Source organism: Musa acuminata, chromosome BXJ2-5 (assembly GCF_036884655.1).
Source record: "Musa acuminata AAA Group cultivar baxijiao chromosome BXJ2-5, Cavendish_Baxijiao_AAA, whole genome shotgun sequence".
Lineage (NCBI taxonomy): Eukaryota > Viridiplantae > Streptophyta > Magnoliopsida > Zingiberales > Musaceae > Musa > Musa acuminata.
Window position 1 is genome coordinate 18,657,845 of NC_088342.1, and position 144,179 is coordinate 18,802,023.

Consider the following 144,179-nt stretch of genomic DNA (forward strand, 5'->3'; position numbering starts at 1 on the left):
ACCACCATTCAGTTTCTCTCCCTTATTAAGTTCAACCACAATAAATATCTTTGAATGTTGATGCCACAAAGTTATATATTACACAGAGAAACACATCAGATGCTACTAATATTTGATAAGTAAATAAGATTTCTTGAAGGCAGTTGAGGAAATCTCTAAACAATTGAGAAAAATCCTTCATGCTGAATGTGTATAACCTCCCTGTTGAGTGTGTATAAATAGCTATCAAGAGCTCACTATCAAAATGAACTAGACAATTACATCTTATACATTTCATAGTTTCTTCTACAACTTCTATCTTTCTATATTCTTCGTTTAATTTTTATCAATATTATCATGTGAATACACATTTATTTTGTTACTATATTTCATATTAAATTAATAAAATTAGCACAAAAACCTTCTCACTTTTAGGATTTATATTATCCTAAGAACTATTACAATGCCTCAAATGCATATATGTATATAAACTGATAAATAAAGAAGTCAACAAAAAAAAATCTCAATGATTTCACTAGGATTTATATTATTAAACTCTCCTACTAAATATTTCATTCCACAAGTTCATTTGGGGTGTTCTTTATATCATCTGAAAGCTCTCACGAAGTACTTTTGATGAACATAAGTCTTAAGAACAAAATAAAACTTTATTCAGGGGAAATTCAAACTTAAAGTCAACTGTTCATCATAGAAAATCTCTAAAAAAATCCAAATTCACACTTAAAATGATCACGCAGACTATCACATAAATTCGGATCAATTTTTATGCACAATATTCTTTCATATTGATAGCATACATCATCGACTCTAATTCATGCTAACAAGTTTACAACAAATCAGGCTAAATATAAACTAACCCAAAAAAATTGTGAAGCAATACAAATCATGATCTGATACTAATGTTGATAAATAAATAAATGAATTTTTATATACATTCTCTTTAAGGAATCTATGTCTCAAGAAGTGTCGAGTCACTAACTATTTGGATCGATATTGTAGATTCGGAGTATAATCACCAATAGGAAAAACACTCTCTATTTTATGACTCAAGTGTCTTAAAACACAAATTCTAGAATACTCCTCTATTGAGATTGTTTGTGTAAAAATAAGAATGAGAATTAGACTGATTTTGCAATTCTCTCAACCCCTATATATAGGGTTCTTGGCATGAAGAGGTTACATTATTATAATTTTTCCTCATGAATTATGATCATCCATTTGAGATTTAACCTTTTGGAACTCATCTAATGGAGGAAGAGAATTATTCTATATAACTCCTATAATAAAGAATAATTGTAACTTTTCCATTACTTGGTGAATGTAATGCATCAAATGAATAAGGTAAGGAGTTACTTGGTGAGAATTCATTCTTTGTAACTCCTCCATTTGAGGATTCAATCACTATTTGTGGATGGCCAAATTAACTCAACCCATTATGAATGGACTGATTCATTCTGAACTATCCTCCTTTCAAATTCATTTCTGGTTTTGACCATGAAGAGTCATTCTTTTCCAAATGGAGGTGGGGAAATACTTTACTCATTATTGAATTGGTGTATACTGGTGGCGTTGTTTGATGTTCTTTTAATTTTGTTCATTTAGATGGTGCAACCATCAACATTTATGTGGGTCACTAGGTAGACATGATGTAGAATTTTCTTAGGTATCCTCTCCAAAAGGCTCTTTTTTTTTTGTTTCAATTTTTCAGCGTATTCATCGTGATCGAGCTGTTACCAAACATCAGCTGGACCCAAGAACATTTATTTTCTTTTTTTTAATAATAATAAATTTTAGATTCGTGGCAATAAATAAAAGCTTGATTAGAAACGCAAGAGAGAAAGATCCTAATTAATTTAACGAAGTATAAGGAGGATCACCAAAGGAACATGAATATAATACTAACAAAGAAAATATGAGATATCAATAAAAAGGAGACGCATTCGTATCTTGATTTTTACAAGTGGTGTCTTTTCTCCTGTTTTGCCTTTAATGGCTGGCTGCACTCTCCAAGGAGGGAGAGGGCGAACGACGGCCATAAATATATAAATATAAATATAAATAAATAAATATATATATATATATATATATATATAAAGATTAAACCTTAATTTTAAATTTATTAATAAAATAAAATTATTAAGTTATCCCTAATTAAAATTAGGGAATTACAGATATCATTTGGCCATCCTAACACCTCTTGTACCTCATTTGATATGGACCATAAATGCAGATGGTATGAGCCAATATTGAATTTTGCTTAGGTGAAAGACTTGCACTAGGGTAGAATTAGATTGTACTATACGCAGGCAGGTACAGTACTGCTTTCCTTTGTGGTGGGAATCGAAAGAGAAAGAATAGATAAGCACAAGTCAAGGGCAGTGCTGGTTGTTGCCCGGTCCGCCATAGTAAAAATAGGTGCCCCAGTCGGCGTTGGAGAAGCTTTTGATGTCGTAGCATTTGGAGTTCTCGGCCATGGTGGCGATGGCCCGAGCGGAGGTCAGGCTGTTGTCGGAGTCGACGACCTCCAGGTTGCGGAAGTAGCTCGCCCTGCCGAACCCTTCCTCCGCGAACCGCCCCGATCCCATCTGCGTCGAGGTGTGCTCCCCGTGTGGCCTCGTGTTCACCACCTCCCCTCCCCACTCCACCATGGTGGCCCGGTCCGACAGATGCGTGAACAGCGCCGCCGGCCAGTAGCCTACCAGCATGCTGCTGTCGCCCAGACTCATCCACCAGTTTCCTGCTATCGGATCCTGAAACCAACATCATGATCATCGATCACCGAGAACTCTCTCTCTCTCTCTCTCTCTCTCTCTCTCTCTCTCTCTATATATATATATATATATATATATATATATTCCTTTGGATGGAGGGAAGGGATACCGTACGTGGAGCTGCATGCATGTGAAAATGTGATGTTTGGCACGCTTACCTTCCATATGAGAATGGTGATGTCATATTGGCTGCTCCCCGAGGACGATACCGGCGATATGGCTGCTCCGATGGCGATCCTGTTGTTCGTCTGTATAAATCCCGAGCAAAGAAGATTGTAGCAACCTGTTGCTTGATACGCGTCACTCTGTTGCGTCGTAAGAAATGAAGATTATGATGATTGATTTTGGTGCGGATAGCATCGTCAAATTGTGTAAGGTTGATTGTCAGCAAGTGGAGGAAAGGATGCGTTGATCTCACCGTCCAGTACGTAAACAGCCTCGGTCTGCTGTCTCCATAGAGCTCCGGGCTGACCTGACTAGAAAGAAGTATAAAGCTTCAGATAACCATTTAGAGGTGCACTTTCACTTTGTTGATATCATCAAAGAAGATTGCTTATTTTAACAGGGCTATATGCATGCATGATTCATGAGAAAAGGAAAATTAGGCAGTTTAATAGGACTTGCACTGATTAAACTTTAGAACAAATATCACAGCCATCACGAATTTCCAAAAAAAAAAAAAAATCTTTTTTTGGACTTTCCCCCAGAAGGTGCTCTTTTTCATATTTTCCAAAGACCCCTTCATATACCATAATTCTTAAAATATTCCCCTCACAAGATAATCAAATAAGTACCTATTTGGTGCAACCTATGAACCGATCAATATGGTCAACTTGTCCAATTCTTTAATTATAGTATTTTGGTAGATATATCAATAATTTTATATGTTTATTTAAAATTACTATAACGATATATAAGTCTTTCTGTTTGATTGTTCTGTTCCTAAACTAATAAAGTTATACATTTAAACCCTTTTTTAGATGAGTCGATTTTTATTGAGTTTTGAGTTCATTTGTCTTGTTTCTAAAATGGCTTATATGGAGTGGACCGTTTCGTTTCATCTATGGATTGAGAAACTATGTGTTTTCGTCGAGAGACATTTTAGAGATCATGATAAATAGAGATATATTTTTTAAAAAATAAATATGAAAAAGAATGCACTTGCATTTGGCAGACCTTTTGAAGTCAAATGCTGCATTTGACTTAAACGTTAACAAGTAGATACACCTGCTGATGGAATTCATCAATCAGGAAGAAATGTCAACAATTAGATACACCTAATTTCTTGTTCCGCCATGAATGGCGGCAAGCTCAATTGTCAAGCTTATGGTCGGTCCATCCCATCACCGAGCCACTCTCAGTCTGTAAACGTCTCTCGTATTACAAATGAGTCACTTGGAAATCCGTGCCGTGGAAATTAGTGAAGACTCCATTCAATGCTCTTGAATGAAGGCTCAAGCATGTTTAATGTGAAGGTTGAAGCATGCATAGAGTAAGATTCACAGAATATAAATATATATACCTGCCAACCAGCTTCAATGCTGTTGAGGTCCGTGCCGTCGAATGATCCCGAGAGTATCCAAATCTGGGAGAGGCTGAACTCGTTTTCTACTTGGATGGAAGGATCCCATACGTTAATCGTAGCCTTTGCCCCGTACACCTCCTCCGTGTTCATAGTGTAAGCTATTGCATGCTGTATTCATAGACTCCATGAATATAAATAGCAGAAAAAACCATTAAAAAGACTTCCTTCGTGTAAAAAGTAGAAAGAGAAGGAAAGACAAAAACTAACTGTAATATCTGAATGCAGCAGCTATCGCTTGGAAGGAAAAAAAATCACTTGTATGCTTATGTGATGGAACAGCATTGCACGATAAAGAAATGTGGTCATGATAGCTTCCACCGGTGCATAATGAATGGCTTTGAGTTCATTCAATGCATGCGCCTGTGGATTTCCTTGATCGATCACCTTTTCTCATGGAAAGTAAAGTCTGAAATGTGAATTCTAAGGATCTAACTAAGAGAGAGAAGCGCATTTGCCATTTGAAATTATATGCAACAGCATTTACTACCATCACCCTCCCGTCCACCTGCCCATCCCACCCACATCTTTATTGCTGGCTTTGTTACCAAGAGATCAACGCCAACTTGATGAAAGATACACACATCTTAATTTATTTCACTTATGAATGTTGCTTCCATCCTGATTCATGTTGAGAGCGACACTACAGTAAAAGGTTATGGATGATATGGAACATGCAAGAATAGATGCTTCGTTGCCACTACATACCTCATGGCCATTGCCACTGGCCACATCTGGTGCATCAACTTTCCTAGCAAGAGGAACGCCGCCCAGATGCTTCTTGCCGAAGTGGAACAAAGATTTGGCTCTCAGGACATCATCGACGGAGCTCCTCCGTATTGGAACCGTCCCCTTTGGGCAATGACCGACGTGGTGCCATGCTTGCCATGCCCTTCGCGTTGCATCACTTGCATTGTAATTTATGGGAGTTCTGTCGCCCTTAAATCTTGGCCTCTGTGGGGCTGCCTTCTAACATTCATTATCCACCAATATTTTTAGTGCGTATTACTTAGCATATAAAGCATTGAACGGAGAGGAGGCACGCACTAGTAATAAGCTGGAAAAGGAAACCTACCTGGATCTTGTGGTTCTTTAGAAGAGGATGGTCAAGAGCTGGTTGCTTGTGCCGGGGAACGCAGTCGATGATATCTCCATCCGGGCTCTGAGTGAGTTCATAAAAGAGTCATCAAAAGGGGGATGCAAGCTTGAGCAGGTCATGGGATCAACAATACTCCTCCACTAATTACCTCTATGGTTCTCACACCAGGCTTGTTGATTTTGTCCAAGCGTCTCTCGATCCTTGCTAACTTAAGCGTCTCTACACGCCTATTGTTCGTGTAGTTGGAATCCGGGACGCACATGATCTCGTCGGCAGAGAAGAAGAAGAAAAGGAGAAAAAGAGAAATAGCAAGACCGCGAAGAGAAGAAGACGACGACAACATGGTGGTGCCAGCAAAAGAGAGACCTCTCTCTCCTTCCTTCATCCTCTCAACCTCCATATGTTTTAGCGCCCAAATTAAAAACACCCTTGAGAGAGAGAGGATCCTTCAAGTCAGTGTTGGTGATGACGGAGAGATCACAAGGATCAGAACCCCATCCTTTACACCACCAGGAAGGCAAGAAATGGACAACTTTCCTACCCTCCACTTTGCGTTGCGTGAACCCCCTCTTTTTATTTCTCTGCAACTTTATGGATGAAAGCCCACCATGACCACCACCATCTCCATCGACTATCACTGTCTCCAGCAGGCGCACCAGTAAAAGAGAGGAAGGGGGGATGGAAACCGAAGAGGAGGATGTGGCTTGAAGGCAGCCTATAAAGGGCTTGACCTACCACGCTGTCTACCTCGATGACAACTTGAATGGGCTAACCTAACGGGCAGCCGTAAATTACCCACAAACAAGAGCATGCGGCTTGATTTACTTCCATCAGAGCTGTGTTCGGCTGTGGTCCTTGTTTTTACCTGCTTAGTTTATTATTGGGTCAGTAGGGCTTAAATTTGGAAGAGAAGAAATTTGAGCTTTGAATTTCTTGTCAACACAAGATGGTTATGTTAAGATTAATTTAAATAATTAAGATTAGATAAAACAAAAGATAAAGATTTAGATTTAAATAAATATATTAGGTTAAAAAGATTTAGTTAAGATATGATAGATTTTTTTATTATTTTAAAAAACTTATACACCATCTTTTAGTCCATATAAATAGGTGGTTTTCGATCAATCCAAAAGGTACTGCTCGCCTCTTCCCCTTGAATTTCTATAGAAAAATCAACGGTGTGATATCATAGCCTAATTCAAAGAAAATCAATAAGAAGTATATTGAATTTTGGACCGTTAAAGATGAAAACTCTATTTATTTTACATGGATTATAAAATTTTATAGAATATGATTTTGTTACTTACAGGATCCTAATATTACTAAAGATCAAAGAAATCAAATAAATAAAAATATACAAAAAGATGCAGAGTCCTCTACATGCTATAACATGCTAGTCATAAGTGCCCAGCAAGCCAATCACGTGAGTGATGGCACGTGTGACTTGATACAGAATCTTTTTGCTTATTATATTTTGGCGTATATCACTTTATAACTATTGCATAAATGCATACATATATTGTGATGTCCTTGGATTTGTGCAATGGGAATCGGATCGTGATGAGATCACGATAATGAGATCGATTCACCTTTAAACACATATCCTAAATAATCCCGGTCATAGGTTACTCGAGAGGGACATCGTGATAACCGGATAGACTGGTGTGCTGTATACCCGTCCATATGATGGATGCAGCTGGTCTCATAGCTGCTCGTGTAGGGACACTAGGGATACAGTACAGGTGCTCATTGGAGAATGAGTTCACTGATTGATCCGCTTACGGAATACTGGATGGTTGATGATGCCTTATTGTCAAACAGCGATTCCGTAGTCCTAGTGGTGTATCTGGTCCTTAGACTTGAGACACTAAGGATGTCCTGTATGAGTGCTCCACTCTTTGATACCAGACTTATAGGTTTGGCTGTTCCCAGATCTAGTACAGCTGGTCATTGGGAGTGGTAGTCGACCTTACGAGGGCTATTGAGTGTCGACAGAGGATCATCCACTCTCGGCGTCATGAGAGGAATATCCTATGTGTTCTTGCTCAGACAAATCCCTGGCCAGGGTCATTCGGGTTGAGAGAGAAAGAGTTCTCCGGGAGAATCCGATTAGAGCGAGACTCGAGTAGAAACCGTATGGGTCTGACAACACCATGCTCGATATACGGTCTCTGGGATATTAGATGGATGAGAGACTATAGGTACATGGTAACTGAGGACAGACAGGTCCAATGGATTGGATTCCCCTGTATCGTTTGGGGACTACGGCGTAGTGGCCTAGTACGTCCGTAGTCGATGAGTCGAGTGAATTATTACAGAGATAATAATTCACTGAGTTAGAAGGAGTTCTGACAGGTATGACTCACGGCCAGCTCGATATTGGGCCTAGAGGGTCACACACATATGGTAGGCATTGCGATGAGTAGAGGTTCGGATATGAGATATCCGAAGGAGCCCTTGTCTTATTGGATGCAGATCCAATACCCACTAGGGAAGGACCCATTAGGGTTTGACACGGGATCTCTATAAATAGGAGGGATTCACAGCCTCATAGGCTAGAGTTTTTGCTTGCCTTTCCTATTCTCCTCTCCCTCTCCACCTCAGAGTAGGCCTGGAGTTTTGAGGAGCGTCGTCGCAACCCTGCTGTGTGGATCACCGCTAGAGAGGAGGATGCTTGACCTCCTTCACCCTCTCCTAAGGATCTGCAAGGAAACAGGGATATACGATCTCCCTAGGTAACACAATCTCTATATGCAGTTTTGTGTTTTGCGGATTTTTGCGCACTAATCTTCGCACGACGACGAACATCTTTTTGGGAATCGAGGATTTTTGTTTTCTTGTTTTTCCGCTGCGCATATGATGTCGCCCCCCATGATTTCCCAACATAACAAGCAACAGATGAATCTCTATTTCCTAAAATCATTATTGAATCTCAGATTTTGATAATGAAGTCAATTGTCATTTGGTTATCTAATCCGTATATTGAAATAAGTGTGCAGGATTAACTACGATGGTAGTAAAACATGCAGCAGGTTGTCACGGACTTAGCTGGTTTTACCTAAGTCGTGCGGCACCCTTGTGTATCCGTCCACAAAGGTCAGTCTCCCCGAAGCCTCCCAAGTCTCTTAGGACACACAAAAGAGAGAACGGGTTAGAGAAAATGCCTCATTCGGGATCCACAAGCAAACATTTCCGAAAATACTTCAAAGACAATGCAAATTACAAACAAACTTTACAAGCTTTGAACAGTTGCACAACAAAGGGTAAAATGGTCCATTACAGACCGAGAATCTCTCACACGTGTCCACATGATACAACCTTTATTTACAAGCCTAAAGCGGCCACCAACCTAACTAAAATGGGACTATTAAACCTTCGGTCGTCCCTCTACATACTGTACAAAGCATGAACATACCAAAAGATACGGACATACATAAGCATTACATCAAACATCCTGTTTAGAAGTTTGTTCGTGACATTCTCCCCCACTTATTCCTTCGACGTCCTCATCGAAGCCTTTGTCGACATTGCAACTCCTCGCCTTTGCTGAGTCTTCAATCTTCTGCTCCAACTACAATGCGCATCTTGGCTCCCAGTTGCTCTCCGCTATTGTTTTTGAGTAGTCAAACCATTAATCCGCCATGCTGCTTTAACTCGCTAATGACTCTAACTCTAGTTGGGGTTGGCTGAGTTGTGTTGATCCTTGTTGGTTCCTGCGGATCCTCCAGATAAAGGAAAAGACCATCCTTACTATGCGCCAGTATCTCAAATGCTCATGCTGCTTGAACTGGGTGGATGCTTGTTGGAGCTTTAACGAGCATCGTCTCGTAAACTTCTGAAGTTTTTGGGTCCTTCCTCCACAAAATTTGCCCATTGACTCTTCTTTCACTTAGTTGTCACTTCCAAGTAGGTTCGCATCACTTCCGCTTTCGATTAGCAGTTCGTTGGGAAATGAAACGGATAATCTACTCTTAGTAGCACTGATCACCGTTGGTGAGGATTTGACAACTATTGTCTTCTATTATCTTCGAAGGGTCTTTGAACATGTGCAGAACTCCTCTACAGGATAGATAAGAGAATTGGGATACTCGATTTCACCCATTCTCTTAAGAGTTGAGAAGGCAAAGGTTACTTGACTTCGCCCACCTCCTCGAGGTTGTACTTCATGTATCGAGCTAGTTACTGGCCTTCGCATGCTCATTGCTCACACTTCTGAAGCACTTGAAGTGTTTGCACTCCTTGCATTGAGTTAGTTACTATGATTCACCTTCTCAATGCTAATGAACTTCAGGAATGCAGGAAGTTTTCACCCCAACTTGGAGTGATTCTCTTATAGGTTTGGTCGCCTCTAGGATTGTACCGTCTTCTCCATCAACCCTGCCGCCTACTCCACTGAGTAGCAAAGGTACAGCACCGCATACTGTCTACTTCGTTCCTTGGTCATGCACTCTTGCCTAACCTGAAGTCCTTCACTTTCGGCTATCTTGATGAGAAGCTCATTGACATTAGTCTTACGAAGTTCCTTGGCCTCTACCCTTCAACCTTGTCTCGGTACTTGAAGTTTGTCTCTACATGCTCCACCTCCTTGGCCCCTTTCACGACCAAGCGCTCTCCCTCCATGAGAGCAAGAGATCAATGACTTTCATGGAAGTCCTGCCTCTGTGGTACCATGGAGCTGCCATGCCCATGGCCCTACTATCCGTCCCCTCGCATCTGCATCCCTTTTCTTCACGATCAGTAGATATGTCTCCGTGGCACTCCTCTGAGTCCACCTCCATTCTAACTGATGCTTGATTTTAGGTAGCTAAGTCCCTTTGGACTCGTCGTCGCTTCCTCGCCCCTTTCGCCCCCCTACTTCAAAACCTCTGTGTTCTGCAAGCAAATCCCTTTGGTCGATGGAAAGACAGACTGCAACTCCCATGCAAGGCCGTTGCCATCATATTATAGGGTTTGCACCGATTCTGTTCTCCTTAGCTTCCTTGGTAGCAACGTTCGTTTACTCGACCTTGTCCTCTGACTTGCAGGGCTCTCTTAAGCGAATATGAGCTCTAGAGCAGTCCAACTCTCCAGCTGCTTCGATTATACCTCTGCATGATCAAGTCCCTCCCATAGGACTCACTAGTACTTGCATTTGAACTTTTTCCTTGGTTGAACACAGCCCTCATATGATGATGACCAAGGCTTTCATCCGATGCAAAATTCGATGCACACACGAAAGACTCGCATCTGCGGTACCATGGCCTTCACTCCTTTAATACATAGCCCTTCTTGTCGTCCTGTTATTCACCAAAGTGGAGCTTCCAGTAGCTCCCGATCATACCTCCGTATGATATAGTCCCTTACGGGACTATGTTGTGTCTATCGCATTGCCATGAACTGTTCCACCATGATCCGCTGCACCATGTCGCCTCCTGGTGACATCTCTATTGCATTCTGATCCTTGTGGGATGAACTCAAATTGTGAACCCTTCATGTGTGGCCTCTACCAATACATCGCAGGGTCTCTTCCACCTTCAATTTTATTCGCTCCTTTGGCAATCGACCTTCATCCACCCACTCTTGGGTCACACCTAGATGAAGCACCGCTCTAGGACAGTCCGTCGCCTAGTAGCTCCCAAAGTCCCCTGACTTCGCTACAATTAGTGCACCATTGTCTGGATCCTGGGCCTCTGCCCCTACCAGCATAATTTTCGCTATGCACCGCTTCCTTCGTGGCAACTTGAATGGCAACACTGTGGCATATTCTTCAAGAGTACCAGCCTCTGCATCCTCTTGCCCCATGCCAAGGCCTTCTAAACCCAACTTCACCTCTGCAAATTGAGTTGCCTTAGTTCCTCCATCAAATGCTTTTCCGAGATAAGGTGCATGTGCCCAGAAGCTCCCTTCGTCTTTGGCACCATGCAAGATGAGTCCGCTCCGTCAGAATGAAGGACCCATGGAACAAGATGATCCTGCTCTTACCTCTATAAGAGTTCATGTCCTTGATCTTTGTCCAAGAAAAGCACTGTGCCTCCGCTCCATGTTCCAACTTCTATGCTGGCTCCCTTTATGCGGCTTGAGTACTTCGCCAAGTCACACCCAAGTTGCTCCGCTCCTCATTTTTGCATTGAGTTGATGGTGGTGCTCGCGCCCACCATTCCACGGGTGAGCCCTCCCTTGAGTCCGATTTCCATATCGACTCCAAGTGTGCCTTTATTTATGTTGCTTTGGGTCGCTCCCCCACTTGATCTCATATTGCATCCACCAATGCATTCTCTCGAGCGAGATCATGCGACGACTCCTCGCCGCTTGCTCAGTCCATTGAGCTTCGTGGAGTTGTTGTTTATTAAGGTACTCCTCATCAACGTATGAGGTTCGTCCCACATGATTCTCCCTCTGGAGAGCCGGGGCTTATCCCTCCTGGATAACTGTCCCGTTAGAACAACATCTCTCTTCGTTTCGGAGACCACCATCCCCTTGGACTACTCCGATCTGCTGAACAAACTGTGCATTGTTTTGCCTCCTGCAAACGCACTTGCTAGATTGCGACTCCATGTCAATACAGCCCCCGCTGCACCACTCAAGGCCTAGCAACATGCTGAACTCGTTGCACACTTCAGCCTCCTACGGATATATCCTTCACATGCCGAAGAGAAAGTTTCAATGCTCCATAGCGCCGAGTTTCGGTCGCCTTTGGATCACCATGAACATTCCATCGTGCGCATACAAGCCTATGCATGAGTACCAAATCCTTCGAGCTAGCAATTCCCCTCACCTTTGTGAGCTTTGCATAACTTTTTCGGTCGTTGAGCAACTCATTCCACCTTGTATGGTCTTATCCTTTACCAAGCGCCTCGCTTGCCTTGAGCACCATCAATTATAGTTGTCAACGTTGAGCCGTAGCTCAAACTCAGCCATCCCAACCTTTGTGCACTCCGTATTCTTCCAAGCTTGCCTGTTCCAGCTAAGTCTGTCATGGACTTAGCTGGTTTTGCCTAAGTCGTGCGGCACCCTTGTGTGTCCGTCCACAAAGGTCAGCCTCCCCGATGCCTCCCATGTCCCTTAGGACCCACAAAAGAGAGAACGGGTTAAAGAAAGCACCTCATTCGGGATCCACAAGCAAACATTTTCGAAAACACTTCATAGACAATGCAAATTACAAACAGACTTTACAAGCTCTGAACAGTTGCACAATAATGGGTAAAATGGTCCATTATAGACCGAGAATCTCTCACACGTGTCCACATGACACAACATTTATTTACAAGCCTAAAGCGGCCACCAACCTAACTAAAATGGGACTATTAAGCCTTCGACCGTCCATCTACATGTTGTACAAAGCATGAACATACTAAAAGATACGGACATACATAAGCATTACATCAAACATTCTATTTAGAAGTTTGTCTGTGACATTCTCCCCCACTTATTCCTTCGACGTCCTCGTCGAAGCCTTTGTCGACACTGTAACTCCTCGCCTTTGCTGAGTCTTCAATCTTCTGCTCCAGTTGCAATGTGCCTCTTGGCTCCCAACTATTCTTCGTTGCTGTTTTTTGAGTAGTCGAACCTTTAATCCGTCATGCTACTTCAACTCGCTAATGACTCTGACTCTAGTGTGGGGTTGGCTGAGTTGTGTTGATCCATAATGGTTCCTGCGGATCCTCCAGATAAAGGAAAAGACCATCCTTACTATGCGCCAGTATCTCAAATGCTCATGCTGCTTGAACTGGGTGGATGCTTGTTGGAGCTTTAACGAGCATCGTCTCGTAAACTTCTGAAGTTTTTGGGTCCTTCATAAAATTTGCTCATTGACTCTTCTTTTACTTAGTTGTCACTTCCAAGTAGGTTCGCATCACTTCCGCTTTCGATTGGCAGTTCGTTAGGAAATGAAGCGGACAATCTACTCTCAGTAGCATTGATCACCGTTGGTGAGGATTTGACAACTATTGTCTTCCATTATCTTCGAAGGGTCTTTGAACATGTGCAGAGCTCCTCTGCTGGATAGATAAGAGAATTGGGGTACTCGGTTTCGCCCATTCTCTTAAGAGTTGAGAAGGCAAAGGTTACTTGACTTCGCACGCCTCCTCGAGGTTGTACTCCATGCATCGAGCTGGTTACTAGCCTTCGCCTGCTCTTTGCTCACACTTCTGAAGCGCTTGAAGTGTTTGCACTCCTTGCATTGAGTTAGTTAATGTGATTCACCTTCTCAATGCCATCGAACTTCTGGAATGCAGGAAGTTTTCACCCTAACATGGAGTGATTCTCTCATAGGTTTGGTCGCCTCTGGGATTGTACCGTCTTCTCCATCGACCCTGCCGCCTACTCCACTGAGTAGCAAAGGTACAACACCGTATACTGTCTACTTCGTTCCTTGGTCGTGCACTCTTGCCTGACCCGAAGTCCTTCACTTTCGGCTATCTTGATGATAAGATCATTGACACCGGTCTTACGAAGTTCCTCAGCCTCTGCCCTTCAGCCTTGTCTCGGTACTTAGAGTTTGCCTCTGCATGCTCCAACTCCTCGGCCTCTTTCACGACCAAGCACTCTCCCTCCATGAGAGCAAGGGATCAATGACTTTCGTGGAAGTCCCGCCTCTGCGGTACCATGGTACTGCCAAGCCCATGGCCCTACTATCCGTCGTCTCGCATCTACATCCCTTTTCTTCACGATCAGTAGATATGTCTCTGTGGCACTCCTCGGAGTCCACCTCCATTCTAACTAATGCTTGATTTTGGGTAGCTAAGTCCCTTTGGACTCGTTGTCGCTTCCTCGCCCCTTTTGACCCCCTGCTTCAACACCTCTGTGTTCTCCAAGCAGCTCCCTTTAGTCGATGGAAAGACAGACTGCAACTCCCATGCATGGCCTCTACCATCGTATTATAGGGTTTGCACTGATTCTGTTCTCCTTAGCTTCCTTGGTAGCAACGTTCGCTTACTCGACCTTGTCCTCTGACTTGTCGGGCTCCCTTAAGCGAATATGAGCTCTGGAGCAGTCCAACTCTCCAGCTGCTTCGATCATACCTCTGCATGATCAAGTCTCTCTCATGGGACTCACTAGTACTTGCATTCGAACTTTTCCCTTGGTTGAACACAGCCCACATATGCTGATGACCAAGGTTTTCATCTGATGCAAAATTTAATGCACGCACGGAAGACCCGCCTCTGCGGTACCATGGCCTTCACTCCTTTAATACATAGCCCTTTTTGCCGTCGTGTTGTTCACCGAAGTGAAGCTTCCAGTAGCTCCCGATCATACCTCCGTATGATCTAGTCCCTCACGGGATTATGTTGTGTGTATCGCATTGCCACGAACTGTTCCAACACGATCTGCTGCACCATGTTGCCTCCTGGTGACATCTCTATTGCATTCTGATCCTTGTGGGATGAACTCGAATTGTAAACCCTTCATGTGTGGCCTCTACCAATACATCGCAGGGTCTCTTCCACCTTCGATTTTGTTCGCTCCTTTGGAAATCGACCTTCATCCACCCACTCTTGGGTCACACCTAGATAAAGCACCGCTCTAGGACAGTCCGTCACCTAGTAGCTCCTGAAGTCTCCCGACTTCGCTGCAATTAGTGCACCATTGTCTGGATCTTGGGCCTCTGCCCCTACCAGCACAATTTTCGCTATGCACCACTTCCTTCGTGGCAACTTGAATGGCAACACTGTGGCATATTCTTCAAGAGTACCCGCCTCTGCATCCTCTTGCCCCATGCCAAGGCCTTCTAAACCCAACTTCGCATCCGCAAATTGAGTCGCCTTAGTTCCTCCATCAAATGCTTTTCCGAGATATGGTGCATGTGCCCATAAGCTCCTTTCGTCTTTGGCACCATGCAAGATGAGTCCGCTCCATTAGAATGAAGGATCCATGGAACAACATGATCCTTCTCTTACCTCTATAAGAGTTCATGTCCTTGACCTCTGTCCAAGTAAAGCACTGTGCCTTTGCTCCATGTTCCAACTTCTATGCTAGCTCCCTTTATGCGGTTTGGGTACTTCGCCAAGTCACACCCAAGTTGCTCCGCTCCTCGTTTTTGCATTGAGTTGATGGTGGCACTCGTGCCCACCATTCCACGGGTCAGCCCTCCCTTGAGTCCGATCTCCATATCGACTCCAAGTGTGCCTTCATTTGTACTGCTTTGGGTCGCACCCCCACTAGATCTCGCAATGCATCCACCAATGCATTCTCTCGAGCGAGATCATGCGATGACTCCTCACCGCTTTCTTAGTCCATTGAGCTTCGTGGAGTTGTTATTTTTTGAGGTACTCCTCCTCAACATGTGAGGTCCATCCCACATGATTCTCCCTCTAGAGAGCCGGGGCTTATCCCTCCTGGATAACTGTCCCGTTGGAACAACACATCTCTTCGTTTCGGAGACCACCATCCCCTTGGACTACGCCGATCTGCTGAACAAACTGTGCATTGTTCTGCCTTTTGCAAACGCACTTACTAGATTGCGACTCCACATCAATACAGCCCCCGCTGCACCACTCAAGGCCTAGCAATATGCTGAACTCGTTGCACACTTCAGCCTCCTACGAACGTATCCTTTACATGCCGAAGAGAAAGTTTTAATGCTCCATGGCGCCGAGTTTCGGTCGCCTTGGGATAGCCATGAACATTCTATCGTCCGCATACAAGCCCATGCATGAATACCAAATTCTTCGAGCTAGCAATTCCCCTCACCTTTGTGAGCTTTGCATAACTCTTTCGGTCGTTGAGCAACTCATTCCACCTTGTATGGTCTCATCCTTTACCAAGCGCCTCGCTTGCCTTAAGCACCATCAAGTATAGTTGTCAACCTTAAGTCGTAGCTCAAACTCAGCCATCTCAACCTTTGTGCGCTCCGCATTCTTCCAAGCTTGCCTGTTCCAGCTAAGTCTGTCACAGACATAGCTGGTTTTGCCTAAGTCGTGCTGCACCCTTGCGTGTTCGTCCACAAAGGTTAGCCTCCCTAAAGCCTCCCATGTCCCTTAGGACCCACAAAAGAGAGAACGGGTTAGAGAAAATGCCTCATTCGAGATCCATAAGCAACATTTCCGAAAACATTTTATAGACAATGTAAATTATAAACAGACTTTACAAGCTCTGAACAGTTGCACAACAAAGGGTAAAATTGTCCATTATAGACCGAGAATCTCTCACACGTGTCCACATGACACAACCTTTATTTACAGGCCTAAAGCGACCACCAACCTAACTAAAATGAGACTATTAAGCCTTCGGCCATCCCTTTACATGCTGTATAAAGCATGAACATACCAAAAGACACAGACATACATAAGCATTACATCAAACATCCTGTTTAGAAGTTTGTCCGTGACAAGGTGTTAAGCCGGAGTCAAGACCAAGATCACGTTAGGGGTTCGAGAGTTTGTCAGAAGTCCGGACGGTCGTTGAAGGTTCTGAGGGAACAATCCGAGAAGTCCAAGAGCTTGCCAAAGAAGCTCATCGGAACTCACCAAGAGGATCGTCACAAGTCCAGGAGTTTGTCGGGAGTCCGTCGGAGCATCGTCGAGGGTTCGTCGTATGTTCACCGGAAGCTCGCCGGAAGAAGCGATTGATGCACCGGAACACGATATGCAGTATTGATGTCTTAATTGTCGTAGTTAGCATGTAGATTAAGTTAGGATTGGGAGGTGATCCCATTAACTTAATCTGGGGCCAATTAGGCCCTTGGGAAACCCAAATTGGGCCGAATGGATCAGCCTATTCGAACCTAGAATTCCTGGTCGACAGTGGCACCGCCTAGGAGACTCGGTCTCCTAGGAGTTCTGGATGGTAGTACCGCCCCTGTCAGGCGGTAGTACCGTTAGGACCCTAGAAATCTGAGAATGGACACTTTTGAGCTCCGAATTCAAACGGATTGGGGCCTATATAAACTCCACCCTTTCCTGCATGAAAAGGCAACAGAAAGCTTGCTTTTATTCTGAGTATTTGAGAGCTTAAAAGTTTTATAAAAGGCTAGAGTTCCTCTCCCTCTTTTCTTTCCAAGTCTTGATCATTCAAGAGATGAGTGAAAACTTGTAAGGGTTGTCTCCTAAGTCTGTCAAAAGGAGAAAAGGTGTAAAAAGATAGTTGACCTTCGCTTATTGAAGGAAGGCCTCTAGTGGACGTCGGTGACCTCGTCGGAGGAGAAAGCCAAAAGTGGATGTAGGTCAAGATTGGCCAAACCACTCTAAATCTCGGTTTGCATTTACATTCTACTCTTTATCTTAACTACAAACTGCCTCCATTACTTTACATCAACTATACTTTCGTTTGCTCTCAAGTTAAAGATATTTCTGAAACGGTTTTCGTACGAAATCTTTTTGAACCAACGAAAATTTTCTACTGCACTAATTCACTCCTCCCCCCTCTTAGTGCTCTTGCTCCTAACAATCATAATGACATCGATATCAACATAAGTCTAAAAAATATTTAAAACTATGTTTGGAGGCACAGGCAAGGTAAAGATTTTAAAGCTTCAAATTCTTCGACCTGAATTTGAAACTTTTATGATGAAATATTATGAATCTATCACTAATTTCTTTTCAAAACTTTGAATAAAATGAGATCTTATGGTGAAAATCAAAAAGATCAAATTATAATAAAAAAAGTTTTATAAAATTTATCTCCAAAATTTGATATGATTTCTAGTTCTATAGAACAAGCTAAAGATATAAGTACGTTGTCTATCGATGAATTAACGAGCTCCTTTTTAGTTCATGAATATAAAGTAAATAGATCTTCATATGAAACTTCATTTTTGTAAGTCTATACAAATTATCTCACATGATGAATCCTATGAAATTAAAATTGATATGATGATGCCTCAAAACAAGATTAAAGTTGATGAAAGTTTTGATGAGAGCAATGAGAAACAACAATTCAAGAAGCAAAAAGTTTCAGATTCTATTCCATCTACAAATGATAAACCTATTACAAAGACTTTGTTCCATCTACTAAAAAGGAGAGCACCTATAGTGAAGAAGACGAGGATAACAGCTTTGAAGAAAGTTTTGATGATAACCATTCAAAAGGGCCCAAAACTCCGGTTACAAGTCAAACTTAAACTCTTCAAAAAATCTATTAAAACTTAAAGAAGACTTTCAATCCTCTACACGAAGACTTGTAAACCTATGGAACTGGTTGATAAAGGAGAAATTTAAAAGAACTACTGCAACACTAAAGACTAGTTTGCTTGATATCTTCATAAAAGTTTTGGTGAAAGAAAAATTTTATTTTTTTTAGGACAACTTCAAGTTACAACTATTTGAATTAAAGGGATGTATTAAGATTATTTTAAATAATTAATATTAGATAAAATAAAAGATAAAAATTTAGATTTAAATAAATAGATTAGTTTAAAAATATTATTTGGGATATAGTAGATTTTTGTATTATTTTAAAAAACTTATATATTATCTTTTATACAATATAAAAATAGTGCACTTGAATCAATCCAAAAATATTAAAAATATTTCTCATGTTTTTTATTATTCTCTTTTCCTTCTGAAATTTTATAAAAATGGCAACACAGGGAAGAGAAGGTAGATTCTTCTATTCTATTCTTTGGTCACCATGATATATACCTGCGCTGGAGCACGCATGGGGCCGCCCTGTTCTCCGCGGGTAGTACATATGTAATTAACCGAAATCATTAGAGTTGGGCTCTGCTGCCTGCCGGGAACAGTGCAGCTGGCAGATAGTCTTTTAATCGCAGCAGACGTCGGTACCTGCCGTCAGCCGTCAATTGTAACTAAGAAGCCTATATTTAGGCAACACTGCTTCCACCTCTGCATGCATGAGTAATTTAAATCTCTTGATGAGCAAGAGTTAGCTAATAATAATAGCCGATCATTATTTCAACTGTTCCTGTAGAGTGATTTATGACATCTCTACTACAACATCGCATGATAAAGTTGATGTCCTTTTAGGACGTGAGCTTTCTCGTTGCTTCTTTCTTGCACCGGTAGCTTTCTCATCATGTGCATAGCGTGTGAAGACTCTCCTAGTTGAAGCGAAAACAAGCATGAATGATCTCTTCTACCATCAACCATTCGAGTGCTGCGTAAGATAACTCGTTCTATGGTCAAGCCATCTTCAAGAAAACACATGAACGACTGTTAAGTGACTGCATCATATATATAATATATAAACTGGTGAAAATACTAACTATGGAATGTCCTGGACGAGCAGTTATTATGCGCATAGAAGCTTTGGGAAGTGACTGATGATTAATAATAAAAGTGCCAACTCATTTCAATTCTTAAAGTAATTTTTCATTTTTAGATATCATTAACTTAAGAAAATAAAATATTTGCTAGTTTATTTTTTCATATAACATATCAGAAAACTCAGGTTAATCATTCTCAACCATTTTTAACATTAGTTTGATTGTAGTTAATTCAACAAGTATAAGAAGACACAATAAAACACCATTTTTTCTGCCATGAGTAGTATTTTTAATGTGGTAATGAATTAATTGTTAGAGGGAATTAATGTAGATCAGAGTTTCAAACAATTATCTTATACTAACTAATCTAGATTAACTAAAACGGAGTGTTGCCTTAATACCCACGGCACCATAATCGTCAGACGCGCTGGGTTACGATCCCATATCCCCTCCACGGCAAGAAAACGGTGCTTAGCATCCTAGTCTCTCTCTCTCTCTCTCTCTCTCTCTCTCTCTCTCTCTCTCTCTCTATATATATATATATATATATATATATATATATATATATATAGTTTCATGAAGGTTACGGTTTCATCTTGACTCTTTTTCTCCCGCACGTACATAGAATAGACGCATCAAATTCAGCCACGCTACAAAGGAAAATAAAATTTAGTTTTTTTGGGAAAGGTTTCTCGTGCATTAATTATACTTGTGTATTGTTCTGCAAACGTACGGTCATCTGTAGTTGCCTTGTGGTGGAAATACCCCTAGTTAATTAGCTTTTCCTCTGGAGTGATTTATTAGGTAAGAAGAATACGCAGGCCTACTTAAGCTAATTCTATATGACACCCTAGGGCTTGGTGATAGCTTCCTTTCTAGGGTGGAAGGTTCAGCAATTGACTCTAGGATATTTGGGCATGCAGGTCGCTTTTTCTTATTTATCTGTTGTGGAGCATTGAGGACTTCATCATGTAAAAAAATGTCATTGAGTATAGTATTGCTTTTAGCATTTTATTTATTTAATTGGGTTTCTTTATAAATACATGCTCTGATTATGTATATTGAAAAACCATAGTAGAAGATGTATATATATATATATATATATATAATTGGGTTTTCTCTAATTATTTTTTATACTTTTTGTTGTAATTTTTGGTGCTAAGTATGAACGTCCTTGCGTTAGTGCATGCAGACGGATGACTCCTTATATCTTGGGATTAATTTCTCTTACTACAACGTCTAATACGTTATAGTGTTCCTTCTTTTTGACTTTTCTCTTTTGATTTGACATATAAGTTTTCATATTTAAAATTGGGTAGTATTTGATCCAAAGCTCTAATAATTCTTGAGGGAAAAACGAAAAACTTCGAGAAAAAAAAATTTGAAATGTAAATATATAGTATTTACATTTAATATTAATAGAACAATAAAAGTAAGAAGTCTAAAAAATATATATATATATATATATATATATATATATATATATATATATAATATATATATAAAAATTCCCTGAAGATTCTAATTAAATAAATAGAAAGTATAGCGTATGTATCTTTTTTCTCCATTTTCTTAATAGCAACTCTTCCCACACTGATGTTTTCTTTTCTTCTCTATGTAATCCAAAGGAGTAATCTTTTAGATTTCAAAATAATATATCCTAGGAGTCATATTGATCTTCTATTTCATAACGGATAATGTACTCGATCTAATCTGATGATGTTTTATATTATGTTCTATCATATTATAATTGGATTTATTTTACGTTTTTAATTAATTAAAATATCTTACAGTTGAATTTTTATTTTGTTTTATATGGGAGTTTCCTTTATTTTATTTTTTGTACGGAGACCTAATATATTGTAAATCTACTATGGTTGAATTTTATTTTTATTTTTTTTTTCATTATATGTTATAGTATTTCTCCTAATTTGTAATTATATATATTTTTTCTATTATGGTTAAATATATTTTTATTTATATATATTTTCCTTAATTTTTTTATACAATTTTGTTTATTTTTTTAATATTATTTTTGTTTTATTTTAAGCTATATTACTACTTCCTCAGAAATCTCGACCAAAGAAGACAAGATGACAGACACGTTATAGGAGGTTAATATCCTATTACTCGATATTTTTGGTAATAACAATGCTTCCTAGAGAGCATTTCACAGATGAAATGAAATATTTTACTTAGGTATCGAGGAGACATGTAAGGTCTAAATAAAACATAATATTCAATTTTTCATTAATGCTAATAACAATGCTTCCTAGAGAGCATTTCACAGATAAAAAAATTATTTTACTTAGGTATAGAGGAGACATGTAAGGTCTAAATAAAACATAATATTCAATTTTTCATTAATGCATTCATGAGCGTCGCGGCAGCATGACCCCAACCGCTGATGTGCACTGGTGTTGGCGGTTGTAAGAAGTTTAGGCGGTACCGGACAGTAATACGGGCCGAGAAATCGATCACCGAATCGGTGAAGGACCAACAACAATGGGTTTCGGTATCGATGCGAGCGTCGCATTAAGGAATCAGGTCGTGCGACGACGACGGTTGACGGGCTATGGCACGTAGCAATCACACAATGGAGATGGCACAAGTGAGGAGATCGCTGCGCGACTGTGAGGAGGTCGCCGGTCGGCCATGGAGAGCGTGCATGGTCGGCAAGACAGTGAGCGAAGCAAGGGCATTCGGGTTTAAAGCTTCACCCATCAAAATTTAATTTTGCTTCGTCCAAAACTATCAATTCCAATTTCTATCCCTTGGTTCTATTATTTTTGCCAGTCCTAACTATTTTCGACTTATGTTCTTAATCAATAGAATTCTAGTTCTGCGCTTGTGCGGTTTCCTATTTCCGACTTATGTCCTTATTCAGAGAGATTCCAATTTTATCCTTTTAAACAGCTTTTTTTTTTTTTGGCTAATATCCTTTATTCTATTTTTAACCTTATCATATTGCCACCATTCTCTCAACAGCCATAATTCAATAATAATGAAAATTATGTCATAAAATCTAATAAATAATTTTATCAGAACTAAATAAAAATAATTTATAGATATTTTATTGCTATCCATATGGCATAATTTATTTTTATCAAATTTTATTACTTATGTTATTTAAAAATTTTAATTATTATTATTTTATATATTTATGTGGCTATTAAATACAAAAGAATGAAAGAAAAATCATGAAATACTATTTATTTCACATGAAAGCATGATATTTATTCTTGATTGTTGCTATTATCTTATCATGCTTATTGAAATTTATGTTCAATTATTGTGTTTATTTTATTGAATATATTTTGCACAATAATAACATTAAATAAAAATTAAGTGAATATTATTTATAATTTATATTCCTAGGTTTTATTTCACAAATAGTCGCTAAAGTGGTAAAAGATAATATATTTATAGGATGTAAATTATAATAAATGGCATATTATTTATTTTATATTTTATTAACCTTATAGTCACCAAATTAACCTAAATTAATAATTTTTATAAAATTATATTTAAAAATAATTATAAATAATATTAAAAAAAATAATATTCAACCTTACACCCATAATTAAGGGATTTAGAAAATCTTAAAGGAGAAATTTTTAATTAATTATGTGGCGGGGAATGATAATATTGTTTGAATAGCCATGTAGATTATGATTTTATACCCAAAGATAACAACATTTAGACATCCGGATGGTATTAACCTTTCATGATTATTATTTTGAGTAAATAATAGATATATTAATATTTCAAAAATATAAACACTATCAATAGTTCATCAAAATTTGATAACTCAAAGTATTAATATTATTTTTTATTTTATAATTTCAATAGTTCTTCCTTCTTCTTTATATACCCAAGCATCGAGCATCCCAGTTTTTTCTAGATCAAATTACTCAAAATAACTTAAGTATGTTTAGTTTATATTAGGAGTATTAGATCTTGATTTAATATTATTTATTGAAAGACTCGTAGATATCACTAATAATACTAATTTATAGTTGTCATATATAAGATTGATAACTATAAATAATATCAAGATTTCATTATCGCCAACAAATATTATAATCAAATACTTAAAGGGTATTCAAGGGAGTTTGAAGACTATTAATAAGTTATTAGCCGGCACTCTAATCAAAAAAGCTAATTTCAACTCAAAATGATGGCTCTAGAGAAATTAGAGATCATATCCTCTATATAGCCGATAAAGCTACTAAGCTCAATACCTTAGGCATGAACGTTAACGAGTCTTTCCTTATATATTTTATTCTCAATTAACTTTTTTCACAGATCCTACTATAATACAAATAAAATCGATGAAACTTGAATGAATTGACCAGTATATATAGGGGAATCAAAATTAAGATAGAAAAAGGCTAATGATATTTTCATTATTTCTCAAGGACCTAGTAATAAGAAAAGGAAGATAAAACATTATCCAGCAAAGAAGCTTGCTAGTTTTGGAAGTTCTCCTCAAACTAAGAAAAAAGAAAATCTTTATAATAAAGTGTTACTTTTGTGATAAAAAAAAAGAAGGATTATGCCAAACATAAGGCTTGATTCCAAAAATAAGGTAGACCATTTACCTTCATATGTTTTGAATCAAACTTTACTAAAGTGACTTCAATTCATATTACTAATAATGTATAGGAATTATTTTCAACTCAGAAGTCAAAAGAACATAAAAGATTCATTATTATACGAAATTATTTAAAATCAAAGGTGGTAGTAGTAGGAATTTATCGCTTGTACCTCGAGACATATCACTTGATGGATATTAAAGGTGTTTTTTATATTTTTTAATTTAAAAAAAATTAGTTTCTATTTCTAAATTAGATGGTACATTCTTTCTTTTAGTTATAAAAAAACTCAGTATATTTTATGATTCAATAAAAATTAATTTTAAAATTCTATGTGATGGTTTATATAGAATTAATTTAGAATATGAGTTTAAGAAAACTAACAATCCTACAATTGCATATTGGAATAAAATGTAATTCCATTAATGAAAATTTTTTATTTTTGTGGCATAGATATTTCTGGTGTATCTCCAAAGAAAAAAGTGAGAGATTTAAAAGATAGAATTTGAAAAATCTAGACTTCATTGATTTTGATATGCATATAGATTACATTAAAAAAAAGCAAATCAAATATATTTAAAAAAATCACAAAAAAAATAAAACTCCTTGATATAATGCATAATGATATTTACGAATCACTTAACAGTCCATGTTTTAGTAGAGAAAGATATTTTATTACCTTTATTGATAAATTTTTAAGATATTGATATTTATATCTAATACATGAAAAATCTTAAACTGTTGATATCCTTGATGTATATATAAGTGAAGTTAAGAGACAATCAGATAGAAAAGTCAAAATCATAAGGTCATATAGAGATGGTAAATTCTATGGTAAATATAATGAATTGGGTCAACATCCTATTTATTAAATTATTAGAAAAGCAGGATATTTATACTTAATATTCATTACCAAGAGTGTCATAGCATAATGGGATTGTTAAAAGATGCAATCATACCCTTATAGATATGTTTAGGAGTACGATGAGTTTTTCTTCTATTCCTAAATTAATATGGATTAAAACCCTTAAAACTAGTATATATATCTTGAATAAGGTCCCAAGTTAGTTTTATTAACTCCATTCGAGTTACAGTAGGAAACTCAATTTAAAATATTTACATATTTTGGATTATTCAGATAGATAAGAGTCTATAACTCATATGAAAAGAAATTAGATCTAAGAATTATTTTTGAATATTTTATAGGTTCTCCAAAAAAAATTTAAGAGTACATATTATATTTTATTACTAGTACGAGAATAATTAAGTCTAGTAATATAATATTCCTAAAAAATGATTAAACTAGTAGGAGTGAAAAGTCTTAAAGATTTGACATTAAGGATATATAGGTTGAAACTCTTTTACTATTTTGAGAAGTTGTTCCTCAAATTACTTAACAAATTAAGGAAAATGAAAAATATGATGGAATTGATGAGCTTTCACATAATGCAAATATTAATGTTGATGAACTTATAGAATAGCTATAACCAACACCTATGAGAAGATATGTTATTTTATATGATATATTTATAAACATTAGATTACAATATAGGAATAAAAAAGGACTCTATGATAGGATAAAAGAAGAGATTAAATTAGTGGACCAAAATAATATTTGAGGCTCACTAAATTATCTAATAATTAAAAAAAATTGATTGTAAATGGGTCTTAAAGACTAAACTTGACTCGAATAATAATATTAAATGATATAAAGCTAGACTTATGAATAAATATTTTACTAAAAAAGAATACATTAATTAAACAAGATATTTTCTTTTATTTTTAATAATGATTTATTAAAAATCATTATAACCTTAGTAGCTTAATATAATCTTAAGTTACATTAGATGGATGTGAAAATGACTTAAACAAGTCTTAGTAGCTCTTATTTCTACTAGCTTTAAGGGTTCGTACAAAAAGAAAAAGAATATTTAGTTTGTAGACTTAAGAAATCTATTTATGGTCTTAAACAAGAATCCAAATAATAATATATAAAGTTTTAATGATACCATTATTTTTTTTAGATTTAAAAAAATATATTATTGACTAGTGTATATAACTAAAGGTCAGTAGGAGTAAGTTTATTACTTTGATATTATATGTGGATAATATTATACTTACTAATAGTGATCTTGGTTTACTGTACAAAACCAAGAACTTTCCCACCAAGAATTTTTAGATGGTTAATATGAATAAAATAACCTATGTTATCGGTATAGAGATCATCAAAGTTCGATTCGAGGATTACTAGGGCTATCTCAAATAAGATATTTTGATCGAGTCATAGAGAGATTCAATATGCAGCTTTGTTTAGTGAATGATGTACCTATGACTAAAGGTAAAAAATTTAAAACCAGTATCCTAAAAATGACTTAGAAAGAAATTAGATGAAAGATATGTCATGAAAGTCTACTATATATACTAGACCAATATATCAATTTTGTAGTTGAAATGTTGAGTGATATTGAAGTAACCTAGGAATAGAGCATTAGAAAACTACAAAGAAAGTAATGTGATATCTATATGGAACGAAGGATCATATGTTCACTTATAGAAGTTTCGATCAATTAGAAGTGATAAGATATACAAATACTGATTTTGTGAGTTACTTCACTAACAAAAAGTCCACTTAGATATATTTTTTTGGTAACCGACAAGACAATCTTTTAGAAGAGTGTTAAGCAATCTATTATTGTATTATCGATAATGGAAGCTGAATTTATGATATAGTTTGAGGCCACTAATCAAGTTTCAAACCTATGAAATTTTATATAATGATTTGGTATAGTCTACTCAATTGCTAGGCCACAAAAGATATTTTATGATAATATTATAAGATTTTTTTTTCTTAGAATGATAAATACTAAAGTCATTCTAAGCACATAAAATACTTGATTGTTAGAGAAAGAGTCTAGAAACACGTGTATATCGAGAACCTAAGCATAACTTTAATAATTGTTGATTTATTGACTAGAGCCTTATAGCCTCGAGTGCATAAAGTGCATAAAGAATATATTCTTATACTAGGTCTTTTAAACAACTCAAATGTCTCGTAATGTATGTGTAAATGGTTATTTTAATTGATAGTATTGCTAATGTAAGTAATAGTTAGTATTTTTGCTATCTTATTTTTTATTTATATATATACATATTGTGTATGTACTTTGATAGGTTTGACCTAACAAGAAAAATTACAATAACTATTATGGATTATATTGATAGTTTAATTTAATATAGTATTATGATATTTATTGGATTTATCGACATGTTTTCTAAAATCGTGCTTATATAAATTATTTTTTTAAGCTTATATAAATTATTTTTTAAAGCTTAGAATTTGATTAAATAAAATTATTTTAAAATAAAATTTCATTTTGTTGTTATGATTTTGAATGTTTGTTTTATGTCTTTTCGGTTTCTAAGTCAAGTGAGAGAATATTAACAATATATGTGGCTCACTCATAACCACGTTATTGTTAAGATGTATTAAAGATAATGATTAGATTCTAATCAAAGATCTAAATATCGATATTTATATACGTCCAAATCTTATATATTAATATTGATGAAAGAGAATATCCAAGATTTCTTTTCTAGACTCACCTATATTGATGAAATAGATGAGGCCTATTATGTTTTAAGAATATAACTCCTTTAGAAGAAGAAGAAAGAGCTGAGAAGGGCTGCTGGATCAGAGATGCAATAATGTTGATGTATATAATTCGACATAAGCACACTAAATAAATATACGTATCCTCTTTTCCTATATCTAAAATAAATTAGATTGCACTCATTGGTATTAATTTCTTTAATCGTATATTTATTTTCTAACATGAATGTCGTCATGACATCTGCCAAAGGTGGGGACAGATTTAATTATCTCAATTGATAGTGTCGAAAGCATCAAAGTGGAGACAGAGGGGGGTTGAAGTCCTGATTTGGCCTTATGAAGTCCTTCCAGCACTGTTAATACCCTCCATCTATTCTATTGGGTATGACTAGATTGGCAAGGCGTACATATGTCCCCAATAGTATTAGCTGTATAGTTAGAATCCAAGTGAAAGAAACCATTGTGGTCACTTTGTGTATACATTTATTTGTAGGGTAGAAATTATGGGCAAGTCAAGACGAATTTGTAAATAAATGGTATTAAAGTCACTTCAAAAGGAATGAGAGACTCGGAATAGTCATTGGTCGTAGCCATAGCCACAACCTTACACCACAAGGTTGCAGAAGATGAAGTGCCAAAGAAGACATGGAATTAAGTGACGAGTCTCATCTCAAGAGCAATGAGCAAAGATCCACTAGTAACGGAGGCATAATGACTCTGGAATATTCTAGCAGAAGCTACAAGATACACATTAATATCATATTAAGATAATTAATAAGTTATTATAATGATTTTATTAAGGTGATGATTCAGAGTGTAAGCTTAATAGGATTCTTGATAAATAGAGGAAGCCACTGGAAAGTGTGATAAAGAACCATAACCTTATAGAAAATGAAAGAAGATTAACGTTGTTATAGAAGAAATTCTTTTGTGCTAAATAATGATTTTTTATTCCTTTGATGAACTATGATTTATACTAGCGTTCTTATAGAAGAAAATCTTTTTTTTTTTCTTTTGTACTAAATAATTCTTTTGTATGGTATGAACTATGTCGTGCACGTACCATATAGCCTTGAAATATGATTTATAAAGTTCCTTTAGTTTGATTATTCACTAGGCAAATTAATGCCTTGGAGATTGGTTGGTCGGAAACAGATTGAACAGTGACTCGACTTGGGAGTCTTAAGCTAAAACATTGGTGAAGAATTACTAGAAGAGTCAGAAGCTCTTGTAGCTTTTGATGCTATAAGATATATATATATATATATATATATATATATATAGTTTATTGCCAGCGTGTGTTATACCTTTAGATTAGTGGGTAGATCATCTTTTGAGTTGTTAGCATTGGCGTTTGATGGATTGGTGCTACCTTATTCACCTTAGTTGTGGCTCCACTAGTTAGTCATTTCTATATTATTTTTTTCATTGACTTGTTATTTACAAAGTGTCGTGAGAAATATTTCAAGTATATCATCCTACTTTCATCCATGCATATATATATCTTGAACCATCTATTAAAATAAAGTGAAACTTTGGTAAATGATTTGATTGAGGAATTATTTATATATATTTATAAATATATACAAAATTATACAAAATTATGTTGCTTTATTCAATTTTTAATGAAATTGTCTTTGTATTCTCACTATTCAAAGTAGAATATATTACAGTTAAAATAACTTTACACGTATCAAAAGATGTTAGTCAACTTAGCAGGTAAATGTTCTTTAACGACAATTAATAATATCTTGGGATCAAATATTGTCTTCACCATTTGTCCTTTGTCAAAACAAAAACAATGAATCCATATTTTCTAATGTAAAACAAAGCACATCTCATTTTCTTATTCATGCTTCACAATCTAAAACTTATCGAAAAGAAATGTTGGTTTTAATTTATAAATATAAGAAATTGACGACATATGTATCGGGTAAAAAGATTTGTCTCTTATAAATTCACTAAAACCTTGATTTGTAGGAAAAATATCAGCTCTTAGTGCAATAGATATGGCTAATGAAGCTAATGGAGTTCGATGGGTCTCTATCCAAACTCGGTCCAATTAGAGAAGAGTTATGCCATTTCTTTATCAAAATAAACAGGAAAATTTTTGTTTCATTGGCAGGTCTATCTCCAAATGATTGAAAAATATAGAAGAATTTGAACAAGCGTTTTATTTTATTATGTTCACTATAAAAAAAATTATGATAAGTTATAGACAAAAATAATAAAATAATTACTGGCACTTCAATTTTTCATTAAAAAGTCATGTCAAGAAATGATGTACCATCGTTAGATCTATAAATGATGTACCATCGTTAGGTCTATAAAATAATTACTGGCACTATAAATGATGTATCATCGTTTATATATATATATATATATATATATATATATATATATATATATTGTTAAGAAAAAACTAAAGCGGAATATTATTTTCCCTCTTTGTGTATCAAAATGGGTTCCTCATCAAAATATCAACTTAGATATCCAAATGAAAATATCAACCACCACAGTATAAACAATAGAGCAAAAAATCAATCACACAATGAGATCAAATCTTTTAACGTGAAAAACTCAATGTGGAAAAAACTACGGGACCATAGTTCACCTTAAACTTCCACTATCAATAGTATTGATAACAAGTTTATAATAGATCTTCTCTAGAATAACTAGAGGATCAGAATAACATCAAGAATATAGATCTTGGCTCTAGCATATCTAGGATTGATCTCCTCAAAAGAGAATTCTAGATCTCACAGAGTAGATATATCAGGAAAGTACCTTAGAGAGAGTAAACTGTAGATCAACACCATTAGGATTGTAGAGTTTGTTATAAGAATTCTCCACATAAAATTTGGACCGAAACTGACAACGTTTGACCATCGATCATCAAGTTGAAAACTCAAAAACTTAATCTTTCTCTCTCTATTTCTCTCTCCTCTTTTCTCTGCACGCCCTCACACGCGCTCACCTCCACACACGCAAGCTTGCCCTCTCCAGCTCACATAGTGGGCTATACCAAGCCCGCTCTTCGCCTACATGCTTCTTCTCCTTAGGCAAAGACTTTGTCAACATATCTGATCCATTCTCATTAGTATACACTTTTTTCAACTGTAATTCTTTCATCTCAAGCACATCACGAATTTAGTGATATCTCACATCAATATGCTTAGATCTAATGGTATGTTGAATTCTTAGAGAGGTGAATGACACTTTAATTATCACAGTAAACAGTATATCCTTCCTATTTCAAGCCCAATTCCCGTAGAAATTTTTTCATCCATAAAGCTTCCTTGCAGGCTTTAGTAATTGCTATATATTCTGCTTCTGTGATTGATAGAGCAACACACTTCTATAACTTAGACTGCCAAGAGACCGCTCCTCCTACAAATGTCATTAAGAATCCCGAAGTGGACTTCTTGGAATCAGTATCACCTGCCATGTCTGTATCTGTGTAACCTTCTAACACAGGTTCATCACTGCCCAAACATAAATATAACTTGGAAGTACCTCTTAGATATCTTAATATTCATTTCACTACTACCCAATGTTCCTTTCCAGGATTTGAAAGCAATCGGCTAACAACTCTAACTGCATGAGCTATATTTGTCCTAGTACAAACCATAGCATACATCAAACTGCCTACTGTAGATGAGTAAGGCACTCTGGACATTTCTTCTTTTTTTTTCTCGCTTGTAGGACATTGTTTCGAACTAAGATTGAAATGACCTGCAAGTGGGGAACAAACTGCTTTGGTTTTACTCATGTTGAATCTTTCAAGAACCTTTTCAATGTAAGTCTCTTGAGATAGCCAAATCTTCCTTTTCTTCTTATCACGAAGAATCTTCATGTCAAGTATTTGTTTCACCGATCCCAAGTCTTTCATGGCAAAAGACTTACTTAGCTCTCTTTTAAGCTTTCCAATTTTTCCAACATCATGGCCAACAATTAGCATATCATCAACATATAACAGTAAAATAATAAAATCATCATCTGAAAATTTTTTCACAAACACACAATGATCAGATGTGGTTCTATCATATCCTTGATTCATCATAAAGGAATCAAACTTCTTATACCACTGTCTAGGTGCCTGTTTGAGTCAATATAAGCTTTTTTTAAGCTTACACACCATTTTTTCTTTTCCCTTGACTTTAAAACCTTTTGGTTGCTCCATGTAAATTTCTTCTTCTAAGTCATCATGAAGAAATGCTATTTTTACATCAAGTTACTCAACTTCTAAATTCAAGCGGGTAGCTAAACCAAGAACTAACTCGGATAGAGGATATTTTCATAACTAAAAAAAATATTTCTTCAAAGTCAATACCTTTCTTCTGACTGAATCCTTTCACAACTAGTCGTGCCTTGTATCTGTTAGGATTGAAGCAGCACTAAGAGGGGGGGGGGGGGTGAATTAGTGCAACGGATTAAAACTCATAAGTTTGAAAATGATTTTGTAAATACGTAGAGATTTCGTTTTGATAGTAACTTGAGTAAAATGAGAAAATGAAATCCGAAAGCTAGCAGTAGTGTAAATGACAATTTCAGGAAGGTAAATACTCACACATTCAAGGAACGCACCAATTTAAAGTAGTTCGGTCAAAATGACCTACTTCCACTTGCGAAGCCTTCTTCAATGAGGCTCCCAACTTCCACTAGCAAATCACTTTGAAGGGGAAGGATAAATACCCCTCTTACAACCTTTTACAAGTGGTTCACACTCTTACAAATTTTCAAAGAGAAAGAAGGAGGTGAACACTTAAGCTATTGAAAATAAGACTTGCTAAAGTCTTTGCTAAGGCTTTATCTCAATTTCTTACTCATCAAAAGGTTGTGTTCTCTGTTGAGAATTGAGGGGTATTTATAGGCCCCAAGAGGATTCAAATTTGGGCTCCAAATTTTGAATTCTCTTAGGTTTCCGAGGTTGGCGGTGCCACCGCCTATCAATGTCTGACATTGATAGTGTACTGGCGGTGCCACCGCCGGACCTCTCGGGTGCTGGGCGGTGCCACCGCTCAGTTCTCGGGTTCTGGGCGGTGCCACCGCCTACACCATTTCAACTCACTGGTTGGGCTCCAAACTTGGCCCAAACCAGTCTGAACTCGGGCCCAATTGGCCCCTACTTGGGTTATTGGATTAATACCTAATCTTAACCCTAATTAACGTATTAAATATGAATTTAAAGACATTTCCTAAGCTATTACAAAGTCCGTAAGTCAAGACTTCTTCCGGCGAGCTTCCGGCGAACTTTCGGCGGTCTTCCGATAAACTCTCGAAAACCATTCTGCGAACTCCCGGCAAGCTCCTAGACTTCACAATTTGATCTTGGCGAGTTCCAACGAGCTTCTTCGGTAAGCTCTGATCTTTCTCGACGAGCTCCGCGAACTTCCAACGAACCTTCCGGCGAGCTTCCGAAAAACCCTTCGACAAGCTCCCTACTCATTCTCGGCTAGTTCCGGCAGCATTCCCGACGAACCTTCGGACTTCTGTCGAACTCTCGAACTTGCAACGAATCCTTTGCGCTTGACTCTGACACTTTATTTCGCTTTATGTCTTTGTCGTTATCGTAGTTAATCCTGCACACAAAAGCCAAAACTCTACTCCGATCTAGACAATTATTACAACGCGAATTGACATTCTATTGCCCGGCACGTCATTGGTTGGCGCTTCGTCCGATTCTTTAGCGCATTGTCCTCTCTTGCGGCTTGTTGCCTAATCGACGGTTGACCTCTGCAACTCCGATATCCTTAGTGCAATTCCGCTCTCCTTGGCCCGATGCTCGACGTCCGAAGCCTTCTACCGTCCAATATCCTGATGTGATCTCCTCCAGCGCAACGTCAATTCCTCCTGCGTTAACTGTCTAATCCTGATCGAGTAGACCTACATCACTCAAAATGCAGTTAAACATCTAAACACAATCAATTAGTTTCATCATCAAAATCCGAGATTCAACAATCTGCCCCTTTTTTATGATGACAACTAATTAACAACTAACGGACTTAACCTTAACTCCCCGGAGTTTAACCAAATCCCCCTATCAATATGTCATTGATAGAACACTTGGATTATCCCAAATCCAAGTAACATTCATCACATGTTATGAAAAACATTTAAACCATCATGCAAATATATATATAAAATATTCAATTCAATGCATGAAGTCATCAATATACTTCTCCCCCTATGTCATCAACAAAAAGGAGAAGTAGCTCTAGCTATTTTAAAAGATATTCAAGTTTTTGTAATATGAAGCTAGATTTTCATCACAACATATAAGCACAAAAAGCATAGTAAGATTCTTAAGTTCAATCATGGCAATTCAACACTTGCTTCTTGTGCAAGATTGCACTTTGCTTTTCTTTGCAAGTAACAATATTTATGATGTTTGATATAGCAAATTTCTTCATTACAATGATCGAGCTAACAAATTCTTCATTTAAGTGTGCAAGCTAGCAATAACTTTCTCCCCCTTTGTTAATGTCAAAAAGAAGTAGAGGAACCAATGATTTAGACTTTTACATCAACTTTGCATCAATCAATATTTCAATCATCACATGATGCATACAAGACAATAATGCAAAGAAATCATTTCATGAAGGATATCAATGTGAAAATTCACTAAGGATCACATGATACAATCGCAAATCATGATATCATTATGCAATACATCATGAGATGATAATTTATCATATCAATGAAAAATATCAATTGTTAAACATGATATGATAATAGTCTCAAAATTTTCAATTTGCGATACATGTGATATATTATGATACACTAAAAAATTTAATGCGATGCTTTTAAGGATATCAACCTATTTTTGATACAAAGCATGGCAAGAGCAAATTTGTTGTAAGTTTTCTAAGTTTTGCACTTTTTGATTCTTTCGATAGGCAAGATCTTTCTTCTCTTTTTGAGAAGTGCAAGCTTGCAAGTTTTACTTCTTTAGCATACTAGGAAGTTTACTTTTATTTTCAATGCACAAGCTAGCAAAACCTTCTCCCCCTTTATCAAAGTCAAAAAGAAAGGGATGACTCAATGGCTAAAAATTTCAACCATTCAACAAGCTAAATATGCAAAGAATTCATGAAATATATCAATAAGGATCAATTCATGAATACCAAAGATATGATTCATGGTTCATTAAAATTCTTCTTAACAAGTTCATGATCAAGATTCATTTGAAAAGATATAGCACAAAGAGCAACTTGAAATATTCTTATCAAGATCACATTTTAAAATATTCCAAGTATCAAGTGTTTAGAGATAAAAAGTCAAATACATTGTATGAAAAAAATATAATATCAAGTTTTCTTATCATGCAATGTAGCAATTTAAAGATATGCAAGTTTAGCATTTTAAAGATATGCAAGTTTAGCATTTTTGTTTTTCTTGAGATAGCAACTGTTTGCTTCTCTACAAGCTAGCAATTTTTACGATATGCAAGTTTTACTGCATACAAGCTAGCAAATTTAAAGATTTACAAGTTAGCATATTTGATTTTCTTTGCGATGTGTATGATAGCATTTTTTTGTAATGTTCAAGATAGCAAATTGTACATTATGCTAGCTAGCAAATTAAAGATGTTTAAGAAAACAAGCTCTTTCTTCTCTTTTGAGAAGTGTCATTTTTTCTTCCTTAGCAAAATGCCAACCTAGCAAGAGACAATGTTTTACATGAGGCAAATAAACAATTTAGCAATTGTTACATTTGCATCTTCTCTTTAGATGTGCAAGAAAGTAAGCAAGTTTTTGTATTTTCTTGACTTGTGCAAGCTAGCTAATTTCTTTTTGAGATGACCTTTTACATCAATTCAAGATAGCACATTAGCAACTCTTTCTCTCCCTTTGTCTGGCAAAAGGAAAGGAAGATTAAAGTCATGAATATCAAAATAATAATTTTATTATAAATATTTCATCATTGCGTGCATCATTATCATACGTCAAAGTATTGCATACATAATACCAAATCATCATATATATTTTTAAAATATATAAACTCATATTATATGTATGATTCCAAATCATCATTCATATTATTTCAATCATTGTTTCAATCATCACTATAACTCATCATGCACAAAATGTAAAATCATCTAACATGATACAAACATTTATTTTCAAAATATTTATCACTATTTTCATGTATGATAATAAAGTATTTATGATACACATTATATGCATATATCATCACAATAAAAAGCAATTGAATGCATAATTTCAAATCATAAATGTTTCAAATCATGATGGTATTAACTTGTCAAATTTCATCCGACCATTCATGATCATAACTTTTCATTTGTATGCATCAAAAGAATATCAAGAGTATTTCATGCATAATTTTATATCACCACATAAGGAATATCAAGAAGAAAGTAATTGGGTGATGCGATAAACATTTCATGAATACAAGGAATTGTATAAAAATCATATCTTGAAAGATTAGAACATGTGAATACCAAAAGGCATGATTTCTTTTTGAAAAACCTACTCATAAATAATCAAAAGAAAATCTTAGGAGATCGATTAATGAAAAAATCTTGATTCATAATAAATCTTAATTTGTAAATATCATGGAATCAAGATCATGATTTTGGATAAAACTCATTCAAATTCAAATCGTCCAAATCATCAAAATCTCAACATTTCTTTCAAGAGATTCAAAATGGCATAAATAATTTTATTGGTCTTTTAGGTAGAAATCAATAAGATAGAGAAAAAGAAAATTTTTAATAAAAAATTCTTTCCTCCTTTTGTTTCAACTTATTGATTGATTCCATACATGCATGTCCCCCTTTTTTTTTTCTTTCAAATCCATGCATCATCTTTTAAAATGGAAAGATCAAAAATCATAAAAAAAAATGTACAACACATAATTCAAAAAAAATTATTTCAACTAATTACTTCAAGTCAAACATGATTTCATTTAATCAAAATTGAATAACTTCAAGACCAATAAATCATCATGTATAACAATCATCAAGTATGATACAAACTTTTCAAAACGTTTATTATGATAAGGCATATAAGCCAAAGAAACTATTAAATATAAAGTATATTAATCAATAATGGTTTCATTGGGCATAAGGCATTTTTAAACAAAATCATTTTGTTATTTGTTGTAGTCATGCATTTTTCTTTTTAGGTGAATCTATCTTTTCATGCTTAGTTTGTATACAAAAGTCGTGCATCATTTTTAAAAGCAACTTTTAGGTAAAAATTGATAATCTATAAATCACAAAAGATCATTATGGAAATCATCAAAATCAATAAATTATAAATTACCCAAACCTCATCATCATCATGCATAGTTTCAAAAAATAAATTTATTAGGTACGATATCATATAAGGCATTTTTTAATCAAAATTATTTTGTTTATTATAAACATACAATTTTCATGATTATTTTCAAAATTACAAGCATGATTCCTAATTTTTTCATTTTCATTACATTAAGCAATTAAAAATAATTTTTCTAAACTAATAAAAAGAAAATGCATCATGGAAAGCATTAAGTAATTTCAAAATAAATTGGGGGGATTTCGATTACCTCATCGTTGAAAGTGGTTAAGGCGTAATTTGCCACCTCGCCTTTCTTGATTTTCTCCTTGTCTTCGGAGGAGCTCGATTCATCCCAATTCTTGTTCTTTTTCTTGCATTCAAAGCAAGCGGTTCTGTTCTTTTCATTATTAAATTTTTGTTTCATTAACTTTTTAAATTTCTTACTGAGTTCGAGTTCACCATCACTTGAGCTTATGCTCAAGTGGTCTTCAAATGTTCTATGTCCCAAATCTTTCCTATCCTTTGGAAGGTTGTTCTCGAGTTTCCTTTTTGTCACATTGTTCATTTCGTAGGTCATTAGAGACCCAATAAGTTCTTCGAGATGGAATGTTTTAAGGTCCCTAGCCTCTTGAATGGTCATAACTTTTGGATCTCAACTTTTTGGAATGGATCTTAAGATTTTAGTAACTAGTTCAAAATTAGAAAAACTTTTACCAAGAGCTTTGAGTCTATTGATGACATCCGTGAAACGAGTGTGCATGTCTCCGGTGGATTCACTTGGTTTCATCCGAAAAAGTTCGTAAGAATGCACAAGAATATTGATTTTGGACTCTTTCACTCAGCTAGTGCCTTCCTGAGTAACCTCTAGAGTTCTCCAAATACCAAAAGCCGAGTCACACATCGAAACGCGATTAAATTCATTTTTGTTAAGTGCAAAATATAAGGCATTCATAGCCTTTGCATTTAGAGAAAACATCTTCTTCTCCAAATCATTCCAATGGTTCATTGGGAGAGAAGACATTTCAAATCCATTTTCGACTATGTGCCATAAATTCAAATCCAAAGAAAGTAAGAAAACTCTCATTCGAGTTTTCCAACAAGTATAATTCGTCCCATTGAAAAAGGGAGGACGAATGAGAGAGTAACCCTCTTGAAAGCCATAAAGAGCCATTTCTATTTGGGTGTTAAACCAAAGTAGAAAACCGTGGCTCTGATACCAATTGTTAGGATTGGAGCAGCACTAAGAGGGGGGGGGGTGAATTAGTGCAGCGGATTAAAACTCATAAGTTTGAAAACGATTTCGTAAATACATAGAGATTTCGTTTTGATAGTAACTTGAGTAAAATGAGAAAATGAAATTCGAAAGCTAGCAGTAGTGTAAATGATAATTTCAGGAAGGCAAATACTCACACATTCAAGGAACGCACTAATTTAAAGTGGTTCGGTCAAAATGAACTATATCCACTTGCGAAGCCTTCTTCAATGAGGCTCCCAACTTCCACTAGCAAATCACTTTGAAGGGGAAGGACAAATACCCCTCTTACAACCTTTTACAAGTGGTTTACACTCTTACAGATTTTCAAAGAGAAAGAAGGAGGTGAACACTCAAGCTATTGAAAATAAGATTTGCTAAAGTCTTTACTAAGGCTTTATCTCAATTTCTTACTCATCAAAAGGTTGTGTTCTCTGCTACGAATTGAGGGGTATTTATAGGCCCCAAGAGGATTCAAATTTGGGCTCCAAATTTTGAATTCTCTTAGGTTTTTGAGGTTGGCGGTGCCACCGCCTATCAGTGTTTGACACTAATAGTATACTGGCGGTGCCATCGTCGGACCTCATGGGTGTTGGGCGGTGCCACCGCTCAGTCCAACGATGCCACCACTCAGTTCTCGGGTTCTGGGCGGTGCCACCGCCTAATCTGGCGGTGCCACCGCCTACACTATTTCAGCTCACTGGTTGGGCTCCAAACTTGGCCCAAACTAGTCCGAACTCGGGCCCAATTGGCCCCTACTTGGGTTATAGGATTAATACCTAATCCTAACCCTAATTAACGTACTAAATATGAATTTAAAGACATTTTCTAAGCTATTACAAAGTCCGTAAGTCATGTTGCCCAATCGGCGGTTGACCTCGGCAACCCCGATATCCTTGGCGCAATTCTGCTCTCCTTGGCCCGATGCCCGACGTCCGAAGCCTTCTGTCATCCAATATCCTGACGTGATCTCCTCCAGCGCAACGTCAATTCCTCCTGCATTAACTGTCTAATCCTGATCGAGTAGACCTGCATCACTCAAAATACAGTTAAACATCTAAACACAATCAATTAGTTTCATCATCAAAATCCGAGATTCAACAGTATCTTTGTTGTGAGCTATTGTTTTCAGTCTTCAATTTATAAACCCACTTATTCTTGAGAGCTTTCTTCTCTTTAGGCAACTTTACCAAGTCATAGGTGTGGTTCTCAAGCAAGGATCTCATCTCTTCTTGGATATCTGGTAGATGGTTGTCGCTCTCTAATAGATCTTCTCAATGGAATCTCAACTGGTGGTGGAGGTGCTTGTTCAGTTGGTTCAGCATCATCAACTGTAGGTGTATCATCACTGCTATTCTCACCATAATCTTCTTGTTCATCTCTCCCATGATCATCATAAACTACAGGTGATGGAACTGGACCCAAACTCCAAGGAATATAAACAGAGGTTTCTGGCTTCTCAATATTATCACCATCATCAAACAATTGGTCTTCAAGAAACACAACATCTCTACTTCTAATAATCTTCTTGTTCACTGGATTCCATAATCTGTACTTAAACTCTTCATGACCATATCCCAAGAAGATACATGCTTTTGCTTTACTATCAAGCTTGGACCTCTCATCTTTGGGAATATGAACAAATGCTTTACACCCAAAGACTCTTAAGTGATTATAAGATATATCTTTTCCTCTCCATACTCTCTTTGGAACATTACTTTTTAGAAAAACTGATGGAGAAAGATTTATCAGATCAACTGTAGTTCTCATAGCCTCCCCCCAAAATGACTTTGGTAACTTGGCATGGGAAAGCATACACCTAATCCTTTCTTCAATGATTATGTTCATCCTTTTTGCCACACCGTTCTGCTGAGGAGTTTTAGGAACTGTTTTCTCAAGCCTGATACTATGAAACCTGTAATAATTTTTAAAATGACCCCTGTACTCGCCACTATTATCTGATCGAATACACTTTAGTTTTCTGTCAGTTTCTCTTTCAACACTAACATGAAACTCCTTGAAAACATCGAGTACCTAGTTTTTAGATTTCAAAGCAAAAGCTCACACTTTTCTAGAATAGTCATCAATAAAAGTAACAAAATAAAGAGCACATCCAAGAGTTCTAGTTTGCATAGTACAAACATCAGTATGAACTAAATCAATAACATCTGATCTTCTAGATGATGGATATGTATGAAATGCAACTCTATGTGTTTTTTCAGCTAAGCAATGATCATTAGATTTAAGAGATGTACCTTGCAACTCTAGTAAGAACTGCTTTCTAGCAAGTGTTTGAAGTCCCTTCTCGCTGATATGCCCAAGCCTCTTATGCCAAAGATCTATACTTTCACCTTTTTGAATTGAATTAATCTCTTCTTTGTGTAGTTTAGCTTCCATGACATAAAAAGAGTTAAGTTTCTTTCCTCTTGCCACAATCAGAGAACCTTTAGTGAGTTTCCATTTGCTTTCACCAAAATAGTGTGTAAAGCCCGCATCATCAAGTCTACTTGTAGATATCAAGTTAAGACGAATATCTGAAAATGTCTTACATCTTTGAGTATCAATTTTCTCCCAATACTGGTCTCCAAGCAAATATCTCCAATACTCACAATCTTAGATGTACCATTGTTTCCCATTCTGACATTACCAAAATCACCAGTAGTGTAAGGTATAAAGAAATCACCATGAGAAGTAATATGAAATGAAGCACCAGAGTCAATTACCCAATTACTGTCTTGAGCTATAAGACTAACACAACCTTCATTATAGACAATAGTGATATTACCTTCAGCAGCAACTGTATTGGTCTCTTTCTCATTTTTCTTCATTTCATTCTGTTCTCGCTTTCAAAACCTACACTCGTTTTTTATGTGACATAGCTTGTTACAGTGAAAACATTTGATATCTTTTCTAGACTTCGATCTTCCTTTATATCCATGTGGGTTTCTGCTATGACTTCTTCCACATCTTTCTTGTTTTTCAGTAACAAATGCCCCAGAAGAAGATTCACCCTGTTCTTTCCTTTTGGCATTTTTATTTAGCAAACTGTCTTTAACCATATCTATAGTTAGAGTCCCCTTTGGCATGGAGTTACAAATTGTCACCACATATGTTTCCCAACTTTCTGGTAAAGAGCTGAGAAGTAGTAATCCTTGCATCTCATCATCTATATTCATTTTCATAGCAACCAACTTGTTTGTAAGACTCTGAAATAGGCTTATGTGCTCAACAATGTTACCACCGTCTTTATACTTCAAATTTACAAGCTTTCTGAGGAGAGAAATTCTATTTCCCACTATCTTTTTTGCAAAGAGGTTTTCTAACCTTTGCCAAACAACATCAGCTCTGGTTTCATCAGAAATATGTTCATGCAAATTTATATCCATCCATCTTCTAATATAGGCAATAGCTTTTCTATGTTGAACTTCTCATTCTTCATCATTCATAGTAGAAGGTATCTTTAACCTTGATAGGCTTATACAAATCTTTGCAATAGAGCAAATCTTCCATCAGACGCCTCCAAGTGGAATAATTTGATGAGTTCAATTTAATCATACCATCTGAATGCTCCATTTCAATCACACAAGAAAAACTAGCACCAAACAACCTATTGCTCTGATACCACTTGTTGGGAAAAAACCTGTTAAAGTGGAACATTCTTTTCCCTCTTTGTATATCAAAATGGGTTCCTCATCAAAATATCAACTTGATATCCAAATGAAAATATCAACAAGCATATTATAAACAATAGAGCAGTGAGACCAAATCTTTTAACGTGGAAAACCCAATGTAGGAAAAATCACGGGACCGTAGTTCACCTCAAACTTCGACTATCAATAGTAATGATAACAAATTTATAATAGGTCTTCTTTAGAATAACTAGAGGATCAGAATAACATCAAGAACATAGATCTTGGCTCTAGCATATATCATCATATACGATGAATCTCCTCAAAAAAGAATTCTAGGTCTCACAAAGTAGATATAATAGGAAAGTACATTAGAGAGTGTAAACTATGGATCAACACCATTAGGATTGTAGAGTTTGCTACAAGGATTCTCCACATAAAATTTGGGCCGAAACTGACAACGTTTGACCATCGATCATCAAGTTGAAAATTCAGAAACTTAATCTTTCTTTCTCTATTTCTCTCTCATCTTTTCTCTGCGCGTCGCCGCACACGCTCACCTCCACACATACGCATGCTGCCCTCTCCCTTTTTTTTCTTAATTATTAATTTCTTTGATTTGGGCTCAAATGACCTAATTTGTCCGAGCGCGCATGTATGGGTTGGACACAACATGTATATATATCACTAGTTTTTCATTTTATGATTGTTTCTATTTTTATGAACTACGTGTCATTTTCTCTTTTTTTTGTCTAACTTTTTCTCCATTTCATCAAAATATAATGGATCCATGCTTCTAAATTGGTCCAAAACACCTGATAAAAATTTAGACTATAGAAAATATTACCTAATATGTGATATACTATTTTTGCCTAAAATCCAAAAATAGTGCACACTTTGAAGGACTATTCTAAATAATGTGAAATTTTTAGGAATGGTTATAATTAGACTAAGATGGACCTATGTTGATGGTTTTTTTCTTTTACAAAAAATTTTGATATTTTTATGAATTATTCAGATTTTGGAGTTTGTGTTATTTTTAAATTTTGGCTAACTTTTTTCTATTTTCTTAGAAATATCATTGATTAATACAATATTTATTGAATTTTAAAGTAAATGATATTTAATATAATATAAATGATGATTCCAAATGATCTGACATTTTTAGAAAATATTTAAAATAATTCAGATGGTCATATATCCATAATTTTCTATTTTAGGGATTCTGTTTTGATATTTTTATGAATTATTTGTCATTTTCTATTTTTGCCAACTTTTTCTCATTTTCATAAAAATATGGATCCATGCAATGTTTTTTGATATTGAGCTTCAAAATTGGTCTAAAATAACTGATAAAAATTTGGGTGAAAGAAAATATTTCCTAATATATGATGTACTATTTTCACCCAAAATTTTGAAAATAATTTATGACTGATCCAGTAGACCTAAAAAATTAAGAAAAAGCTTCAATTGAACCTAAATGGACATATGTCACTTGTCTTCTATTTGAAAATTTAGGAAAAACTATGTGTCATTTTTATTTTTTACCAATTTTTCATATTTTCACATAAATATCATGGATCCATGTAATGTTTTTGACATTTGAGCTTCTAAATTGATCCAAAATACCATGTAAAAATTAGAGCATAGAAAATATATTATAATATATGATGCATTATTTTTACCCGAAATCCAAAATTAGTGTATCGCATCCAAGGATTGATCCTGATATAAAATTTTTAGTAAATATTTGAATTGGAGTTAAATGGACATATGTCATTAGTTTTTTTTATTTTAGAAATTCTTTTTTGATATTTTTTTGAATTATTTGACTTGCAAATTGTGTGCCAATTTTTATTTTTGGCCAGTGTTTTTTTTTTTTATTTTCACAGAAATATTATGGAATATTTTTTGATATTTGAACTTCTAAATTAGTTCAAAATACATGACAAAAATTTGGGATAGGAAAAATATTTCCTAGTATATGATGATGTATTGCTTTTGCCTAAAATCCAAAAAGTAATGAATTGCATCGATGAATTTGTCCAATAGATCTAAAAATCTTAGGAGAGACTTCAATTGGACCCAAATGGTCATAAGTCATTTTTCATTTTAATTTTTTTTATATTATTATGAATTATTCAGCTTATGAATTATGTGTCATTTGCTATTTTTGGCCAACATTTTCCCTTTTCCCATTATTCAGCTTTCAATATGTTTTGACATTTATTCTTCTAAATTTGTCTAAAATACCAGATAAAATTTTGGGCATATAAAATAGAGCATGTAATGTAAAAAGTGAATCTACTGAAACTAACAATTCCAATATTACTTGCGTTAACTTTGGACAATCAAGCAGTTAGAAAATATTAAAGCATATTTAAAGTACAAATGTACATGTCACTCTAAGTAAGTTTTCACTAAGCCACTTCAAAATTATAATTCAATTTTAATAAGCTGCTATAATTTCGATCTAAATGTCATTGCCCTCAGGTTACTTGATGGATGATTATATCTAAATTGTTGGCATTTTGAATACTTTTTTTTTTTTTTTCTTGCATTCAATTCTTACTGTCTTTCTTTTAATTGCCTACATCATAATTTTTGAAGGTAATACAATACCATCGTATTCTCATCATATCTAATATTTTTTTTATAAAAAATATTTTATCATTGTAGGTCTTTTTTAAGATGTTTGCTCTATAATAATCTTCACAAAATGAATATGAATTACCTAATAGTAATCATAACATGAGAATATAAAATTATCAAAATATAAAAATACTGATATGAAATTTTTTTTTTTTAGTCTACTATAATTGTTTGAATAGGTCTTGACACTTACAATATGAGGAAAGACACCATAGTATAAACCCTTGTCCTTTGACAAGTTGACGTAGAATCATTAGGTAATCTTTTCTCTTAGTCATTTTTATCATAAAGATAATAAGTAAGTTATACACATCCTTTAGCAATGAATTCATACTTACTTTCTGATGCATTTGTGGTCAAGCATTATATAACAACGATCATAAAAATATACAAAAACCCATTTCTTATTCTTAATTTTAGATATTCATATAAAAGTTTTTTTAATGATTTTTTCTCAACTTTTTTATATATTCATTAAACTTGTACATACTAGGGGATCTAACAATAGTCTAAAATAGTTGAAAGATTTTTAAATAGATGTATGAAATGAAGATTGGTGTACTACTAGGAAGATCTCTTTCATATTTAAAATTTTTTTAGATTTTGATCACCAATAATAATCCATATAATCAATGAAAGAACTACTGCATTCCATATAATCCATATTAATCTTGGCAAATTACAATCATGCTTTTATAAAACTTGATAATTTAGAAACTATTAGTTCCATCACAAGATACTGTCATTTATTACCAATCGAAACTTTACATTTCACTTTTATTTTATAACTTGTAGTTGCATGACATAGTCTTCAAGAATTTTTAAATTTCAGCCCTATCTCAAGACACCTAGATATTATTTAGATTATAAAATAATATATAAATAAATAATATAATTTTAATGTCATTCAAATACTTATACTATACGTGACTAACAAACATATCATTATATTATATGAACAATCATCATCTTTAGTGAAGAACTGGTGTTTAATAACACATCATATTCAAGGAGTATTTATTCAACATTATCATACACATTCTGACCAATAACATCTAATGCATCATAAATATTAGGATTTATGTCATCTTTAACCTCTTATTGTATTCTTTCTTTAGCTGATTCATTTTCTAATAAATATATCACCATCATCATCATCTTTATCATAATAAAAAAGATCATTCAAGTTATTTGGCAAATGATGTTCACCCAAACTTGATATCTCACATAATATCCGTATATCAATATCGTCAAGAACTAAAAATACTTCATTAGGATCTTCCCTATTATGAGATAATTAGAAATAAAAAAAATATTTTTTGGAATCAATGAATCGAATCAATATAATAGTAAAATGGATTGTAACGCATTAGCTTTTAAGAAAGTACAATATGAAAGAGACATTTTTTCAAAGATATCAATATACTTGCATGATATTTTGTATCTTCTGGATTCAAGATGAAAGGAAAAGAGATAGAATAAGATGAAAAAAAACTGTAGCAACCCACGTATGAAAGAGAAATAAAGTCGATAAAGAAGAAGGAGATGGACAAAGAAAAATTGAACAACACACACTCATACTATGACAACAGTTTATTTATCGTAGTTAAAATGTTAAACCAGTAGTAAACTATCTCAACTCGAATCAATCAGCAAAGAATCTACGGTCCAAAAGTCACTATTTTAGATGAAAAAAATAGTGACTTAGGTGTTTTAAGGGTAAATGGATAAAATAGCTCACCAAAAATATTATTTGAGTAATTTTTTTTAAAAAAAATGCTCTATGGGAAAAAGTTAAAGTTATTTTTTTTTTCAAAAAATTACGCAATTATTAATCCCCCATAATAATACTATTTTCACCCAGAACTATAATTAATAATTATTATGGGATTACAAGTAGTTGAACGACATGATTTGGTTTGCTCTTCCATTTGATGTCCTACCTTGGCACATCACATAGAGTCGGCAGGCAGGTGGGGGGGATCCGATCCATCCACAATTAATTCACATGTGATCCCAACCACCTTTTCATCTTTTATTATCTATCTTGCTGTAATGCTGTGTGCCTTTTCTTTTGTGGTCCCTCCCCGACTTGACATGGGGGCTTTCCGCATGCTAACTTCTTTTTCTGTCTACCTCTTCGAATCCATGCTCCACCACCCACCATATGTAGTAGTGGTTTGATCTCAGGAGCAAAGGTGAGAAGCCCATCTTCTTATTTCTGCTTCCTCGACTTATATGTTAGAGTTTAATATATTTTTTCTTGAGATTGATAAGTACCCAATCTTTGTCAGGTTTTTAGCCAAATTTTATGCAAACTCACTCCCTTTTAGTGACAGCCCATTAGGAAGGAAGAAAGACCTCCTCCTCCTGTCAGGTTTTTTTTTACCTTTCAACATTCTTACATGGAATTAATATGTAGCAAAGAAAGGAACAACATAAATATGCTTTCAAGGATTGAAAATGCTGTTCATGGCGGTGCTTCTTCCTAATATCAGCAAAATACACGGTCCTTAAAGCAGCCAATCAAACAGCTGCACTAATCTTACATGACAAAACAACTCGGCAATTTGGAAAATGCCTTTTGTCACAAAAATCAAAACAAAAAGAAATTGCTTTCTGGGTGGGAAGGGCGTGTCCCATCACTGCCTTTACCCATTCCCTTTCCCTTTCCCTCTCTACATTTGAAAGTAGGGAACGGAAAAACCAACACCGTATCTGCTCCGCTCTCTTCTCGCTTCTCTCCTCTCTCTCATCTCACTGCCATTACTCGAGCATGATAAATACTAAATCGAGATTTAGGAGAAGGCCATGAGGCTTTACAGACCTGTCTCTCTCTCTCTCTCTCTCTCTCTCTCTCCCTAGGCCTCAAATCCTAAGGCCAGCGGAGATGGGAAACCACTTCCGCCGCCTTGAGACGCCCGCCTGCGCCTAGGGTTTCGCTTATCGGCGTTCCGCCGCCCGAGGCGCCTCCACCAGCACCACTTCCGCAGGCGGCGAGAGCATGTCGGCAATGCAGTCGAATGTGGCTCTTCTTCGGTCTCTCTGCTGATAATGGCGCTCGATCGCTGCTTCTTGTGATGGTTTCTTCGGCTTGGAATGATGCGCATGTTCGCGATGCTTGTGCTTTGTCTTCACTTGGGTACTCTTTGTTGCGGTATTCTCCCGAACCCTTCGTTTGATCCGTCTTCTTCTTTTGTTGCGAATTTCTTTTCTTTACTTCCTTGGGGTGCTCAATAGTTCTGCACTGTGAGGCCGTACACGTTGGTGCCCAATGATCTTATCATACGTGAAATCCTATCCCTTCGCCTGTCAGAACGGTTCGATTAGCATCTACTAATATCACCGAAAATATTGTGAAAATACTTTTATGAGAAGGTTTTATTGAAATCGTTCGGAAACATCAGAAAAATTTTGAAGTGCTGTTGATTTGCGGGAATCTAATCGAGAATTCTACCAGGTTTGGGTGGTGGTTGTCGTGTTTGCTGAAATAAAAAAATAAAAAAAAGAATTTAAGTAGTTGGTTTCCCTCTGTATTGTTATTATTGAGACCTAGATCTAGAGTATTTTCTTTATTTATAATTTGCTTTTTGGAAAATAGAAGAAAACATGCCTTTGGTTTGGGTGGTGTCTTGATCAAGATTAACCTTTGTGTATAATCTGATTTTCTCCTTCATTTTTTTTGATTTTTTGAGTACATAACCGATGAGTGGAAATTCCATGTTTGTTTTACTCTTGTATTATGGACTGCAAACACTCTCTGTCATCTCCATTCTTTGGAGGAGTTCTATAATTGTGCACCCTACTTGCTTATGTTTGGACGGGGAATGATCGGTTAACTCGTCATCAAGGGGTTTCCTTTTCCTCTTACAAACTCCCCGCCCCTTGTCTAAATATTTCTTTTATAGGAACTTCTTTTATAAATTTTAGAGACCATAAAAATGACAGTTAGTTGTATAGTATTTCTTGAATAACCATTCCTTAATTTGATGACTCTCTGACCTATATCCAGGTTCAAGGCTTGGATGATATTCTCTCTAATGCACCAAGTCATTGCACTTCAATACTCATTCTTTCAAATTCTGGACATGATAACCAATTGGAAAATTGATTGCTAATTTTTGTTTAATTCTTATGATTGTTGACTCATTGTTGTTGTGCTGATTCATTGTTAACAATGAGATAAAACAAGTGGTTGATACATTTTTTATATGCACAAACTGCTCATGGGTTTTACTCTCTTATTAAAATAACTCTAAATGGGAATTAAGTTTTACATGAAATTGTCCACATCCAAAAACTGCCAAGTGGATATGCATCAGAAGATATATTTTTATATTCATAATTATGCAAGGACTATTACATATTGCCCTGAAAGTGCTAAAGTGATGTACATTTCAAAGTATACTGAACATATATATATTCTTAATTGAAGTGTTTATTCTTGGCTGAGCTGACCCGAGCTCATATCATCTATTATATATAGCAATTTATTGCATAATTTTACAAACCTGCTGCCTGAGGTGTTTCACTGGATACATACCGTTTCGTCTGGTTATCAACATGTGGACCACATTGAACTAGGAGCTTTGCTACCTTAGGTCCTTAACAAGGCTTACAGCATGATTATGAACTGGGTGGTAAGCCCAATTCTTCCCTTAATAGTTTTATTTTTTGAAACCATAATAACACAACCGTTCTCACATCTCTCTCTTTCCTCATATAGTCTCCCCACACTCATCGTCTGTCACACTGACTGCCGCCTCCTACACCCATCCACCTCCCTCCAACGATGGGGCTATTTTGGTATTCCTCCTCTTCTTCTTCTTCTTCTTCCTCCTCCTCCTCCTCCTCGTCCTCCTCCTTCTCACCTTTTCATCTTCCACTTCTTCTCCTCCCCTTTCTTCGTACTGTGATATGCTGGAATGAGTCACTAAGGATAAAGTACCCAAAACTGTAAACCTTGGTTTATTGTAGATATATATAGATTAATTTATTTTATATACGAATGCATTTTTTGAACCTCTTGTTAAACCAAGGTTCATCATGCTGAGTGTGGGTTGCTTATTATGATTGCAAATTGGATAACTACATGTTCATCATGCTGTAATCATTACTCGTGATCTTTGTTTTCTTTGTCATGACACCTTACAGCAATAAACAAATTGAGACCTGCACTAAGCCCTGCCAGATCACCTGAAGTTTTGCCCAAGGCAATCATGGGACCAGGACCTGCCCCAGCTTTTGCTCCAAAGCGTCATGGTACTTGATATATTGTAACTTCATTGGCCTCATTGATATTTTTAGTATCTAATGAATATTCCTATTTTAGTACACAGTCATGGTCCTCTTGCAAAACATCACCACAGAATGCCTCATGCTCCATCACCAACATTATCTATTCCACCAAGAGGCCAAGGTTTGTTATCTATACATCCCTCTGTATTCCTGATTGTAACCCTATGGTTTATTTATTTAGGTCAATTTTTCTCCAGCTATAGTAAAACATTCTTTTGTCTGTTTACACCACTATCTGAACATATGCTCTTTGTTATGACTTATGGAACAACCTGTATGTTCAGCAGATTGCGATGAAGTGATATGTTCTGAACCACTTACTTCGACTCCAATTGGTTCACCTTGTGGTTGTGTATCACCGATGCGAGTAGTTATTGATTTAGGGGTGGCTCCATATCTGTTATTTTCACATATTGCAGAATTTGAAGTTGAGGTTGCAACAGGCACATTCTTGAAACAGAGCCAGGTAAAAATCATGGCTGCATTTGGTCTTATCCAGAATCAAGGGAAGACACGAGTTACTATTTACTTGGTACCTCTTGGTGAGAAGTTTGATACCACAACAGCTTTGCTTATTTATGAGAGGCTTTGGCAGAAAAAGGTACCCATTGAGATGTCACTGTTTGGTGATTATGAAGTGATATATGTTCATTATCCAGGTAACACACTGTCTCTCTCTAGGATAATACTATTTATGTGTTTCGTGTAATTAGTCATCTGAAACATTGTTACAGGACTTCCTTCTTCCCCACCATCTGTATCTGATGGATCCACAGAGTTCAGGCCTAGCAACAATGGAAACCACCAATATCCCTTTACAGCAGATGTTTCAAGTGGCCGAGCTCGAAAATTGAATGTTGGAATCATTGCTGTAATTTCAGTTTCCTCGTTCACCCTTATATTGGCTTGTATTGGTATTGTTCTTTTTATCTTGAAGTGGAAAAATCTCAGGCAACCATCTCCTCCTCAGGGCTCTGCAGTTACCCAATCAGATACTGGAAGATCTGGTAAGAAAATGTTCAAACGTCTAACCACAGTGTGATCTCTTGCTTTTCGGCTATATTACATAACTTAGTTGCCTTTGCACAAATTGATATTATATCCAAACCCCCCCCTGATTAAGCTTGCAAGACATACTTATATTGCTTTTAATGGATTTACATATGGTGCCTATATGTATGCATTGTCAGTTAAGTAGATGAGTGCACATATACTTGAACTTTGGTTGCCAATTTCCATATATATAATGCAAGTATATGACTAGGATAGCCATTGCCCTTTAGAAAGATGGTTTCCACTTGTTTCTTATTTGAGAAAACTGAATAAATGATTTATTCTATTTTGTTACAGTGATAATTGTACTTCTATCTTGAAACTATGTTGTGGTAAAATGAGATTCATGGTTGTTGTCGGTCTTATGATGGTTATGAACATTGATTTGTTCAATTGTGATAACAACGGGGATAATACAAGCTTGCTTTGTTTCACTATTTTGCCTAGATAAGCCCATTGGCCCACTAACTTAGATTAAATGGGCTGTGAATCATGCGACCCAAAATGTTTTAAGCCCATTTTGTGAATAGTGACACTGAGACTATTTAATGCTATACATGTGTGGGATCAATTTAGGCATCACCTGTTCCTTTTTTATTTTTAAAGGTTTGACATCGTCTCAAGACTGAAATCATAGGCCATAATCACACTTTGGTAAGTAGCATGTCGGTTCATTGGCTTCAATGGCAGCTCCACATTTTGATGTGCCTTTATATGGACCGATGGTTGTTCTTTCCTATTTTGGTCTGCTCACATCCATGGTGTAGCAGCTGTAGCAGTGCTTGACACACTCAATGTTGTTGCCAAACCAGAATTACTGCCACTTATCATGACTTTTGGCAAGCAAAACCATCATGTCCAACCATTGCCCTTACAACACTTGCCACATACCTACAATGCTACTGGACAACAAACTCTGCTTTGAATTGATGACAACACTTGTAGATAGAATGACAAGGCAAATTTGCATTGCAACAGTAGCTTGTCGACTCTCCAAATTCATGACCAATATCTCCCTCCATCGGCATTGCCGTCATGGCACCTTCACTTCAACTCTGCTATCTCAATTCATCGGCATCTTCCTCTCATCTTGATCTTGTTGTACCTGATGACAGTAGCAAACAGACAAGACCTGCCTCTTCCACTTTCCCCTTTTGTGCTACATAATCTTTGACTTAGTATCTGATCTCCTCCAGATCCAAGAAAAAATCATCCTATCACTTATAACAAATCCCATAATCCATTATCATTAGATTATTTAAATTCAACCAGGCATGTTTTCTAATATTAGTTGACTCCTCTCATGATCAACAACTATGTGGTCACTATTCTTGAATCATTAATCACATATTAGTTATATGAGATCAAAAGTAATGGGAAAGAGAAACAATAATCTAAAAGGAATCACAATACAGAAGATGAAAGACAAATTATTCGATTAAGAAAGTCCTATGGTTGATTGTTCACTCTCCAACTCCAATGACATTGCTCATTAAAAAGGCATCATATCTCAAATGAAACTATTCCTACTATCTATGACTCTAAAGGTCCTTAAAATCATGCCACAATATCATGATACAATTTAGTTAGCCTAGAGTCCATTCCCCAAAGCTCAAGTTAATAGAAAATGACCCAAATACTCTTAACAAATCCATGCAAGCCAAATGAAGAATTAATGGGCTTGACATGTGGACCCAACTGCAAGACAAAGATACATGCAAAAGGGCTACAAGAGACCCATGTATGGGTGATTATACCTTGGGTGAAATATTTAAGCAGGTATTTAAGAGGTTTTTTTGAACTCATGACCTGATTTTGCATTATCACAACCTGACCCTAATAGACTGTCAGTACAATATCTCAGATATTTTGGGCCTTGAGTGAAGTGGCCTGAAGTGCTCAAACTAGAAGGCTGCATGGCAGATTGACTGGTTCCATTCAGTTTCTTTTTGATTGCAGTGTTGTAGGTCAAAGTATCTTGTGGTCTTTTAACTCGTGTTAACTATGGTAAAGCCAGTTGGTCTTTTGGCTAATCCTTGACCAATTCTTTAATTATGTCTGTTTACTGTTTACAATGCTCACCAAACTTTTCAATGGGATGAAAACTTGATATCAATAATATTGAAGGGAAATTCAAGAATTGAACAAAATAATAAAGAACTATGAATGTACATTAAGAACACAAAAGCAATGTCTATCTTAGCAAATGAAAAGGAAGAGATGCAGAAAACATGTAGCAATATAATTGTGATGCAGAAAGACAGCAACAAAATCCAAACTATTATTGTTTAGTTTATTGGTCAAGATTCTTGATATGGATTCAGATTTTAAAATATTGTATATAAAGTATGTGATTGCCAAAATATGTGTGAGATTGCTTTTGTATTTTTCCTCTTATTTAGTTTTCTGGCTTTCCTTATTTAATCTTGTTGGTGGTCCTTCTCTTCCTAGAACAGAACATGATGAAACAATAAATACGAGGATAGATTATAGAAGGCTATGCAAGAGGTTGGAGGAATCTCATACTTGTTTGGTGAATGTCATTGTGGTTTTAACCATGATTCACCTTATTGGTTCGTACCAGTGTACCAATCGGCCATCGGTATGGCATGTACTGATCTATATTGATGTACCGACAAATGGTACGGCGAGGTATATCAATAAATCAGTATGTACCACCCATATCGATTCTCTATCGGACTGTTATGTACCACCCATACTAGGTAATATGCTATGGTATGGCGATCCTTGGTTTTATTGCTTCTCTTCCTTTGTAGAAAAAGAAGAAAAAATTAACAAAAACCAAAAGGAAAGAAAGAGGAGAGAGGAAAAAGTGGAATCTCACCGTGGTTTTAGGTTTTTACATAATTTTATACTAATGCCCTATTGAAGAGATGACATGGATAGAGATCACTCGAGGAAGCAAAACATGGAGAAACAGGAAGTGACACGCTATTAGAAGGCCACAAAGATCTCTAATCAGCAAAGTTGGCATGTTGTTTGTGTTCATTGGCTGGGAAATGAAGATGAAAGGTCGATAAATTAGAGACAAATTGTCATTCCCTATGAAATAACATGTCTGATCAATTGAGGGATATAAGTTCTTAAATCCTATATCAAAAGAATTGCTAGAATGTTTCCTGATTTTAATCACAATTTAGTTAATCTCATTGATCTATGATGAAAACCACAATTAGCTGCTTATCATGAGCTGTGAGATGGGTTTTCAACTTACCTCAACATATATTAAACAAATTGATTTGGTGGGATCATTCCCATATTGGACAGAAGAACAGGCCCTTTAGTGCCAATGAATTAGTTCACATAAAACCACAACATGCTAAGTTGTTAGAAAGTGTAAGAAATATAATGGCAATACAAAATTTAAACAAGCAAGATATGATGTCAGATAAATTTGGACTTCTGTCATGTGGGAAAAATTTGAAACTCAACCATCAAGCAGCTAAAAATTAATATGAAAATTTTAAAGAAAAGAACTTATACAATAACTTTTGGATGGGGATTGCACTTTTTTTCTCTTTGGCAACTTTGCTTTACTTGTCTTTGCTGCATTATGTCTTCTTCCACCTATTGTTGCTGATATTAACTGACTTCTTTGTCTCTTCTGCATCTGGAGTTATATGTTCATTTTTATTTAAGTAGTCAAAACTAAATCAATTATGCAAGGTCCTTGATTTGATGCAGGCATCAAGTCCACTATATCAAATAGCGTGGCTAGCTCACCATCTGCTTCCTTTATTTCGGTTATGGCTGCTTGTCCACCATCATTGAGGACATTTTCAATGGCAGAGCTTGAGAAAGCTACAGATAAGTTCTGTTCAGAAAAGGTATTGGGTGAAGGTGGTTTTGGACGAGTTTACCATGGGATAATGAATGATGGAAACGAAGTTGCAGTTAAATTGCTGAATAAAGGGAATCAAAATGGAGAGCATGAGTTCATTTCAGAAGTAGAGATGGTTAGTCGACTGCATCACCGAAATCTTGTCAAATTGATTGGTATTTGCATTGAAGGAAATAAAAGATGTCTGGTTTATGAGCTTGTTCGGAATGGAAGTGTTGAGTCCCATCTGCATGGTATGTATCTATACAATTTCTTGTGGAATTGAATATCCAAACTTGTGTTTGTTTTTGGTCTTATCTTTTTTAGATGCCAAACAACTCATGCGTCCTTCCGTGAGACTCAGTACCAACTTTGTTGATATTACATTATACAGATGCTGAAGTATACTGAAAATAACAGCATGTAGATATGACATTTTCCTCTGAAAAGGAAGTCTAATATGACATAATACTTCCATAGAACATGGAGAATACATAATCTTATAAATAGTAACCGATAACAAGGGGCATCCATGACTCAATTGATAACTGAATAATTATTTTGTATGGTTACAATCATATCCATATGGTGGCACAAAAAAGACACTGTCTGCAAGTAAGATTATCTATATTCAAGAAAACTTTGCAAAGTATTCGAAAATACCCTTGATGTGTTCTGTCTCAAAGCTATACATAACTATATATGTTACCATATTTCATGACTCCTACCAAGAAATATCAAATATATGTAACAACTGTTGAAATATTTGCAAAAAGAATTGTACCTTCTTTGTTCTACACCAATATGCTTCTTTGCTGAATCATTATAATTTCTATTGAAGATATATTTAATGGCTGAACCTGAAATTCCTGCAGCTTCATCTCTTGGTCTTGTAAATTGAAACCATCTTTTTCATATGGTCAGTGTATTAGTTAAATGCCCTGAAGTTATTGTCGAAATATTTTTAGAAGTTATTCTATTAATTTCTTTGTTATTGTTCTAAAATATTTTTAGAACTTAAACTCTCAAAATTTTAAGTTCTTTACTGAATATGACTAAGGATTTATTGGCTTAATGCTTTCGAAAGATTTGATATCATTCAGTGCACTGTATAAATTCCATGCAGTGTCTTTAGTTTTCTGGACCAATTTCTGATATCTTGCAACTATCTAATTATCTAGTAATTCAAAGCAGTGGACTAGGGCTGTTTGACTATTGTTACAGGTGCTGACAAGAAGAAAGGACCTCTGGACTGGGATGCACGGATGAGGATTGCTCTTGGTGCTGCTAGAGGCCTAGCATATCTACATGAAGATTCCAATCCTCATGTTATACATCGTGATTTTAAGGCTAGTAATATACTACTGGAGGAAGATTTCACAGCAAAGGTGACAGATTTTGGCTTGGCAAGAGAAGCATCTGAAGGAAGCCAACATATTTCGACTCAGGTCATGGGGACGTTCGGGTAAGATTTACTTTCAACTCCATAACTAGCAGCCAAATTTATTAAATAACAATAGATGTCCTTGAAATTTTGTGCATACTTAGGTAGTGTTTCATTCAATGATTTATTGCTATTTTTTAGTCTTATTCATTCTCATTTGTCTAGTAAGTGAAACCCAATTAGAGTGCTAGGTTGGTAGTCCGCTTATGATATCATAGAACTAATACCAAGTGTTTTCTATTTAATAATTGATTCTGAAATTTGAGTTTTGTAGCTCCTAATACTCTTGGCTTGTCTGTTTGGACAGTTTTGACAGTTCCCATTTGGGTCCGTAATTACATTGAAGACACATATTAAAACATAATATTAGGAGTACACAATGGAGAGGACAAATTACACACTAATTTCACGAACATTAGTGCACAATTAGACTATATCATGTTTGAATTTGGATGGATTTAATTAAAAGTCTTATGAAGTGTAGAAATCATCAAGAACCAAAAACAATTCCCTAATGAGTTATTCTTGTGACATATCCAGCATCTTGATTATTCCAACTTAGCTTACAAGACCATATTTTGAAGTATTCATTTTAATTTTTTAAATTTATTATTTAAATGTTACAGACATGCGAGACAAGGTGGGGCCTGAGCATCTCAAATTAACTCAGGTAACCCATTAGCCTCGGGCGACACCTATATGTGTGAGTCTAATCTCGGACCAAATCCAATTTGATTTGAAACCTAACCGAGCCAAATGATTTGGCTTAGTCAACTAAGAGTCTATAACTTGATCCTATGATTTGAACTTGAATGAGTTCCCAAACCCGATCCTATGATTTGAACTTAAATAAGCAAATTGATTAGCTCAATCAACTAAGAGCCAATTGATTATGGCAACTAGTGGTTTAAAAAGTGCTAGACGCTAAGGTCCCAAAATTGCCTAGGTGCCAAGCCCTCGTTTAGGCGCTCGCTCGAGCGAAATGAGGCGCTTTGAAATATTAAAATATATAATCTAATTGATAAATATGATTATATAAATAAAAATATGATATTAAATTAAAAAGATCTAAAGTACCAAGTCATATTATTCATCTTCTAATAACAAAAATGTCAAAAGACTCAAAATAATAAAGTTTTGCATCAAATTCATTCATCATCGTAATCAACTTCATTATTATCAAACATATCATCATCATTTTCTTCCTTTTGTCCTTTATCAAAATATGTTTCCTCCTCTTCAATAATGGCAGGAGATGAGTTTAAGCCTTTTGCATTCATTTTTTCTTTTGTTATCTATCTTGTATATGTCTGTAATTCTCCGACACCTGAGGCTGTTGCCACATCTCCCAATGTCAAGCTGTTATCTTCAAATACAAGCTCATCTTCGGTATCTTGTATGTTTGCACCTATTTCTCCCACCAACCACTTATCTTTAATGCTTGATTATACTTTATATAAACAAGATCATATAATCGTTGATGCTTTAATCGATTTTTTTTTTTATGTGAATCTATCATGTCATATAATTTAAAAAATATATTAATAAATATATTAAAAAATATATTAATTGAAATAAGAATATTCTGCGATCCTTACATGCTCAAGGGCACTTCAGTTTTGCTCACAACCCGTAGCATTATATGTCAAACTAAGAATTTTGATAGTCAATAGCTGTAAGTTCGGAGTGGAATTTTCAAATAGACTCCACCATTTAATTGTAAGATTTATTTTATTATTAAAAATAACATAGTAACATTCTATAGATGAAATTAATTATATCAATTTATTAATACCTCGGGATATAGTTGTCATAAATCGAACTACTATTGAAATTTTAAAAAGATCTTCAATATTCTTATATGAAAATAATTCACTTATGATCTTATCTTGCATCTCAAGGTTTGAAACCAATTTTGCAATGTACTGATATAACTCATTTATAACTTTTGCATCAAACCTAATGGAAGTATTCTTATAAAAAAAATCTAGGTTCAAATAATGTCTTGCTGTATGTAATGGACAATGAAGTTGATAATTCCATCTTTCGTCAATGATTGTAAATATTTTCATATACTTTTCTTCATTTCCATTAAAAGATTTTTGAATCGTCTCCTTTACTCTATCTATAGCATCATAAATATATCCCATTGCAAGCTTATTTTTATTATCCGCTAACCAAAGGACTCGAACAAGAGAGCCCATTATCTTTAATGCATAAACTATAAGATTCCAAAAGGATGACAATAAAATAATATTGTTGGCCCTTTTGCCTTTAGCTTTTTTTTACTCATTTGCTTGTTACCCATTTCTCAAAGGTAAATATGTTTATTAGGTTATGCTTTTGATGATGCACACTCTGTATTGTCAAGAAGGAAGTAGCAAATCGGGTGATACTATATTTCACGAATTTTTTGTTGTTTGTGAATTCTCTTATTATATTTAAAGCCCTAGTATGATTGTAGAGAAATCCAACAACAAAGATTGCCCTTTCTAAAGTTTTCTTGATTTCAGAAATATTTTTAATATCTTTCAGCATTAAATCAATGCAATATGCTGTACATAGAGTTCAATATAAGTGTTATTTTTTTGCTTTTTGTAATTTACTTAAGATAAAAGATAAAAAAATTCATAAGACCTAGGAATCTTCTTCTATTCAAATTAGAGTTAAAATAATTAAAAAATTAAAAGATAAATATTAGGAGCTAACATATAGTTGTTTTCATTATTGGCTATAACTTGAACAATATTTTATTCACCAATTTCTTTCACAAACTTATCAAGCAAATCATATATCTTTTCTCTAGATTTCACAAAAGATAATGCATCTATTAACTTCACAAACATGGTTTTTAAAGAACAGTTAATTATAAAATTAATTATACTCTTATATCTCTTGTCGGTCCAAGCATTCGACATAATAGAGTAACCGTGCTTTACCTATGATTATTTATGACCCTTTAATAAGTCATTTATATAATCCAACTCTATTTTTGGTAATAAAACTCGTATCTATAATAACTTGATAGTTTTAATCCCTCACAATGTTTTTCAATAACTTCAATCATCTCTTTAAAACTATTTAAACGAGTTGTACCAAGGGGAAGGTTAGCTTGATAAAAGAAGTGAACAATATGCTAAATTGTTCTTCTCCTTAATTTCTTATCATGAGCATCACTTATATTTGTTTGTCTTAATTTTCTTCCTGCATGCCCTTGTTGTTTCTATGATTCTTGGTACATAGATAAGTCCATGCATCCCTTTTTACCCTTCTTAATAACCATGACTTCTTTTTATTTTCTGTCTCGTACTCTTTTCTCATTTGAATTGATATTTTTAGAATAATCTTTTTCTTCGTCTCTATTATGTTTAACACTATCCTCTGTTCTCGTAGCGGATTGTAACCAATGATTATGTCCTCGCTAGCCATTATGCCAACTATGACCCTTAATCCAGGGGTTTAAAGAGGCGCTCGCCTCGACGCTTGGGTGAGGCGAGGCTAGGCCCGAGCACCTTAGGCCTTGACCAGGCGTTGGGCACCTCGGGCGAGCACTTGGTTCAAGCAATGCAACCAAACTAAACATAAGTCTGGTTCAATTGAATAATAGCTAGTTGGTTTGATTAAAACAATTAAGCTCGGGTGAGCACCCGATTCAAATGAAGTAATCGAACCAGACTTTTAAGTTTGGTTCGGTTGAACAATAGCTAATTGGTTTGAACTAACTAAGCTACATACTATTTCTATACCTAGCCTGCCCTCTCCATATGACCTTGAGCAATATACCCTACCATAGTTGTTGCCTTTATTATCGATGCTTTGCTTCCTTTGTCGTTGCCTCCGTTGATGCATAGGATCGATGCTTCCTTTATCGCTAACGGATGGGTCCTACGACCTAGCATTCATGCGCGGTTCTCTTTGTCGCTATTGCTTTCGTGTGTAGCTCCTTCTATTGTTGAGGGAGAGGACTATTGGGAAACTTGGGGTAGTATCACATGCACAGCAGAAGAACAAAAACCAAAAATCTCAGATTTCTCGTAGAAAATAGTTTCTCATTGTCGTCCGAAGATTGGTACGTAAAAACTCACAAAACCGAAAAACTGTGCGTATATAAAAAATATGTTATATAGGGAGATTGTATATCCCTATAAACCTGCAGATCTATGAGAGATGATGAAGGAGGTCAATTGTCCTCCTCTCTAGCGGTGATTCATATGATAGATGTGATGAAGACGCTCTTCAAATCGCTATATAATCCCCCTCGTCACGCTCACCACGTGATCAAGAAAGGGCCGACTCTTCTTGCTGTCCACATACCCAAAGCTGGGGCTGTTGGCTGAGGAGGAGAGAGAGAGAGGAAAATAGGAGGTGGCAGCCAATAAGGGTCTAGCTTGTGGCCCCTTTGGTTCCCTCATATTTATAAAGATCTTTATCAATTTAACCATAATGGATCATATCTTATTGGGTATTGTATTTCCATCTAACTACCAAAGACTCCTGGATTAGTAGATTTATATCCAATTAACTTTCATTGGCTTTTTATTGGATCATATCCACAAGATCCAATAATTCAAGGGTTTATTGGATATCCAATAAGATAGGGGTTCTAACGGATATTTTATATCTGAATCATTACTCGTCGCAACACTTATCATATGTGTGACCCTCTAGGCCTAATATCGAGTTGATTGTGAATTATACCTATCAAAACTTCTTGACTCAGTGAATTATTATCTTTATAATAATTCATTCGACTCATCGACTACGAACGTACTAGGCCATTATGCCGCAGTCCCCAGACAATATAGGGGAATCCAATCCACTGGACCTATATGTCCTCAGTTATTGTGTATCTAGTCCCTCATTCATTTAATATCCCAGAGATCATATATCGGGCATGGTGCTATCAGGCCAATACGAAATTTGTCTCGCTCTAATCAGATTTTTCCGAAGAATTATTTTTCTCTTAATTTGAATGACCCTAGCCAGGGATTTACCTGAGCAAGAACACATAAGATATTCTTTTCATGACATTGAGAGCGGATGATTCTTTATCGACATTCAATTGCCCTCGTAAGGTTGGCTGTCACTTCCGATGACCGACTGTACTAGACCTGAAACTTTCTGACCTATAAGTCTGGTATCAAGGAGTAAAGTACTCATTATAGGATATCCTTGGTGTCTCATGTCTAAGGATCAGATACACAACTGGGATGACGGAATCGTTGTCTGACAATGAGGTATCATCAACCATCCAGCATTCCCCGTGAGTGGATCAATCAATAAACTCATTCTCTAATGAGTACCTGCACTGTATCCTTAGTGTCCTTACACAAGCACCTATAAGACCAGCCGCTTCCGTCATATGGACGGGTATATGATATATCAGCCTGTTCGGTTATTTCGATCTCTCTCGAGTAACTTATGACCAAGATTATTTAGGGTTTGTGTTTAAAGATGAATCAGTCTCATTATCGTGATCTCATCACGATCTGATTCCCATTGCACAGACCCATGAATATCACGATATATGCAATAGACAACATAAAGTAAGAAAAATACCAATAAATAATAATAAGCAAAAAGAGTATGTATCGTATCATATGTACCATCACTTACGTGATTGGCTTGCAGGGCACCTATGACTAGTAAGGACTATAGCTTCCTTTGTCATTGACAGATACCTTTGAAGCTTCCTCCTGACATCGTTGTCTGTAGCTTTCGCCACCGTAGATAACTCTTTTTTCCCCCTTTAACTACCGTTAACATTATATAATCTACTGTTAATAGTAGATTGTTAACTACTGTTATTATATAACAGTCCCTATTTAGATTTTAACACTGTTAATCTCTATTTATTTAGAATTATTATTAGAGTTTTAGGATTAATGACAAGTGTAAAAAACAATTCAGAGTATTCATTAAAAAATTTAAGAAAGGATCCTACTTGGAAATACAATTACCTAAAGGATATTAAAGATCCTAGTGCAGTTACTTGTATAAGCCAGTACAACACCCAGGAGTTACTCGGGTGGCACATGGCTCGATGGGCCTTTGGGTAGGGCCTAGGGTTGGTTCGTTATCTTATTTAACATCAATATTATGTGGGCACTTGTGGGGACTTTTGGTTATGACGAATCTTGGACCCTTTGTCGCATGATCGTTTAGAGCTTGCTAAGTTTATATTTGTAATTTGCATTGCCTATCAAATATTTGTTGAAATAGCTGCTTGTAGATCTCGAGTTAAATACTTCCTCTAACCCATTTTCTGTTTTGCGTGTCCTTAAGAGACAATAAGAGGTTTTGGGGAAGTTGACTCTTTGCGGAAGAACACACAAGGGTGCTTCACGATTTAGATAAAACTAAGTTCGTGACATTGGTACTTTAGGTATTTTTAATTTAATATCATATTTTTATTTATATAATCAATATTTATCAATTATATTTTATATATTTTTTTATATTTTAATAGTTTAGAATCTCTCGCATTGCTTGGGCGAGCATCTAGCGCCTCGGGTATTTTGGAACCTTGGCGCCTAACACTTTTTAAATCACTGCCTTAATCAACTATGGCCAACAATAACCATCCCAGACTATGTCGACATCTAACTAAGAGTCCAACATTGTAACCTTCTCCTCCCTTGTCGCACAATCCCTAGCTCTCTATTGCCATGTCAAACTTAAAAGCACCCCCAACCTGCGGTTGCCTTCTTTCTGTCATTGTCCCTCATTCATGTGTCCAAGTAATCCCATGCAGTACCTTCCCCCTTCCCTCTAGTCCAAGCCACCAGATGCTGTACCTTCCCCCTTCTCCGTGTGTGATAACCAGTTGAGGGACATCACCGTAGAGAGTGTCAGAATGTATATGCCATGGAGACAACATTAGATTGTGTCACCTTTGGACTCACTTAGAATCCATTGCACCTCTCCTTTCCATCACTACACCTCGTCTCAGTTGCCTCTACACTATGTCAGTATAGCCTCACGCTTAATTTTTTATCTCATTGTTAACTCTTGTTAATAATAGTTCGTGATGTTAATTGTTGTTAATAATGGTTAACTCTTGTTAATAGTGGCTAATGATTGAGTTCTTTAATGCTTTATTTATGGTTAATCTTATGTAATTTAATGTTTTAGTGATAATCCTTTATGTATTTTTTATTTAATTACTGTTTTTATTCTTAATTATATTTAGTGCCTCGATCGTTTTGGAATCTTCATGTCTCCCAGCACCTTAGTGCCTCTGACAATTCTCGGACAAAACATATCTACTATTTTATTTTCAGTTGATGCAAGATGATTAAGGCACAAATAATTGTAAATGAACGTTACATAATTGTTGATATAGATTTACAAAAGGAGGCTATTTATTTCTTGCTTACATCTGTAGTTGCACTGTGGAAAGAATACGGAAGAAAGAAGCCATTCAGTGTCCTTCCATGTTGTATTAGTTACCAAACCTAGCTTCACTTTGAATAATCTGTAACTTTAAACAATATCTGCAATTTGTTTTTTAGCACAAATGCCCAATAGAAAAAAAGGAGGGTTCAAAGGAAACATTTTAACAGTATGTAGAATCAATATTAACAAATACAAGAGTTTATGTCGTGTAGGAATAGAATATCAAGGATGAAGGTTAAAAAATTAATAAGGATATCTTTCTTATAGAAGAGAACTCACAACAAATGATTTATATCTACTATATGTTAATCATATATTTGTCACGCCCCTCAAAAAAAATATCGATAATATTTAAAATTTTCATCACAAACTAATCCAGGATCCAAACTAACATTTGAGGACACTGAAAAACATTCTATCAAATTCACATCTATAAAACCTGTGTAGTTTATAATCATATATTACATCACTCGATAATTTACATTTATGGCAACCCAAGCCAACTTAACAAATATGAACAACATTTATAAATCCACAAGCTAAGTAATTTATACAATCATAACTCCAACCATTTACCACAAGTTCATATCATCGTAAATTAGACTTAACATTCCGAAATCCCAAATAAGAGAGATCTTCTAACACTTTTACAAGGTATATCCATTTCGGTTCATCGACAACATTTCATTACATACAAAATATACTTATACAATAATAACATAATAACCAACAAGACTTGCCCATAATTCTGAATTGCTCTCCACTGCCTTAGCCCAATTCAAACATCTCAAAGAGTGACAAGCTGACCTGAAAGATTTTATATAACAACGGAGTGAGCTAAAACAGCTCAGCAAGTGACAAATCATATTCAGAACAAAAGGAATGAGTTCAAACAAGTAAGATATCATAATGCAAGGCAGAATACAAGAATTTTCAAGATACCATATCCTTAGATACAAAATCATATGTGTCATGTCATTCAAAACCTATTTGATTCATAACAGATGGAGCATAGAGTAATTGGAGCATATCAATAGCGTATGAAATGTTCCGGAGCATATCAACTACATATAGAACATTTCGAAGCATAACAATAGCAAATGAAACATTTCGGAGCATATCAAAAGCATATGAAATGTTTCAGAGCATATCAATGATAAATGAAACATTTCGGAACATATCAATGGCGTATGGACCATTTCAGAGCATTTCAAAGAACGAATATGAAACAGAAGATCAAACGTCGAATGACGTTGCATTCATTTCATTCTTATCCAAAGCATGTATAGAAACATATAACCAAAGCTCTGGATACCATATCAAACATGTGAAGTGGGACCATAACATAATATGGTACATCCATTTCTGAATTACCACCAAACATAAGTCTCCCACGTCTGGGAGGTCTCCCACGTTTGGGAGCTTCATCCACCCACGTCTGAGTGAAGTCATAAGGGCCGGCAGAGCATCACAGGCTCTATGCATAACTCCTTTCACCATTTCTGGCAAAGGTTCACAACATCCCACAAATACCAGAGTACAAAAGGATAGTATGAACAATAAATAGCACATATCGGAAGCACACGCGGAACAACAAAACGTACATGTGCTTTTACGAGTCAATTCGAAGTAAGCAATAATCTTTTACAATTATATTCAGATTTGAAAGGAAATGAAAGCAAAAGCATTCAAGGATTCCGAGCAATCATATATAACTCGATTCAAATAAGAAGGTTAGATGAATTCAATGTCCAAAGGAATGAAATTGGAATAGGCACATATCGAAAGCAAATGCGGAACAATGGGATATACATGTGCCTATATGAGTCAATACGATATAGCATAAACATTACACAATAGTTTTCAAGAATGCAAATAATTTTAAGGACAAGAGCATACAAGAATTCAAAGCAGTAATATAAAGCTTACTTGAATAAGAAAGCTAAAGGATATCAATTTCCAAAGGAATGAAACCAGAATATACGAAATCGACCAAAGCTCGATTTCTGGCAGAATTCAAGAGACACATTGAACAAATGATTCAAACTATCAATCGTGCTCCAATTTACACAAGAAAGCTATTGTGGAAAGATATTTCAATCTATTTTCAAATAAAACAAGTCTCGTATGAATCAAAGTTTCCAACAAAGAGTTATAATAGATTTAGTAACCCAAGATTAAAGAACAAATCTCAATTTTACAGAATTCACAGGGTCGGTTTCAACAGAAAACCGGGTAGGCATTTGGACTCTAAATCTTTCAATCCAGGTATCAAAGAAAGATCTACGAGTCTAGTTTCCAATGAAATAAGCTTTGAACAAATCGGAGTTTCCAACATCGACTTATAGGCAGCTCGGTATCAAAAGGTCAGAAATTACGATCCCTGTTTTGCAGAATCTGTAGGCTCATTTGAAACAGAAGTTTGGGCAGACAAACTTACTCCGAATTCTTAAAATAAGCTATCAAAAGAAAGGTTTATGAGTCTATATTCTGATCAAATAATTTTTGTTCAAATCAGAGGTCAATATATGAAGTTATAACCATAACCAGGTAGAAGGGTCAGAATCTCAGAAGTTGCACAGATTCAAATCGTTATGTCTAAACAGGAGATATATCAAATGCAAGGCTAGAACAATTCAAAGTTCCTCATATTCAAAGCAAATGTAGAGATGAAATTGCAGTAAGGAAAGGTCAGGACACTTGCAATAGGAAAGATTAGAAAGCTTGCAATAGGAAGGATCGGAACACTTGCAATAGGAAGGATCGGAACACTTGCCTTTCAAAGATTTTGATCTGAAGATCCAAAGAAGGTGTTAGCCCAAATCCTTCTACTTTTCCTCCGTGTCCTCTCCCTGTTCCGTGTTTTACATATGTCTTCTCTTTTTCCTCCACAACTATAGCTCATGCAGAACATAGAGGCATAATCACCTGCTCTCTCTTACTCTCATTCCTTCGTTTTCTTTTTCAAACGCAGCTATCGTAGCCATTGCCGATGCCACTACCACAGTCGTAGCCACGACCGCAGCTGCTGTCACAACCGCAGCCCCTTCCACTGCACTACTTCCTTCCTCCCTTCTCTCGTTCCTACTTTTTTCTTTCCCAAACACAGCTGTCGCAGACGCAGCCGCCACCACCGCAGCCGCAACCTCTTCTTCCTCCCCTGCTCTGTTTTCTCTCCTTCTCTTCCAGCTGCAGCTGCCACTGCCGCAGCTGCCTCCCCTTCTCCTCTTCCTCTCTTCTTCCCTTTTCCTTTCTCTTCTTCTTCCTTTCCTTCTCTTCTTTCCCAGCTGCACTGCTGCAGTCGCAGCCTCAGCCACGGCCGCAGCCTCTTCTTCCTCCCCTGCTCATCTTCCTCTCCTTCTTCTCTTCTAACAGCAGCTGCCATCGCCGCAGCCGCAGCCCCTTCTTCCCCTTCTCTTCTTCCTCTCCTTCCCTTCTTCCTTCCTTTTCCTCTTTCCCTGCCACAGCTACAGCTGCCACAGCCGCAGCTACTTCTTTCCCTTCTCCTCTTCCTTCTCCTTCCTTTCTTCTTCTTCTCTTCTTCTCCTTCCTCCCCTTCTTCTCCCCGACGAACAACACCTCCTCTCCTCTGTTTCCTCCTGTAGGAAACAGAGGTGCCGCCTCTTCACCCGCTTCTACTTCTTCTCTTCCTCTTCTTCTTCTTCTCCTTCTCCTTCTTCTTCTCCTCTTCTTCCCTTCTCCTACCCGACACCCCACACCTTCTCACTGCAGCCCATGCCGCAGCTATCCTTCTTTTTTTCTTCTTTTTCCTCTTCTTCTTCTCCTCCTCCCCAACGCCCCACACTTCCTCTCCTCTGTTTCCGCCTGCAGGAAACAGAGGTGCTGCAGTCCTAGCTGCTGCCACCTCTCGCTCCTCTCCCACTTCCCTCTCTTTTTCTTCTTCTTCTATTCTTCTCTTCTCCCTCTTCTTCCTCCTCTCTTCTTTTCCCTCTTCTTCTTCTTTTCTTCTTCTCCTCTTCTTCCTTTCTCCTCCCCAACACCCCACATCTCCTCGCTGCAGCCCTTGCCATAGCCACCTCCTCTTTTCTTCTTCTGCTTCTCTTCTTCTGCATCTCTTCTTCTCCTCTTCTTCCCTTCTCCTCCCCGACGCCCCACACATGAACTCCTATGTTTCCTCGTACACGAAACAGAGGTGCTGCAGCCCTAGCTGCTGCAGCTATCTCTCTTTCCTCTCCCTCTTCCCTCTCTTCTTCTTATTCTTTTCTTCTCATCTCCCTCTTCTTCCTCTTCTTCCTCTCTTTTTTTCCCTCTTCTTCTTCTTTTCTTCTCTTCTCCCTCTACTTCTCTTCTTCTTCTGCCCACGCCCCACCGCTACTCTCTCTGTTTCTCGAGAAATAGAGAGCGTGGGAGGCGGTGGGATAAAATTGAAATTTTTGATTTTTTTTTTTAACTTAACAGTTTAGTCCTTGAAATTTCTATATTTATATATAGGTCATCCGATTTATAAATAAATCTTTATTAATAATTTTTAAAAGTGAGGGATATTACAATATTAATGTAATAAATGAATCATAACTGTTGATCATATCTACTAGGTGTTGATCATATATCGATGTAAACAAAAATTGTCATATAACTCAAGCATAATGCCTATTGATTTACTTTAATTACACATTGCATGTCATTAAATGTTACATGTCGTAAACTAAAACCAATTTAATGTAGAATACATTACATTCAACATATATCTTATAAGTAACAATTCTATATTGCATGTCATGTGTCTTTTTTTTTCTTTCATCTTCTTTTTATATCACATATCATATTATATATATATATATATATATATATATATATATATTTATATAACAAAATATGATAATTATGCAACTCATATATATTAAATTTGTGAGAATTAGTCCCACGTTATGGACAACATTCTTAATTGGCTTAAACACCATCTCTCATTGTCACGGACAAAGTTGTAAACGGGGTGTTTGATGTAATGCTCATGTATGTTCATACCTTTTGGTTTTGTTCATGCTTTCTGCAACATGTAAATGGCTGGCTGTAGGCTTGGCAAATTCCATTTTGGTTGACTTTGATGATCGTTTTAGGGTTGTAAACGAAGGTTGTGTCATGTGGGCATTTGTGGGGATTTCAGTTTGTAGTGGACCATCTTGGACTCTTTGTTGTGCGATCGTTTAGAGCTTATGAAGTATATCTATGTTGCATTGGCTATAAAGTGTTTGCTAAAATGGTTGCTTATGGATCTCGAGTGAAATGCTTTCTCTAGCTCGTTTTCTCTTTTGTAGGTTCTAAGGGACCATAGGAGGTTTTGGGGAGATTGACCTTTGCAGATTGTCACGGACAAACTTCTAAACAGGATGTTTGATGTAATGCTTATGTATGTCCGTGTCTTTTGGTATGTTCATGCTTTGCACAACATGTAGATGGATGACCGAAGGCTTAATAGTCCCATTTTAGTTGGGTTAGTGGCCACTTTAGGCTTGTAAATAAAGGTTATGTAATGTGGACACTTGTGAGATTTTCAATCTATAGTGGACCATTTTGACCCTTTATTATGCAACTGTTCAGAGCTTGTCAAGTCTGTTTGTAATTTGCATTGTCTATAAAGTGTTTTCTAGAATGTTTGTTTGTGGATCTGTTAGGACTCTAGCTAGGAGAGTCCTAATTGAGAGGGACATTCATGTAAAACCTACCTAAGCCGACCCCTATTAAAGAGGTAAAGAGGCCGGCTAGGGTTAGGAGGTTGTTTCTTAAAGAAGAATTAGGAGTTGTAAAGGAATATGAGTCTTAAGGATTAGGAGTTGTAAAGGAATAGGAGTCTTAAGTATGAGTCCTATTAGGAGTTGGTTAGAAGTAGGAGTCTTGAGTAGGAGTCCTATTAGGAGTTAGGGTTTAGAAGCCCTATAAATAGTCATGTATTCCTCCTCTTTTCATAAGCAATAGATGAATCTTTTCTGCAGCCTTTGAGCAGCAACTTGGAGGGAGGAACCCCTATAGAGTTCCAAGGAGGCCGATTCCCTAAAGAGATCAACCCCAAGTTTAGAATCTGCAAGGGTTCTAACACCTGGTATCAGAGCAGCGTTCTTGGCATCTCGCTGCCCTTCCATTGCCATCCATCTAAGATTGATCTATTAATCTTTTTTGAATGAAATTTCTTATACACTTCATAGATCATCTTGGCTTCCATCTAAGATTGATCTATTAAGAAATTCATCTCTAAAAACGATTTTATGTTGCTGTAAATTTTCGTCGTAACTTGCTGAAATTTTTCGACGAGAATTCTGCAATCGCAACTTGCACCAATTTCCTTGTTGTTATACTGCCGAAATTTTCTTGATTAAATTAGATATCATTGCTGTCATATAAACTGTGATTTTGCTATCAATTCTCTCCTCAATTCTCTCAAGTTTTTGGTGGAAATTACGTCGAGAAACCGTTGTTTCTTCGACGATAATTCTACTCTTACAAGACAGCACATACTTCCTGCAACTTCCACTTATTTCTATCAAACCTTTGCTACCATCTACCACAGATCCAAAACTTTCATCTACAGCCCTAAAACTCTACCAAACCACACCCTCAAACTGCACCCAAAACAGCCACAAAACAAGCCTAAACCGCAGCCTACATCCACCAATCCATCAACACTTTCGACCATCACTTCTCTCAACCTATACATGCCTTTAACCCAACAGCAAAAGAGAGATTTTAACATCATTGATTTGGGGCCATATACTATGGCATCTAAGGAGGCAATCAATGCTAAATTCGAAGCCTTGGAGGCGCGAATGGAGGATAAGATTCGGACGCTCTTTATCGAACTCAGATTGGGCCGACCACTAAGCCCGAAGAAATCATATCAAGGAGAGAGCTTTGCCCAATCACACCAAGCCCGAAGAGATGACTTCCAAGGGAGGGTAGGCTCTATGACCAACCCCAACTATCCATGCATGAGAGTGGACTTCCCTAGATGGGAAGAAGGAGACTCGATTGGTTGGATCTCGCGCGCGGAGCGATATTTTCGGTACCACAAAACTGCGGATGTATCTATGGTGAAAATTACAGCTATACATCTTGAAGAGGATGCTATACAGTGGTTTGACTAGTTTGAACATACTTATGGAGTCTTTTCATGGCGACAATTCAAAGAAAGACTGCTGATTCGCTTCAGACCAACCGATTACGAGAATATTGACGAACAACTAGCAAAGATCCGACAAACCTCCACCATTCAGGAGTACCAAACCAGGTTTGAAAGGTTATCTAATCAAACTCATGATTGGTCTCAAAAACAGCTATTGAGAACCTTCATTGAGGGCTTGAAGCCGGAGATCCGATGAGAAGTTAAAGCGCGACAACCGTATACGCTTATGGCAGCCATCTCTTTCGCACAACATCAAGAGGAGCAATTGAACCATGAAGCTCGGAGGACTAGGGTCGCTCCTCAACCAGTAATATTGAAGCCCTCAGCCCCCCTACTGTTGACCAAGTCCCTACACCAAAGAGGTTAACAAGAGAAGAGTTTCGGGAGCGATATGCGAAGAGGTTATGTTGGCATTGTGATGAGCCGTGGAGCCGTGAGCATCGCTGTAGTAAAGGGGGACTTCTTATGATTGAACCGATAGAAGAAGAAGTCATTGAACATCTAGAAGAGAGCCTTGAACATGAAGAAGAAGATGCAGAAAAAGAGCCACAACCGATCGAAGTTACGGTATATACACTAGCTGGCTACTCAAACCCGCAAACGATGAAAGTTGGAGGCCTTCTCAAACAACAACCGATCACTGTTCTCATCGACACGGGCAGCACTAATAACTTCCTAAACAGTAAGGTTGCTGTCCATATGAACTTACCTATTGAGAATTGCAGCAGGTTTGTCGCTAAGGTCGCCAACGGACGGATTTTGAAGTGTGATCATAGGTGCTCGCAGGTGAAACTGTTGCTGCAGGACCAAGAGATAATTGCAGATTTCTTCCTCCTCCCTCTTGATGATAATGAGGCCATACTCAGAATTAAATGTTTGATGACATTAGGTGATATTTCTTGAAATTTTATGCAACTATTTATAAAATTTTACAGTAAGGAGAAACAGGTGATACTGCATGGGAAACGTGAGGGCGACGTAACGATGATTTGCACACAACAAATGGAGAAGGTTTTGCATAAAGCATGCAGCAGTTTTTTAGTACAACTTGAGCAGCAAACTAAGGGAGAGCCAACAAAATTTGAAGATCCAAATCTACTTCCTTTGCTTGCTGAATTTTCAGATATATTTGACGAACCGTGCAACCTACCTCTTACCCGTCGGCATGATCATTGTATAACGATTCTTCCTGGCAAATCTGCAGCAAATGCTCAGCCATATCAGTATCCATATCTCCAGAAGGATGAAATAGAAAGGATTGTAAAAGAGATGCTCAAAACAGGAGTTATTCGGCCATGTTGCAGCCCCTACTCTTCACCGGTGCTCCTCATACGAAAGAAGGATGGAATATGACGATTATGTGTTGTTTACCGAGCTCTCAATGGCATAACCATCAAGGATAAATACCCTATTCCAGTAGTAGATGAGTTGCTAAGGGAGCACAAATCTTCACAAAGCTGGACCTTCGATTCGGGTATCATCAAATACGAGTATGCGAAGAAGACATACCGAAAACCACCTTTTGAACACACAACAACCATTATGAATTTTTGCTTTCTTAAAAAGGTGGAATATCTTGGTCATATCATATCAGAGGAAGGTGTGGCAGTAGACCCCTTCAAAATTGGAGCAATGCAAAACTGGCTGACCCCGAGGAACATAAAATTGCTATATGGCTTTCTGGGTTTAACAGGCTACTACTGCAAGTTCGTGAAAAACTATGGAGAGATTAGTGTGTTGGGAAATCATGGGGGGCGACATCATATGCGCAGCGGAAGAACAAGAAAACAAAAATCCCCGATTCTCAAAAAGATGTTCGTCGTCGTGCGAAGATTGGTGCGCAAAAATCCGCAAAACACAAAACTGCATATAGAGATTGTGTTACCTAGGGAGATCGTATATCCCTGTTTCCTTGCAGATCCTTAGGAGAGGGTGAAGGAGGTCAAGCGTCCTCTCTAGCGGTGATCCACACAGCAGGGTTGCGACGACGCTCCTCAAAACTCAAGGCCTACTCTGAGGTGGAGAGGGAGAGGAGAATAGGAAAGACAAGCAAAGACTCTAGCCTATGAGGCTGTGAATCCCTCCTATTTATAGAGATCCCGTGTCAAACCCTAATGGGTCCTTCCCTAGTGGGTATTGGATCTGCATCCAATAAGACAAGGGCTCCGTCGGATATCTCAAATCCGAACCTCTACTCATCGCAATGCCTACCATATGTGTGTGACCCTCTAGGCCCAATATCGAGCTGGCCGTGAGTCATACTTGTCAGAACTCCTTCTAACTCAGTGAATTATTATCTCTGTAATAATTCACTCGACTCATCGACTACGGACGTACTAGGCCGCTACGCCGTAGTCCCCAGACGATACAGGGAATCCAATCCATTTGACCTGTCTGTCCTCAGTTACCATGTACCTATAGTCCCTCATCCATCTAATATCCCAGAGACCGTATATCGAGCATGGTGTTGTCAGACCCATACGGTTTCTACTCGAGTCTCGCTCTAATCGGATTCTCCCGGAGAACACTTTCTCTCTCAACCCGAATGACCCTGGCCAGGGATTTGTCTGAGCAAGAACACATAGGATATTCCTCTCATGACGCCGAGAGTGGATGATCCTCTGTCGACACTCAATAGCCCTCGTAAGGTCGACTACCACTCCCAATGACCAGCTGTACTAGATCTGGGAACAGCCTAACCTATAAGTCTGGTATCAAAGAGTGGAGCACTCATACAGGACATCCTTGGTGTCTCAAGTCTAAGGACCAGATACACCACTAGGACTACGGAATCGCTGTATGACAATAAGGCATCATCAACCATCCAGCATTCCGTAAGCGGATCAATCAGTGAACTCATTCTCCAATGAGCACTTGTACTGTATCCCTAGTGTCCCTACACGAGCAGCTATGAGACCAGCTGCATCCATCATATGGACGGGTATACAGCACACCAGTCTATCCGGTTATCACGATGTCCTTCTCGAGTAACCTATGACCGGGATTATTTAGGATATGTGTTTAAAGGTGAATCGATCTCATTATCGTGATCTCATCATGATCCGATTCCCATTGCACAAATCCAAGGATATCACAATATATATATGCATTTATGTAATAGTTATAAAGTGATATACGCCAAAATATAATAAGCAAAAAGATTCTGTATCAAGTCACACGTGCCATCACTCACGTGATTGGTTTGCTGGGCACCTATGACTAGCAATCTCCCACTTGACCTAAAGCCAATCACCTATGTGTCTGATCCCCATCAGACCCCTGTGACGCTCAAAGACAATCTGAGACAACGACTTTGTCAGTGGATCTGCGATGTTATCTTCGGATGGAACTCTTTCCACTGCTACATCTCCTCGGGTCACGATCTCTCTGATAAGGTGGAACCTCCTCAGAACATACTTAGATTTCTGATGAGACCTAGGTTCCTTCGCTTGAGCAATTGCCCCGTTGTTGTCGCAATATAGGGAGATCGGCTCCTCGCTATTCGGCATGACTCCCAAATCTGTGATGAACTTCTTCAACCAGACTCCCTCCTTTGTTGCATATGATGCAGCAATGTGCTCCGCCTCTGTGGTCGAGTCAGCAGTGGTATCTTGCTTGGAACTCTTCCAGCACACTGCTCCTCCATTCAAGGTGTACACATACCCTGAATTCGACTTGCTATCATCGACATTATACTGAAAACTTGAGTCAGTGTAGCCTTCAACTTTAAGGCTATTACCTCCATATACTAGTAAAAGATCCTTAGTCCTTCTCAAGTACTTAAGGATACACTTTACTGCTTTCCAGTGCTCCAAGCCTGGATCCGCCTGGTACCTGCTCGTGACACTCAGAGCATGCGCTATATCAGGCCTAGTACATAGCATGACATACATGATAGACCCTATTGCTGAGGTATAAGGTATCATATCCATGTTCGCCCTTTCTTCTAGAGTCTTTGGGGACATACTCGTAGAAAGCGATATCCCATGTCTCATCGGTATGAGACCTCTTTTGGAATTTTTCATGCCAAACCTTTTGACAATAGTTTCTATGTACCTGGACTGGGACAAGCCAAGCATCCTCTTGGATCTATCTCTATAGATTCTAATCCCCAAGATATAAGATGCTTCCCCTAAGTCCTTCATGGAGAAGTGTCTAGATAACCAAGCCTTTACTGTGGATAACATTCCTCTGTCATTCCCAATGATGAGGATGTCATCCACATATAACACCAAAAAGGTCATAGAGCTCCCACTTACCTTTCTGTATACACAAGGCTCATCTTCGTTCTTAACGAAGTCATAAGATCTGATTGCCTCATCAAATCTTATGTTCCAACTTCGGGAAGCTTGCTTTAGTCCATAAATGGATCTAAGCAACCTACACACCTTATCTGGGCAGTTCTTGGACACGAATCCCTCAGGTTGCATCATATACACCTCCTCCTCGAGGTTCCCGTTGAGGAATGCGGTTTTCACATCCATCTGCCAGATCTCATAATCATAGTGTGCTGCAATAGCCAATAGAATTCTGATGGATTTTAGCATTGCTACGGGTGAGAAAGTTTCGTCGTAGTCAACACCTTGCCTTTGACGATACCCCTTAGCCACTAGCCTTGCTTTATAGGTCTCTACCTTTCCATCTACTCCGATCTTTTTCTTAAAGATCCACTTGCAACCGATGGATACAATACCTTCGGGCGCATCAACTAGGTTCCAAACCTTATTGGAGTACATAGAATCCATCTCAGAATTCATGGCTTCTTGCCACTTCCCGGAGTCTATAGATAACCAAGCCTTTACTGTGGATAACATTCCTCTGTCATTCCCAATGATGAGGATGTCATCCACATATAACACCAAAAAGGTCATAGAGCTCCCACTTACCTTTCTGTATACACAAGGCTCATCTTCGTTCTTAACGAAGTCATAAGATCTGATTGCCTCATCAAATCTTATGTTCCAACTTCGGGAAGCTTGCTTTAGTCCATAAATGGATCTAAGCAACCTACACACCTTATCTGGGCAGTTCTTGGACACGAATCCCTCAGGTTGCATCATATACACCTCCTCCTCGAGGTTCCCGTTGAGGAATGCGGTTTTCACATCCATCTGCCAGATCTCATAATCATAGTGTGCTGCAATAGCCAATAGAATTCTGATGGATTTTAGCATTGCTACGGGTGAGAAAGTTTCGTCGTAGTCAACACCTTGCCTTTGACGATACCCCTTAGCCACTAGCCTTGCTTTATAGGTCTCTACCTTTCCATCTACTCCGATCTTTTTCTTAAAGATCCACTTGCAACCGATGGATACAATACCTTCGGGCGCATCAACTAGGTTCCAAACCTTATTGGAGTACATAGAATCCATCTCAGAATTCATGGCTTCTTGCCACTTCCCGGAGTCTATACTCATAATAGCCTCCTCGTAGGTCTGAGGATCAATATCCTCTACATCCTCTCCTCTAATATGTCCCACATATCTCTCAGGAGGATGAGATACTCTATCAGACCTGCGTAAAGTTGATACTTGTGTATTAGGTACCTGAACAGACTCGGGCTGTAGAGTGGTGCTTGAGCTTGGTTCTCCAACCTCGCTCAATTCTATCATTCTCCCACTGTCTCCGTCAAGAATGTGTTCCTTCTCAAGGAACACTGCTCTCTTAGCTACAAAGACCCTTTTGTCCTCGGGATGATAGAAGTAATACCCACAAGTTTCCTTGGGGTATCCCACAAATATGCATCGCTCTGTCCTTGATTCTAACTTATCGGGGTTGTGTCTTTTAACGTGGGCAGGGCAACCCCAAATCTTAACAACCTTAAGATCAGGCTTCTTCCCTTTCCATATCTCATATGGTGTAGACACTACCGACTTAGTTGGAACTCTGTTCAGAAGGTAAGCTGCGGTTTCTAGGGCATATCCCCAGAATGAGATGGGTAGGTCAGCGAAACTCATCATGGACCGTACCATATCTAATAAATTACGATTTCTCCTTTCAGAGACACCAATGAGCTGAGGTGTGTAAGGAGATGTCCATTGGGATAATATCCCATGGTCCTTGAGGAACTGAGTAAACTCTGTACTTAAGTATTCACCTCCTCGATCTGATCGAAGAGTTTTGATACTCTTTCCAGTCTGGTTCTCCACCTCATTCTTATACTCTCTGAATTTCTCAAAGGCCTCGGACTTGTACTTCATTAAGTACACATATCCATACATTGAGAAATCATCAGTAAATGTAATGAAGTAGGAGTAACCTCCAATGGCATGAGTTGACATGGGTCCACATACATCACTATGTATGAGTTCCAACAACTCAGTGGCTCTCTCTCCAGTTCCACTAAATGGAGAATTTGTCAATTTTCCACGAATGGATCTAGATATCCATCATTTAGCAACTTTTGAATCCTTCTTTCATGGATGTGACCTAGCCTACAATGCCACAGGTATGCACTGTTCAACTCATCTCGTTTCCTTTTGGACATATTTACATTCATGATATGTGGAGTGGTGTCTAACATAAATAAACCATTATGCAATGTTCCTTTCGTGATGATCTTATCATCTAATAATATCGAACAACCATTGTTCTCAAAAACAAATTTATATCCACTAACTGTTAAACATGAAATGGAGATAATGTTTTTGATAATAGAAGGAACAAAATAACATGCATCTAATGCAATAAAAGCTCCACTAGGCAGATGTAGGGCGACCTCGCCATAGCTAATACAGCAACTTTTGCTCCATTACTCATCTTGAGGTCCATCTCGCCTCTCTCTAGTCTCCTAGGCCTTGCCAGAACCTGCAACGAATTGCATATATGATAAGCACTACCGGTATCCAATACCCATGTGTTATCATAAGAGTCTGACAAATGGAGACTGATCATGAATGTACCTGAAGCTTCATCAAGCTTTTGTTTCGCCCTTTCTGCAAGGTACTCTTTGCAGTTTCTCTTCCAATGCCTATCTTTACCATAGTGGAAGCACTGGCCTTTATCCTTTGCTGGGTCTTTCTTAGCAACCTTTGCTTTACCTTGTTTGCCCTTGCCCTTTCCCTTCTTAAGGGACCTTTCTGCTTTCCTTTTCTTTCTGGTCTCACCAGTGTAGAGAATTGGCTTCTCTTTCTTAATAGTACTCTCTGCCTCCCTCAACATATTGAGGAGCTCTGGGAGAGTCACCTCAAGCTTGTTCATATTAAAATTCATTATGAACCGTGAAAAGGAATCTGGTAGGGACTGAAGCACAATGTCCACACACAAGTTATCCTCTAGGACCATTCCTAGACCTGTGAGTTTCTCTATCCACTCAATCATCTTTAGGACATGGTTCTGAACCGGTGTCCCCTCAGTCATCCTAGCGCGGAAAAGGCTCTTGGATATCTCATATCGTTGAGTCCTTCCCTGTTCCTCAAACAATTTGCGGACATGTAGGAGAATGGATCTGGCATCCATCTTTTCATGTTGTCTCTGTAACTCTGGAGTCATAGAGCCCAACATATAGCACTGAGTAAGAATGGAGTCATCAATGTACTTCACGTAGCGAGCGATCTCATCCTCGCTTGCCCCTTCTTCGGGCGTAGGCATCACTGTATCAAGGACGTACACGATTTTCTCCGCTGTGAGAACAATTCTCAAGTTACGGAGCCAATCCGTATAATTTGGACCAGTGAGGCGGTTGACATCAAGTATGCCACGTAAGGGATTTGAAAGCGACATTTTCTGAAAATAAAGATGTAGCAGAAATGAATAACATGCAGATTTTGCAAGAAATAAACTATCAAGATATGGACTTCTATCTTAATATGCTCCCACTATTTTACTAACGAGTCACGCGACACCCTCAACACGTGAAACGGAAGTCTCCGGCAGACTTCTAGTGGGGATCAGAATCCAATCAGCGTCTTAGTGTAACCTCGAGGGACTCGACCAATCACACTAAGCCTAAAAGGTAGGCAACTCTTGCCGATCACAACTCCTTGTGATTCCCGTCCTGTTCGGCCTCCGAATCACCATGGCCTCGAGGGACTCGACCAACCATGATGCTCGGTTAAGTCAACACTTTCGTTACAAGATGAGTCTGATTTGATGATATACCCTCGAGGGACTCGACCAAGCATACCATGCCCTCAGGTCATCGGTGACATCTCTATGTCGTAAGCAAGATAGCGAATCGCGATATAGGTGAGTCTCGAGGGACTCGACCAACTCAACCTACATCGGGAATCGGTTCCTACTCATAACGATGGAAGGCCACGTGGGTCAATCTAATTGCCTCACGTTTACCGACTTAATATTATCGAGAGATGTTTCTATAATTTGGTCTCCTAATATAACATGTCACACATATACATATTTAATATATATCTACATCGCATGCAAATATATATACATATCTAGTATGTGTATAAGCAATCACACCAAATGATCATGGACCACAACCTAATATGATTAGGCCCGAGCCAGTAGGCCTAATCACTCACATCAAGATCTATGTGTGCAACGGTGCATCTCCATGCCCTGTGATCGTCCATCTCGTCCTCGTCGGTTTCGTCGACATCTTGATGCATCTCCATGCAACACGATCGTCCGTCTCGTGGGTCCCGCTATCGCATCCACGCTCCCGCTGCGCCTCCTCATGTGATTACAACTTAATCATAGGCACGCAGGCCCGACAATAAACGAGAAATATAATGGAGGTTCGCAGACCTCAATAATAATAATCGCAAGTACACATATCACACGGTCCATGATCATCCGTCCACACATCATACATCACATGTATAAATAATTATCATCATGTAGGACTACTAGATAATAATAAAAATAATAATAAATTAAACCTTTTAATTAATTAATATTTTTCTGAAATCAGGGACATGTAGGGAATTTCTCAATTCCTAAGGGTATTTTCGTAATTTGGACAAAAGACAGAAACTGGAATTTCTCATATTCTGAGGGGCAAAACTGTCTTTTTCCCAGAAAACCCTAATGCCCTTTCCCCCTTTCGCTGCTGCCGCCGCCGCCACCCTGCCGGCGGCGGCCTGTGCGGCGGGGCGAGGGCACTGCCCTCGCCTGCAGGCGGCATGCCCGCTGGCGGCGCTGCCGCTGTAGGTGGGCTCCCCCTTCGGGCGTCGCTGCCTCCGCAGGCGGTGCTGTCCCGCCGGGCGGCCGCCCCTGTGGGGGGATTTCGCCCGCGGGAGCAGCGGCGGCAAGCACCGCTGCCCTGGAGCGCCTCTGCCCGTGGGCTGCCAGCCCCGCCAGCAGCAAGCCTGCTGCAAGCAGACCGTCGGCCGGCTGCTGCAGGCACAGCGCTTGCGCATGCGCCGGCGCTGTGCTGCCTGGCTGCGGCTGCCGCTGCAGGTGGCTGCAGGCATGCAGATCGAGGGCAGCAACTGTTGCTGCCCTTCCTCGCTTTTGCGTCAACGATTTTGACGTCAAAATTCTTCCTAAACACAATACACGCAGTTTAAAACCAATCATTCGCACAAACAACCTGGCTCTGATACCACTGTTGGGAAATCATGGGGGGCGACATCATATGCGCAGCGGAAGAACAAAAAAACAAAAATCCCCGATTCTCAAAAAGATGTTCGTCGTCGTGCGAAGATTGGTGCGTAAAAATCCGCAAAACACAAAACTGCATATAGAGATTGTATTACCTAGGCAGATCGTATATCCCTATTTCCTTGCAGATCCTTAGGAGAGGGTGAAGGAGGTCAAGCGTCCTCCTCTCTAGCGGTGATCCACACAGCAGGGTTGCGACGACGCTCCTCAAAACTCAAGGCCTACTCTGAGGTGGAGAGGGAGAGGAGAATAGGAAAGACAAGCAAAGACTCTAGCCTATGAGGCTATGAATCCCTCCTATTTATAGAGATCCCGTGTCAAACCCTAATGGGTCCTTCCCTAGTGGGTATTGGATCTGCATCCAATAAGACAAGGGCTCCGTCGGATATCTCAAATCCGAACCTCTACTCATCGCAATGCCTACCATATGTGTGTGACCCTCTAGGCCCAATATCGAGCTGGCCGTGAGTCATACTTGTCAGAACTCCTTCTAACTCAGTGAATTATTATCTCTGTAATAATTCACTCGACTCATCGACTACGGACGTATTAGGCCACTACGCCGTAGTCCCCAGACGATACAGGGGAATCCAATCCATTGGACCTGTCTGTCCTCAGTTATCATGTACCTATAGTCCCTCATCCATCTAATATCCCAGAGACCGTATATCGAGCATGGTGTTGTCAGACCCATACGGTTTCTACTCGAGTCTCGCTCTAATCGGATTCTCCCGGAGAACTCTCTCTCTCAACCCGAATGACCCTGGCCAGGGATTTGTCTGAGCAAGAACACATAGGATATTCCTCTCATGACGCCGAGAGTGGATGATCCTCTGTCGACACTCAATAGCCCTCGTAAGGTCGACTACCACTCCCAATGACCAGCTGTACTAGATCTGGGAACAGCCAAACCTATAAGTCTGGTATCAAAGAGTGGAGCACTCATACAGGATTGCTGGGCACCTATGACTAGCATAGTGCACCAGTTACTTCCTTACTGAAAAAAGATGTCTTCCAATGGTCGGACAGAGCCTCCGCTGCCTTCGACAAACTTAAGGCAGCCATGACGACGACGCCAGTGCTAACACTACCAGATTTCAACCGACCCTTCATTATTGAGGCCGACACATCTGGAGTCAGAATTGGAGCCATTCTCATGCAAGATGGTCGACCACTCGCATACACTAGCAAGGCATTATCTCCCTCCTATCAAAATAAGTCAACATATGATAAGGAGATGATCGCCATTGTGCGCGCAGCAACGCGGTGGAGACCCTACTTGATTGGTCGACGATTTCAAATTAAAACCGACCAAAAAAGCTTTAAGTACGTTTTGGAGTGAAAGATATCATCCCCTGAGCAGCAAAAATGGGTAACAAAACTTTTTAGATTTGATTATGAAACAACTTACAAAAAGGGGAAAGAGAATGTTCTTGCAGATGCGCTTTCGCAACTAATCGAGCAAGCTGAAGTTTCGACTGTTTCACTTCCGACTAGCGACTTTCTTGAGTATATTAAGATAGAATGGCAGGAAGATTCAGAGACTAGTAAGATTATAAGCACCAAGCAGATTTTACAAAAATTGGAGGAAGCACCAAGCTCCGTGGCTCATTACAATTGGGACTCAAAAGAATTACACTATAAGGGATGCATTATGCTTGTGACAAATTCTACTTGCATCTTCACAAGCAGATTTTTGGACAAAGTTATTCCATATGCAGGGTATTAAATTGAAAAAGAGTATGACATATCACCCATAAACCGATAGCCATACAAAAGTTGTAAACAGGTGCTTGGAGATAACCCAAAGCCACCCACCAAATATGACTACCCAAGGAGAACTCTAGACCCAACCAAGTGCTATTATTGATCGACGGAATGTGACTCAACGATGACGACCCACTACTGAAGTGCTAATACAGTGGGCGAACCTATTATCAGAAGATGCCACTTGGGAGAACTACGATGACTTGAAGATCAAATTCCCAGAATTCATGAATCGTCAGCCTCGAGGACAAGGCTGATTTGAAGAGGGCGGGTCTGTTAGGACTCTAGCTAGGAGAGTCCTAATTGAGAGGGACATTCATGTAAAACCTACCTAAGCCGACCCCTATTAAAGAGGTAAAGAGGCCGGCTAGGGTTAGGAGGTTGTTTCTTAAAGAAGAATTAGGAGTTGTAAAGGAATAGGAGTCTTAAGTAGGAGTCATATTAGGAGTTGGTTAGAAGTAGGAGTCTTGAGTAGGAGTCCTATTAGGAGTTAGGGTTTAGAAGCCCTATAAATAGTCATGTATTCCTCCTCTTTTCATAAGCAATAGATGAATCTTTTCTGCAGCCTTTGAGCAGCAACTTGGAGGGAGAAACCCCTATAGAGTTCCAAGGAGGCCGATCCCCTAAAGAGATCAACCCCAAGTTTAGAATCTGCAAGGGTTCTAACAGGATCCCGAGTGAGGCGTTCTCTCTAACCCGTTTTCTCTTTTGTAGGTTCTAAAGGACCATGGGAGGCTTCGGGGAGGTTGACCTTTGCGGACGGACACGCAAGGGTGTCGCATGACTTAGGCAAAACCAGCTAAGTCCGTGACAGGATTGACATGCAAGGGTACCACACAATTTAGGCAAAACCAACTAAGTTTGTGATTGTTGGTATCAAAGCGGGACAAGCACACATAAAAACACTTAAATGTGAGGGACCTAGCGAGGCTGTGTTGAGGGCAGCTAGCACATGCGACCGTTTGAGGGAAACGAGCATTGAGATGCAGGGAAATGAGTCACTCAAAGGAGCAGACATCCAATATTGGTATTTAGAGGAATGTCCAATATTTCGTACGAGTGGCACCACGAGGACAAGCGAGCTAAGAACAATGTGTAGCATACAAAGGTTAGGATGGTTGAGTTCGAGCTGCGACTCGATGTTGGTAACCAAGCTTGATGGTGCTCAAGGTAAGCGGGGTGCTTGGTAAAGGATGAGACCATGTAAAATGGGATGGGTTGCTCAGCGACCGAAAGAGTTATGCAAAGCTCAAAGAGGTGAGAGGAATTGCTAACTTTAAGAATTCGGTACTCATGCAAAGGCTTGTATGCGGATAATGGATTGTCCATGGCCATTCCAAGGTGATTGAAACTCAGCGCTATGGAGCATTAAAACTTTCTCTTTTACATGAGAAGGATACATCTATAGGAAGTTAAAGTGTGTTGCAAGTTCAGCATGTTTCTAGGTCTTGAGGGGTATAGCGGGGGTTATATTAGCGAAGAGTCATAATCTAACAAGTGCATTTGTAGGGGCAGAACAATGCATAGTTTTTTTAGCAAGATAGAGAAGTTCAAGGAGATGGTGATCTTTGAAACTTTCATAGGGAAGGATGTGAAGAGATAAGTTGCTCTAACGGGATAAATATCCAGGAGAGATAAGTACCGATTCTCCAGAGAGAGAATCATATGCAATGTTAAGGGGGAGTATCTCAAGACAACAACTCCACAAAGCTCAACGAACCAAGCGAGCGGGCAAGGAGTTTGTCGCGTGATTTTGCATGAGCTAATGCGTTGGTGGACGTATTACTAAATCAAGTGGGGGAGTGACCCAAGGTAACACTAAATGAAGGCACACTTAGGGCTGATATGAAGATTGGACTCAACGAAAGGTTGACTTGTAGAACGGTGGGCACGAAGGCTACCATTTACTCAATACAAACCATGGAGCAGAGCAACTTGGGCGTAGCTTGGTGGAGTGCCTAAGCCACATGAAGGGAGTTGACATAGAAGGCTGAATATGGAGCGAATACACAAAGCTTTCCTTAGACAGAGGTCAAGGACATGAACTCTTGCACAGGCAAGAGTGGGATTATGTCGTTCTATGGGTCTCTTATTCTGATGGAGCAGACTAATCCTGCATGGTGCTAAAGACAAAGGGAGCTTTGAGGAACATGTACCTTATCTCGGTAAAGCATTTGACGAAAGAACTAAGGTGACTTAGTATGTGGAGGCGAAGTTGGGATCAGAAGGCCTTAGCACGGGGCAAGAGGATGCAGAGGCGGGTACTCTTGAAGAATATACTATAGTGCTACCATTCGAGTTGCCATGAAGGAAGCGGTTTACAGTGGAGATTGTGTTGGTAGGGGTAGAGGCCTAGGATCCAGATAATGTTGCACCAGTTTCGGTGAAGTCAGTGGACTTCGGAGCTGTCAAGCGATGGACTATCCTAAAGTTGTGCTTCGTTCGGTGTGACCCAAGAGCGGATGGACAAAGGTTGATTGCCAAAGGAGCAAACACCATCGGAGGTGGCAAAGGCCCTGCGATATATTGGTAGAGGCCATTCATGGAGAGATCGTAATCTGAGTTCATCCCATAATGATCAGAATGCATTGGAGATGTCATCAAGAGGTGTATGGTGTAGCAGATCGTGGTAGAACAGTTCGAGGCAATGCAACACACGGGACTAGTCTCGCGAGGGACTAGGTCATGTAGAGATATGATCGGGAGCTACTGGGAACTCCACTTCGGTGAACAACATGATGGTAAGAAGGGTTACGTGTGTGCATCGAATTCTGCATCGGATGAAAACTTTAGTCATCAGCATATGGAGGCTGTATACCACCGAGGGGGAATTTCGAGTGCAAGTACCAGTGAGGCTTATGGGGGGGACTTGATCATACAGAGGTATGAGTAGAGCGGTTGGAGAGTTGGACTGCTCTAGAGCTCATGTTTGTTTAAGGGAGCCCGACAAGTTAGAGGACAAGGTCGAGTAAGCGAACGTTGCTACCAAGGAAGCCAAGGAGAACAGAATCGGTGCGAGCCCTATAATATGATGGCGGAGGCTATGCATGAGAGTTGCAGTCTGTTTTTCGATTGACCAAGGGGAACTGCTCGGAGAACATTGAGATGTTAAGGTAGGTGGTCGAAAGGGGCGAGGAAGCGACGACGAGTCCAGAGGGACTTAGCTACCCAAAACCAAGCATTGATTAGAATGGAGGTGAACTTTGAGGAGTGCCACAGTGTCGCAGAGGTAGATTTACCAATCGCGAAGAAAGGGATGCAGATGCATAGTAGGGTCATGAATATGACAGTGCCATGGTACCATAAAGGTGACATTTCCGTGGAGTTATCGATCCCTTGCTCTCATGGAAGGAGAGCGCTTGGTCGTGAAAGGACCGAGGAGGTGGAGAATGCAGAGGCAAACTCCAAGTACCGAGGCTAGGTTGAAGCACAGAGGCCAAGGAACTTTGAATTAACGAGCTTCTTATCAAGATAGTCGAAAGTGGAGGACTTCGGGTCGATGCAAGAGTGCTCGACCGAGGAATGAAGTATGTAGTACGCAATGTTGTACCTTTGCTACTTAGAGGAGTAGGCAGCAGAGATGATGGAAATGACGGTACAATCCTAGAGGCGATCAAAACTATTATAGACTGGCTTCAAGTTGGGGTGAAAACTTCTTGCATTTTAGAAGTTCGATAGCAATGAGAAAGTGAATTATAGTAGCTAACTCAACGCAAGGAGTGCAAACACTTTGAGTGCTTCAGAAGTGTGGGCATAGAGCAAGCGAAGGCTAGTGCTCGATGTATGGAGTACAACTCTCTAAGAGGTGGGCAAGTCAAACAACTTTTGCCTTCTCAACGCTTAAGAGAATGGGCGAAATTAAGTTTCCCAATTCTCTTATTTATCCAACATAGGAGCTTTATATAGGTTCAAAGACCCTTTGAAGAAATCTAGTGGAAGACAATAATTGTCAAATCCTCACCAGTAGTGATCAGTGCTACTAAGAGTAGACTATCTGCTTTATTTCCCAACAAAATATCATTCGAAAGCAAAGTGATGCAAATATACTTGGAAGCGATAACTAAGTGGAAGAGGAATCGATTGGCAAATTTTACGAAGGATCCCAAAAGCTTTAAAGTCTGTGAGGCGATGCTCGTTAAAGCTCCAGCAGGCATCCACCCAGTTCAAGCGGCATGAGACATTTGAGAGACTGACGCATAATAAGAAAGGTCTTTTCCTTTATCTGAAGGATCCACAGGAATCAATAAGGATCAGTACAACTCAGTCGACCTCATACCAAAGTAAGAGTCATTGGCACATTGCAGTTGGAGCAAAAGATTAAAGACTCAGCAAAGGAGAGGAAATGCAATGTTTGTAAAGGCTTTGACAAGGACATCGAAGGAATAAATATGGGAAAATACCACGGACAAAGTTATAAATGGGGTATTTAATGTAATGCTCATGTACGTCCGCGCCTTTCGGTTTTGTTCATGCTTTGTATAGCATGTAGAGGGTTGGTCGTAGGCTTGACAGCCCAATTTTGGTTGGCTTTAGTGATCGTTTTATGCTTGTAAACGAAGGTTGTGTCATTTGGGCCCTTGTGGGGATTTCGGTCTGTAAGGAACTATCTTGGACCCTTTGTTATATGACTGTTCAGAGTTTGTGAAGTCTACATTTATAATTTGCATTGGCTATAAAGTGTTTGTTAAAATGATCGCTTGTGGATCTCGAGTGAAACATTTTCTCTAACCTGTTTTCTCTTTTGTAGGTCCTAAGGGATGATAGGAGATTTCGGAGAGGTTGATTTTTGTGGATGGATACACAAGGGTATCGTACGACTTATGCAAAACTAGCTAATTCCGTGATATCATGTCAGATCATTGGTTTACCACCCAAGGATAGTTGATAATATGCCACCTTTGTTGATATAATATTTATAAAAATTAATTTATTTTAACAAAAAGTATTATTTTAAGGTTTTTTACTAGGGCTACTATCAGGTACAACTTATAGTATCTAGTTGCCTCCACCTTGGTAGATTTAAATGTCATTATTTCATCAGTCCAAAGATTTAATCTATGGTAAGAGAACTACCAAGAAACTAACTTGAAAAAATATATATAATAAGTATGTAGTACTCAATCATATATAAGTATCAACATCACACAATGATGCATCTTTATACAATACCAAATTTTGATTTATGATTTTTGATACATGACGTATTAACCTTTTAATCATATTGAATCTCATAACATAAGTAATATAAACATTCATCGCATATCAAATAAGACAATTAATATTTTAAGTGCAAGATTTATCATATTCAAACAAATCACTGAATATATGCTCGGTAAAAATTTGATACCAAAATAACATTATGTCTTTTGAGACTAAGTCAACCTGCCATTTTTATACATCATATGAAATTAATAATTAATCACATTGGATGTTATGACACATGAAATATAGACATTCATTATTTTCATATATTGGAAGATTTTGTAAATTAGAGTTAACTAACTATATATATAATATTTCTCAAGAATTATTTATTAGATCATCGACATTATTACCTATACTCATATATAAGAGCCTACTTTTCTTATCAACTCATGGTGCATTTTCTTGATCAGTTTTATGATGTTCTCTTTAATTCCATTAGTTATGAATGTCATAAATTGGACAAGATGCATTTTGATATAAATTTAATTGTGAGGTCTAAGTGTATACATTTATGTTATCCAGGTTTAGTGGGCTCTAATAGAACCCTGTTGCCTTAAGCATAGTAATGATTTATTTGTCCAGGAGAATTGATTCTCTTTTTCCCCTTCTTTTAATTATTATTTATTTTTTATCATTTATGATTATTATCCCTCTCTCCCTTCGTTTTGTAGATCAATCCCCCTCGTGATTTCTTAAGTATATCTACTATGCAATTCAAGATTACCCAACTCAAAGTAAGTACATTATCTAGAATCTCAATCTTCACAGGTTCATGGATGATAAACTAAATTGATGCATATAGTGAAAGAGACCAATAAAAGGACAACAGAACTTTGTGAAAGAGACAAGAAGGATCCCTACATTATAATATTATATTGTTCTATGGAAGATAAGAAAATAAGAATTTAAACCCGTAACTTTATCTTGTAAGTGATGACCTAACATCGTCTTCTTCTCTCTTCATAGCCATGCTCTCTACCACCAACAGGGAGGAGGTGGGGGTGGATGTAAATTTAGAGGGAGGGGTGCTAACCGTAACCCTAGATTCCACTCATTTAATCCTTTGTGCCTGTACAACAAGAGGGTGAGTCATGGCATAATGATAAGGTTGATCTCGGGGACAAGGGTTTGGATCATGGAAATAGCCTCCCTGCTTCCAAGGGTAAAATGCTTCCACTAGCCTTATGCTCGTAGATCAAGAACATTCCATATCCAAACCAAAGCCCCTGAACTCAAATCCTAGCTTTACTAGGATTTCCAAAATGGGCTTAGACTTGTTTTGATTTGGTATTATTTGGGTCTTCCCTAACATATACTACTTGTAGTACTTCACATTTGGATCTTTTGCTTAGCTTATGATAACATTGTTAGTTGATTTTATTTTTAAAGCTTGATGATAATATACTGGTTAGTGATTATGTTGCTTATATATTTTATGTTATCTCTAGGTTTCAACATATTTGAATTTGGTTTACCTAGCATGTAATTGTTGTAAGTATTCTGTACCTTTGGAAAATATGCCATAGATGTTGATTATTATCATGCTCATTAACAGTAAACCACTAAAAACAGGTAAATTTTTTCAGATTGTTGCCCTCTTATATACTTGTGCCAATCAGATGTGTTTAGCTTTCCTGGCATGTTTCCTTGTGCTCGACTCTTTTGACCATTGGATTATTTATCTTTCCTGATGGAAAATCATGAATTTGCAGGTATGTTGCACCAGAGTATGCAATGACAGGACATCTACTTGTTAAGAGTGATGTATACAGCTATGGGGTTGTGTTGCTGGAGCTTTTATCTGGTCGGAAGCCTGTCTACATGTCTGAGTCTGAGGGGCCAGAGAACCTTGTAACGTGGGCACGCTCTCTCCTGGCTAGCATGGAAGGAGTGGAGAAACTGATGGATCCATCATTGCATGGAAAATGTGACCTAGATGATGTGGCCAGAGTTGCAGCCATAGCTTCAATGTGTGTTCATGCCGAGCCATCTCAAAGGCCATTCATGGGAGAAGTTGTACAGGCCCTGAAGTTGATATACAACGACATGGAGGAGACTTGTGAAGGTTCATACAGCCAGAAAGAGTCATCAACTGGTATGGATGATGACTACAGAGGAGATTTTGGAGCTGAGAGTAGCTGGTGGAGGAACGGGGTTTCCCCATTGTCATACAGGCATGGCTCTCCCTTCATAACCATGGACTATAGTTCAGATCCAATGGACGAACTGCAGAGGCCCCATTCAACATCTCAGTTGGCTTCTAGGACTGAAGCAAGGTACAACAGGTCTGGTCCTTTAAGGACGAAGAAGAAAATATCTGATAGATTGAGAGGAAGCATCAGTGAACATGAGCACCATTCACGGCATCTGGGTATGAAAGATCATTACGGCTCAAGTTTGTGAACGGTGATTCTGTTTCTCACTTTTTTTTCTTCTTTTTATTGTACAGCTTTGTCATATAGTTTTTTGTGCTTTGGGCATCCCATGAGCTTCTGATTTTGGATGACAGTGATTCATTTCTTGTGAATTCCATGTGTTTTGGATTATGTTGTGGCTGTCGCCGAAGTTAGCTGGTAATGTTTTGTTAGTTTCTAACCTACTGTTGGGTTTTCGTGTTTGTTAGTTGTTTCCTTTGTCAAATTGAATAATTGGTGGCTGGTAGCTAAAATTATTGTTAGACTTGCTCAAGCAATAGCTCCTTTTTTGGTGGTGTTATTATCTATTCCCTAAGATTCAATTGATACATTTACAAGTGTCAGAGGTTTCGGGTGTGTTTAGTTGCAAAAGGATTTCATCAAAATAATTTTTCTCTGAAAATTTTCTTTTGATTGTTCGTTGCTTGTTTGATGTGAAATCCTAAGATCTTATTTCCAGGAAAAAAAAAAGTCTTCAAACATCTTATTTCTTATTTTAGCCTAATTTTCAGAGAAGACTGTTTTTAATATCCCCAAGAGTTGGACTAAAGCAATCCTTCAAGATAGGGTTTGTAGCAGTCTTTTTCCTATCAACATCTTATTATGTTTGGATTAAATTTGGTCCCAAACATAGTTAAATTAGTACGATAGCATTTTAGGCAACATTAACTTGTTCGGAGTCCTAAATTTCTCCACAATGGGATTGCTTCCAAATTGTGATGGAAAATAGAAAGATTAATACTTAATAGTTATTACACGCAATGATCAGATTGAGCAACTGATAAATCGACATATCCTTTTTTTACTCTAACTTGCAATGATCAGAGTTTCTACATCCTATCTGGAATGAGATTCCAGAAGTAAAGAGGCTCTTTTTCTCTTTTTGTCGGATATGTTGTGAACAATATGTCCGAACACGACATCATTTGGCTTTCACTAATCTTCTCGTTTAACCTCAGAGTGCAGAGGATCAGCTCAGCACGTTTGATAAGAAGTAGATTCTTTCGGATTTTATATGTGGTTCTGATGCAAGATTTGGATCGACTACTTATTTTAGTTCACGGCATTTTCCTCTCAAAGTCGGTGTTCCAGAGTCGGAGTTGCTTCGTTCTTCTTCCCGATTCGTTTCGTTGCTCAGAATTCTTAGGCTCTGCCTCAGAATGTCGATCTCTCGATCTCTCTTGCGTGCCTCCTCCTCCATTTTATCCACGCGTGATCGCAGTCTTTCCACTGTCTCCTCTTTGGCTTTCGCCTCCCTCTCCAGCGGCTCGATCTCAGCTCCCAAGTAGAACCTCTCCCCTGGAACAGCGGTCGGTGTTAAGCAACAGCTGGGGTAGAGTTTGTGCGCCTATGCTGTCGTCGGTGCACGTAAATTATAGTGTGTACTAACTACCCACGTCGAGTCCTTCGGATGAGGTCGTCAAGCTCGGTCTTGATGGCCAGGTAGAGCTGCTTCCACTTCTCCACGGCTTCCTCTCGCCGCGCTCGCTCCTCCTTGAGGTGCTCGACCAGGCAATCCGTGCCCAAGCGGAGCCACTCCTTGGCCCCCCTGCTTCCTCTCGCCGCCGTCTCCTCCTCTTCCATCACCCGCTTCCTCAGCTCGGCCGCCTCCTCCGTGTGCTGCCTCCTCTCCTGCTCCCACTCCGCCTCCTTGGACGTGAAGGCTCGCGCCTCCTGCTCCCTTACGCGTCTCATCTCCTTCATCTCTTCCTCTAGCGCCACTACTTTGGCTCTCAGTTCGTTGGTCTTCTTGCGGTGATTGGTGTGAGAACATTTGCTGGCGACACACCCCATGATGTTATTGACCGGAGCCAACTCTTTTGGCGTGTTAGGGAAGGGACCGATAAAGGAGGAGAAGAGCGACATGGACTGTCCAAGAAGAGGAGTCGCACTAACTTGTTTAATATGAAAAATTTTCAGATTTATTATTTAACCAGAATGTGACGTTGATAAAATCATGCGACTGACATAAACAAGTTCAAAAGTTTTTATGTGAAATCATCAAAAAATAGGAGAAGAAATACTATAAATAAATTCTCTTATATGATACTAAAAACGAGGAAAAAAAAAAATCTAGGATGATATGTCCGAAGAAGAATATTTAAATACTTTTGTTTGCCAACATATAAGACAGTCAGTCGATCAAGATTGATACAAAGGAAAACATAAGAATTTGCTAAAATTAATACTCTTAATTTAAACGAGAATAATTATTCTTTGGATATCAAGAATTGGCCGTCCACATCGCCTCCTATTTCAAACATTACAAATCCCCCCTCTCTCTCTCTCGCTTCGCACACTTTCCAATGACTCCTCGCTGTCAGCTACGGTAACTTTGGTCAACACTTACGGCTAAGACAATCGCACCAGACCGTGGTGGTGGGGCTCCGCTTTGTTCATCTGATTGGGGATTGGGAGTCAAGCTTCTCCGTCATTCGATGACAGGGGTGGTCCGCAGTCCCGTAGCACGGACAGGAGTTGGGGTCGTGAAAGGCTCGTCGTTGGCTGCAGATGATGCAGCTCATGAATGACGGCTACCACTGGAGTTCGTAAGGGTCCGCTTTGTTCGCTTGTTCATGATGGATTACTGAGACGACAGAAATGGGCCCTTTCTTTTCTTCCTCTTTTTCTTTCTCTCTCCTTCTTTCGGGTCTTGAATTAGAGACTTTTATGGTTGCTTCTTTCTTTGTTTTCAGGCTCTGCACACCTACTGCTAGGTTCGCTATATCAGGGGCTGATTGTCCCTACAGAGGCGTGTCCAACGGAAGGAATGGAGGCGCTGGCCATCTGGTAGATCAATAATGGACTAGAATTAGATGACAATTATGTGCCATTATAGGCCATCCATCTAGTGGAATGATATCATTAAGGCTAACTACTCCATATCTAGTGATTGGGTAGGACCTATGTTAGTGACATGATAAAATATGTAATGAATTTTCTTTTGGGATGGATGTTGACAAATGGTACTTACTATAGAGGGAGGGTGTTAATATATAGGAGAATTTTTTTTAATCTTATTAAAGGTATTCCATAAATTGAAGAAATAATGCATAGTTCAGTACCATACACATATCGATAAATCGAGAAATGTTAAAATTTTTATAATAAAAAGTGTTTTAGACCCATTTAAAACCTCTTATACTTAATATATATATATATATATATATATATATATAGTTTTCAGACTTTGTGAGTATAGATAGGTAGGTAAAGAAGACCCAATAATAATACTAAACTGGAGGGATCATAACAAAGTGACTTACTTTAATTGATACGATCCATCTGTGTCAATCCATCGCATGCATACTAAGATTTCTTTGTGTGTCTTTTGGCTGCCATTTGTCTTCGTACCACCGGCATCAAGCGACAGTGCTCGCTTCATCCAAAATCTTTCAGTTTCTATTTTATTATAAATATAAACATTTATGTGATATGATATAAGCCAATTTAGATAATAAATACGTAGTTACAAATGCACGACTCAAGAACGAGATTGAAGTTAAATATTGTTTTTATTTTAATTTTAAGATATTTTCTTGGATAGCAACATATCACAAATTTGTTGGCATGTAAAAGTCTCTGTCGATACTTATTTCTTGTACCTCTTTTGCTTCTGATTTTATACCCACAAAAAAAAAAAAAGTCAGTATAAAATTATCTTAACAAATTATATTGCTTTTTTTTTTCCCGTCATTGTTCGACTCAAGAATTCTTTTTTACTTGAGGTAAATTTATGCTATCTGGTTTGTTTGTGGGAGTAAAATTATGTCTCCATTAAGGCTCAACAATTGTTGACAACTACTTAATATGCTGCTGCATTAGTTTGCCAATAAGATTTTTTGATCAGATCGATTCAAAAGATTTGTGTCGAGAGTGATCCACGATGGATCATAAGTTGATGACTTATCAAAGACATGTATGATTACTAATATACTTTCATATTCTTTCTTTCAAACTTAATTTCGGGGAGGATGTTGGAAGCTTAATCAAACTTTAATATTTGAGAGCATTTAGTTAATTTTTAATCACTAAATATAATTGCAATTAGTTTCCTAATCTTATCGGACGTGAAATTTTTAATCACTGAGCGGTGGTACTACCCAGTGCAGTGTCAGTGTTGGACTAACACTAGCAGTGGTACCGCCCAGCGCAGGCGGTAGTACCGCCCGTGCCCAAGAAACCCGGGATGAGATATTTTTAGGCTCCAAGTTTGAATCAACTTAAAGTATATAAAAACCCCTCTCATCCCTGGTTAAAAGACACAAGCACATAGAGTTTAAAAGTGAAGAAACGCTGCTGTAATCTCTTTAGAAATTCCATCATCCACTCTTAAGTTTAGAATTATGTAAGAGAGGAGTGTGAGTGCTTGTAAGGGCTGTCTCCTAAACCTGGTAAAAGAAGAAGAGGAGTGTAAGAAGGAGGTTGATCTTCGCCTATTAAAGGAAGATCAGTAGTGGATGCCGGTGGCCTCGACGGAGGAGGAATCGACGGAGTGGATATAGGTCACGACGACCGAACCACTATAAAATTGGTGTGTTCTCTGGTTTGCATTTATTTCCTGCCATTTACATACTGCAAATTGAATATTTACTTGCCTACTGCATTCACTTCATAAACGTATGCTTTCAAAGTTAAGTTTCCGAAATCGTTTTCAACGTAAACATATTTTATCGTATGAAAGTTTTTGAAGACGTGATTTTACCGCTGCACTAATTCACCCCCCCCCCCCCCCCCCCTCTTAGTGCCGACTCCGTTCCTAACAATTGGTATCAAAGCCTCATTTTCTCATTTGGTTTAACACATAAAGAGAAATGACTCTTTTCGACTTTCAAGAGGGTCACTCTCTTATTCGTCCTCCATTTTTCAATGGAACGGACTACACTTATTGGAAAACTCGAATGAGAGTTTTCTTGATTTCATTGAATCTTGATTTTTGGCACACTCTTAAAATCACACACAAAGGCACTAGCAAAGTTAAAGATTTTAAAGTTAATTTTTTAATGCATGATTTTGAACTTTTTCGAATGAAGCCTAACGAAACCATTGTTAACATGTACACCCATTTTACGAATGTCGTCAATGGTTTAAAAGCTCTTGGCAAATGTTTTTCGGATTTTGAACTTGTAAACAAGATTTTGCATTCTCTTGATAAGAGTTGAGATTCCTAAGTAACGGCAATTCAAGAATAAAAAAAATTGATTACCCTTCTGATTGAAGAACTAATAGTTGATGACCTATGAATTATGAAATGACGTGTAATGCACGTAAAGAACTCAAGAATAACCTTCCAAAGGACAGGAAGGATTTCAGACTAAGAACAATCGAAGATCACTTAAACATAAGATCAAGTGATGGTGAACTTGAACTCCTAACTAATAAATTTAAAAAGTTAATGAAACAAAAATTAAAGAATGTAACTACTTGTTTTGAACGCAAGAAGAAGAACACAAATTAGGATGAATCGAGCTTCTCCGAATACGAGGAGAAAATCAACAAAGGCGAGGTGGCAAATTATGCCTTAACGGCATTCGACAATGAGGTAATCAAAATGCTTTTAATTTATTTCGAAATTACATGATACTTTCCATGAGTTATTTTTAATTTAGTTTAGAATAATTATTTTTTTTTAAAATTACATGTTTAATATAATGAAAATACTAGAAAATTGGGATCATGCTAGTAATTTTAAAAATAATCATGAAAAATAAAAAAAAATGATTTTGATTGAAGATGATTTATGATTAATGAAATCGATTTTATTCTATGCATGAGACTTTGAAGTTATTCACGATGAAATATTGCTTTTTCGGTTTTAAATAAGATGGATGGTTTTCATACAAAAACATAAGCATATTGATTTAAAATTATGTTTAATGGTTTTATAATTTGAAATTATGCATAATGAATCTTACGATTTATGGATTATCGATTTTTACCATAATGAAAGTCGCTTATTGATTTTTTTCATAATAAATCTTGCACTTTTGTTTTAAACGATGATATATATTTTCATTTGACATAAATGAAAAAAGATATGCTGGAATGAAATAAATCAAATGAATTGAAACAACTGAAAAGAGAAAAGGTTTCTTCTTGAAAAATTTATTTTTTTGACTTTATTGATTTTTCCAAAAAGGAGATTAATGAAAACATGTATATTATACTTTTATGAATCTCATGGATTATGAAAATGATTAGCCATTAATGGGTTTTATCGAAATCATGATCCTGATTTCTTGGAATAATATGAGATTACCTTTGATGATCATTTTGATTATTTTGATTCATGGAATTTTGAATTCATGACTTGATCTTTCATTTGTTTATAAGATAGTTGAAATCTTTGTACTTTTGAATTCTTTCCTTCTCATTTCAATTTTTGAAATTATGCATGTTATATATTGGAGAATTGAAACCATATTTTGATATCATGCATACCCAAGAAATGTTGATTTGACAAATTGAATAATAATTTTTCTCTTGATTATAACTTGTGATATTTTTTATGAATCATCATATTGATTTCTCGATATTCGATACATGAAATTTTTCTATGAATCAAGATTTTTTCATGCTATGATTCTTCTTCGTATTCACTAAAAATGATGTATTAAAATTAACCATGATATACAACTTGACATCTTGATAATTTATGATTTGAATTTTATTATGTAAAATTCCTTGTATTCATGAAATGTTTATCTCATCACCAAAATTCTCTTGATATTTTGAGTGTGATGAAATGAAATTATGCATGAAATATAAATGAGAAGTTAATGATCATGCATGATAAGATGTAATGAATTTTAACATTTAGATACCATCATTTGAAAAGCTATGATCATGATGCCAAAATGATGTAGCATGAATGCTTGAATATCATGTATGATATACCCATAGTGATGATTGATTTATTTGTATCATGCATGAAGTAAGGATACAAATGTATGGTTTTGAAATTGTGCATATTTCAAGTTGAAATCATAATGATGCACAAACATATTGAAACAAGGTTGATACTTTTCTTTTATCATAATTTGAAAATTGATATAAAGGGTCTTCTCTTCTTTTCGATAATGACAAAGGGGGAGATAAAAGATGCTAGCTCGCACAATTCAAGAAGAAAGCAAAAATTGCACTTCTCAAAAGAGAAGAAAGAACTTGCTTCTTGAACATCTCAAATTGTTAGCTTCCATGTTGTAAAATAATGCAGCATTTTGTGAACTTGAATTTTTGCAAAGGAAGCAAAAATAATTGCACTTCTCAAAAGAGAAGAAATTGCCATCTTGAACATCACCAAGAATTACTAGCTTGAAATCTCAAGAAGATGCAAAAATATGCTATCTTGCACATCGCAAAGAAAAGCAAATATGCCAACTTGCACATCTTTAAATTTGTTAGTTTTTATGTTGTAAAACTTGCATATCTAAAACTTGATAGCTTGCATGTTTTAATATGATATAGCACTTGGTAAATTTTTGCTAGCTTGCATGATGATAATAATGGAGATTATATTTATCATGCAATGAGTTGAACTTATGTTTCCAAACATTTGAAAGTTACACTTCTAATGACAAAGGGGGAGAAGTATGACCATGTTATGCATGATGAAATGTTGCAAATATTCATGATGAAATTTGCAATGACTTGAATTCAAGGTTCTATCAATATGACATATTGATAGGGGGAGTTTGTTTAAACTCTGGGAGTTAAGGATAACTTTGTCATCAATTGGTTGTTATCAACAAAAAGGGGGAGATTGTTGAATCTCGTATTTTGATGATGAAATTAATTGATAAGTGTTTATGTTTTAATATGCAATTTGAGTGATGCAGGATGCTTCAATCGGGACAAGATAATTAAAGCAGGAAGAATCATGTTGGGCCGGAGGAAAACATGTCAGAAGATTGGACGTTGAGCCGGAGGATCGATCGACGTATCGACAGAAGGCTTCGAGCTATGGATTTGGGCATCGGGCCAAGAAGAGCAGATATTGTGATAAGGATATCGAAGTTGCGGAGTCAACTGGCCGATTGGGCAATAGGCCGCAAGAGACGATGATGCGTCGAAAAATCGAACGAAGCGTCGAGGGACCAATGACATGTCGGACAACATGATTAATGCTTAGTATTAATTGTCTAGATCGAAGTGTGTTTTACATGTGCAGGATTAACTACGATAGCAAGACATGAAACAAAATGAAGTCCTGGAGTTAGGTATGAGTTTTCGTTGGGAGTTCGAGAGTTCGTCGGAAGTTTAGGCGTTTGTTAGAAGTTCTATCGGAACCAATTGAGAAGTCTCGGAGCTTGCTAGAGAAGCTCGTCGGAACTCACCAAGAAGATCATCGTGAAGTTTAGGAGCTTGTCGGGAGTCCACTGGAACATTGCCGAGAGCTCGTCGGAAGTTCGCCGGAGGATCGCCGGAAGCTCGCTAGAAGAAACTAGATTTACGGACTTGTTTAGCTTAGAATATGTCTTACGAATTGTAGTTAGCACGTAATTGGGTTTAGATTTGGGCCAACCCAATTAGGGGCTAGTTGGGCCCATGTAAGGACTATGTTGGGCCCAATGAGAGGCCTAAACAGTGCCCCAAGAAGTGGCATTGACGTGGCATAGTCTTCGAGACTGTGTTAGGTGGTGGTACCGCCCTTGGCAGGGTGCCAAGCGGTGGTACCGCCAGTCTGGGTGGTGGCACCGCCCAGCAAAGCCTCCCAAGCGGTGGTACTGCAAGACTGAGCGGTGGTACTGCCCAGTGCAATGTCAGTGTCAAATTGACACTAGCGGTGGAATCGCCCAGTGCAGGCGGTAGTACCGCCCGTGCCTAGGAAACCCGAGATGAGATGTTTTTAGGCTCCAAGTTTGAATCAACTTGAAGCCTATAAAATCCCCTCTCATCCCTGGTTAAAAGATACAAGCACAGAGAGTTTAAAAGTGAAGAAACACTGTTGTAATCTCTTTAGAAATTCCCTCCTCCACTTATAAGTTTAGAATTCTATAAGAGAGGAGTGTGAGTGCTTGTAAGGGTTGTCTCCTAAACCCGGTAAAAGGAGAAGTGGGGTGTAAGAAGGAGGTTAATCTTCACCTATTAAAGGAAGATCAATAGTGGATGCTGATGGCCTCGACGGAGGAGGAATCGGCGGAGTGGATATAGGTCACGACGACCGAACCACTATAAAATTAGTGTGTTCTCTAGTTTGTATTTACTTCCTGCTATTTATATACTACAAACTAAATCTTTACTTGCCTACTGCATTCACTTCATAAACGTATGATTTTAAAGTTAAGTTTCCGAAATCGTTTTCAACATAAATAGATTTTATAGTACGAAAGTTTTTGAAGATGTGATTTTACTACTGCACTAATTCACCCCCCCTCTTAGTGCCGACTCTGTTCCTAACAATTGGTATCAGAGCCTCATTTTCTCATTTGGTTTAACACCCAAAGAGAAATGACTCTTTTCGGCTTTCAAGAGGGTCACTCTCTTATTCATCCTCCCTTTTTCAATGGGACGGACTACACTTATTGAAAAACTCGAATAAGAGTTTTCTTGCTTTCATTGAATCTTGGTTTTTGGCACACTCTTGAAATCACATACGAAGGCACTAGCAAAGTTAAGGATTCTAAAGTTAATTTTTTAATGGATGATTTTGAACTTTTTTGAATGAAGCCTAGCGAAACCATTGTTGACATGTACACCCGTTTTACGGATGTTGTCAATGGTTTAAAAGCTCTTGGCAAATGCTATGATTCTTCTTGGTATTCACTAAAAATGTTGTATTTAAATTAACCATGATATGCTACTTGACATCTTGATAATTTATGATTTGAATTTTATTATGTAAAATTCCTTGTATTCATGAAATGTTTATCTCATCACCAAAATTCTTTTGATATTTTGAATGTGATAAAATAAAATTATGCATGAAATATAAATGAGAATTTAATGATCATGCATGATAGAATGTAATGAATTTTGACATTTAGATACCATCATTTGAAAAGCTATGATCATGTTGCCAAAATGATGTATCATGAATGCTTGAATATCATGATATGCCCATAATAATGATTGATTTATTTATATCATGCATGAAGTGAGGATACAAATGTAAGGTTTTGAAATTGTGTATATTTCAAGTTGAAATCATAATGATGCACAAACATATTGAAACAAGGTTGATAATTTACCTTTGTCATAATATGAAAATTGATATAAAGGGTCTTCCCTTCTTTTTGACAATGACAAAGGGGGAGATAAAATATGCTAGCTCACACAATTCAAGAAGAAAGCAAAAAATTACACTTCTCAAAAGAGAAGAAAGAACTTGCTTCTTAAACATATCAAATTGTCAGCTTCCATGTTGTAAAATAATGTAACATTTTGTGAACTTGCATTTTTGCAAAGGAAGCAAAAATAATCGCACTTCTCAAAAGAGAAGAAATTGCCATCTTGAATATCACCAAGAATTGCTAGCTTGAAATCTCAAGAAGATGCAAAAATATGCTATCTTGCACATCGCAAAGAAAAGCAAATATGCCAACTTGCAAATCTTTATATTTCCTAGCTTGTATGTTGTAAAACTTGCATATCTAAAATTTAATAGCTTGCATGTTCTAATATGATATAGCACTTGGTAAATTTTTGCTAGCTTGCATGATGATAAAAATGGAGATTATGATTATCATGCAATGAGTTGAACTTATGTTTCCAAACATTTGAAAGTTACACTTCTAATGACAAAGGGGGAGAAGTATGATCATGTTATGCATGATAAAATGTTACAAATATTTATGATGAAATTTGCAATGACTTGAATTCAGGTTGAATTCAAGGTTCTATCAATATGAAATATTGATAGGGGGAGTTTATTTAAACTCCGGGAGTTAAGGTTAACTCTGTCATCAATTGGTTGTCATCATAAAAAAGGAAAAGGTTGTTGAATCTCGTATTTTGATAATAAAACCAATTGATAAGTGTTTATATTTTAATATGCATTTTGAGTGACGCAAGATGCTTCGATCAGGATGAGACAATTAAAGCAGGAAGAATCATGTTGGGCCAGAGGAAAACATGTCAGAAGATTGGACGTCGGGCCGGAGGATCGGTCGACGTATCGACAGAAGGTTTCGGGCCAAGAAGAGCGGATATTGCGCCAAGGATATCAGACTTGCAAACTCAACTGGCCGATTGGGCAATAGGCCGCAAGAGAGGACGATGCGCTGAAGAATCGGATGAAGCGTCGAGGGACCAATGATATGCCGGACAACATGATTAATGCTTAGTATTAATTGTCTAAATTGAAGTGTGTTTTACATGTGCAGGATTAATTGTGATAACAAGGCATGAAGCAAAATGAAGTCCCAAAGTCAAGGACGCGATTTCGTTGGGAGTTCGAGAGTTCATCGGAAGTCTGGACGTTCGTCGGAAGTTCTGTCGGAACCAGCTAAGAAGTCTCGGAGCTTGCCAGAGAAGCTCATCGGAACTCACTAAGAAGATCGTTGTGAAGTCCAGGAGCTTACTGGAAGTCTGCTGGAACATTGCCGAGAGATCGGCGGAAGTTCGCCAAAAGATCGTTGGAAGCTCGTCGGAAGAAACTAGACTTACGTACTTGTTTAGCTTAGAATATGTCTTAGGAATCGTAGTTAGCACGTAATTGTTAGGATCGGAGCGGCACTAAGAGGGGGGGGTGAATTAGTGCAGCGAATTAAAACGTCGGTTTTGACAAATCTTTCGTACGATAAAAAATTGAACTCGGAAGTGCTTAACTTGAAAGCGTATTCGTAAAGTTGTGCAGCAAAGGTAATGAGGAAATAAAGCATGTAAGAAGGTTTGCAGTAATGTAAATAGCAATAATGAAATGCAAACCAGAGATCACGCCGATTTTAAAATGGTTCGGTCAAATGACCTACATCCACTTGCGGGGCCCTCTTCGATGAGGCTCCCACCTTCCACTAGCAAATCTCTTGAAGGGGAAGGGTAAATACCCCTCTTACAACTCTTTACAAGTGGTTCACACTCTTACAAATTTTCAGTAAGAAAGAAGGAGGTGAACACTCTAGCAAATTGAAAACAAGACTTGCTACGACTTTTCTAAGACCTTTCTCTCAATCAATTGCTTCTCAAAAAGTTGTTATCTTAGCTGAGATTTGAGGGGTATTTATAGGCCTTAAGAGGATTCAAATTTGGGCTCCAAAATTTAAATTCTCTTTGGTTCCTGATGCTGGCGGTGCCACCGCCTGTTAGTGTTTGACACTGACAGTGGACTGGCGGTGCCACCGCTTGGCTCTCGGGTGCTGGGCGGTGCAACCGCCCAGTCTGGCGGTGCCACCGCCAGACCCTTCGGTTCACTGGTCGGGCTTTAAATTTAGCCCAAACCAAGTCTAATTTTGGGCCTAGTTGGCCCCTAACCAGGATAAAAGATTATCTCTTAATCCTAATCCTAATTACATGTGAACTACATAACTAAAAACATCCTAAGCAAGTTTTCAACTGCGAATGCCGAGTCTTGTTCCGGTGAGCTTTCCGACGAACTTCTTCCGACGGACTCCCAGCAAGCTCCCGATCTTGTGATGACTTTAACGAGTAGCCGAGCCTTCTTGGTGATCTCCGCGAACCTTCGACGATCTCTTCGGCGAACTTCCGAAAATTCCGACAGGTTCCCGATTTCTTCTCGGTTGGTTCCGACAGCATTTCCAATGATTCTTCGGTCTCTTAAACGTCCATCGAACTTGACTCTGGTATTCTTGCTTTATGTTTTCTGGTTATCGTAGTTAATCATGCACACTTAACTCAATAATATGGATTAGGTCAATTAACCTATCAATTGATTTTATCATCAAAATTCGAGATTCAACAATCTCCCCCTTTTTTATGATGACAATCAATTGATGACGGAGTTAAACGTAACTCCCCTTATCTATATGCCATATTATGAGAAGATAAAAACACTTGAATTCCATCCCATTGAATTCAAGCATAAACCGATAAGTTCTAATCGTAGAACTTATCGTTATTCTCATTAAGCAATAGTAAATACGAAACTTCGATGAAAATCATTTTCAAGTCAAATGATAAGGGACGATTTTCACTATGACAGGAGATAAAGATTTTCAACATGAATTTCATGATATAGATGTAAGGCATGCTTTCAATATAATCAATCAATCTTGAGATATTCTCAAGGATTTTGCAAGACATATAAGACATTCATATTACATAATTAATCAATCTTGCGATATTCTCAAAGATTTTGCAAGGCATATAAGACATTCATATCACATATAAGTCATGCTATCAAAATGGTACAAGTCATCACTTTTCTCCCCCTTTGTCATCAACAAAAAGGAGATGAGACTTTGAAACACACAATTTGTGATCATCAAATCAATAGAGAAAAAAAAAATCAGCATTAAGATTAATCATTCAAATTTGCCAAAAATATTTATCCAGAATTCATCTAAAAAAAATCAGCATTCATCCAGAAAAAAATCAGCATATATCCAGAATTTTAAAAATACATCTAAGAAGAAGGTTCAATTTTCGTTCAAAAGATGACAGGCTTCGAACTTGATATTAAGAGTAAACAGAACAGAATAAAAAGATACATCAATTAATCTTTAGGAGGTAATCCATAGTGCTGATACATAACATCTATTTTTTGATTCATTTGTCGTAGTTCCTTCAAAATTTCAATTTGCTGGAGTTGAATTTGTTCTTGCTGTGATTTGAGTTGGTCTTGTTGGAATTTGATCTGAGACAGTTCTGCCATAATGAGTCATTCAGAGGATGAAACAGGAGCTGAAGGTGGTGTGCCAAAGGGACTAGGAGGAGGAGATTCATTTCCCCTAAAAATTGGTGTTTCTGGTTGTTCTACTGGTGGAGGAATAGGATCAATCCTTCTAGGTTGCCTTACCCATATTCCATTGTTAAATGTGCACCTAAGTCTCTTTAGTAGATTTTTATTGATGATGTTATATCTATCACTTTGAATTGTTTCTTCATCGGGTGGGATGCAAATGTCATAGGCAAGAAGAAATCTAGTGATTAACCCCCCATATGGCAACATAGTATCTTTAGCTGTAATATCCTGCATGTGTTGCCGTATTGAGTATCCAAAACAGTTATGTTGACCGGTCATAATCCAATACATGGTGCTTATCTCTATTAGACTCATTTCATCAAGATGATATTGCTTAGGGAATAATATGCTTGTTATGATATGATGAAGAATCTTAGAGTTAAAAGGTAGTAAGTGTTCGCAACTCTTAGGTATTATTCTGAGGTCCGAGTTTGCAAAAATAGTTTTGACAGCTTCGGTGTAAGTTGCTCCTATTATATTAACATCTCATTTACCTCTAAAATAGCAGCCCCTATCTTTTTCAGTGATTCCAATTAGTTCACAAATAGTATTATCAGAAATCCTAATTTGTGTTCCTAAAAGGTAAGTACTTAGGCTATCGTTATCTACCCATAGGTTTGCATAAAAGAGCCTAACTAACCTAGGATAAATTGGTTCATCTATTTGTAGGAGAGGTAGGGCCTCTAGATGAGCAAACCACCTAATGGGTTCTAAGTCTCTTAGTTCCTCGAGATCAACGTGTTTACCCTTATGGATACATCTTGTTTCAAATTTTGGAAACCTAAGGGCCTCTTCTTTGGATCTAAAAAGATCGTGGTCATATGAATCTCCTTCAATCCTTTTCCCTTTTGATCTCTTAGGAGCCATTATCTAGACAAGATGATAGAAAAAAAAAAAAAATTGTAATGAGTAGGTAAAGCAAGAAGAGGAAGGAAAGATTTTACCTCATGGAGTGTTTCTTGGAGGATGGAGAGCTTGGACCAATAAGAATCCCTCTCCAAGACTTCTAGAGGTTAGAATGAGAGTTAGGAAGGTTTTTTGGAGAGTTTGAGGGAGGCCTTCTCGGGTTGGGGGCGGTGTCATTGCCGGCCCTAACCCTTGGTATTTAAAGGGTGTCTCGGGCGGTGCCACCGCCAAACCAAGCGGTGCCACCGCCTGGCGCCCGAGCGCTCAGGCGGTGCTACCGCCGGTTCTGGCGGTGCCATCGCTGGCGTGCTACGGAAGAAGAAAGAAAATCCTTTCTTCCCCCTTTTGTTTTTCAGAGATGTTTGACTCAAGATAGGTTAAGATAATGAGTTGTACTTCAATATGTCATCTTGAATCGAAAGAGAAGGATCAAATTCACCGAGGAAAGGAGAGAGGATGAAAAACTTTATGGAAAATCCATTCAAACAAGTTTATTCTTAGGGACAATTTAACATACCTAATTCCCTTCCAGTGAATTCAAATTGGTCTTTATTCAAAGCTTTTGTAAATATATCTACTAATTGATGCTTTGTGTCAATGAATTCTAGAACAACATTATTGTTAAGGACATGATTGTATATGAAATGATGCCTAACGTCGATGTGCTTAGTTCTAGAGTGCTGAATTGGATTTTTAGTAAGACATATGACACTAGTATTATCATCCAAACAACTTGTGCACAGCATGCACTTGCAGCAATGTATTCGGCTTCCGCCGTAGATAGTGCAACTGAATTTTGTTTCTTGGAAGTCCAAGAAACAAGTGCATGTCCTAAAAATTGGTATGTTCCGGATGTACTTTTTCTATCTATCCTGCATCCGCTAAAATTGGCATCTGCATAAGCTATTAAATCGAATTTTTCAGATTTTGGATACCACAATCTTAAATTTGGAGTTCCTTTAAGATACCTAAATATTCTTTTGACACTCTTAAGATGAGATAATTTAGGATTAGATTGAAACCTAGCGCAAAGTCCTACACTAAACATAATATCCGGTCTAGTCGCGGTAAGATAGAGTAGACTACCTATCATTCCCCTATATGTTTTTTGATCGAAATTTTCACTATTTTCATCCATATCTAGCTTAGTCGCAGTACTCATAGGGGTGTTTATTGCTTTTGAATTATCCATGTTAAATCGTTTTAACAATTCTAATGTATATTTAGATTGGTTAAGAAATATACCATCACTAAGTTGTTTGATTTGTAATCCTAAAAAGAAAGTTAATTCACCCATTAAACTCATTTCAAATTTATGACTCATACATTTGGCAAATGATTCACATAGTGATTCATCCGAAGAGCCAAAAATAATATCGTCAACATAAATTTGCACAATAAGAAAATTATTTTCAAAATTTTTGATAAACAATGTAGTATCAACCTTGCCTTTGGTAAAATTATTCAAAATAAGAAAGGAACTAAGCCTTTCATACCAAGCTCTAGGAGCTTGTTTCAAGCCATAGAAAGCCTTAGTCAATTTGAATACATGATTAGGAAGAAGAGAATTTTCAAATCCGGGAGGTTGTTCGACATATACTTCTTCGGAAATAAAACCATTCAAGAAGGCACTTTTGACATCCATTTGAAACAGTTTAAAATTATTACTACTAGTATAGGCAAGGAGCATCCTAATGGCTTCTAATCTTGCCACAGGAGCGAAGGTTTCTTCGTAGTCGATACATTCTTCTTGGTTGAAACCTTTGGCCACTAATCTAGCCTTGTTTCTAACCATGATACCATTTTCGTCTTGCTTGTTTCTAAAGACCCATTTAGTACTAATGACTAAATGGGTCTAGGAACAAGCTTCCATACCTTATTCCTCTCAAATTGATTTAATTCCTCTTGCATTGCAATAACCCAAAAATAATCTTTTAAGGCCTCGTCAATGCATTTAGGTTCGATTTGAGAAAGGAAGGCGGTGTTAGCACAAAAATTCTTGAAAGAGGAACGAGTTTGAACCCCTTTTGATGTTTCTCCTATAATTAGTTCCTTTGGATGAGCATTTATATACTTCCATTCCTTGGATAAGGAAATTTCGGAAGAAGGTGCATCCAAGTTGCTATTTTGAGGAGGGGGTTCATTTAAGTTCAAATTATCAAAACCAAGATCATCATCAAAATCATTTTTCTTTAAATCAGAAACTTCATTAAAAACTACATGAATAGATTCTTTTATTACTAAGGTTCTTTTGTTAAAAATCTGAAAAGCCTTAGAAACGTAAGAGTAACCAAGAAAGATGCCTTCATCGGATTTAGCATCAAATTTTCCTAAGGCATCCCTTTCATTCAAAATAAAGCATTTACAACCGAAAACTTTAAAATAGGAAATATTTGGTTTTTTGTTGTTCCATAATTCATAGGGAGTTTTTGATTGGGATGGTCTTATTAGGACCCTATTCATGATGTAGCAAGTCGTATTTACGGCTTCGGCCCAAAAATACTTGGGTAGACTATATTCATTTAACATCGTTCTTGCCATTTCTTGTAGGTTTCTATTTTTTCTTTCAACTACTCCATTTTGTTGGGGATTCCTCGGAGTGGAGAAGTTGTGATTGTATTCATTAACTTCACAAAAATTTTGAAAGTCACGGTTTTGAAATTCGCCACCATGATCACTCCGAATTGATGAAATCATGAAACCTTTTTCGTTTTGAGTGAGTTTACAAAATTTAGAGAAACACTTGAAACAATCACTTTTGTGAGCCAAGAAATAGGTCCAAGTGTATCTAGTATAGTCATCCACAATTACAAACGCATATTTGCTTCCTCCTAGACTTGTCGTGTCAATTGGTCCAAATAAGTCCAAATGAATCAATTGTAATGGTCTAGTGGTGCTAATTTGAGTTTTTGGTTTGAAACTAGTTTTTATTTGTTTACCTAGTTGACATGCATCGCATACTTTGTCCTTAATAAACTTTATATTTGGAATTCCTCGTACTAATTCTCTAGATGAGATCTTAGATATTAGTTTCATGCTTGTATGGCCTAGTCTCCTATGCCAAAGCCAAGCATCATCATTTAAAGCGGAGAAGCACATTTCATTACTTAGTTCATCAAGGTTGATGGTGTAGATATTATTTTGTTTTAATGCAATCATAGTTATGTTATGGTTTGGTTTTTCAATAATACACACATTTGATTCAAATCTAACGATATAACCTTTATCGCATAGTTGACTAACACTCAAGAGATTATGTTTCAATCCATCAACTAGTAAGACATCATCAATCGAAAATTTTAATTTGTTACCTATGGTTCCCTTGCCAATGATTTTGCCTTGGTTGTTGTCTCCGAAGGTGACGTACCCTTCTTCTTTGCTAGTGAGCATAGAGAAATGAGATGGATCTCCAGTCATATGTCTTGAGCATCCACTATCTAGATACCATCTCTTGCTCCTAGCTTGTGATGGTGTATATTTCTACAAGAAGGGATTATTTTTAGGTACCCATTTCCTTTTGGGTGCCTTAAAAACTGATTTAACTTGTTCATCATATTGCATAGAATTGATCATGGTTCCTTTAGGAACCCAAATTAGTTTATTCGGACTAATTTTCTTGAATGGACATTTATAAGTTTTATGTCCATATTTGCAACAAAAGTTGCAATTGCTTTGGTGCCGAACATGTAAAACAGGGCCTTTAATGAAGGTGGTTGGATTTTGGTGAGGACTTCTCACAAATCCGATTCCACTTCTTTTAGAAACGTGACCCTTATTTGTAAGGATCATGTTCAAAGACTTACTACCAACCTCGAATTTCTTCAAGGTGTCCTTAACTAGCAAGTTCTCCTTTTGGAGAGTTTCTAGATCATGGCATTTTATACAAGGAGCTAAACTATCATGATATTCAGTCTTTAATTTATCGACATCACAAGTGAGACTATCATGCTCCTTTTTTAGCAATTTGTATTTTCAACTAATTGTCTTACATTCATCAAATAACTCATGGAAGGCATTTAATAATTCATGATAAGGTAAATATGTATCAATTAAATCTGTTACCTCTTCTCCGATGGCCATTAGGGCCTAATAAGCAACTTGCTCGGTGTTGGACTCCTCTTCTTCGGACGCACTTGAATCATCCCACGTTGCCTTGAGCGCCTTCTTCTTTGATGTTCTCTTTTTGGCTTGAGGACAATCGTTCTTATAGTGTCCTGATTTTTTGCACTCATAGCAAATCACTTGGTCCTTCTTGTGTTCAAATTTATTTTTTGTATTATTTTTAAATTTGTTCTTTCTTAAATATTTTTTTAAATTTTTGAGTCAAAAGTGCAATGTCATTGCTACTGTCCTAATCACTTGATGTTCCTTTCAAGTGATCTTCTTGTGATGTGAGTGTCATATCCTTCCTGTTCTTTGGAAGGGGGTTCTCAAGCTCGTCATGAGCTTGACATGTCATTTCGTAGGTTATTATAGACCTAATAAGTTCTTCAAGAGGGAATGTTTTAAGGTCTTTGGCCTCTTGAATGGCCGTAACTTTTGGATCCCAACTTTTAGGGAGGGATCTTAAGATTTTAATTACTAGTTCAAAGTTAGTAAAATCTTTACCAAGAGCTTTGAGTCCATTGATGACATCCGTGAACCGGGTGTACATGTCTCCGATGGACTCACTTGGTTTCATTCGGAAGAGTTCGTAAGAGTGCACAAGGATGTTGATTTTGGACTCTTTCACTCGGCTAGTGCCTTCATGAGTGACCTCGAGAGTTCTCCAAATATCAAAAGCTGAAGCACAAATTGAAACACGATTAAATTCATTTTTGTTTAGTGCACAAAACAAGGCATTCATAGCCTTTGCGTTTAAAGCAAAAACCTTCTTCTCCGATTCATTCCATTCGCTCATCAGAAGAGAAGATTTTTGAAATCCGTTTTCGACAATAGTCCAAAGCTCGAAATCCATGGAAATGAGGAAGATCCTCATACGAGTCTTCCAATAAGTATAATCCGACCCATTAAACATGGGTGGACGTGTGATAGAATGACCCTTATGTATGCCAGAGTAAGCCATCTCTCTTGGGTATCAAACCAAATATGAGAGTGAGCTTGGCTCTGATACCAATTGTTAGGATTGGAGCGGCACTAAGAGGGGGGGTGAATTAGTGCAGCGGATTAAAACGTCGGTTTTGATAAATCTTTCGTACGATAAAAATCGAACTCGGAAGTGCTTAACTTGAAAGCGTATTCGTAAAGTTGTGCAGCAAAGGTAATGAGGAAATAAAGCACGTAAGAAGGTTTGCAGTAATGTAAATAGCAATAATGAAATGCAAACCAGAGGTCACGTCGATTTTAAAGTGGTTTGGTCAAATGACCTACATCCACTTGCGAGGCCCTCTTCGATGAGGCTCCCACCTTCCACTAGCAAATCTCTTGAAGGAGAAGGGCAAATACCCCTCTTACAACTCTTTACAAGCGGTTCACACTCTTACAAATTTTCAGTAAGAAAGAAGGAGGTGAACACTCTAGCAAATTGAAACCAAGACTTGCTATGACTTTTCTAAGACCTTTCTCTCAATCAATTGCTTCTCAAAAAGTTGTTATCTCAACTGAGATTTGAAGGGTATTTATAGGCCTCAAGAGGATTCAAATTTGGGCTCCAAAATTTGAATTCTCTTTGGTTCCCGATGTTGGCGGTGCCACCGCCTGTCAGTGTCTGACACTGACAGTGGACTGGCGGTGCCACCGCCCAGCCAAGTGGTGCCACCGCCTGGCTCTCGGGTGCTGGGCGGTGCCACCGCCAGACCCTTCGGTTCACTGGTCGGGCTTTAAATTTAGCCCAAACCAAGTCTAATTTTGGGCCCAGTTGGCCCCTAACCAGGATATAGGATTATCTCTTAATCCTAGTCATAATTACATGTGAATTACATAACTAAAAACATCATAAGCAAGTTTTCAACCGCGAACGTCGAGTCTTGTTCGGCGAGCTTTCCGACGAACTTCTTCCAACGGATTCCCAACAAGCTCCCGATCTTGTGATGACTTTAACGAGTAGCCGAGCCTTCTCGATGATCTCCGCGAACCTCCGACGATCTCTTCGGTGAACTTCCGAAAATTCCGACAGGTTCCCGATTTCTTCTCGGTTGGTTCCGGCAGCATCTCCGATGATTCTTCGGTCTCTTAAACGTCCATCGAACTTGACTCCGGTATTCTTGCTTTATGTTTTCTGGTTATCGTAGTTAATCCTATACACTTAACTCAATAATATGGATTAGATCAATTAACCTATCAATTGATTTTATCATCAAAATCCGAGATTCAACAGTAATTGGGTTTGGATTTGGGCCAACCCAATTAGGGGCTAGTTGGGCCCATATAAGGACTGTGTTGAGCCCAATGAGAGGCCCAAATAGTGCCCCAAGAAATGGCACCGTCGTGGCATAGTCTTCGAGACTGTGTCAGGTAGTGGTACCGCTAGACTGGGTTATTGTACCATCCAGTGCAGTGTTAGTGTCAGACTGACACTGGCGGTGGTATCGCCCAGCGCAGGCGGTGGTACTACTCGTGTCCGGGAAACCTAGGATGAGATGTTTTTAGGCTCCAAGTTTGAATCAACTTGAAGCCTATAAATGCCCCTCTCATCCCTGGTTAAAAGACACAAGCATAGAGAGTTTAAAAGTGAAGAAACGCTGTTGTAATCTCTTTGGAAATTCCCTCCTCCACTCTAAGTTTAGAATTCTGTAAGAGAGGAGTGTGAGTGCTTGTAAGGGTTATCTCCTAAACCCGGTAAAAGGAGAAGAGGGGTGTAAGAAGGAGGTCAATCTTCGCCTATTAAAGGAAGATCAATAGTAGATGTCGGTAGCCTCGACGGAGGAGGAATCGGCCGAGTGGATGTAGGTCACGACAACCGAACCACTATAAATTTGGCGTGTTCTCTTGTTTGCATTTACTTCCTGCCATTTATATACTGCAAACTGAATCTTTACTTGCATATTGCATTCACTTCATAAACGTATGCTTTCAAATTTAAGTTTCTGAAATCATTTTCAACGTAAATAGATTTTATCATACGAAAGTTTTTGAAGACGTGATTTTACCACTACACTAATTCATCTCCCCAACCCCCCCCCCCCACCCTCTTATTGTCGACCCCATTCCTAACACATTCAACTCAACACTCTGAGGCTAATTTATATATCGGACTTATCGAGCTCCGATGCAAATTGCCATAATTCTTTGAACAAGTACTCATTTGTGTTTCGAAGGAAGGGGCCTTGCCAACATCCTCCGCGTGCCTCCATGTGCCTTCTCTCGGTCACCACTAGCCACCCATCGTGCCCTTTCACATCATTCCATGTGTTCCCCAAATAGCGTGAAAGTGTTCATTCATATTTATGAGCCCATATATATATATATATTATAGTATCGTCATACAAGAATGATGATCGAAAGATATTAAATGATAACTTACAATGACAAGTGACATATGATAGATCTAGCTCATAACGTATGTCACCATGTCGCCCACTACGATGTTGGCTGCCATTGTGAATGACACCCGTTTCGATCCTAACGAGTACCACCATACCTTGTAGGTCACCTCTCTCATGAAACATGACATCACGAAGATGGAGAATGGGTGGCAGGAGCAATTAAGATAGTCTATATAGCCCTTTTGCACCCGTTTTCTCTCTCCGACCAGCTTGTCGAGGATGAGGACGAGAGAAAGCTAGACCACTACGTCGTAGATGCGGCGAATGCGGGTGTAGGAGAGGACGAAATGGGAGACAATGGGGATGAAGATGCCTATGAGAAGAAAGAGAGACCAAAAGAGTATTGCATGCCTAGAGTCAGACTGATCAACACACATCCACCTAAGATAGGATCGGAAGCTCCTAAGCTCATCGTTAGCATGGGAGAGGTTATGAGTTTATAACGCCCTGCTAGGTAACAGTGACTCGATGTTGCTGTTGGTGGTCGCTTCCACAACGACGTCTCCTCTCGTCATTGATGGAGATTTTAATTTTTTTTTAACTTAAATTATACGCGTCATTATATTAATGATTTATTATGAGTCAACATCCCACGTAAACAATCTCAGACATATGTTAACTCAAACTTGACGGAAATGGTTTATATGCTACGTTTTTTAAAATATAAAAATTATTTTAGGCATGAGTAAACCATAAAAGCTTTAGTGGTCCATGACTAAAACCATAGGAGCAAAAATGAATCTTATTTTTTTTTAATTTAAATTATATTATTATTATTTAATAATTTATTATAAGTTAACTAAGTGTTTCTAAAATAATTTTAACACTTATGATATAAAATAATTTATTGTAAGTTGACTAAAATGACTGTGTTAAAATCGGCCTAACCCTTTTATCTAAAACAAGTAATCCCCTTACGCACCTCGGTGTCATGAAACCTAACGCGAGTTTCGATACGATCCTATCAAGTTCTGGGATGCTCTTGGCGTGTGCCTTGATCCCCGGCACGCAGTGCTGCCAATCTTTCACATGATTCGACATGAGCGAGTCTATTTCGCCAAGGCACGTGGGTCCGCCAAATTGCATGCACACCCCATGATGCGCAGTAATCTAATGGCTCAACATCGCCACGCCCACCCACGTGAATAGCCATATTTGTTATACTCCCAATCAACAAGACGGCTTTTGGATTCGCCGTAATCTAATGGCTCAACATCGCCACCGTCGAGTAACCGCGTACCCCATCAAACCTGCGCACATTAATATTGTAGCAAGTCTCACATCATGCCACACAATTAGCCTACCAAAACCCACGGTTTTGTTGACCTGATTGATAACTATGTCCTGGCTATGTATTATATAAATCTCTTTTCAGCTTCTCTTTTCAGCTTCTCGTCGTCCAAGTCCCACATGTCCTGGCTATGTATTATACAAATCCTGCCTTCAACCTTTGTCACCACCAGCATGGCCATTCCGCTAGCCTACCAGACAAATCTCCCGGCGGCGCCAGAATGGCTCAACAACGGCGATAACGGGTGGCAGCTCGCGGCGGCGACGCTGGTGGGGCTACAGAGCATGCCGGGGCTGGTGGTGCTCTACGGGAGCATTATCAAGAAAAAGTGGGCTGTAAATTCAGCCTTCATGGCCCTAGACGCCTTCGCCGCCACCCTCATCATCTGGGAGCTCGTCGGCTTCCGCATGGCCTTCGGCGAGCGACTCCTCCCTTTCTGGGGCAAGGCCGGCCCCGCCTTCGGCCAGGACTACCTCCTCCACCGCGCCAAACTGGCGGCGACTACCCACTTCTTCCGCAATGGCACGATGGAGAACGAGATGATCGAGCCGTTCTACAGCATGGCCTCCCTCGTCTACTTCGAGTTCATGTTCGCGGCGATCACGCTCATCTTCCTCGCCGGCTCGGTTCTCGGTCGCGTGAACATCAAGGCTTGGATGGCCTTCGTGCCCCTGTGGCTGCTCTTCTCCCACACCGTCGGTGCTTTCACGCTCTGGGGAGGAGGATTCCTCTACCACTGGGGAGTCATCGACTACTCCGGCGGCTACGTCATCCATCTTTCTTCTGGGGTCGCCGGATTCACGGCCGCCTACTGGGTAATACATTATTTACGTATAACTCATTCAATAACAGCTATATATATATATAATTAAAAAATTACAAAAAATGAAACACCTACAGTTTGAACAACAACGAGTTTTCCTATAGAGCTGTAGATAGTTGCTTTGTGCCAAGCCAGAGGATTGGTTGATGTGTCAGCATAAGGCTTTGTGCCATGAGTTCGGGCATTGGGTCTAGAAGAGCGAACATTGTGCCAAGAAGATTGGAGTTACAAAGGTCAATATGTCGATTGGGCAAAAGGTCATAAAAGAGGATGATGCACCGAATGATTGGACGAAGCGCCGATGAACTAATAATATGCCGGATAACATATGACTAATACTTTATAATAATTGTCTATATCAAAGTAGTTTTAAGTTGTAATTGGGTTGGAATTAGGCCAACTCAATTGGGGAGTCATTGGGCCTGAATTAGGACTAAATTGGGCTTATTGTTTGGCCCATTTAGTGTTAGTGCTGTAGATGATAGTACCGCCCAGCACAAGCGATGGTACTGCTAGGACCCGGGAAACCTAGGATGAGACCTTTTTTGGCTTCATTTTTTAAGCCATTTGGGGTCTATAAATACCCTAAATATTTCTGCTTGGCCCAACATGAAATTGAGTTTAAAAAGGGGGAAAGAATCTTTGTGAAAAAAAGTTATAAATCTCTCTTAGTATAGAGTCACCTCTTCATAGTATTTAGAAGTTCTTCTAAAGAGAGAAGTGAGGTCTAAGTGTAAAAGAGAAAAGTGTAAAGGTTCTCTCATGAACCTGTGAAAAGGAAAAAGAGTTGTAAGGGTAGTTGATCTTTGTCTGTTGAAAGAAGATCGATAGTGGAAGCCAATGGCCTCGAGTGAAGAGAAATCAAGAGTGGATGTAGGTCATGACAACCGAACCACTATAAAATTTGTGTATCTCTCTTTCTCTACTTGTTTACTTATTTTCTAACTGCTTTATCTGCTCAATACTACTCTTGCAAATGTTTTAAGTTTAAACATCTTTCTGATACGATTTCATTGAATGAAGTTTTCAATCGATGTGATTTTACGAAAGCACTAATTCACCCCCCCCTCTTAGTGCCGACTTCGTCCTAACGGTTAGTATTAGAGCCAAGTTTTTCTTGATTGGATTAACACCCAAAAGAGATAGCTTATTTTGGCTTTCAAGAGGGTCTTTTTACCACCCATCCTCCTATATTCAATGTGACCGACTATACTTACTGAAAAACTCGGATGAGAGTTTTCTTGCTTTTTTTGAACTTTGATTTATGGAATATTGCTGAACTTGGTTTTCAAACCCCCTCTAAACCTATGAATGAATGGATTGACTTTAAGAAAAAAATATTTTCTTTAATGTGAAAGCTATGAATTCTTTATTTTGATCTTTGGATAAAAACAAGTTTAATTGTATTTTGACTTGTGAAATTGCATATGACATTTGGCATACTCTTCAAGTCACACACAAAGGCACAAGTAGGATTAAAGATTCTAAAGTTAATCTTTTGATGCATGATTTTGAATTATTTTGTATGAAACCAAGCAAAACCATTGGAGATATATACACCCGTTTTACGGATGCTGTCAATAGTTTAAAAGCACTTAGTAAAAGTTTTTTGAATCTTAAACTTGTTAATAAAATTTTACATTCTCTTCATAAAAACTGAGATCCAAAAGTAACTACCATTCAAGAAGCAAAGAACATAAATAATTTTTTGCTTGAAGGATTTATCAGGTCTTTAATGACCTATGAAATGAGTTGTATGGCATAAGACGAATGTGAGAACAATCTTCCAAAGAACATGAATGATTTGATAGTTAGAACAAAAGAAGACCACTTGAGCAAAAGCTTAAGTGGTGACATAGAACTTTTGACAAAAAAAATTTTAAAATGTTCATAAAACAAGAATTAAAAAATAAAAATGAACTAAAAAGGGATACAACCACTTGCTATGAATGCAAAAAGCCAGAGCACTCTAAAGATGAGGGTACAAAATTGAAGAAGAAGTTACCTAAGAAGAAGACACTCAATGTGACTTGGGATGCCTTGGTGGCTTTTGACAACTACTCTTTGGTAACTTCCGACAACGAGATAAGTGACTTAACCAAAACCCCTTTATTTTACTATAAAATTACTTGATGCATTTCATGAGTTATTTTTAAATTAGTATATAAAATATAAAAAAAAACCCGGAGGGGATCATGCTTCTCTTTCTAGTGATTTAAAAAAAAATGATTATGACAATTGCATATTTTATGATAAAGGAATAAAATGTTAGATTTAAATCCAATACTTATACATCTAATAAGATTAAACCTGTGTATGTTTTAAGTAGCAATAATGTATATCTTTATGATTTTTGTATTGCTTTTTTATTTTGAATGATGATGCATGGCTTTTGTATGGAAGACTAGAGTATGAAATTAATCACAAAATTTGGAACTAAAAGAACTTTAGCTACTTTTAATCTTATATGAATCAATCTACGTTACTTTCAATAAATTTCTCGAATAAAAAAAAAATGATTTTCATGATGATTTTGGATTTGACAATTTGTTTTCTCATTTATCCAAACACTTGATTTATTTGACATGAGATGTATTTTATATGAATCACTTCATACTTCATTCTTATATGATTTTATGTTCGGAGAGAAGACTTATCTAAACAAATCTCAATTCTTGACATTAATGATTTGAGATTTATTTTATGTGAATCAAGATCTCTTATTGGATCTCCTATGATTCTATTCACTATTTACTAAAGAGAATATCGTTTTCAGAATTTATGACTTAATATTTTTCTTACTATTTGATCTCATAATATTTTTTTTGATTATTTAAGAGTATATTTATTAAAATAAATTATGTCTTTTAGTATTTATATGATCTTTGATATTATCTTTCGTGACATGATTCTCACTGTGAATAATTCATTTATATTTATGGTTGTAAACTTTATGTTATGAGTAGAGCATTGATATAAAGGGAAATGAATTAGATAATTATATGATTCCTCTCTTCTTCTTTCTTATTTACAATGACAAAGGGAAGAAAGAAAATCTCTAGTATCTCAAGAGATTGATAAATCTATTTATATCATTTTGAATCTCTTGAAAGTAATTTTGATGATTTAATGATTTGAATTTAAATGAGTTATTAATCTAATCATGATCTTATTTTCTCGGAAGTATAACTTGAGATTTTCTTTATATGAATCAAGATCGTTTACTATGATTCTTCTTTTCGCTATTTGATTTATCCAAATGAATCATAATTTTTCTCTTGATTTTTTTCGATATTTGATTTACAACTTGAAAGTTATTTTAGTACTCTAGTGTATATCTCATCACTAAATTAATTTTTTTGATATTCTTCATATGATGATTTGATTATTGTATTCTTTCCTTCTTTTTGACAATAACAAAGGGGGAGAAAATATTGCTAGCTTGCATATTTCAAAGAGAAGAAAACTTACTAGTTTGCATGTTCTAAAATGATGTGAAATTTGCTAGCTTGCATGTTGTAAAATAATGTAAAATTTGCTAGCTTGCACATTTCAAAGAGAAGAAAACTTGCTAGCTTGTATGTTCTAAATGTTAGGATCAAGAGCGGCACTAAGAGGGGGGGGTGGTGAATTAGTGCAGTGAAAGGTTCTTCGATTTTGTAGAAAGTTCATCTCAATTCAAATCGTTTTGAAAATATGTTGAACTTAAAACTTTCGTAAGAATGTAAGGAGAAGCTCAAGGAGATCTGTAGTAAAGTAAATTGCATAAAATGAAAAGCAAACTAGAATTTAGAGTGGTTCGATCAATGAGACCTACGTCCACTTCAGATTCCTCCTCCGTCGAGGTCACTGGTGTCCACTAAAGGCCTTCCTTCAATAGGCAAAGACCAACCATCTTTTACAGTGCTTTCTCTTTTTGTCGGGTTTAGGAGACAACCCTTACAAGTTTCACTACTCTTTCTTGGATAGTTATAAGGCTAAGAGAAGGAGGAGGCGAACTCTTCTCACTTTTACAACACTTTTCACACCCCAAACACTTAGAATTTTTCACACATATGATAGCACTTTGTTGCCCTTTCATATAGAAAAGGGTGGGATATTTATAGGCCCCAATGGCTTCAAAATTTGGAGCTAAAAAATTCAAATCCTTGGATTTCGGGATGCTGGCGGTACCACCGCATGATAGAGCTCGGAGACCGAGCTCTGGTGGTACCACTGCTTGGACCACCTGGGAGACTAGGTCTCCCAGGCGGTGCCATCGCTGACCATGTTTTTAAGGGTGGAATGGGCTATTCAATCTGGCCCAATTCAGCCCTATTAAGGGCCCAATTGGCCCCTAGTTAAGTTAGTGGGATTACCTCCCAATCCTAACTTAATTTATAGACTAACTATAATAATTAAAATAATTGACAAAGTATTCTTGTTCTGGTACGTCAATTGATCTTCCGGAAAGCTTTCGGCGATCTTCTAATGAACTCTCAACAATATTCCGGCGGACTCCCGGCAAGCTCCCGGACGTTACGTTGATCTTCTTGGTGAGTTCCGATAAGCTTCTTTAGCAAGCTCCTAGACTTCTCGATTAGTTTCGGTAGAACTTCCGACGAACGTCCGCACTTCCGACGAACTCTTGAACTTCCAACGAGATCTCGATCTTGACTCTGGCACAATACTTGCTTTATGTCTTATTACTATCGTAGTTAATCCTGCACACTTTTCTCAACATATAGATTAGTTAAAATAATTTATAATTGATTTCATCATCAAAATCCAAGATTCAACACTAAAATGATATGAAATTTGCTAGCTTGTATGTTGTAAAATGATGTAAAATTTGCTAAAATTGCTAGCTTGTTCATCTAAAAAAAGAAGCAAAGTTTGCTGGCTTGCACATTTCAAGAAGATGCAAAAACATACTATCTTGCACATCTTGAAAGATGCAAAAATTTGCTAACTTTCATATGCAAAAAACTTATTAGCTTGCATATTTAAAACTTGTTATCTTACTAGCTTGTATATCTAAAAACTTGCTAGTTGCACTTCTCCTTTCTGTTGATGACAAAAGGAGAGAATATATAATGATAATCATGCATATTATGCCTAAAATGATGATTTGAAATTATGTATGATGATTTAGAACCATGCATGTACTGATGATTTTGAAAATATATATGATGAATTGGTATTATACATGCAATACTCATGATTTCGAATGATGTATGCAATGATGGGTGTAATGACTTGCTGCAAATAATTATTTTGATATGACATGTTGAGGTTCTATCAATATGACATATTTATAGGGGGGGTTTAGTTAAACTCTGTCATCAATTGGTTGTCATCATTAAAAAGGGGGAGATTGTTGAATCTTAAATTTTGACGATGAAATCAATTGATAGATTTTATGATATAATCTACGTTTTGAGTGATACAGGACTAGCTTCGATCATGAAGAGACAATTAAAGTAGGAAGAATAAATGTTGGTCTGGAGTGGACATGTTAGGATAAAGAACAACACTAAGGAGGGGGGGGGGGTGTTTGAATTAGTGCAGCGGATAAAAACGTCGTCGGTTCAAAAATCTTCGTTTCGATTAAACTCATTTTAGAAAGATATTAAACTTGAATGTGTTCGTAAGAGTGTAATGAGAAAGTAAAGCAAGTAAGGAAGTTTGTAGTAAGATAAATTGCACAAATAGAAATGCAAACCAGATTTTTATAGTGGTTCGGTCATTGTGACCTACATCCACTCCGTCGATTCCTCTTCCGTCGAGGCTACCGGCATCCACTAACGATCTTCCTTTAATGGGCGAAGATCAAATACTCTTTTACACTTTTTCTCCTTTTCACGGATTTAGGAGACAACCCTTACCACCTCTCTTTTTTAGACCTCACTTCTCCTTTTAGAAGAACTTTCTAAATATTAGGAAGAAGGGACTCTAAATCCTAAGAGAGTTTTTAATTTTTCTTTTCCTCTTTTTTAACTCAATTTCATGCTCAATTCTTGTATTCCATGTAGGAATAGTTGGGATATTTATAAACCTCAAATGACTTCAAAATTGGAGCAAAAAAAGGTTTCATCCTGGGTTTCCCGAGTCCTGTTGGTACCACCACTTGTGCTGGGTGGTACCATCGCTTGCAGCACCAACACTGGATGGTACCATCGTCCAGACTGACGATACCATTGCCTGACAGTCTCAAAGATTGAGTCTGGGCGGGACCACCGCCTGACATAGTCTTTGAGACTTTGCTACGATGGTGCTACCTGTTGGGTTACTATTTGGGCCTTTCACTTGGCCCAACATAGCTCAAACTTGGGCCTAGTTGACCACTAATTGAGTTGACCTAATTATATTCTAAACCAACTTAATTAGACTCTAAACTAACTCGATCTAGATATAATCAATTACAAGCGAATCCTATGTTGTCCGGCATGTCATTGGTTCTTTCGGCGCTTCGTCCAATCTTTCGACGCATCGTCCTCTCCTTTGGCGTATTACCCAATCAGCATATTATCTTCTCGCAACATCTGATCTCCTTGGCATAATGTCCGGTTTTCTTGGCCCGATGCCCGAATTCACGGACTGAAGCCTTCTATCGACACGTCGACCGATCCTTCGGCCCGACGTATAATCTTCTGACATGTTTGCTCCGGCCCAACGTCCGATTCCTCTTGCTTAAATCAATTTATCTTTTCTGATCAAAGCTAGTCCTGCGTCACTTAAATGCACATTAGATGACAAACACATCAATTAATTTTATCATCAAAATATGAGATTCAACAATCTTCCTCTTTTTGATGATGACAGCTAATTGATGACGAAGTTAACCTTAACTCCCCCTATCAATATACTATATTGATTGAACCTTGAATTCAAGTCAAAGTAAATTTCATCATGAATATCTGCAACACATTATATGCATATCATCAACATAACTTCTCCCCCTTTGTTATCAACAAAAAGGAGAAGTGCATCTAGCCAATTTTTTGAGATATAATTTCAAATCATTACAACATAATCTCAAGTTTTATCATCATGCAAGCTAGTAATTTTTTTTGTAAAATTTTTTACACTTTTTGATATAGGCAAGATAGCAAGCTTTTTTGCATCTACTTGAAACATGCAACCTAGCATTTTTGTGTTTCTAGCAATTCTTTCTCCATGTAATTTGTAAGCTAGTAAATTTAGTAAGTTTTACATAATTTTGGAACATGCAAGCAAGCAAATTTTACACATGAAAATTGATAAAATTTTTGTATCTTTTGAGATGAGTAAGCTTTTTGTTTCTCTTTATGATGTGCAAACTAGCAACTTTTTCCTTCTTCTTGAAGTATACAAGCTAGCAAACTTCCATTAAATGTGCAAGATAGCATGTTTTTCTCTTTTTTGCTTCCATTAAATGTGTCAAAAAATTGGACATCGAGCCGGATGATCGGTCGATATGTCAGCAGAAGGTTTTGTGCCATGAGTTCGGGCATCTGGCCTAGAAGAGCAGACATTACACAAAGGAGATCGAAGTTGTGGAGGTCAACATGCCGATTGGGTAAAAGGCCCCAAAAGAGAATGATGCACCGAAGGATTGGACGAAGCGCCGATGAACCAATGACATGCCGGACAACATGTAATTAATGGTTTGTAATAATTGTCTAGATCGAAATAGTTTTAAGTTGTAATTGAGTTGGAATTAGGTCAACTCAATTAGGGGGCCACTAGGCCTAAATCAGGGCTAAATTGGGCCTGTTGTTTGACTCATTCAGTATCAATGCTGTAAGCAGTAGTAAATACCCCAGATATTTCTGCATGGTGCAACATGAAATTGAGTTGAAAATGAGAGAAAGAATCCTTGTGAAAAAAAGTTGTAAATCTCTCTTAGTATAGAATCACCTTTTAGAAGTTTTTCTAAAGGGAGAAGTGAGGTGTAAGTATAAAAGAGAGAAGTGTAAAGGTTCTCTCTTGAACCTATGAAAAGGAGAAAGAGTTGTAAGGGTAGTTGATCTTCGCCCGTTGAAAGAAGATCTGTAGTGGAAGCCGATAGCCTCGAGTGAAGAGAAATCGGAAGTGGATGTAGGTCACAACGATCGAACCACTATAAAATTGGTGTGCCTCCCTTTCTCTACTTGTTTACTTATTTTCTTACTGCTTTATCTGCTCAATACTACTCTTACAAACATTTTAAATTTAAACGTCTTTCTGATACAATTTCATCAAACAAAGTTTTGAATCGACGTGATTTTACGAAAGCACTAATTTACCGCACCTCTTAGTGTCGACTTGGTCCTAACAAAACTAATGCAGCTGCATATCACTATGATTTTCTTCTGAAAAATTTTGTTTGAAAATTTATTTATATATTTTTTAATCAATATTTTGTCGAGGAATGTTGCCAAATAAAGCTTATCACATAAAATGAATGAATAGATCATACAACATACGAATTGTATTAGGGCTATTATTTAAGAGGCCAACAAGCATCTTTATGACACCTTTTTGTCAAAAAGAAGGACAGTTAGAGTACAATAGTAGTTTTGAACATACCATAACCAATTTTATTTTTGCAGTTTTAATTTTTGATAGAGCAAAAGATAATTACTAAAGTTACCTATAACTTTGTTAGAGTAGACACAGTGGTTTGATCGTCAGAGCCCTCGTAGCCTCTTATTATTTATATAAACTCCATCATTTATACAAGAATATTGCACAGATAGCGGATGACAACAATGTCAAAATATTGGAAGAGAATTTAAATAAAAAATCTTAATCCTAGTAAAATATATAAAAAAAGGAGGTGGTGTTAACCTCACCAAAGAAAAAGATCTGAATAGCGACCACAAGATCGTTTTGATTATATGTTAATAATTTTTTAAAAAAAAGATATTAAAACCATTTACTTCGATATTTGTTTGGCTTTAAGTTGAATACAACATCTTTAATATTAAAGTCGGAAACAAGCTTTTGGAGAATTTGGTAAAAAGTTGTAGAAATAATTTTAGAGATAAAAATAGAACCATACAAGATATCAACAATAGCAGGGGTAAGTAGATTCTGAAAGAATAATGTTACCACATCATGCATTAGCTCACTCTAAACAAGCTAGCTTTTCACATTTAGGACAGATACAATATTATTTTTGTTGCATCAAGTTATTCAATGACATATAAAAATAAGTATTATTGAAATTACTTAAAGTAAGTCACAAATATCTAAATTTTCATCTTAAAGCAAATTCCTCTTCCCCCAATAACGATTGTAGCTTAGCCTTGAGATATTGCTGATTGATAGTGAAAGAAAGAAAAAATTGTGGTTGACGAGCTTGTGTGTCAATATCTTTAATTTGGTTTTGATCTCTTTCAGCTTTTGTATAAAGATAAATATAGGAGTGCAAAACCATCCACGTTGGTTTACAAGAAGAGTATCTCAAACTTCTTCAGCTATCTTATAAAAATTAGAATAATTGGTTTAGTAATTAATGAATTTGAAGCTTATGTTGCATTTAGCAGGTTTGCGTATGCAGATAAAGAGCCATCAAACGATTAGAGATGTCTATGTTAGGCTGACAACTCACCGGATTCAGCCCATAGTGGGCTTGTACATCTGATAGCCCATATCTTCTCTTAATCTAACCCTAAATCATATTAGGGGGTGTGGGGGGCTGCGAAAAGAGGAGAAAAAACTACAGTAATGAAGAGAATATTGCAGCCACGTGATTTCAAAGACAAGGAGGAGAACAAGACAGAAAAATAAGAAAAGAAAAGAAAAGAATATAAGAACAATATAGTAAGACTGTTCTCAGTCATCCAGTAGTGTTTTCATCTCAGGTTAGATCAAATCTACAGTAAATTCTTACTGCGATTATTTGGGAGAGAATTTAGATATTGTGCACAGTGACGTGATCCTTATATCTCAGTTATTCCCTTGTGATTATTACTATGGTTTAGGGCAAGAGATTGAGATTTGTATATTCATTATTTTGATAGTGGATTATCTCTAGTTTGCCCCGTGATTTTTACCCTTCACTTTGAAGGGGTTTTTCATATAAATCTTGGTGTTCTATTTGATTGTGATTCCATTTAATTTCGCTGTGTGTTATGGCCTGCTAGTATTTGTTCATATACAAAAGTTTATTTCGTTTTATATCCTATCAATTAGTATTAGAGTAGGGTTGTGGTGATTTAATTTTTGTGTTTGAACATGGAGGCCAGTAATGTTTCTCGCATGATTAGTTTGAATGGAAACAATTGGATGATATGAAAACCAAGAATGAAAGATCTCTTGTATTGTAAAGATTTGTATAAACCTTGTAGGGGGATAATGCAAAACTCATAACTATGATAAATGATGAGTGAAAGAGGTTAGATCGAAAAATAGTTGGGTTTATTCGACAGTGGCTTGATGATAGTGTCTTTCACCATGTTTCCACTGAAAGTTCTGCATATTCTCTTTGGAAAAAGTTGGAAGATCTCTATGAAAGAAAAACAACTGACAATAAAGCTTTTTTGATCAGAAAACTTGTGAACCTAAAATATAGAGAGGATGCTTCTATTGCTGAGCATTTGAATGAAAGCAGAGTATCACTAACCAGTTATCCTCTATGAAAATATCTCTTAATGATGAGTTGCATGCATTGTTACTTCTCAGTTCATTACTAGAAAGTTGGGAGACATGAATGGTTTCCCTCAGTAACTTTATGCCAGATGGTGTTGTCACCATGAGTCAAGTAATAAGCAGTTTGTTGAATAAGGAGTTGAGAAGAAAGAATTTAGCAACATCTCAGAATGATTCACATGTATTTATCTCAGAGTACAGAGGAAGGTCAAAGTCTAGAAGCAGTTCACGCATAGTTAGAAGAATGTCAAGATCAAGAAAAGATATTATTTGCTATAACTATGCTAAGAAAAGACATTACAAGAATCAATGTAAGCAACCTAAGAAGAACAAGAAAAAAGAAAAAGAAGTGGAGTCTATAAAGTCAAAGAATAATACTACAATTAGTGCAGGGTGGTGATTATTTGATTTTGTCTCCTTCTAATGATATTTTTTCTTGTGTGTGTCAGGATCTTGAGTGAGTGATTAATATAGGTGCTTCCTATTATGCTACACTATGAAGGGAGTTTTTTACTACATACAGGTCTGAAAATTTTGGTATTATCAAGATGGGCAACTATGGCACGACATACATCATTGGCATGAGTGATATCCATTTAAAAACCAACCTTAGCTATAAGTTGGTGCTTAAGGATGTGAGGTATGTGGTTGACATGAGGTTGAATTTAATTTCAGTTGAAAGACTAGATGATGAAGACTATGATAGCAGATTTTACATTGGGTAATGGAAGCTTAGTAAGGGTTCTCTTATTGTGACGAGTGGAAAGAAATGTCACACTTTATACAGGTTGTAGGCTAAAACTTATGGTGAGTAGTTAAATGCTACAGAGAAATACTTTAGTATGGAGTTGTGGCATAGGCGATTGGGATACATGAGCGAGAAGGGGTTGCAAGCTTTTTCCAATAGAGAGATATTGTCAGACCTCAGAGGTGCACATCTGAACTCTTGTATTGATTGTTTGGCTGGTAAACAACATAGAGTTTTATTTGTTAGTCTTGTTTTATCTAGAAAAATGCATGCCTTATACCATGTTTATACAGATATATGTGGTCCTTTGAGGACAAAAACTCCTAGTGGATCTATTATTATTTTTGGTATCAGTGGTGCACTTTATTTTATCACTTTTATAAATGATTTTTTCATAAAAGTTTGGGCCTATGCTATGAAGACTAAAGATCAGGTTATTAATATCTTCAAAGAATTTCATGCTAGAGTTGAAAGGGAGACAGAAAGACAATTGAAATGCATAAGATCAGATAATGTTGGTGAGTATATAAGATTGTTTAATGATTATTGCAGATCATATGGCATCCAACATGAGATGACAGTTCCTGGTACACCTCAGTATAATGCTATTGCAGAGAGGAGGAACCGCACTATCATGGAAAAGATTAGATGTATGCTTTCACAGGCCAAGCTACCCAAAAAGTTTTGGGATGAGGCATTGAGGACTGCAGTTGATGTGATCAACTTGTTACCATGTACAACCCTATATGGTGATGTTGTAGAGTGTGTATGGTCAGGGAAACATGTTTCCTACAAGCATTTGAGAGTCTTTGGTTGTCATGCATTTGTACATGTTCCAGATAATGAGAGGTCCAAGTTAGATGGTAAGACTAAAGAATGTATTTTTCTTGGCTACTCGTATGATCAGTTTGATTACAGGCGTTGGGATTAAGAAAAGCAGAAGGTGTTCAAAAGTAGAAATGTGGTCTTCTTTGAGGATCAAACCTTTGAAGATTTGAAAAAGAAAACACAAGCCAATACTTCTATAAAAGGATTAGCATATTGTGACCCAGTTACTCCTCCAGTATATCAAGGTGATGAGGGAGATGTGCAGGAAGATAGTGTAGAACCTAATGTTGATCTACCTGTAGGAAATGTTGAGCAAGAAGTTAGAAAGCAGTTGAAAAGATCTTCTAGACAATGTCAACCTTCTAGAAGATACTCTACAGATGAGTATGTGATGCTTACTGATGCAGGTGAACCAAAGAATTATTAGGAAATAGTTGAAAGTGAGCAGAAAAAGAAATGGTTAGTTGCTATGTAGGAAGAGATGGATGCTCTTTAGAAGAACCACATTTATAATCTGGTGTTACTACCAAATGGAATGAAGGCTTTAAAGAACAAGTGAGTTTTTAGTTTGAAGACTTAAGAATATTGTTCTCAATCAAAGTATAAAGCTAAATTGGTTGTGAAAGGTTTTGGTCAAAAGAAAGGTATTGACTTTGAATATATTTTTTCTCTTATAATTAAAATTTCTTCTATTTGTATTGCTCTTGGTATTGCTGTTAACTAGGACTTGGAGGTTGAGCAGTTAGATATTAAGACAATTTTCCTTCATGGTGATTTGGAGGGGAAAATTTATATGGAGCAACCAAAAGACATGAAAGCTAAAGGTAAAGAGAACTTTGTCTACAAGCTGAAGTAGAGCTTGTTTGGGCTAAAGTAAGCTCCAAGACAATGATATAGAAAGTTTGATTCATTTATGACAAAAAATTGATACAAAAGAATGGCTTTAGATCATTGTATGTACATCAAATGGTTTGGTGAGAATTTTTTTATTCTCTTACTTTATGTTGATGACATGGTTATTCTTGGAAAAGATATGTCTACAATTGATATGTTGAAGAAGATATTGAGTGAGTTTTTTGCAATGAAGACATGGGTCCAGCAAAGCAAATGCTGGGCATGCAGATTTCCCGTGACAGAAAAACCAAAAAGATTTAGTTGTCACAGGAGAAATACATCGACAAGGTATTGGAAAGGTTCAGTATGAGCAATGCAAAGCCAATTGGTTCTCCTCTTGCAGGTCACATCAAGTTGTGCTGAGAACAAAGTCCATCAAGTGATAAGGAGAAGGAGAAAATGCGAAAGGTTCCTTATGCTTCAGTAGTTGGAAGTTTAATGTATGCGATGGTATGTATAAGGCCAGACATCGCATATGCAATTGGTGTTACTAGCATATTTCTTACAAATCCAAGCAAAGAGCACTGGGCAGTAGTGAAGTAGATTTTTAGATATCTCAAAGCAAGCTATAAGGTTTGTTTAAGCTTTGGAGGTGGACCACCTATGTTGATAGGTTACACAGATGCAGATATGGCAAGAGATAGATATGAGGACGTCCACTTCAGGTTATGTGCTTACTTTTGTAGGGGAGTTGCGTCATGGCAATCTAGATTACGAAAGTGTATTGCTCTCTCCACCATAGAGGCAGAATATATTGCTGCTACAGAGGTATGTGAAGAAATGTTATGGATGAAAGAATTCTTACAAGAATTGGGGTTGAAATAGGAAAACTATGTAGTGAATTGTGACAGCCAGAGTGCCATCCATTTGTGTAAGAACCCAACTTTTCATTCCAAGTCAAAGCATATAGATGTCAGATACCACTAGATTCGAAATATACTTGAAGAGAAGCAGTTACAGCTTCAAAAAATTTACACAGATGATAACGGAGCAAACATATTGACAAATACTTTACCAAAAGAAAGACAGGAGATATGCCGATAGCTAGTCGACATGACTTCACATTGAGGAGTCATGAGACAACCTTCCTTATAGGCTGAAGGGGGAGGTTGTTGGGCTGATAGCCCACCAGATTCAGCCCATAGTGGGCTTGTACAACCCACAGCCCATCTCCTCTCTTAACCTAATCCTAAATCATATTAGGAGGGTATGGGGGCTACGAAAAGAGGAGAAAAAACTATAGTAATGAGGAGAATATTATAGTCACATGATTCCGAAGATAAGGAGGAGAACAAGACAGAAAAATAAGAGAAAGAAAGGAAAGAAGACAAGGACAATGCAGTGAGACTATTCTCAATCATCCAGTAGTGTTTTCATCTCAAGTTAGATTAAATCTATAGTAGATTTTTGCTGTGATTACTTAAGGGAGAATTTGGATATTGTGCATAGTGACATGATCCTTGGATCCCAGTTATTCTCTTATGATTATTGCTAGGATTTAGGGCAAGAGATTGAGATTTGTATATTTATTATTCTCATAATGGATTATCTCTAGTTTGCCTTGTGGTTTTTACCCTTCACTTTGGAGAGATTTTCCACGTAAATCTTAGTATTCTATTTGATTGTAATTCCATTTAATTCCGCTGCATGTTATGACCTACTAGTATTTGTTCATATATAAAAGTTTATTTCACTTTATATCCCATCAACTAGTATCAGAGCAGGATTGTGGTGATTTAACTTTTGTGTTTGAACATGGAGGCCAGTAATATTTTTCGCATGATTAGTTGGAATGGAAACAATTGGATGATATAGAAACTAAGAATAAAAGATCTCTTGTATTGCAAAGATTTATATGGACCTTTGCAGGGGGATAATGCAAAACCTACAACTATGATAGATGATGAGTGAAAGAGGTTAGATTGAAAAACAGTTTGGTTTATTCGATAGTGGATTGATGATAGTGTCTTTCACCATGTTTGTACTAAAAGTTCTGTATATTCTCTTTTGAGAAAGTTGGAAGGCCTCTATGAAAGAAAAACAACTGGCAACAAAGCTTTTTTTATTAGAAAACTTGTGAACCTAAAATATAGAGAGGGTGCTTCTATTGTTAAGCATTTGAATGAAATGCAGAGTATATCACTAACTAGTTATCCTCTATTAAAACATCTCTTGATTATGAGTTCCAGGCATTGTTACTAAAAAGTAGTTTGTTGAATGAGGAGTTGAGAAGAAAGAATTCAGCAACATCTCAGAATGATTCACATGCACTTATCTCAGAGAACATAGGAAGGTCAAAGTTTAGAAGCAGTTCACGCATCGGTAGAAGCAAGTCAAGATCAAGAAAAGATATTATTTGCTATAACTGTGGTGAGAAAGGATATTATAAGAATCAATATAAACAACATAAGAAGAACAAGAAAAAGGAAAAAGAAGTGGAGTCTACAAAGTCAAAGGATAATACTACAACTACAGTGCAGGGTGGTGATTATTTGATTTTGTCTCCTTCTGATGATATTTTTTTCTTGTGTGTGTCAGGATCTTGAGTGGATGATTGATATAGGCGCTTCTTATCATGCTACACTACGGAGGGAGTTTTTTTCTACATATAGGTGTTGAATCTCGGATTTTGATGATGAAACCAATTAATAATTATTTATATTTTAATCTGCGTTTTGAGTGATGCAGGATGCTTCGATCAGGATGAGACAATTAAAGCAAGAAGAATCATGTTGTGCCGGGGGAAAACATGTTAGAAGATTGGATGTCAGGCTGGAGGATTGATCGACATATCGACAGAAGGCTTCGAGCCGTGGATTCGGGCATCGGGTCAAGAAGAGCGGATATTACGCTAAGGATATCGGAGTTATAGAGTCAACTGGTCAATTGGGCAATAGGCTGCAAGAGAGGACAATGCGCCTAAGAATCGGACGAAGCGTCGAGGGACAAATGACATGTTGGACAACTTGATTAATGCTTAGTATTAATTGTCTAGATCGAAATGTGTTTTACATGTGCAGGATTAACTACGATAGCAAGGCATGTAGCAAAATGAAGTCCCGGAGTCAAGGACGCGATTTCGTTGGGAGTTCGAGAGTTCTTCGGAAGTCCGGACGTTCGTAGGAAGTTCTGGCGAAACCAACCGAGAAGTCTCGGAGCTTGCCAGAGAAGCTCATTGAAACTCGCCAAGAAGATCGTCGTGAAGTTCATGAGCTTGCCGGGAGTCCACCGGAACATTGTCGAGAGATCGTTGGAAGTTCGCCGGAAGCTCGCTAGAAGAATATACTTATGGACTTGTTTAGCTCAAATTATGTCTTAGATTTCGTAGTTAGTACGTAATTGGATTTGGATTTGGGCTAACCCAATTAGGGGCCAGCTAGGCCCATGTAAGGATTGTGTTGGGCCTAATAAGAGGCCCAAATATTGCCCCAAGAAGTCTCACCGTCGTGGTACAATCTTCGAGACTGTGTCAGGTGGTGGTACCGCCAGTCTGAGCGGTGGTACCACTAGTCTGGGCGATGGTACCTCCTAGCATTGCCCCCAGGTAGTGGTACCGCCCGTGCCCGGGGAACCCGGGATTGGAAAGTTTTAGGCTCCAAGTTTGAATCAACTTGAAGTCTATAAATACCCCTCTCATCCTTGGTTAAAACACATAAGCATAGAGAGTTCAAAAGCAAAGAAATACTGCTGCAATCTCTTTAGAAATTCCCTCCTCCAAGTCTAAGTGTTAGAATTATGTTTAAGAGAGGAGAGTGAGTGCTTGTAAATGTTATCTCCTAAACCCGGTAAAAGGAGAAGAGGAGTGTAAAAGGTGATTAGCTTTTGTTTATTGAAGGAAGGCCTCTTGTGGAAGCCGATGACCTCGTTGGCGGAGGAAGTCAAAAGTGAATATAGGTCATGTTGACCGAACCACTCTAAAACTGCCGTGTTCTCTGGTTTGCATTTTATTCTTGCTATTACCTTACTACAAACCTCTTTAAGTTCTTACTGCCTTCAATTCATTTATGAACGTGTTTCAAGTTAAGATATTTCTGAGATCGGTTTTCAATATAAATGGTTTTATCGAAACGAGACTATTGAAGATGTAATTTTTACCGCTGCACTAATTCACCCCCCCTCTTAGTGCCGACTCTTGATCCTAACAATTAGTATCAGAGCCTCGTTATTTCTTATTTGGTTTAACACCCAAAGAGAAATGACTCTTTTCGACTTTCAAGAGGGTCACTCTCTCATTCGTCCTCCCTTTTTCAATGGGACAAACTACACTTATTGAAAAACTCGAATGAGAGTTTTCTTGCTTTCTTTGAATCTCGATTTATGACACATAGTCGAATTTGATTTTCGAATGTCTTCTCTTCCAATGAACCATTGGAATGATTTGGAGAAGAAGACATTTTCCTTAAATGCTAGAGCTATGAACGCTCTATTTTGTGCCTTAGACAAAAACGAGTTTAATGGGGTTTCTACTTGTGAAACGGCTTTCGAGATTTGGCACACATTAGAAGTCACACACGAAGGCACAAGTAGAATAAAAGATTCGAAGATTAATCTTTTAATGCATGATTTTGAACTTTTTCATATGAAACCAAAAGAAACTATTGGAGACATGTACACCCATTTCACAATGTTGTCAATGGTTTAAAAGTGTTTGGTAGAAGTTTTTCAGATTTTGAACTTATAAACAAAATTTTACATTCTCTTAATAAGAATGGGATTCAAAAGTAAGGGCAATACAAGAAACAAAAGATTTAAATATTTTTTCACTTGAAGAACTTATCAATTCATTGATGACATATAAAATGGTGCACAAGATGAACATAATGAACAAAACTACCTTCCAAAGAACAAGAAAGATTTGGGACATAGAACAATTGAAGACCACTCGAGCATAAGCTCAAGTGATGGTAAACTTGAACTAACTAAGAAATTTAAAAAGTTAATAAAATAAAATTTAAAGAATAAAAAGAATGCAACTACTTGCTTTGAACGCAAGAAGAAGAACACAAATGAAATAAATCGAGCTCCTTCGAAGATGAGGAGAAAATCAACAAAGGCGAGATGGCAAACTACGCCTTAACAGCTTTCGACAATGAGATAATCAAAATCCCCTAATTTATTTCGAAATTACATGATGCTTTTCATGATTCATTTTTTAAAAATTTAGTTTAGAATTAATTTTCTTAAAAATTACATGTTTAATAATGAAAATAAAAAAATTAGGAATCATGCTTATCATTTTAGTAATTTTAAAAATAATCATGAAAATTACATGTTTATGATAAACAAAACAATTTTGATTGAAAATATAAAATCATGATGTTTTAATGATGTAATAATGTAATAAAATGTTAGATATAAATCTAATGCTTATACACCTAACAAGATTAGTTTAAGAAGCATTAATGTATATCTTGATGATTTCATGATTTTGATTAAAGATGATTTATGTTTAATGAAATCATGCTGGATGATTTTATACTATGCATGAGACTTTGAAGTTATTCATGATGAAATATTACTTTTTCGGTTTTAAACAAGATGAATGGTTCTCATACAAAAACTTGAGTATATTGATTTAAAATTATGCTTAATGAGTTTCTATTTCGAAATTATGCACGATGATTTTTGTCTTATTGATCTTTGTTGCAATGAAAGTTCTTTTTCAATTTTTAAACAATTGATGCATGTTGTTATGTGACATACATAAAAAAGGACATGCTTGAATGAAATAGATCACATAAATTGAAACAACTAAAAACATGAAAGGTTTCTCCTTGAAAAATTTATTTTTCTTACTTTATCGATTTTTTCCAAAAAAAGGGAGATTAATGAAAACATGTATATTATACTTTTATGAATCTCTTGAAAATGATTTTGATTTGACGATTTGAATTTGAATGAGTTTTTATTCAAATCATGATCTTGATCTCTTGGAATTATTTAAGATTTTTTTTAAAGATCTCTTCTTGTAATTTAAGAGGTCTTATCTTTCATGATATGATGTCTTTCTATTTATGGCTTGTATGACTTGAAATGTTTTGGAATGATGCATGCAATACTATGATTTTTCCCTTAGATAAAAATATATGCAACACTATGATTTTTTAAAATAATGTGAAAATCAATAATTATCATTTTCTGAAATAATACTCTAGAATGATGATTTGGGATCATGCATGTAATGATGATTTTATATTTTATATACATGATGATTTGGTATTATGTATGCAATACTTTAATTTATGATAATGATGCATGCAATGATGAAATATTTGTGATAAAATAATTATTTTGACATTCATGACTTGAATTTTCATCTATGCTATTTATCTTTGTCATAATTTAAAAATTGATGTAAAGGGTCTTCCCTTCTTTTTGACAATGACAAAGGGGGAGCAAAATGTGCTAGAAAGCAAATTTGCTAACTCATACAATTCAAGAAGAGAGCAAAAATTACATTTCTCAAAAGAGAAAAATTGCTATCTTGAACATCACCAAGAATTACTAGCTTGAAATCTCAAGAAGATGCAAAAATATGCTATCTTGCACATAGCAAAGAAAAGCAAATATGCCAACTTGTATATCTTTAAATTTGCTAGTTTGTATGTTGTAAAACTTACATATTTCACAAAGCAAATGTTGCTTTCTTAAACATCTCTAATTTGCTAGCTAGCATGATGTAGAACTTGCAATCTTGAACATTATAAAGAAATGCTATCTTGCATATCTCAAAGAAAAGTAAATATGTCAATTTGCACATCTTTAAATTTGCTAGTTTGTATGTTGTAAAACTTGCATATCTAAAACTTGATAGCTTGAATGTTCTAAGTATGATGTAACACTTATTAAATTTTCTAGCTTTAAATTACATAATGATAAAATTTGATATTATGTTTTTCATGCAATGAGTTGAACTTATATTTCCAAACACATGAATAGTTGAACTTCTCCTTTTTATTGATGACAAAGGGATTGAAGTATGTTGATATCATGCATGATTTTATCATGACATGTTTGCTTGAATTTTTAAATCCAAGAGTTATATGCCATATTGATAGGGGGAGTTTGTTTAAACTCCGGGAGTTAAGATTAACTCCATCATCGATTGGTTGTCATCATAAAAAAGGGGGAGATTGTTGAATCTCAAATTTTGATGATGAAACCAATTGATAATTATTTATGTTTTAATCTGCGTTTTGAGTGACGCAGGATGCTTCGATCAGGATGAGACAATTAAAGCAAGAAGAATCATATTATGCTGGGGAAAACATGTCAGAAGATTGGACGTCAGGCCGGAGGATCAATCGATGTATCGACAGAAGGCTTTAGCCCGTGGATTCGGGCATCTGGCCAAGAAGAGTGGATATTGCGCAAAGGATATCAGAGTTGCGGAGTCAACTGACCGATTGAGCAATAGGCCACAAGAGAGGACGAAGCGTCGAAGAATCGGACGAAGCGTCGAGGGAACAATGACATGCCGGACAACTTGATTAATGCTTAGTATTAATTATCTAGATCGAAGTGTGTTTTATATATGCAAGATTAACTACGATAGCAAGGTATGTAGCAAAATGAAGTCCCAGAGTCAAGGACGCGATTTTGTTGGGAGTTCGAGAGTTCGTCGGAAGTTCGGACATTCGTCGGAAGTTCTGGCGAAACCAGCCGAGAAGTCTCGGAGCTTATCAGAGAAGCTCATCGGAACTCACCAAGAAGATCATCACGAAGTCCAGGACTTACCAAGAGTCCACCAGAACATTACTGAGAGATCGTCGGAAGTTCGCTGGAAGATCGTCGGAAGCTCGCCGGAAGAATAGACTTACGGACTTGTTTAGCTCAGATTATGTCTTAGATTTCATAGTTAGCACGTAATTAGATTTAGGCTAACCCAATTAAGGGCCAACTAGGCCCATGTAATGACTATGTTGGGCCCAATAAGAGACCCAAACAGTGCCCCAAGAAGTCTCACCGTCATGGCATAGTCTTCGAGATTGTGTCAGACGGTGGTACCGCTAGTCTGGGTAATTGTACCACCCCTGGCAAGGTGTTAGGCGGTGCTACCACTAGTCTAGGTGATGGTACCACCAGACCTGGGTGGTGGTACCGCCCAAGGCAGTGTTAGTGTCAGACTGACACTGGACCGTGGTACCGCCCAGCGCAGGCGGTGGTACCGCTCGTGCCCGGAGAACTCGAGATGGGAAAGTTTTAGACTCCAAGTTTAAATCAACTTGAAGCTTATAAATACCCCTCTCATCCCTGGTTAAAACACACAAGCATAGAGAGTCTAAAAACAAAGAAACGCTGCTGCAATCTCTTTAGAAATTCCCTCCTCTAAGTATAGAAATAGATATAGATATAGAAATCTATGAATTTGTTATGTTTCTTACATATGCATATAATTATTTTGACATAAAATTTTATTTTTGTATTTTGCGTATGTTATGTTGTAGGGTTATGCTTGCTAAAGAAGATGTAGGACAAGGTGTTTACCATTAAATATTTTATATTAATGATTATAAAATATTATATCTATGACATGATAAATACTCACCTAAATAAAACTATAAAAGCTTATACTTGCTGAATAATTACTCACTATAGACTCTATTTTGCATATAAGAATATTAGTACCTTACTCAAGTGATTGGGTCGGAAAGTGAGCATATGTAAACTCATGCTAATGTAGATATATACGATGACCTATAGACATTTGTATATATATAACTTTTAGACATATTGTACAGGCATATGCTTTTTTTCCTACACTCCTATTATCATAAAAGAACTGAAAAGTAACATCCTACTTTATTTACACATATAAGGATGATATTGGTGAGCTTACGAGCAAGGTGTTACATTGATAACTGATATATTATTTTTTTTGGATTAAATCAAAAATAGTGTATCTCGTAAAAGGATGGTTCGAATACTTTGAAATCTTTACGAAAGTTTTAAATTGGACCCAAATGGATATCTATTATAGTTTTAATAATTTTAAAGAAATTTTTGATTTTTTGATTTATTTGAATAAATTATGTAATATTCTTTTGATATTTGAACTTCAAAATAAATAGACAATCTATAGTAAAAATTTGGTCAAAAAAAAAATTAAGTTATGATATCTAATGCACAGTTTTTGGGTTTAAATCAAAATAGTGTATCACTCAGATCCAAATACTCTAAAAGATTTACGAAAGCATTGCATTGTTCTTAGATGAACATCTATCATATTTTTCTTATTTAAAATTATTTTATTTTTTATTTATTTAGAATCTGAAAAGTTTATGGTTTTCCTATTTTCTCTTTTTTTTTATTTCCATCGGAATATGTTGAATCTATGTAATGTTTTTGATGCTTAAGAATAATCTTTGGTAAAAATTTAGCCTAAAAATGCTGTGAAGTTTTCATGAAACCTTCGAATGACACCTAGATTCACGTTCATAACACTTTTTCTATTTTATGTTTTTTTGATATTTTTTGTTATTTTCAGCATCTGAATAGTTTGAATTTTTTTTTCTAATCTTTTAAAAAATTTTAATTATAACAAAAATATGATCTCTCCACACAATATTTTTAAATCGATTAGAAAACTATCCTAAAATTTGGTTCACAAAATTTCCTAAAAATTTTCTAAGCCCTTTATATTTTATTTTTAAAATATATAATTATTATAATTATATTATTATTTACTTTATAGTTAATTTTAAATGTATTAACTATAATTTTTATTTTTATTATTTTATAATTTACTATATTTTATATTTATTTATTATTTTAATAATAAAAATGATATATCAGTAATTTATTTAATATAATTTATTTTTGATATTAGGATGATATATATTTTCTGATTTTTTTTGTATAAATTTAACTTTTTAAGGGTTAAAATTAGTAATTAAACTATTTTTAAAAAAATAAAATAAAAATAATGATCAGACCTTTCAATTTTATTTTTTATTTTCTTAAATATTTTTAAATATTATTTTTTAAAACGGATAAATATTATTATTATATTACTTTTAACTTTATAGTTAGGTAAATTAGTTTTAAATTTATTATTTAAAAAAAATTTAATCGATATATATTAGTAAATATTTTGAACCTGTTCACGTCTTAGATTAATTAATTGAACCAATTTAGTTATATGGGTTAGTTTATTAAAAAGGTGGATAGAAAAAAAAAAAAAATAGTAACTTAACTTTTAAGGAGAGAAAAATAATTATTTTTAAGGAAGAAAAAAAAAAGATAAAACTCGTTGGGGGATTCTTTTTCTATTTTGAAAATTTAGGATTATCTATAAAATGTTTGATAGTTGAGATGTTTTAAGAAAATTTTTTAAATAAGAAATTCTCTGTTAAAATTTCTCAAAACTTGGATGGCTACGCGTAACAACACGTTTTATACCGACCAAAACGTGAATTTGATTGGTACTCTTTTTGCCTGTGTGATCCCCACGTATGAGTATGAAATCAATCACTTACTGTTATTTAGAATTCGATGATAACGCTGCTGCCACCGTCTGATCCACTTTCCCGGTGCTTTGATGTTCGTGTCCGTGTGGTTATTCTACAGGCCGGAGTGGATCCCACGCCTAACCCTCACGCTTTACTTGTTCCCGATACGCCCGAACTCGATCCCCTAGTCCGTCGCTGCAACCCTTGGTCACTGGCGGCCTTGGGTATGGAAGCCTACGACGTGTCCTCCTTCTCATCCGCTGCCGCCGCTCCTCCTTCTCTTTCCCTCTCCAACCTTTCGAACCCTAACTCCAACTCTAATGGCTCTGTCGACGCCTCGAAGCGGAAAAAGGCCGCTGCCGCTCCGAAGCGCTTCGTGAAGTCGCAGATACCGGAGTCGATCCTCTCAGATCCCGCCATCAACTCCGCTGCTGCCATCCTCCCCTCCAACTACGACTTCGAGGTCCACAAGACCGTCCACCGCCTCGCATCCGCCGCCTCGCGCCGCCCCGCCCTCCAGCTCCCCGATGGCCTCCTCATGTACGCTCTTCCCCTTGCCGACATCCTCCTTTCCGCCTCCACTCTCTGCCTCGACGACGTCCTCATCCTCGCTGACCCCACATACGGCGCCTGTTGCCTTGATGATTACGCCGCCTCCGCCCTCGCTGCCGACCAGCTCATCCACTACGGCCACTCCTGCCTCGTCCCCGTTCCCTCCTCTCGCCTCCCCGTCCTCTACGTCTTTGTTAGCATTCGCGTCGACGTCGATCGGCTCGTCGACGCTGTCCTCTCCACTTTCCCCGCTTCCTCCAAACTCGCCCTTGCTGGCACCATCCAGTTTGTCTCCGCCGTGCAAGCCGCAAAATCCCTCCTTTCAGCCGAGGGCTTTGATATCACGGTTCCGCAGGCCAAGCCGCTCTCTGCCGGTGAGGTTCTGGGGTGCACAGCCCCCACAATCCCCAGATCCAAGGGGATTGAGGCCATCGTGTTTGTGGCCGACGGCCGGTTCCACCTTGAGGCGTTCATGATTGCAAATCCTGGAGTCCCGGCATTCCGCTACGACCCATATCTTGGGATCCTCGTTCTTGAGGAGTACGACCATAAGGGCATGAAGACCGCAAGGAAAGACGCAATCTTGGCAGCCCGGGAAGCCAAACGGTGGGGTGTCATACTTGGGACGCTCGGGAGGCAGGGCAACTCCCGAGTCTTGGACAGAGTGGTGGAGCACATGGAGGAGAAGGCACTGGAGTGGACCGTGGTACTCATGTCGGAGATTTCACCTGCGAGGATTGCTCTATTTGGGGACTCCGTGGATGCTTGGGTGCAAATTGCATGTCCTAGGCTTTCGATCGACTGGGGGGAGGGATTCACCAAGCCAATGCTGACAACATTTGAGTTAGACATTGCGCTGGGATATGTTCCAGGTTGGTGGGAGAAGGAAAGGATGAGAGTATCAGATAATTTTGATGGTGAGCCAGTCGCTAGGAAAGAGGAGACTTGCTCAACTTCTGGTTGTTGTCGGGCTAATTCATCCAGTTGCAATTGCAAGAGTGATGATCTACAAGCAGATTATCCAATGGATTATTATTCACAAGATGGAGGGGACTGGAATAGCTCATATGCCAAAAGGAAACCTCAAAATAGTGTGGCAAAGCTGCAGAATAAGGTAAAACTTGGTATTAGCATGTTTTGTATTTTTAATTTCTTTATCCTCATAGTTTTGGTTGAAACCCTTGCTTAATTCTAGCTCCATGGACATTTTTCCGAACAATGACAGGAGACAAAGGCCTACGGTAGCTACCAACATTGGTCACAACCCATATACTATTATCTACAGAAATGACATTTCATGATACATGAACGTTTTTTAGTTAGTGCCAAGTCTGATCTGAAACATCATTTGTGGTTGGCAGATATGAGTTAGTTGTTTCTATAATTTTGATATTATCCAATTTGGTTCTTCATTCCTTTTTGAAATTTTGCACTCTCGAGAATACCACATATGGTTTTTTTTTTCATAGTTTAGCCGCATTTTTCAAGTAACCGTACCATCTATAAAATGCTCCATTTACTATGTGAGAAAATCCAGACCTTTGTGAACGCTTCTGCATGTTTTGTCTTCCAAACAATTCTTGATGATTTTATCCAAGTTTTGGTAGTTTGAACTTATTCTTTTGTCGTTCCTTTATGTGTGGTTACATCTGATCTCTTGTTCAAGTCCAATTCAAGTTCTTGTTTTTACTAGGAACATTATATTCTGGCAGCTTTACACTTGCTAAATTCCTATTGATACCCAATAATGTTTCTATGATATCAGTACTTGGACACACTTCTACTCCGTGTCCTCCATCGATCTTATTCTGTTGCCAATGCATGTTACCTTTTGGTGACCCTTTGTTATAGCTTTCACACTTCAGATCTTTAGGGTTAATTTGTGTATAGATCACGCTTATGAATCTCAAAATCTTATTCAACTGAGCTTCCACAGAAAGAAATACGTAATTTGATTTGGTTTTCTAGTCCTCTCATCACTTATGAATGATTGCAGTTTGCATGGGAATGCATGTTGGTGCTCACTTTGTCTTTGTGAATGGCATATAAGGATAGAACTCCATTGCTACCTTAGTGCTGAAAGTTGAGTTTATGAGAAAAAGGAAAATCTTATCCTTGGATATTAGCAAGATCTCTATGTCTGTGGCACTTTGGTGATGCATGGCGCTCGTAGATATTTTTGTTTTCTTTTTTTTTTTAGTTTAAGAGATGGTCAGGGTTTATTAGTGAGACTCTTCCCTGTAAATCAAATCTGAGTCCTTCAGCAGGATCCATGCAATGACCTTAAATTTTACTTTTCTGTGGTGTTGGTGTTCACTAATATTTTGAGGACTGCGTGCCAAAAAGAAAAATATTTTGAGGCATGCCACATGATTCTGAAAAATTAGCTGAAAGCACAGTTTGTTTTGTAAAATAATCATCTGTAGCAGTGCTTAATTAGAGATACAAAATGAAATTTCTTTTGGTCCATGCATATGAAGATATGCTTCTCATACTAAATGAATATGTTTCTTTACTTCAGTTTGTAAGTCAGCTAGTGATGAGCAGCCCTGTTTGAAGATTGTACTCCAAAGTAGCTATTAGAAAATTAGTTTTAGTTCCTATAGCTACTTGTTATGCATACAACTCTGACAAGTGATTTATGAAAACCTCGACATTTAAAAGCAAATCACTATTATATTTGTGATATTTATTTCTCTGTGAGTTGGTGATGTAAGTAGCAGGATCTCTGTTTTTTTTTTTTTCCTGACATTTCGGTAATGCATGCATGGCATTCCTAAGCACACAGAGCAACTTGAATTCTGCTAAATTGTTATATGTAGCTTCTAATTGTTCATTCCCCTACTTTATTTGCAAACTGTGTTACAGGGGGGTCGATTGGAATTGAGAACATGAGATGGCCAGCAATTAGTTTCACGGGCGTTGTATCTGGATTAAAAAGCTGGGAAGATCTACTTGGTGATGTTAGAACAAACTATGGTAGTAGGTATGGAAGTACCATCATGCTGGGATCCAAAATATAATTTTTTTCACCTCAAAAGCTCTCCCATCTGAAAGTTTTCGATGCATCAAAGATCCATATATCAACGTTGGACCGCCATTTCTACATCTGAGGATTCATTGGAATTTCTTGTAGTTTATAAGGTAGGGATTGTTATTATTGTTTTGAAATAAAAGTTTGCACATTTTGTTTAATGTTGCATTTCAAAATTGTTTATTAAAGTGGTAAGTAGTGAAGGGAAGCTGAGTCCGATACATCATTATCAGAAGACTAACTGGTTGGATGAACCTTATTTTCCATTCACCTTAATCTCCCTCCCCAAACTAATAAATTAAGAATACCATGAAAGTGTAACCAAACTTTTGACTTGATTTCAACCTAAACTTAGACATGAGACATACTAATCGGCCTAACCAAGCAGTCTAAATGTGAAATATAACGCTATATCAACAGGTGACATTCCAATCAACTATGCTGTATCAACCAACATCCTCAGTTATAAATATTTCAACACTTGAAATATTTCTCTAACGAATTTGATGTAAGAAGACTCGCGTAGGCACGATCAACCTTGTTCTCTCTCCATCATCTAATCTATTTCGAGAGTTGGACTTTGCATCAAAATGGATGTTTTGAAGCACCTCGAGTGATCCCAGAGACTCCCGAAACACCTCGAACAAGACGACTCATGGCATAGGTTATTCAAATCAAATTGAATTGTTCAAATCAAATTGAGTTGGTTAACTAGGTTTATGATTATACTTTACGATGGTTATAAAATATCTACTAAAATGATTACTTAGTGGATCCGAATGAAACATTTTATCTAACATATTTTATCTTTTATATGTTTTAAGAGATCATAGGAGATTTCGAAAAAACTAACTTTTACGAACGAATAAGAATACGCAAGAATACTATATGATTATAGCAAGTTCATGCCATTTAGTATCAAAGTGGGACTAACACACAAAAAAATACACTTAGTATACAGAAGACCTAACAAAATTATGTTAAGAACAACCAACATTGTGAGGAATAACCAAATATTGAGATATAGGAAAACAAATATTAAGAGGAATAACCAATCGGGCCTGCCCCCAATATCATTCGAACATTACTGAATCATTGATCAATGCTTGTCCAACAGTTAGCCTCAAACATCTACCTCCAATAGTGGGTCATCTAAAAGAAGCCGAGGCACTTACCTGCACACTGATTTGATTTGATTTTATTACAATTCTGGAGCAATCTTGCATTTGTACTCGAGCCTTCATCCTATGTCACCTTTGCGACAACTATTACGCCAGCCTGTGGTTCACATATCATCATGGACGCTCTATCATCACCACATACAGGCAAAATGTAGCATCAAGTCAACATTATCAATCCTATCAGTGATAACACTGAAAAAATAAACCCATTTTATTCATCCCCAAATTGTGGGTCTATTGAACTAAACTACTTTAAAACACAAGCATCTCAACCGACTCTTGCATCAAAACAATGGCAGGTAACATCAACCTTAAGAGAGAGAAAAGAACTTTGGAAAAAAAATATAAAGAGAAGCCATAAAAAGCTTGTGCATAAATAAGTAAGCAACAAGCTATGGATTTCATTTGACCACCAATAAAATGATCCAAACTACTTCCGAAGAATAAATACACTTTAATACTCTTCCGTAATCATTCCTTCCTCGGAGTAGTGATAACTGCCTCCATAAAGCGAACAATATCTGAAATTCCTGGAAACTTACACACACATGATGTACAACAGAAGATTAATTTAATAGGGCATCATGAAACACAAGGATCGCTGATAGTAAAAGAAATTTGTTATTGCGGGCTTCAAAGGCCAATGATGGGTAAGTTAAAAGTACTAAACTCATAGGTAATGGGGAAAGTTGAAGATGATCTCCGCTATCTAATGAAAGGATACAAGAACTGCTGGTGGACCATGCCACGTGGGAAGCTGATGCGATTATATGGCTTATTCCTTAGAAAATGAGAATTATGGTTTGCCGTATTTGAACTTGGATGAAAAAATTGTTCTGTTGAGTTGGCTCTTCTTGACCATCACAGCCAACTATTTGAGTTGTGTAATTTAAATACATTTGACTTTTCCTATAAAATGTTCCCTTGAATTGTTTTTCTGAATCATTAAGGAAAAAAAAAGTGAGCCAATTATAGACTAAGAATCAAAATAGATAATTATTGGAAGGCATTACCATGAAAAAAATTCAGTTAAGAAACTAAAGAAAATAATAGTCTACTAGACGAAGTGACCAATAACATATCAGATGTTTGCCACTTACATTGAGTAATTCCACAGTAGTTTGATAAACCCAATAAAAGTCCTAGACAAGTTTGATTCGCCACCTGTGTTTGCAAACAACTCCTACATATTGGTTCACTAAGAATGCACTTGGAGGTGAGAGACTAATACCATCTGCAAATGAAAGCAAAGTCACTTAAAATTATTACTCTTCAAAAACAGTCAAAAGAAACTTGTGATATAACACATAGAAACTAATACTATTTAGAAAATTTCTACTGATTGAAATAAATGCTAATTAGCAAGAAAAATGATAGGCGATGGTAGGAGATATGTTTTAGGATAATTTTCTGAAATCCCTAGTACCTAACATTTTGGTCCTCGGTAAAGTACATCATGCAAAGTGATGAAGGAAATCATGCTAATAAATGTGAGCAGAGCAGTCTTCAACACTTATGTAAAGATGTATATGTACATAAAAGGATTGTAAAGCACCGACACATGTACGCCTAGAGAGAGCAAAGATATGAATTTTTCATTCAAGATTGTGTTGTACCAAAAAGACAAGGTTCTGGTAGTGGAATCATATGAAATTAACAGCGTACCTCTAAGCAACAACATTTTCTGTCATTTGCTTTCAGAGCTCAGTTGTCTTCCTAACAAAACAAGCCCTATTGAAGTAAATACTGATAAAGCCGCAGATGAATAGAATAAGGCAAGAA

General features: G+C 37.2%; 5 protein-coding genes across 12 annotated transcripts in view; 2 read left to right on the plus strand and 3 right to left on the minus strand.

Annotated features, from left to right (window-relative positions):
* Positions 1 to 2,097: 2,097 nt before the first annotated feature.
* LOC103985280 (protein neprosin-like) lies at positions 2,098 to 6,136 on the minus strand. 2 transcript variants are annotated; one of them, XM_009402935.3, is made up of 7 exons: positions 5,601 to 6,136; positions 5,429 to 5,515; positions 5,062 to 5,319; positions 4,294 to 4,464; positions 3,190 to 3,243; positions 2,930 to 3,076; positions 2,098 to 2,750 (listed from the first exon to the last, which is right to left on the minus strand). In XM_009402935.3, the coding sequence occupies exons 1-7, from the start codon at positions 5,850 to 5,852 to the stop codon at positions 2,370 to 2,372; spliced, it is 1,350 nt and encodes a 449-aa protein (XP_009401210.2). In that variant the 5' UTR covers positions 5,853 to 6,136; the 3' UTR covers positions 2,098 to 2,369. The 2 variants fall into 2 exon arrangements, with proteins under 2 accessions (XP_009401210.2, XP_009401209.2); XM_009402934.3 differs by having other exon boundaries at positions 5,062 to 5,322; positions 5,601 to 6,133.
* A 41,163-nt stretch (positions 6,137 to 47,299) lies between these two features.
* LOC103985279 (receptor-like serine/threonine-protein kinase ALE2) lies at positions 47,300 to 90,008 on the plus strand. 4 transcript variants are annotated; one of them, XM_009402932.3, is made up of 8 exons: positions 47,300 to 47,777; positions 49,775 to 49,882; positions 49,953 to 50,039; positions 50,203 to 50,577; positions 50,653 to 50,925; positions 54,677 to 55,066; positions 56,037 to 56,277; positions 89,044 to 90,008. In XM_009402932.3, exons 1-8 carry the CDS (start codon positions 47,720 to 47,722, stop codon positions 89,732 to 89,734), a joined length of 2,223 nt encoding a protein of 740 aa, XP_009401207.2. In that variant the 5' UTR covers positions 47,300 to 47,719; the 3' UTR covers positions 89,735 to 90,008. The 4 variants fall into 4 exon arrangements, with proteins under 4 accessions (XP_009401207.2, XP_009401208.2, XP_064965069.1 ...); XM_009402933.3 differs by having other exon boundaries at positions 50,206 to 50,577; XM_065108997.1 differs by lacking the exon at positions 47,300 to 47,777 and having other exon boundaries at positions 49,780 to 49,882; positions 49,960 to 50,039.
* A 507-nt stretch (positions 90,009 to 90,515) lies between these two features.
* On the minus strand, positions 90,516 to 91,555 carry LOC135611734 (uncharacterized). Its single transcript, XM_065107385.1, has 2 exons — positions 91,143 to 91,555; positions 90,516 to 91,044 (listed from the first exon to the last, which is right to left on the minus strand). The coding sequence occupies exons 1-2, from the start codon at positions 91,537 to 91,539 to the stop codon at positions 90,794 to 90,796; spliced, it is 648 nt and encodes a 215-aa protein (XP_064963457.1). The 5' UTR covers positions 91,540 to 91,555; the 3' UTR covers positions 90,516 to 90,793.
* Positions 91,556 to 137,797: 46,242 nt separating this feature from the next.
* LOC135612562 (uncharacterized) lies at positions 137,798 to 141,442 on the plus strand. The gene is made up of 2 exons (XM_065109000.1): positions 137,798 to 139,296; positions 141,051 to 141,442. Exons 1-2 carry the CDS (start codon positions 137,857 to 137,859, stop codon positions 141,075 to 141,077), a joined length of 1,467 nt encoding a protein of 488 aa, XP_064965072.1. The 5' UTR covers positions 137,798 to 137,856; the 3' UTR covers positions 141,078 to 141,442.
* Positions 141,443 to 142,590: 1,148 nt separating this feature from the next.
* The window catches only part of LOC135612563 (uncharacterized), an 8,047-nt gene continuing 6,458 nt past the window's right edge, over positions 142,591 to 144,179 (minus strand). Inside the window, exons 9-11 of one of the 4 annotated variants that reach the window (XR_010487003.1) lie at positions 144,063 to 144,179; positions 143,498 to 143,631; positions 142,591 to 142,927 (exon numbers count right to left, since the gene is read on the minus strand). The exon at positions 144,063 to 144,179 is cut by the window's right edge and continues 16 nt beyond it. Coding sequence is in view for 1 of the 4 variants with exons in the window: in XM_065109001.1 (XP_064965073.1) it covers positions 144,085 to 144,179 (95 nt within the window). In the remaining 3 variants the exon portion in view is untranslated. Of the gene's footprint in view, positions 143,335 to 143,412; positions 143,632 to 144,062 lie in introns of those variants that run through there. The other 3 variants (XR_010487002.1, XR_010487001.1, XM_065109001.1) reach the window with 3 other exon arrangements.

What these genes read in the sequence shown, in the direction of transcription:
- LOC135612562 (XM_065109000.1), top strand. Translation starts at nt 137,857, where the DNA reads ATGGAAGCCTACGACGTGTCCTCCTTCTCATCCGCTGCCGCCGCTCCT. An exon ending in TGGCAAAGCTGCAGAATAAG is followed by an intron (nt 139,297 to 141,050) that starts GTAAAACTTGGT and finishes ACTGTGTTACAG; the next exon opens with GGGGGTCGATTGGAATTGAG.
- LOC135611734 (XM_065107385.1), bottom strand. Translation starts at nt 91,539, where the DNA reads ATGGGGTGTGTCGCCAGCAAATGTTCTCACACCAATCACCGCAAGAAG. An exon ending in CCTCATCCGAAGGACTCGAC is followed by an intron (nt 91,045 to 91,142) that starts GTGGGTAGTTAG and finishes CCGCTGTTCCAG; the next exon opens with GGGAGAGGTTCTACTTGGGA.
- LOC103985280 (XM_009402934.3), bottom strand. Translation starts at nt 5,852, where the DNA reads ATGGAGGTTGAGAGGATGAAGGAAGGAGAGAGAGGTCTCTCTTTTGCT. An exon ending in CTGGTGTGAGAACCATAGAG is followed by an intron (nt 5,516 to 5,600) that starts GTAATTAGTGGA and finishes GAACTCACTCAG; the next exon opens with AGCCCGGATGGAGATATCAT. An exon ending in GGCTGTTTACGTACTGGACG is followed by an intron (nt 3,077 to 3,189) that starts GTGAGATCAACG and finishes ACGACGCAACAG; the next exon opens with AGTGACGCGTATCAAGCAAC.
- LOC103985279 (XM_009402932.3), top strand. Translation starts at nt 47,720, where the DNA reads ATGATGCGCATGTTCGCGATGCTTGTGCTTTGTCTTCACTTGGGTACT. An exon ending in GATATATGTTCATTATCCAG is followed by an intron (nt 50,578 to 50,652) that starts GTAACACACTGT and finishes ACATTGTTACAG; the next exon opens with GACTTCCTTCTTCCCCACCA. An exon ending in ATCAGATACTGGAAGATCTG is followed by an intron (nt 50,926 to 54,676) that starts GTAAGAAAATGT and finishes GATTTGATGCAG; the next exon opens with GCATCAAGTCCACTATATCA.